Consider the following 121,896-nt stretch of genomic DNA (forward strand, 5'->3'; position numbering starts at 1 on the left):
CTCCCCACTGATGCCACAGACAGCGTGTGGAGGGGGCGTGTCAGAAAGGGTCAGAGGTTCTTAAAGAGACAGAGGCCTATTTCAAGACATTCGCTACAGCCATTTTGAGAGAGCAATTTTATACAAGGCAGTTATTCTAATTTACTGCATTTACAGACCAACAGAAGGTTTCTTCATCATTGTAGTGTGTTATAGACTGGTGCTATGTGACTGAAAAAAGAATAATACCCCCTCTTTAACATTGTATTGCATAAACGGTCCCCTCTACTTGGTTGATTTTGGATGTTTTGTCTTTCTTTTTTTTTGCCTCCCAAAAAAATTCTAAAAAATACTGTTTACTGACAAAGCTTCAAGTACAGATGACGTCTTAAGAACTTGACTCCTGTACGACTGAGAGCTTACACAAACATTGTATTGCATGATGAAAAGAAATCACCTTGAGCAGAACCCTCCCCCTCACTTCTCCCATGTGCTCTGACCAGACCTCTCCCTCTGGACTTGACAGAAGCTGCAGCTCGGACCCTCTGTGTTTTCGATCCAGTGACACACAGCCTCAAACACAGAGCGTCCCGCTGCGCAGCTGTGGACCCGCTCACATCTGCGAACATGTGTCGAGGCCAAAAGCACAGGGAAGACCCAAACTTCAGACCCCGCACTGTTCAAATCCAGACCCGGTCCAAACCTCAATCGAACTGATAATGTTCACAAGACCTTGACTATTTCTCTGCTCCTTTTCCCACTGAGTTTGATGGAGTACGATAGTGTAGAAATTGCTCTGTCCAGATGTGCAAAAACTGTACAGTAATTGCTACCAGGGGCTCTTCAATTTTCTCTTCATATTCCACTATGATTGTGTTTATGCTACTGCTGCTCCGTGGTGCAGTTGGAAAATATAATCAGGTGGATTTTATTTCCCACTGTTATTTGTTAGTGGTGCGTGAAATATTTGCTTATTTTAAAAATTTACGGTGGTGAGTGGAACAAGCCATAAAAATGATGTGCAAATCAAACAAAGTGTATCAAAAAGGCAAGTTAAACTTTTGATCTCATGATTTGGACATAGGCAGGTGGAAAACATGGACAGTGGCAGGAGCTGGGAACTTAAATGCCCTGTACCGGATTTTCTTTTGTTTACAAATAATGAAAGAGGGAGCTCATTGTTAGAAGGGCCTTTAAGAGTCTGCTTGGCGTTAAAGCAGGGACATTTACTCAATATTCAACTGGCTGCGTCACTTTGAACTTGGAAGATTGTAGTTGGGACCAGTCGAGAACTCATAAAGTATTGTGTTTTTGTTGGCTGTAAATTGATACAAGTTTAAACTTCTAATCAATTGATTTGAGTTTTCATGGATTCTCCCTCTGCTAATGCTTCACAAGAAACTCAGTGATGACTTTGGTTTAGTTTTTAAGTTGAACAACAATTGCTTAAAGGAATAGGCCACCGTTTTTACACTTGGATCGTGTAAAGGCTCACACAGCCATATTTAAAGATACTATACGCAGTTTAAAATAGTCAAAATTAAGTATTTTCCTCCCCCTACATGTTTCAACAATGTCCTGAGGTGTAGAATGAGCCCAGACATGTTCACCACAACTGCCTCTGAAATCCTGCACTGTCACTCGAAAAGTTGTTAATTCGGGTCCAAAGTGCCGTCATGCACGAGCTTAATATAGAAGGTGCAGGTACACGTATGACCTGAGGTGGCAGTAGCGAGTATAAAATGGCTAACTTGCATCTAGCCCCTTTAAATAGGGAAAACGTGTAGAAGCTTGGTTGCTTCTAACTTCACCTCCGTTTGGATCCATAGATGAGAAGTGGAGAGGCTTTATGCTAATGCCGTCTGTGCTCTGTTTACGTGACTGAGGGCGTAACGACCAGACAGGTACATATGAACTCGTCTAAGCTAAGGTAAGAACATAACCCACCTCAGTATTTAAAAACGGTGACCTATTCCTTTAAGTCTTCAGTACACAGAGAGTATTGCTATATCAGCTACTGTTTTGAGCCCGATTCAAGCTGCTTTACCCCCGTCCTTGCACCCTCTACTGACAACAGTCCTGTTTTGTACACACACAAGGCTATGGTGATCATAAGAAGGTAACTTTCTATATTCGTTGGACCTTTAAGTTTGTGTTAGCGCTCAGTTTTCCATCAATAGCTATATTAATGAGCGAAATTGACTTAAAAGCAGTTAGATTGCCGAGATTGTACATGAGCGTGAAGAAGCCTCAGGGAAAGACAGAATAAACATGCTCAACTCTAACAAACCAGTCTTGTTTACGACTTTGAAAACCAACTCCATGACCTTCAACCTTTGTGAAATAGGCAAATATATCTTTCGCTGTTACTAACTTAACCATTTCCGCCCAAGCTTTCGTGAGCGATGGTGCAAACAAGGAAACATGCCGACTTCAGCGTGCTTAGATTGGGGTTAGTCTGACTGTGTAGTGAGCGATATGTGTGCTGCTGCTGGTCCCAGTCCAAAACCTCTCGGAGCCTCTTTAAATCACAAGGTAAAGTGTTGGTGGAGGCAGAACTAAATGAAATAAAAACAAACATGTGCGAGCAGCGTTTACGGCCCAGAACCCGGTATCACTCCCCTCGGTGGAAAACTTACTGCCGATCATTTTGTGGGATATAGAAAAAGCAGTTTGGACGTTTGATTTATGACACCATTAATTATAAACGCATCTGACGAAGGATTTGTGTCTTCCCGTCGTGTGTCCTTGAATGCATCCATTTGTTTACGCAGAAGATCGCTGTATCTGCCGGAGTAACAGCGCTGCGGTTTCCACCATATGATCTCCAACATTTCTCGCTCTGTAGGCTGCTGGACGGATTCCCCAGCCCCTAACAACAACAATATGTTCCTTATGAATCCAGTTCTTCTCTGCTGTCAGCGGCTGGCTCTCGGAACGTAACCCTGACTGCAAGAGATTTGTAAAATATATAGTTTAACCAAAGCTGGGCCCGAGCCAAACACAAATGGACAAGACGACATCATCAACGTCAAGGCAATTCATGGTTTACTGCGGCTGCCCTGAACACAGACCATTGTTCTCGGGACGACAAAGCCAGGACACAAAGTACGGAGGCTGGACTGGGGCTACTGTGGGAGCCATTACCAGTCACTGTCTATGGCGTTAGAGGGATTATATGTTTTATGTTCATGTCTGCACTTGATATCCACAAAAAAAGAAATGTTTCAGGTCTTTGTGAGGTAATCTGACATTAATATAAATAATGTTTACCACTTCCTATTGTCACAGCGTGGAAATCGATAGGAAATAACAAACATCACGTTATCGCAAATTAAGGAAATAGGTTAAGATTTGAAATGAACCAGGCTATTCTCTCCGCATTTTCTTAAACAGCTTCTTGATTGGAGCTTACAGCATTTGAAATTTGAAAGCTAAGACCTACAAAACTGTTCTCTGACTTTTCCTTGCATTGTTGCCACTTTGTCGTCGCTCTTGTCAGAATTTTTTGATTGCGTTTTTCTTGTTGCTCCTTTGCTGCATTTTTTCATAACTTTTTGTTGCCCTTTTGGAACTTGTTTGTGACCCTTTTTTATGATCTTTTGTTGCATTTTCATCCTCTTTTACGTCTCATTTTTGTCACTATTTTGACACTTATTTCATGAAGCTTTTGGATTTGGGTAATGCCAAACGATCGAACAATGCTCGATTAGGTGGGGGTTAAGAGGTTGAAGCAGTACTGAGTAATTTGTTTACCTTAATAAATCCTTTTTCGTAAAAATATTTTTTTCGGGGTAAAACAAGTGTTAATGGGATGATTGGGGGTCTTTCATCTCCCCCTGGTGTCTCTGGACAGGAAACCACAATTGCAACTTTCTCTGCTCTGACCCGGAGTCACCAATACACACTAATAGAATCACGAAGAAGAAGCTAACAGGCTAACGGGCGAAGCTAACTGTGGGCTAGCGCCACTTTAAACAATATTTACAGCCAAGTGTGAGTGAAAAAAATGATCTCCATTGTGTAACTGTCTGTACAACATCCCTCTCTCCCTTTGTCTTTTCTGTCAGCGTAGTATTTACTCTCACGGACAATTAATAAGTAAAAAAATCGCAACATGCTACGACACCTGCTGTTGCGCTTATGGCCTCTAGGGGCAAGAGTTATTTCGTACTGCTTTAAAAAAAAACGGGACATAAACGCGGCGACAAAAAAGTTAGGGAGAGAGGGGGGTTTAAGAGGTTAACCCACGCAAAGACTTTTTAATATTTATGAAGGAGATACTGGACAGAACATTCATACATAGGGCCAGTTTAAACCTTTTGTGATCTGCTTACTGACACACATTGCTTGACAGACATTCACCCGGCTGTGCACAGTCTGCAGACACCCTCTAATCAGCTAAATAGAGCCAACATCGAAACGTAATGCCCAAAACTCCCACTTAAACCCCAGTGGGTGCTCTCCTAAAGGTTTACGTAGCCGGCTGCCAGCTGCTGGTGCCTGGCCCGTCACTGTCACTCATAATTCAACAGGTTAATCCTTCATCCTGTCAGCGTTCATGAATGGCTTTCAGCACCGAGCGTGCCCCATCAGCCGGCCCTGTACCCATTACCAAACCGGCCTTACCTCACTTCTCATCACGGAGGTTAAGACTGTACTCAAATAGGTTTAAATAGATACAAACAGCTGCACGAACCATGTCTGACTGATTAGCAGATATGTATCTCACTGCTGTGTGTGTGTGTGTATGTGTGTGTGTGTGTGTGTGTGTTCGTGTGTGTGTGTGTGGACTCTGGGGTTATTTTCTGTAATACCCCCAGTTTCATTTCACTTTGGTCCGGGTCCAGGTGGTTGGTCTAATGCAGTCCAGATGGGAGACACACACGGCTCGGAGTGGCCAGATTTTTCCAGAGTTTTCAGTTCGAACCAGGGCTTTGCTAATAAAAGCAGAGGAGATTTTCACAGTTCCGCAGACAAAACCTCGCATTTTAATCCCCCGGGGACCGCAATGGTATACTTTGTTTTTATTAAAGCGGTGATTGACAGCTCGGGGGGAACTTTCCGGCATTAAAGCGGGGGTCTTATTGGAGAGGACAGAGCGGAGGAGAGCGGAGGGACCTGGCGCGTTGCTACTGACTGATGCTTGGCTCGGTGCAGTCGTGTATAGCTCTTCCGCTGTTTGTCTCCCCATTAGAAGAGGTTAATAAAGTCGACGCTGAGTCCAAGTCTCCCACTCATCCACCGTGCCATAAAATTGGGCTTTTATTAATCAAGTTTTGGATCTGAGAATCGAAGCTTGAAGTTTCTGTTTTACTCTTGGGGCTTAAGATGCATGGAGGATTTTTATTAGAAATAAAATAAAGTGTCCACTGTTCTCCAAACTCGTGTCAAAAGAATCGAGTGCTGAATGTTCTTGCAAATGCTGTACCTATTTTGTATCGACCCCTCTTATAGCCTTCACTTATGCACTTGGTTAGTCTTTATAATAACTAATTACACAAACAAGGGATGCACCAATCCGATATTGGTGTTGGAAAATAAAACGATAACAGGTATCAGCTACAAATATTCTGAGCTGATACCAGTTTGGGCTCTCAACGCCTCAAAACGCTGTATATCATATTAAAGGGAAGAATCTGGAGAATTCAATCGCTGATTTAGATTTAACCTATTTTTGATCGCCACGCAAAATGCTGCGATTAGCATCAGTAGGCTAAAGCTAGCGGGAGCATGCTAATGCTAATGCTTGGTCAGAAACTATGATAGAAATACTTAAAGTAGACTAATACAATAATAATAATAATGCCTTCCACTTGTATTGCGCTTTACAAGCCTGTATTACCTTTTCTCAAAGCCCCACACTGTCGTCATTATTGGTTCACTACATATACCGGTGGTGGTAAGCTACTGTTGTAGCCACACAGTTGCCCTGGGGTAGACTGATGGAAGCGAGGCAACCATTCTGCGCCATCGGCCCCTCCGACCAATACAATAAAATAACGACTGCTGAAGGCAAGTGTTTGTATTTTAGTTTAAGAAATAACTAATCTAACATATTTGTAACGATCAGATCACTTCATGTCAGTTGTTTGTATCAATGTAACCAAAAGCCTGTCATATAACCAAGGATATTTAGTGTAGAAAACCAGTGATCCTTGTTCAATGTTCATCCAAGAGTTTATCAATAGATATACTAATTGATAATTGATCTGTAACATCATGACAAAAAATGATGTTATTGATCTTAAACTGGAGAAAAGAGTCAGTTTATTTTTTCACTCAGAGAAAGCCACTTTTAATAAAGTCTCTTGATATCGGTAAATATCGGATATCGGCAGATACTCAAACCCCAGTGTCGGTATTGGTAGCAAAAAAGCTGGACCAGTGCATCTCTAGCACAAACACAATTTCTTCAGTAGGCAGCCTATGTATTAAAATTACTTTGAATTACAAACAGCCCACAATTAGATTTTGACAATTTAAAATTTTCTGAACAAATAAGATGAAGAATTGTGACGCTTCCGAAGGGGTTAGTCAATTCTTCTTCTTTTTTTATGGTCATTGCATTGACCCGAACATGTCAGATCCCAGTAAACCCTCAAGTGCAGTAAAACAATGAAACACTTGTGGATCTCACAGCGTCTGTACTTCCATAGACCTCCGCAGTCCTCCAGTCACATTTATCAGTGTGTATCTCCACAGTGTGCCTCTGACAGTTTGATACACGCACACAGGAGGAGTCCCACCTTTGGAGCGTGTGCTGTTTTCTTTTGGTTGCTAAGATTTCGTAGGTCTCCTGTGATTGTCAGCTGGCCGTCCCACTGTGGATCCTGGTTAAATATTGGCTCTGGTCTCCGTCGCTGACACCATTGAGCTGTTGCATAAAATCTCTCGTGATGCTGTGTTAGATTGATTCTTTCATCGCTGTTTCTGCATATATGTGTAAAAAATGAAGCAGATTAAAAAATGTGGTTTCTTGTTCTTGGCCATTCAGTTATTATTGCAGCCAACTAATATGAATTGGTCAATGCAGTTTTAGTATGTTATGCTTTCTTCAGTGTAATGTCTGCTTACAGCATCTGGCAAATGTCAGTGGCACTGGTTATCAAGATTATCTCTCCCTACATCAGCAGTGGTGTTTCTTGCTTAGTATCATTATCAAAGTAACACCGGGCCACTTGGAGACCGGACATCACAATGACACTTAGCCATATAGCCATACAATCATGTTAGTCAATAATTGGTATAAAACAACAGAATTTTGATCTGACTCATAATTGTGGAGCTGGGACATCACCAGCTCACCTCTATGGAGATGCCACTGCTTTGTTTTCGTAGCTTTGACAGTGGGATCATTAGGAGAAGTAAGAACTTTACAAAGTTTACATCAATGACCTAGAGGCAGCACAAAAAAGCTACAATGCAATACACACACTATAGTTAAAGGGATATTTCAGTATTTTTGACATAGGGCCTCATTTCCTAGTTATCCAGAGTGTTGTTGATTTCTGGAGATATTCTTTTTTTGTAATTCATGCAGTTCTTATATTTGAAGAGTTTCGTGGCGCTAGGCTAGTGCAAGGCTAGCGCATTTCAATGGTATCAGCTAGCCTGCATTAAAAACAGTCTGACCCGCTCCACAGTGCACCTGAGGCAAAACACTTATAACGCCAGACTAACCATATAAATGTCTGTGTCGATAGAATAATTTTTGCAATATAACTGACCTTGCATCGCATGAATGATCGCATTTTGAGGGACTATTTTCAAGCAGATCACTCCACCGCTGTGTAGCTTATGCAACCACGAAGCTGATGCTGCTCAAATATAAGTTATTTTAAGTGCAAAATGGTTAAAATTACTCTGTCGACACAGACATTTATATGGTTAGTCTGGCGTTATAAGTGATTTGCCTCAGTTGCTCTGTGGAGCGGGCCAGACTGTTTTTAACGCAGGCTCGCTGATACCATAGAAATGCGCTAGCCTTGCACTAGCCTAGCGCCACGAAACTCTTCAAATACAAGAACTGCTTGAATTACAAAAAAAGACATCTCCAGAAATCATCAACACTCTGGATAACTAGTAAATGAGGCCCTATGTTAAAAATCCTGAACTATCCCTTTAAGGCATTGTACTTAGTGGTCGACCGATATATCGACCGGCCGATATTTAGGTGCTTTAGAATGTTGGCCGATCTGATGCCAATATCTTTTGCGGATAATGTCGATATCTTCGGTGTCTTCGGAAACCAAAAGTGATAAAGAGCAGGGCAACCGAGAAACATCGCAATGAAAAACAGTCACAAGTTTGTACCTCGGATCATACTTTATATATTTCATGTTACACACTTTTGCATATTATTTCGGAAGAAGAGACAGAGACTTACCATTTTTGTTTAAAAAAAAACCTAAATTCAGTAGATCCTAAAACAGGCTTCCTTTGAAGTACCTTCTAAACATGGATGTCCTGAATAGCTCAGCTGTATGTTTCTAATAAAGCGCCCCCTACTGTCATTGTTCAGTACTGACACATTTTACAGTTTTAAAGCTTCATAACAGGATTATAGACACAGAACACATTTGGGAAAAATAAGCCAACAACATTGGATATCGGCAGAGTTCAATAAATATCCCGGCATTGATCTTATAAACCCATATTGGTTGAACTCTAATGGAAATTCACATATTTGTCTCTAATACAATACAATAGATAAAAGAGAGTTTAGAAAGGCGTTTAAAAGCAGGTGCTGATTAGAAACCAAAGAAAGAGGACTAATGGTATTAAGTTTCAGAGCTCCCATGATCTTTGCTGCTTATTCCAGAAATTAGCGACCGAAAAAGAATGAGGTCGACTGAGGAAAATGACAGACACATAGAAACACACAGAAAGTCAGTTGTAAATTTACTAAACTGCCGCTCTAAGTAATTTCTAAACATAAAGCATTCACATCTCATTTACATAAAATGTCCCTGTTTCTTTACCTACTAATTCTACCACAGGAGTCTGTTCTTGGTTCGAGGCCGTTTCAGTTTGATAACCGTGACGTGGGCTCTATTCCTGTGCACCATACATGATACACTTTGACTAGTTTGGGTCACTGTGGTTTGGGTCACACACCACTTCTGCCACTCCCATGCTTTTATTCCATGAGGGCAATGAGGGGCCGCTCGAAGACAAGACAATTATGTTTATCAAAATAAAATAGATACACGAAAGCATATATTATTCACATATAGTGAGCACGGCCACAGCAAAGGCTTGAGTTAAAAATGATTTACTAATTCAAACCGTTGTCTGCACTGACCTTTTGTAGTTTTGAATTATGAAGTATTTCCAACTTCCTTATATTTCAAGCGCTGGCTCCTCGTCTTGGGAAAGGGACCGGAGAAGTCGTCTTTATAAAGTGACAGGAAGGGACAGAGGTTTTGCGACCAGACTTTTCCATGGTATCATAAATTGAATTAATAACAATGGGAGCCCGTTCGGGAGACAGCGAGTCCAGCTCATATCCGATACCTGGCCTGAATGTCCCAAACCACAGAGAGGACGACTGCAGGAAAACAGGTGGCCTTCTCATCTGACAGTTTATTATTCATTCACCATTACAGATAATTGGGCACTCAAATGGAAGGTCGATGTTATTGCGTGTGGCAGTGGGAAATGATTAAATAAACTTTAAAGATTTGTCATGTTATCGTACCTTCCTTTCGATGCTAATATTTTGTATCCTCTTAGTGTAAATGTGTAAAATGAATAGAGCTCCGGAATGTGTCATCAAAACCGCTTACAATTTCTGTGTGTTACATTATAATAAACTAATAGAGATTTTAACTGCTTAACCCCACCATAACAAGTGCATTTTCTCCAATTCAGCTTTACTCAAATCTAAAAGCTCACAGCCTATAGGCCAGAGTAACACCTCGTAGAAAACTCATCTAATTTGATCTTTTTCTTTGCGTTGTTGCCGCCTTGTTGTCTATGTCTATATGATGCAAGATGGCAGATGGATCAGCTCTCCCATTGAATAACAAAACTGGGGGTTGGAGCTCCATGGTTTCGCCCCGTCTGGTTTCCCAGTGGTGGAAGTAATACTAAGGTCCTATAGGCTTATATTTGACCACTTGAATTTCAGCATCCTTGAACACATACACATGTTTCCTCATATTTGCTCTTGTTTGGTGATATACCGTGGGTAAAATGAACTGAACTAGAACCCCTTAACCCCCGCCATTTTCTCCACAAAACTACCTACAAAACTCATTGAGATTCATTTCATTCTTTGTCTCCCGAGGGAGAAATTCAACTTGGAGGAGAGTCACTTGCACAACATAAAAACAAATACATGAACACAAACACATTACAAAAAGACAAAAGACACCCACGTTGGCCCGGCTTTACACAGTCACATAGAATTTAGTTGTTCTCATTAATTATGGAAACTGATCTTTTTATTCACATTTCACATTCACATTGCGTTTTTGTCACACATTTTTAACCAAATTTTCATTGCTTTTTGTCCCTTTTATGTTGCTCTTTTGTTTTCATTCTCATTTTCGTTGCTATTTTGACGCTGTTTTTCAAGAAGCTTTTTAGATTTGAGTAAAGCCAAACTGGAGAAAATATGCTCGGTTCGGGTGGGGGTTAAGAGGTTAAAATGAGAGTAAAGTGTGAATCTTGCCATTGTAAATTAACTTCCATAATGAAGTTAACTTGCCCTTTGAAACCTGAAGAAAAAGGCCCGAAGTATCAAACACATTGGTTGGGCTCTCTAGTGCATCTACGTAACTTTCGGAGGAGAGAAACCTGTTTTGCAAATCAGACAGACTTTCACAAGGAACTAGTGAGGCGATCATGTTCAGGAAATGTCTTTTTAACAACCAATTAAAGCAAACCATGCAGTTTGAGTGAGGGCAATTTGAGTGGAGAGGACGGTCCATCTGGGAGACCGAGACAGAGCCGGGACGATGTGCAGACCGGTGAACCGAGGTCTACGGTCTGGAGGAGTTTGACAGGTAAACTGAGTATTCGCGGAGAAAGCGTTTAAGGGCTCTCGTCAGTATCTTGCGCATAACAGGGATGGTGGTTTAGGCCGATGGTGGGACTGTGCATCGATACTTACTGGTCATGACATGAAAAGAATTTCACCTCAAAGTGGAGAGAGAGAGACAGCAGAGGAGAGCATTTCAGACCAGCAAACGTGGAGATCTGGAGGTCTTTGACACTTTCACAGGTGTGCACAGCAGGGACCTGACAGGAAGTAGTTTGTGCGTGTCGGTGTGTGTGTGTGTGTGTGTGTGTGTGTGTGTGTGTGTGTGTGTGTGTGTGTGTAGCTGCCAAACGGGCCACCTGTCTCTCCCTCGTTGTAGTTTTAGTGTTTCCTTTCATCCGGCCCACTGCAGCACAGATCCCAGTCGGAGCCTCCCGCCCGTGTGCGTCCCGGTAGGGTTTGTGAGACGAATGTTCCTAAAGGAGCTGCGCTTTTCCTTCACGTTTTTATATCTTTGTTCTTTTTTGTTTTATTGAGACAGTTGGAGTGGAAGCAGGAAGTTGGCCAATGCTGCACACCAGAGACAGGTCGAGCTCCAAAGTCAACAGGAGGTCATGCATCAGCGGCGAGCAGTAGCGCTACCGATCCCACTTTAATTAATAGGCCTTATTCACCTGGGTGCCATCTGAACGTAAAAACATGGATGAGTTGGAAAAAAAACAGGAAGTGGGGCTGTCTCCTCCACTGACTCTCACGTCGCGGCGGGTTGAGAAACGACTGCATGTTGCGTTCAAGAGCAGGAAGTGAAGCTCCGAAACAGCAGCTGTCTAGAATCAACACATAACTCACCCTGTCCTGTAACAGAGCGAGCCTTTGCTTTGAAAAGAGGAGGCTTAAGTTATGAGTGACAACGAGACATAAACAACGCCATGTTCAAGATGATCAAAAAAAATCTATTCTTTGGCACAAAAAGGGGAAAATATAGATTATTTTGAAAGTGTTATATATAAACACAGTGTATACATATTTTAATGCAATCTGTTTAAATAAGACATTTGTTGGCAAAAAAACAACCAAAGAAACAATACAATATAACAAGCATTTCGGTGTAAAAAACAAAACAAAAAAACAAAGCTCAATGATTGATAAATTTTTAACAAGTGTCTATTTCATTATTAGTGTTGTAATTTCTTACTTCTGCACCACCCAGTTGATGAAGGTCAAGAGAGCTTCTCTTCTCTCACACTTTAAATAAGCCCTCCCCATTTATCCAGGCTTTGGACTCACTTACATCACCCTAAAATCAAGCTGCAGTGTATTATCAGCTAGTATTGATCATTATTGCTGTAAGTGGAGAATATCCTGGGTAGAGTTGTCAAAATATTTCTCATGTAAGAGAAACACTTTAAATAATTTACAAGTAAAAAATAGTGACCCAAATAAATACTCAAGTAAAAAGTACTTGGAGAAAATATTACTTGAGTGCTGTGAATACTGAGTAACTGTTTATGTTTCAGCTTAAATTATGGGAAACAAAACGAAAATCCTAATCTTGCTAAAGAAAATACCCCCAAAAAATTATTATCGAATCAGCACAACAGTTTTCAGCAGTGCTAGCATAATTGCTCAAGGGTTTTCTAATCATCCCTTTAACCCGATTACCGAACACAATGTACCATCACAACACTGGAGCAATGGTACAAACGCGCCTCTGCACATACTCTGTAGGTATTCCATTAAAAATCACCAATTTCCAGGTAGAATAGGCCTTCACAACATCAACATTGTCTAGACTGTTTTTCTCATTAATTTAATGTTATCCTCATGAAACAAATCTGTGCTTTTCTTTCAAAAATGTTAAGTGACCCCAAACCTTTGAGTGGTAGTGTATTCCTGAAGAAAAAGGGGCACGAAACACAAACTTTTTAGGACGACTTGAAGCTTTTGTAACTATATATTTATTTCAAGTCAAGTAGAAGTAAAGAAACTTCATTACAATATCACTCAAGTAGAAGTAAAAGTACTGAATGATACAGAATAACTTCTCTAATAAGTACAGTTCAAAAAATTGAGTGTGTTTTTGAGTAAATGTAGGACTAACTGAGTACTACCCGCCCCTAAAAGTAAACTGGGGCAGTGACAAGTGAGGAAATGGGCGTAAAAAGGCACAGACGACTGCATCTAAGTCACAATCTAAGTGTTCATTCAAATTTTGCTTGAATCTTAAGACTTGGCCCAGCCCCCGTGTCACCCTAGAAGCGCCCCCACCCCTTGCAGAAAAGTCTGGACACTCATCAATCACCATTGACAATATAAGCGTCCTGACTTGGTTTTACACATAGACGTTGTTTGGTTTGCTTCCCGCTTCTTCACCTCCTCTTCCTTCTGCATTGATGCCCAGACAACAACCCCTCCCATCTCTCATCACACATATTTCCATTGGGACATCTCCATCAGACTGCACTAAATTGATCATAACAAGTCAATGGTCCAAGCTCCGGTTCACCCCGTTCCAACTCGCCCCCTCAGTCTCATACGGTCCGTCTGCCCCTCATCTGATCTGCTTTCATCATCGCACGAGTACAGGAATCATTAGTGGGCTAAGCTATAACGCAGACCGATCTTTTTTAATGTGTAGGCCGATGTCCATGCGTTTGAGAGCATGTAGGTTTTATCGTAGTGTGGAAATGGTCATCTGTGCAGCGTAGGCGTACAGGGGGGGAACCTGATCCGCCGTGAGTGGGAGTGAACCAGGCAGACGGACAGACAGCCTGCTAGAGAGATCAGACCAGCGCTCATTTAGGTCGCACTTTCTTTTTTTTCTTCGAATATACCTCTTCCTTTTATAAAAGCGAAGTTTGGTAAGATTATCCACCGCCTCATCGGATCATAATGGAAGCTCGATCCTTTAAACAATACACACAGTACCTTTTAAATCTTTTCACCTCAGGAAGCAGGCCGCCAAAGGGACCACTTACTTTCAAACGGGGTCTGAGAGTTTTGCTTTAGTTTAAATTAGGAAAAAAGGAAGACTCATTGGAGGTAAAAACATAAATGGACTGAGTATAGACAAAGTTGTGTTAAGTCAAATATCGTAAACTGGACTGGGTTGTTCGAGTTGAAGATGCTCCACCTCTATCAGCAGAGGCTTCTTCTCGCTCTCTTAGAAACATACAGAATAAACGCCCGTCAACTCAAGTAAATTGACGATATATAAGCGATTCAGCAGGAAGGATAAGTGTGTCCTCTTCATGGGGCCGTATTCGATTTCACGTGAGATTTATTGACGTTCATTTGAGAAGGTGTTTCGCAAAAGCCACACTTGAATCTGCACCTCGCTGCTTTCATCACTTTGGGAGATTTTCTTTCTGCCTGTAACCTCACGTTGACAGTACCCTTAGGATGAGGCAGGCTACTAAATAAGCCGTGCTTCCTTTTTGAGAGACGCACAATAGGCTGCAGTTTGGTCGGTTTAGACAGTTTTTAAGACATGTCGAGAAAATAAGAACACCTTGGAGGACCTACACTTTTCTAGGATATATTATTAGGTTATACGTTTTTACTAAAGCTGTTCATTTAGGTTTAGCATTTTTCATCCATATCTCTAAATGTACCTCTGCTGTGCACACCGGGTTCAGACCTCATCATGTAATCCCAACCTAAAGCGTGTGTTCGTTCTTATTTCATTGATACCACTGTTCCTCCTTTTCTATGGATGAGGGAATAATAATACCGGGGAACATCAGTGCCATGGCCGTACCGCCTTTGCGCTGCCTGATCCCGTCAGATCTCGGAATCTAAGCAGGGAAGGGCCTGGTTGGTTTTTAGATGGGGATCGTTAGGGAACATCAGGAGGCTTGGGTGAATCTAGTGAGTGAGTGGTTGGTGGTGGTCGGAGGGGCCGATGGCGCAGACTGGTTTCCTCCCTTCCGTCAGTCTACCCCAGGGCAGCTGTGGCTACAATAGTAGCTTGCCACCACCAAGTATGGAGTGAATGAATAATGCAACGTAAGGGTTTTGAAAGTGTCCAGAGTGTCCAGAAAAGTGCTATATAAAACCAATGCATCATTATTATTATTATTATTATTATTATTATTATTATTACATCACTTTTGAAAAAGTCCCACTGTTCCCGCCTTCTGGGTTTTGGGGAACAGCGGAACCGGGGAACAGCAGTACAATTTCTCCCCCACATCCAAACCCTAATCCGGAGTGGCGTGTTCATTAACATGCACTGTCCAAACCAAATAAACCAATAAATGAAAAATGAAAAAAACTTTAAAGCTGTAGTAACTAACTTATTTACCTTAATAAATCCTGTTCGTAGTCCCTCTGGGGGTAATACAAGTGTTGATGGGATGATTGGGGGTCTTTCATCTCCCCCTGGTGTCTCTGGCCAGAAGACCATGCTTGCAACTTGACTGCCACCGGGTCGGAGTCACCAATACTCACTAATGGATTCATGAAGAAGAAGCTAACAGGCTAACGGGCAAAGCTAACTGCAGGCTGGCGCCACTTAAACAGTATTTACAGCCAAGTTTGAGTGAAAAAAAAAATCTCCATTGTGTAATTGAATGTACAATATCCCTCTCTCCCTTTGTCTTTTCTGTCAGTGTAGTATTTACTTTCACGGACAATTAATGAGTAAAAAAACGCAACATGCTACAACACCTGCAGTGGTGCTTATGGCCTCTAGGGGCATGAGTTACTTTGTACTGCTTTAACCTGCCCAATGTTCTCCAAGTCTTCCTCCCCCAATTTCCCACCCCACCCCAATCCAAACCCTTACCCCGAACTCTAACTCCAAGGAAAAAACTGCGATAGCACCGAGCAGCTGGGGGACTGTAGCTCTTATATCCGGGGAGCATCGGGGAACGGCTTTGCAGGTAACCCCTTAAGCACTTATAGCGATCACTTTGACGCCTCATTAAAACGTATTCTGCTTCAGACTTGACTATAGGTCTGGTTAGCTTTTTTGTTGCCTGTTTTCTCCCCAGAGCACTTATCACATTGTAGGAAAATGCCCCACAACTGGCACCTTGTCTAAAGAAACAGTTTGTTAGAGAGTTAGCACTTAAAAATAATTTGGAAACACCAAACCAATATACACAGCCTTCTGGTTTGTGCCCATTAAAAAAGTCACTCAATGGTGGAAAAAAGGCTCATTTGAAGTATAGTTTTGTTATGTGGTTTGAAAATGGCACCACAGACTGGGTAGTGGCTGAGTCTCGTAAAAGCCGTATTTAAACATGCAAACACACAGTGACTGGGGAGAAGGGTTCAGGGTTTTGCCAGGTGCAGAAAATGATTAATGTCGGAAAAATAGCTTGAAAACCAAAGGGCAGATGTCCGCACGGCAAATGCCCAAATGTAACCGGATACTTTATCTCAACAATTATTTCTGTACATTTCTTGGAGAACCTTCTAAAAATGTGGTCGTCTTGAAATGTGAAAGAGGAAAGTGAGTGACTGGGTTGTAGTAGTTTCACTGGCAAGGTCAATGCAGTGTTAGTAAAAGCAGCTCTTTCACCATTACACACAATGAAATTCGTACTTATTTTCAAAACTTGTTGATGAGCAATGATCTAAGTCAGGCTTCTCCAACATTTATGCCCTGTGAGCTGCTTTTACAAAACAAAAATGGCAATGCAAATAGCACCATATTTAACTTATGTGTTCATAACTCAATCATCTGTAACAGGGACCTCACACATTTGAGTTGTTTGGCCAATGGAGCTCCTTCAGTTTCGAGATCCCTGCTCTAAGAGGTCATCAACCCTGACCCGAGCACACATGTTGTCCCTGGGTACGACTGGGTACATCACCATGCAACTGGTTTACTGTAGTGAAAAAGAAAGCAGCTGTATGACAATTGAAAGGTTTTCCCAGTGCTTATTATCATGAAGGACTTTCTCTTGCGTTCTGTTTTGGACCTTCCCATGACACACGGCATCATTTTCCATTAAAGTCCGGGCCGGAAAAAAAGAGTTGATGACGGATCAAGGACATGGAAAATGTTCAATAAATAGGGTAAATAAAATCATAAATCCTTGGTAAACATGTTTGGGAGATCTGGCATAGTGCCTTCACAGACACCCGGGAAAGCCATCACGGGGCAGACACTGGCCAGTGGTGCTCCGGGGAAAAGAGAGGAAGAGCGCAGAGGAAGAGGAGCATGTGGAAAGGTAACGAGGAGGACAGAGGGGACAGCGGCCCGAGTCCAAAGACCCAAAACCTGCTGATTCAATTCACAGACTCTGTCTTTGGAGCTTTCTAATGGTCGGACTGTTCATCTGCCCGGATTTGCTCTGAATGACACGTGGACTCTTAAGCTTACGTAAAAACTGAAGCGAAATCTTATTATTACTCATATAAAGGGTAATTGCTGAATCCAAATAACTGCTGTGAACAACTATCTATAACTATAACATCAATAACATACATGGCAGATGAACATTAAAGGAACAGGCCAACTTCACCCCCATTCGGAGCTATAGGAATATACTGGGAGAGGACAAATGTTAACAAATCTTTGGTTGTTTTGCGTGACTGAGGGCACAGACAAAGACCAGACAGGTACGCATCAACTCGTCTAAGCTCAGGAAAGAACATATCTCAGAATGTAAAAACGGGGGCCTGTTCCTTTAAATATTGTAAGTTAAAGAAAAGCAGATTCATTGAGGTGGATATTGTTCTGGGTTTATCAGTGAAGCATAAAGTATTTCTTCTATGGACTGAGGATTTTAGTGGCAGAGATGGACAGCTGCACACGCAGACGCTGCACCTGTGTCCTCTGCAGAAGAATAAAGTGCAAGAGTTTATCTGTGTCCGGAGCAGGCATGTCCCGGCAGAGGCATGAGGACGTTACAGCAGCGCTCAGGGCTCAGTGGAAACTTCAGCGTTTATTGGTTAAAACTGGCCCAGGCTCCGGCTCACTCTATGCTCTGCTAAAACACCACTGACAGATGAACAAAGTCTATTTCCAGATATACAAACAATTTATTGGTCATCACAAGATATTTTCCAGCTTTCAGCGATGATTATTTCTAATACTGCAACCACAAATGTCCCAGCATGTGTTTCTGTGTCCCAGCATCTTAATGCCTTAATGCCTGGAGCGTTCTCCGACAATGTAAAAAAGATATGCAAGTTAAATAACATATTTTCATTGCATAATATTACACATAAATATACACTTATATTTCAGTTTACAACTTAATAACACACAGCTTTTGATGAATACAAATTTGTCTTTCAGATATTTGTTGCTGTCCCACAATGTGCCATATGATCAATGCCATGAACAAGTCTTTGAGCGATAAGACAGTCTTGAATAAATGTCACGAGGCTCCCTGTTGTTGGGACGAGCACATGAAGTCTGGTAAAGGTTTCCAACGCAGAAATGTCTCTCAAAGTATTAGTGAAAAGTTGATAAAAATGCCTTGGAAGTGCTGAGGTCCAGTCCTGGAAATGCTTCATTGTGAAAACGCACTTCTTTGTGGTTTGTGTCCGAGCCGTTAGCTTCTGAGGGCCGTCTTTCTGTCTTTGTTCTGCAAAACAAACAGGAAAAGTCCGGTCAAAAATGTGCACATCAAATAACTGATAAATGGAGGTTGCAGTTGCTGAGTTTGTTCAGGATTTCTTTCACAGCATTAGAAGTCACGAGCGGCGCGTGATCTGCATTATCTTTGGTATCGGAGCGCAGAGGCCTTGATTTGCTGATTTCCTGGCTGGTGCGCAGGCCTCGCTATCGGGCCAGGAAAATCACATCAGATTTTCCCCAGATCACCTCTGCTCCAAATTGCTCAGGACATCCAGAGCTTCTTGGGACAAGCACAGTGCGGGGTCTCACACGCGCCTAAACTGTTTTGATAAGTGATTTATTACATCAGGAAATATGTGGGTTTCAAAGCACAATTGTGTTAGAGTGATAATCAATAATAAAAACTACAACTGATCAGGGCTGGGCGCCGTTACAGTTTGTTTGATACCAGTACTTTTACGATACTTGGTTTTCGATACCGATACTTTTCCCGATACATATCCTAAAATATTTGTCTTAAAGAACCATGAAACAGATTGATAATGTTAATTTATTCATTTTACTTCCATTTTATTTCTTTTGCATTTGTATCATCATTTGAGATGAAACAACCAACAACAAGAAACTTCCTTTCGGAAAAAAACACATTCCAATTTTTTCTTATTTCCACATATTTCCCCCAAATTTTCCATATTTATTCCCAAAATGTCCCTTTTTATTTTTACCACAACAATTTTTTTTTAAATGGGGGGAATTTAAATTTTCCCCCCCAATTTTTCCCACCAAATGTTCCCATTTTTCCCCCAAATTTACCCCATTTTTTTCCATTTTTTAAATGTTTTTTTTTTCCAACTTGTGTTTAACTTTATTTTTCTTTAACATTTTAAGACCAACAGCATCAAAACGTGAATACAAAGATGTTATATTTATTTTCAATACCTGCTTTCGATGCTTTAATTTTTTCGATTCCAGTTGTACCATAAAGGGACTATACGGAGTTTAAAATTTTTTAAATGAAGTATTTTCCTCCCCCTACATGTTCCAGCCATGTCCTAATGTGCAGACTGAGGCCAGACCTGTTCACCACAACTGCCTCTAAAATCCTGCACTGTCACTCAAAAAGTTGTTACTTCAGGAAGTGCCGTCGAGCACGAGCTTAATATAGAAGGTGCAGTTACATGTATGACCTGAGGTGGCAGTAGTGAGTATAACATGGTCAACTGGCACGTAGGGAGGCAGTTGTGGTGAACCTCATTCTACACATTAGGACATTGTTGGAACATGTAGGGGGAGGAAAATACTTCATTTTAACATTTTTTAACTCCGTATAGTCCCTTTAACGGCACCCAGCCCTGCAACTGCCCTAAACCAAGCAATTCCTTAGGCAAAACCAACACCAAGCACCAATCAATGTAGGATAAAACCGGGTTTCAAATAGAACTAAACTCAAGTCGCACCAAACCAGAGATAATGACTAAAGTATCACTAAACACTTTATAAACCAAAGACAAGTATAATACAGTCTGCCAGTCAGAGCAGCTTTGTTAAGTAGGGGTTAATTCTCATCATTTTGTCCTCCTACACTTTTCAGTCTTGAGTTGAACTAAACAGTGGTCTCTAAGCCTTCACCCTCACGCCCCCATCGGTTTTCCGCTCCCTCGGCCGCACACCTGTTACACATTTCCTCCGAGCGGCGGATAAGGTGTAGGTGTTTCAGTGGAAAAAATCTGCCTGACTGACATCAACGAGAGGCGGGTAGGTGGTTGGAGTGGTATCAGGACTTAATGACGCGGTGAGATCATAGGATTTAGGACTTGGACGGGATCGGGTCCGGTCTTCCCACTGATGAGAGGTGAGAGAGGAGACAGAGGGGCTGTTATTGTCAATGGACGCTCCAGCTGGACCCGCAGCGCACGGCCATTACAAAGGAGTGTGTTATCTGTGCAGCAGTTAGCGCTGGGTGACGAGGGCAAACAAACAGAACGACATTTGTATAAGCTTCCGAATGTCTGGTTTGAGTTTCTACAAGATTGTGTGTTGGAAGTTTGTATTGTTTGTGTTGGGGAACTGCAAAGGGGGGGGAAAAAATCATCTGCCTCATAATGATTAATGATTCAGTGAAATAATAGTGAATGACATGAGAGTTTGTAATATTTAGACATTCAGAGTCTGGAGCGTGCACACTTCACTGCAAAAATAAAGGAGCTAAGTTGCCTTAACCTGTTTAATTTTACAGTTCGGTTTATTACTGGTTTTGGCAAAGAATCTGGCAACCGAAGCTCTAGGACTTGATGAGCTTTCTGACTGGACAGTGGCTTAAGAAGATTACTTGTATTTGCATTTATTTAAAGGAACAATGCCTTTTCAAAAAGCACATTTACAAGTACAATATATTTAGGTGCAGGATTATAGCCAAATATAATTTAAGATTAAAGCCTGAGCTCAACTCTAAGAACAATGAACATTTAAGGCTCTCAGGCTGCAGACCCTCCTGTTCTGCTTCTTCTTAGTAGGAGTTGAAATGTTCTAAAATGATATATATATGTTAATAATTATTTATCTTATCTCTAAGCATCTATACACAAGAAATGTTAAACTCTCATGTATTTTACATATTGGAAAGACAAATAAACTACCTTGAAATTGCCTGGAAACACTATTTTGCTGGCTTCATTTGCTTTGATATGTAAAAAGAAAAAAGAAAAAAAGAAAGTATAATGTAATAAGATAATAAATTGAACAAACATATGTGGAGTAAAAAACGTAGTTTGGTGGAAATTTATGAAAATTGGCAGAAAATCCCATTTCAATCAAGTCCATGAAACCCCCATGTGTTTCAAGGGGTTGCCGTAGCGATGACCTGAACTCCCCATTTACTTTTATGGAAAAATTGTATTATTGTATTATTAATACATTTATTGTTTTACTCACAAGGAAAGAGTAACCAAATGCGAACTCATAGGAACTTCAAGAAGTGCTGTTGTGCCTCTGGACGCACAGTATGAAAAAGAAATGAGATTGAGTTTAAACTTGTCACAACAGACGTCTATAACCTGGAGTTTTTATCGAATATAAGGGAATAGGCATTAAATGAGCATGAAATCAGCGACAGCCTGTTTCGCTCTGATGGCTTTAGGAAGCACAGCTGCGGGTCTGTGTAACGGCTTCAGCAAAAACAGGAGAGGCCCGGGGATGGTAGTCAAAACAACTGCCGAAGACTAATAGGGCACGGTCAGATGACATCCCCGCTCTCCTCTTTCTCTGTGCAAACATCACCAAAACAGAGACATACCGCCGCGGGCCCCAAGGAGCCATTTGTCCACACTAATATGATAACCTGATGATGCTTACTTTAGATACGGTGATGATAAAACCACCTTCAAAAAGTTGTCTTCCTTTTAAGAAATATCATTCACGGACAAGGCCTTTCTAATCAGACTCAGTGCAGTTTCTCTTTCCATGTGATTGACAATCGCTTTGAAGAGGAAATACATACATCAGTACTTGGTTTACAACATCCAAGAGCGTGGCAAAATCTGGAGCAAATATGTGTATGTTTAACCTCTTACCCCCCGTCTGAACCGAGGACATATTCTCCAGTTCGGCTTTACCCAAATCCAAAAGCTTCTCGACCGGAGAGCAACAGTATAACGCATTTGAAAGCTAAGACCTACAGAAGTGATCGTAGCTTTGTTGTCACATTTTTGTCACATTACTGTCACTTTTTTGGTGTGTTTTCATCATGTTTTGGTTGCTTTTTCATTGCTTTTTTGACATGTTTTTGCCTTCTTTTTGCCACTTTTTTGTTGCTTTTCCAACAATTTTTTTGTCCCTCTTTTGCTGCGTTTTCATCCTCGTTTTCGTCACTATTTTTTTTTAGGTTTTAGATTTGGGTATAAAGCCAAACAGGAGAAAATGTGCTCGGTTCAGGTGGGGATTAAGAGGTTAATAACTTTCTCCATTAAAGCCTTTACAAAGTTTATTTAAAAAATCTTTCATCTGACATTTTTTTCAAACACAGCTTGTTTTGGTCCAGATTTAGGACATATCTTTCATTTTTCTTTTCTTTTTCTTTTCTTTCCCAATAATTTCTTATGATTTTTGTTTGTTTTGTGAAATGTTTTATCATGATATTGTTTTTTAATTGTCCATCGTTCAACATGAAAAGCAGTGCTCTTGCTGATCCACAAACAAAACCCTACACTTTAAACTCCCATTACCTTTTATCAAACTCAAGCGTATTTTTCTAGGCCCGAAACCCGACTGTGTTTTCTTACACCAATAACTGCAGTTTCCACTCTGTACTGCTGCGTTAAGCCTTTCTGTCAAATGCAAACATCTAATTTAGTCACTGGCTGCGTTAGGGGAATGACTGGTTGGAAAAAATAATTACATCTGGGTACGGGCCTGACAATCTTATAAGGAGATTGGTATTCGAGCGTGAAGTGAAAACGAGTAATATCCCTTTAATTTATCAACTCGCGCCGCGACTGTAGACTCGGGTGTCGAACAGGAGCTGTAATTACTCTCATAAAGTCGTCAATCTGACTGTGGGAGATTATACACCGGCTGTAAAGCTGGGTAATAAATAACACTTTGGACTCATTGGGACAGAAACAGGCTCCTCTATGTGTTTGTGGTTTGGTGCGTTACACGTTGACGTGGTTTGCAATTAGGGTTGTAATAGCTGTGAAGACGTGCGTTTTGCAGACCTACGTAGCGGCACCGTTCTCTGCTCACATGTTAATCTCATAATGAGTTTTCACTGGCCTCACATGACAGCATAGCCTACAGACGGTATTTATTGAAATGGTAATAGCCAACTTTCTCTTACAAAATGCGTAGCCCATGTAAAATGACCAGTGTCTGATGCGGTCTCCTTCACTTCTCCTCGATTTAGCAGCTCCTCCATGAGTCTGCAGAGGCTTTTATTCATTTACTGTAGTAGTATCATATAGTATTCATGTAAAACTGTATTACTGTATTCACAACTCTTGCAAAAAGAGATCTAAACCAGATTGATAGACACATGATGAAGAGATGCGTTTCAATGTATTCGATATTGAATATAGTTGTAGAATATGGTCATTAACCATTGATATGATCACACAGAGAGACATCACAGTAATAACATGTTTATAGGAAGGGAATAGGATGGTGATTATAGGGATAACAAGGCATTTTGTTCAACTGTTTTCATATTGTTATCAAGAAAACAGTAAAGATATTTTCTGGTTAAAGTCTTCATACTGGGTTGGGATTACAGTTATATAGCCTAACATAATACGGTTGTATTATTTAACCTCTTAACCCCCACCTGAACCAAGCACGTTTACTCCAGTTTAGCCTTACCCAAATCTAAAAGATTCTTGGGGAAAAAAAGCGTCAAAACAGCAAGAAAAACGAGACGAAACTTTGTATAAAAACACAACAAAAAAGCGACAACAAAAAACAGACAAAAAGTGATAAAAAAAGCAACAACAAAGTTACAAAAGAGCAACAAAAAACGTGATGAAAAAGCGATGAAAAAGTGACAAAAATGTGATGAAAACACAACAAAAAATGACAAAAAGGTGATGATAAATAGAGTCAAAAAAGTGGTGGAAACACGGCAACAAGGTGAGGAACAAGATCAGTTTTGCAGCTTTAAAATGAGGAGTCACACTGGCCTATAGAGGCTGTAGAAAGAAGCTTTTAGATTTGGGTAAAGACGAAATGGATGAAATGCGCTCGGTTAATTTAACATATATTTTCCCCCCCTTAAATCACAGAAGTTTGTCAGGGTAGAAAAGAGGTGTTGGTAAAATGTTATTGTGGTCAAAGAGAAAAGGCGATAAGTATTGAAACTATAGGTAAGACCCAGCACCTCTTTAACTCCACCGTTTGTGCCGTTCCTCTGTTTTTATGGTGCCTGTTCTGGCTCCGCATTTGCTCGGTGTTCAACTGTCCCTTAAGACGAAATGACAACAGAATGATACTTTTGCTAATAGATTTTGTTAGTTATCTGACCCGGCTTCTTGTGTTGGTGTTAAATTAGGCCGTAACTGCTTCCATGTGTGCGGCAAATATGCAGACAGGTCCAACAACGCACAGAGACAAACACGCCCACATGCACCAGGAGCGTGGTCAAGAATACATTTCGAGATTAGCTCACTGCGTTTTGAGTCATCGGCAGAGTTCAAAAAAGGGGAGACGCAAAGAGGTAACAGTTGCGGCGCGTAGGGGCCCGTCTGCGGTCGCATTATCAGTCAATGGGATTCATTTAGTTTTCATCTCTGACCCCCAAACTGCATACACAATGGTGACGTAATGCTTTTTTCCGAATAGACTAATAATAACCGAATGCCTGTAAAACCCACAGTCATTAGCACACTCTTGCACGGCTCTCCGGGACCCGCACGCTTCATTTAACCTCTGTAAAGGAGCAAAGGAAAAGTATAGAGGCGGCCAGTCCCGGTCCCCAAAGCAAGAAAAAGAAAGTATGTACTGGTGCCGCAAGTTCGAATCACTATTACTCTTACCGGTGCTGCAGTAATGACCTCTTGCAGACACTTCAGCAACCTGCAGCGCTGGATAAAGAAGCGACGGAGGGCGTAGCTGGGGCAGTGTTTGAAAAGCCAAATGCCTGGAAGGATAAATGGCCACACTGATTGTCCAAGTGAGTGTGTGTGCCTTTGCCGCCTTCTCTCCTTCCTCTGTCTCACTTTTCCACAACTTCCTGAACACCATTAGTCTCGAAGCGTTGAAAGCACCGTCGCGATCCCCAGCTCCTTAACTCAGAAATCATGTGAGAATTTTCGCCGTCTCGAAAGGAGCTGGCCAGACTAACGCAAGTGGTAGTGAGATAAATGTGCTGCTGTTATGAGTTTGGTGCTCCCAGTACGTGTGCTGATTTAGTGTGAGACAGAGACTGCTATACGTACTTTTCTAGCACTGTCTACTAATACTTTAACTATCACTATTAAAGGGATATTTCAGGATTTTTGACACAGGGCCTCACTTCCTTGTTATCCAGTGTTGTTGATTTCTGGAGATAAATATTTGTTTTTATTCATGCAGTCCTTATATTTGAAGAGTTTCGTGGTGCTAGGCTAGTGCTAGGCTAGCGCATGTCTATGGTAACTAGTAGCCTGCAATAAAAACAGTCTGCTCCAAGCACAGTGCACCTGAGGTAAATCACTTATAACACCAGACTACCCATGTAAATGTCTGTGTTGACTGAATAATTGTTTAAATATAACCATTTTGCATTTAAACGAACATCTGCTTCCTGGTTGCAAGCTACGCAGCGGCGGAGTGATATGCTTGGTTACCGGATCTACAGTAGTTTGTTTACCTGCGACCGGCATTACTACACGTGGAATTCACAAAGGAGCTTTCTACAAATCAGATATGGCAACGCTTGGAGGACTACCCCATGATTTTGAAGAGGTTTTTAATGCAGGCTACTAGTTACCACAGACATGCACTAGCCTAGCACTAGCCTAGCACCACGAAACTCATCAAATATAAGAACTGCATGTATATAAAAAAAAGAAAAAAATCTCTGGGTCATTAGGAAATAAGGCGTTATGTCAAAAATCCTGAAATATCCCTTTAAAGCTATCAATATACACTGCAAGGTGCTGGGCGTGTGTGAGTCGATGTCACGCAGTGCTGGGAGGGAGAGGTTTCCAGAGCTCTTTGACGTCCCCCATCAAAGCCAAGCGTCAATGTGTTTCTCATAGCAGCAGCTGAATTAAACACTGGCCTTAGCAAAGGATAAATCATTTACAGAACAATTAGCTCATTTGTTGCTCCGCTCCGCGCTGCCAACGACTTCCAGACGCCCAGCACCAGCCAGCAACTGTTTGTGTGTGTCACTGCCTCAGCGGCCAAAGCTTAGATTTACTCACTCACACACACACGGCTGAGAGATACACTCAGAGCACAGAGTCTTCTCTTTCAACGAGTCGTGTCATCAATTAGATTGACAGCAGGGCTCCGAGATTATAAACTGCATGCGTTATTTGCTGTATGTTTACCGTTTGGTTATTTTCGGAAGCTCACATTACCCCACGCCTAAAACAGACTCAACCACATCAAATCAACATCCATCAATCTCCTATCAGTCATCGTGAAGAGTGTTTTTAGCTACAAAAAGTTACAGCCATTTTTAAAGAGCAAGATTTCCCTTGCTTGCTGTAGAGCTAAAAGCCTTGGTGTTGAATGATAATGGAGGTTGTTGACAAGAGGAAGGAGTTTAAACACAAAGATGACACAAATTGAGAACTACTACTACTTCGGGTTTCGATCCCAAGCCCAGATAAAAAGAGGAAGGGCTTCTTTCTTTTTCTTTCCAAAAACGTAACCCTTTTCCTTTCAAAACAAACATTTAACAATCAAAGATGAGAAACATAATGAAGTTTGCTCTGAATGATATCGCAAAGAGATTCTTTTTACAAATTTCCGTCGACCCGAATATCACTGGATCGATGGCAAACTTTTGGAGGGATTATTTGCTGACCCTTGGGCTTTTGAACAGACAGCATGCACTCAAAAAAACAACTCTTTGAATGAACATAAAAAAATTATAGAAAGTATTTCCACGTGATTAAATGGCTTTCTTTCAGCATTAAGCAATTTTGTTAGTCCAACATGATGTACTTGACTTGGTTCAAAGCCATATATTAGAGTTGATTGAACTTATTTACAAGGTTTGGGTCCAACTCATTTTAGATGTGTTGGACCAATTAATTCATTGGGATTGTTTTAACTTGTTTCCTAGGGCTAGAACTGACTAAATATAATAGCATTGGACCCACTAATTTCACAGTAGTGAAATTACAAAAACTATATTATGTTGATCCAACCCAAGTAAAACTAGTTGGCCCAACAGAATTGGTAAATGCTGAAAAAAAGCCATTCAATCACGTGGAAATACTTTCCATGATTTAATTAAGGTCTTTCAAAGAATACTATTTATGTGATAACACTTTAAGGTTTGTAGTGAAGAGTATCAACAAAGTCTACAACTGCCTGGTGTAAAGTGTAGAAAGAAAACACAAGCAGTAGATATTTCCATGAAAATGTATATTTTCCAAATTAGTTAATGACCAAGAATGGTCTACACTGGCAAATAGTTGCTTCTCCAAATAAGCAATAATGCAACATTTGACAAAGTTTTTGCACCTGTATGTGCTGGTGAACGTACTGAAACACAGGTTAACAAAATAACATGTCCATACCATATTTAGGAGACATTTTCTGAGAACATCAATGGGCAGTCTCAAAAAGCCCTTTAAGTATAGGAAACCAGTTCAAATGTAACTGAGAAAAATAAATGTAAATCTCTTCACCACCACCTGAACCAAGCACATTTTTCCAGTTCGGCTTTACCCAAATACAAAAACTTGAAAAAATGAAAAGTGTCATAAGTGTCACAAAATTGTTACAAAAATATGCTGAAAACATTTTTAAAAAAGCAAAGAAAAAGTGACAGAAAAGTGTCAGAAATGGAACAAAAGAACACCAAAATTGCAACAAAAGAGCGACGAAACGTGACAAGAGTGACAAAAAAAGTTTTAGAAAAAAGATCTGCTTTGATAAATTTTGTAGCTTTCAAATGAGGCGTTACACTGGGATATAGTCTGTAAATTCTCAGGTCAAGGAGCTTTTAGATTTGGGTAAAACTGAACTGGAGAAAATGCACTTAAGGCAGGGGGGGAAGAGGTTAACAATAGGTGAAATCCTCTTAGTGTGAAATGCAGTAACAAGGATTCTCTATTTACTAACGGCAAAACAACATTTTGAGAACTTGTATCTTTCTGGATATATATAATAGTCTGTTTCCATCTAGTTCCATTATACTTTTCTACAATGCTTCAAAGGTACATTTTAGATCTGGAGGGTAGCTCATGAGCACATACAAGAGCAAGCAACACTGCCACAGCAAAAGGTACATTTAACAACTAATTGAGTAGGCCTACTTGCACCCCCTCCAGAATAATTCCAACATCCTCAGAGTCATCACCAGGCTCTGCTCCTTCATGTTGCATGATGAAGATTCCAAAGAGTGTCTCTGCCATGGCCGTCTGTGACACAAAAAACAAAACAAAAGATTAACAAATCTCCTCTTGATTAACCTGGAGGGTCCAGACATGGATCTCTTCAAGTCCATGTCTGTGGTTGGACGGAAGAGACAGAAGGAGTAGTAAAACGAAAGTTAAAAATGTAAAATTATTTATTTCCCTCCCCATACAAGCCAAATCAGCATTGTCAGTACGCATGCATGGTAATATTCCGGTCAATGTTCACAGCTACCTACGGTGTCAACAAAGCCCATTAAAACCAGACTATCATAGTAGAACAACCGGCTATTTAGTGACTATTACGTTGCTTAAAGTGTTGTTACGGCGATGTGCCAGGTTCGCATTCATTCTCCATTGGAAGGAAGAGTTTTGCTCTATTCACGAGTGCAATACAGGAACCTCACAGCGTTGTATATGCGAGCCACCATACGTACTCATCACATTTACTACTGAAAGAAAAGATCCAGAACATCGTGACGAATGGATTAAATTAGTAAATTTGACATATAGCTATAGTAATGCTATTTGTAACCAATAGGTCTATTTACTTAATACAACAACTGTTTTTTGTTTATTTATTGGTTTACAAAGGGCCACAAGTTCTTTTTCTCTTCCCAGTAACACTGTGATTTCATTATCTGTGTCATGTTAACAGTTTGGGATACGAGCTGGGTAGTTCTGACCTTTAACCTGGACCAGCATGCTCTGCACTTGCTGAAATGTTCACCACAATTGTTGGCTACAATCCCTCCATCGTCATGCACGAGCTTAACATAGACTGCTGTTACATTCAATGCAGCAAGTAGGTAGATTTCAAAGAGATATTTAAGGTCTTATCTCTCCAAATTTTACAGCTGATTGGAACCCAGTGGAAACCCCATTCAAACCAACGGATCAAAACCTAAGCAAGCATAAAAGATAAATTAACATACCATGTATTCCTTCACTAGCTTCACTGGTTCGTCATTCAAGTAACGCAAACACCTTTGAGGACGCATTCTCGTCTAACATCAGCGTGGTCCATCTTAGTATGCAGATCAGAGAGAAAAGCTAAAACAAAAAACAAAATAACAATGTTAGGGAACACCATCTCAACCAGCCAGCAGAGCAGGTTTCACAAAGCTTAGACAACTTTTAACTACATTCACAGGAAGTCACAACATTGAAGGCATTTAGAGATTAGAGCAACCTTTCCTGTAAATCCACCCATTTCAGTGAAATCTATACAAGTGTACAGGAATTGATTTAAGTATGTCCCTTATTTTCAGAACATTAGCCAGTTCCAGAATGGTCAGATTTTCAGTGAAAAAAAAATAATGCTTCATTATCCTGCACAGCAGTACAGTTACAGTTTGTCTCCCATTGTTATCATACCTGGGTTGGGTACCGTGATGGTCTTGACTTTTCTCCCTTGTACGGCACCTTTTTTTGGATTTGCAGAGTTAGCATCCAGTTCAGGGAAGAACATGACTGCAGATGCATTGTTGTGATTCTCTTGAACTCGGACCTCACCTACAATGACAAATGACAATTAGTTGAAAAAGGTTTCAGAGGAAGACAGACGTCTCACTCTGAAGGAGTTTTGTATTTCTCAAATGTAGCAATGTGTATTAAATTAATATCTGTTTATTCCATCACACATTCATTCTTACCTCACACACATGGAAGAGAGCCGGCCACCTTGTTTTGAAATCTGCTATCATGGGTGCCTCTCGGACTACCTCTTCCCTTCTGACTGCGAAGGTCTTGTCCATCATCCTTGCCACCTTGTCGTCGTTATTTCTTTTCTGTACTTCTGACAGGAGGGCCACTCTTATGTCTTCTAGTGTCTCTTTTGTTTCACCAGTTGGATAGGTTGGGCAGTAATTCACTTCTTTTTTTTTGACTTTTCACACCATAGGCAGGACTACATTTGTCTTCAGGCTTTTGTTTTAGGGAATTTACTGTAACTTCAGGGCACTCAACCTGAGCTTTGTTCTGTAGTTAGTGAGATATACTTCAAGCTTAGCTTCCACCCGAGATATCCAGAGACAGAACCTGGCTCTTTCAAACATGGATGTTTTGATATAAGAGCTTCTGCCACATCGTTTAACTCTGAGTCAGAGAGGTACACTTTGTACTGGATGATTGTGTCAGCTAAGCCATTAAGAATGGCCGATTTTAGTTTCACATCAACTTTGAACAAAGTTCCGGTTGCTTTGAAAGCAGCATTGGCCCTGTCCAGCTGTAGCTCAGCATCATAGGAGAACCTGGGAACCTGAAAGACCACAGGCCACACAGTGGATGTTGAGAAGATCGACTCGGGAGGAGATACTATATCTGTATCAAAAGTGCAGCCAGCTGAAAGTGATGAGGAGTCACTTGGAGAGCAGGAGAACGAAGCTGAGGAGGGAGGAGTTTTGGAGGGAGGTGGTGTGGAGCCTTAGTCCCGGACTTCCGATATTGACAGCAAGTTGCTGAATTCATTCCCAAATTCTGCATCCATGAATTGAAGCCTGAAAACCCCCTCTATTCCACACTGTCTCTTTTATTTGCTGTGCGAGTTCACTGACAGACTCCAGAATTCCACCTGGAATAATCAATCTTGTTTTCTCCTAGTATGATTCTTAGTTTCACTGGGGCACCATTACACGACAGACTGTAAAGAGAGAAAAAAAAGTGCATTAGAGGAGAGAAAAAAAAGGAAAAGTTTTTCATCCTAGAGCACTTTATTTATTTATTTTTACAGTTCTCCCTATCATTTGCTGCTGCGCTGTTTACAATTTAGTGAACCAGATCACTTGGATTGGCTCACCAAAAACAGCCGGCACTTTTGATTCCCAAATTGCGCTTCCTTTTTTTACACATAGCCTACAGTTTAAATTTCAGACTACTTTAGCAGAGAATTTAATTCATGGCTTGTTGAATGAGCTTTTTCAACTACTCCCTGCACCAATCAACTAAAATCAAGAAAGAAATTGCTATAATAATGCTATTGTCTATGTTGTTTTCAGGAATCAAAGTTTATTTTTCGAGGTGGTGCAACCATTGGTTACTATAGCAACACACACACACTTTTAAAGCTGATATTAGTTTCATGCATGTCATTTTTTATCAACAGTAAAAAAAAGTGTTTTTCGCATAGCCTCTCCCCTGTCCCTGCTGCTTGGATCAGCCCCGCCCCCGTTTCTTTTCCTGCTCTGGTCAAGCTACTGTACCTCGCCCTGAGAGATACAGACTCCAGAGCTCACTGAATACAGTCAAAACTTTAGCCTGTACTCCTGTACTCTTACTTGTGTTGTTTTTGTAATCGGAGTGGATGAGTGGAAAAGACGACATTACGACGCATCGCAGCTCCGCGTGTGATCGCATTGTTTACATTTCACTCCACAAACCTAGCGTAACTTTATATATCCATAAAACCTAAAATATGTGGCGGATTGATCTCAAATAAAAAATGACTACAGGATACAGGTGCGCTTATTACATGTATGGATTAGTTTACGTTTGTAGGGATCTTGATTTCGTGTAAACCGCTCGTTCGTTCCTCACGCACGGGCTGGCTGCAGGTGTTTCACCTCCTTTCTCTTTCTCTCTCCTCCTGATCCCATTCTCTTATTCTTATTTGCCTTTCTCTATTTTTCTCTCTGAGGAGAGTGTTGCACAGAGCTGCGTGCACGTGTAGCTGGATAAACGTGAAAACTTAAAAAAAATAAAAAAACGTTTGCAAACATCGTTCACGTTCGCGAACGACCTCGTCTAGAGCCCTGTGACGACGACTGTTTAGTCTGACAACATAAAAAAAAAAAAAAACGATCATCTTGACGAAATATCGCTGAAAATGATGGACTACTGGTATTTCTGCATAGTACTGCGTTTGCATTTAGATGGATAATGGATTTCAGCTTACCTTCTCCATGTGCGTGCCTAACGGTCTTCTTCCCATGCTTCCTTGTGAAGTATCGCGAGAGCGATGTCTTCTCGTGCAAAATTCGTTTGGCTTTTCCCGCCCATCATATGAACGTGATTGATTCACGTTAAGACAACATGATTGAATTTAATAAATTACATTAGTTGTCTGATTTCATGCATCCATCATGATTTTATTATGTTTATCTTGAAAACATGAAAGTATAGCTTCCATAATACATGTTACAGTTTAGTTAATGTAACAGCCCACCAGTTTGTCTTTTTTGAGTGTGAGTGAAATCCCAATGCAAAATCAACATCACTACACACAAGGACTGCAGGTGATTGCGATGACTTCAGTGGATAAAAAAAAACTCCATTATTTGGAAAAAGTTGTCAGTGGTTCCTACAGTAATTCCATTGATTTGTAAATTACAAGTGTTTTGGATTGGCCCTGCTTTTGCTTTTAGACCTGGAGAAAAATGCCGCAGTTGCAAAGGAAGTTGTAAAAACCACTGAAGTGCTGTTGAGACGGCTAAGTGGGCAGATTTACACGTTTGAAAAATCCGTGTGTTTTTGTTTGGTTCCGAAACCCGACTAAACAAACACACTTCGTCATGATTTAGTGACGTTACAGCAGCCTCGAGACCTTTAAAGCAGAGGACGGACATTTTTTAACTGAGCGACGTCAAAGCAGCATTGGATAGAGTTTTAATAGAGGAAAAGACCGGATATGCCAAATTTATCCCAAACGTATTATAAGTAGAGTGTTCCTTTAGGAGCACATGGAAAGACACCTGACAGTGGAGGTAATCAGATTAAACGCAGGAAGTCGGCATCAATCATAGACAGACAGCGGCAGTGATTTTGGCCCCATGTCCTGCACCTTTAATTTACTGATGGTGCAGAAGATGACTGCTTTTCCTTGCAAATATGTTTCTATAACAGAGTGTTTTGCTGTGTAATATTGTGCTGCCTCAATTGCAGTCAAATTGCGATTTCAACTTGATTGAAGTTATTTGCACAGCTATAATTTAAAGCTCAGTGTGAGGATTTCTTAAAGGGGCTCCGGCGGTTTGACTGATTGTGCTTTTTGCCGCACTTACACACATGAATGACCTTTGTTCCTTTCCTTATCGCCTCCCTTCTCACCATCTTCCTGTCAATCTACACTAACAATACCATCGGACACGGTAACCATAGCCACAGCCTAAACAATAATGTAATGACTCTGAAAATAGATACAGACGGCATCTCGTCATAGAAGGGGGCGTGACTTCGCCAAGGGGGGGAAATAGAATCTTTAGAGACACACAATTTTCCACTCTTTTTGCCATTTTCTGGTGGAATATGAACTTAATTATCACATATATAAATAGTCATGTCAAGTGTAAATCGGGCCCTCATGGATATTTTCTCACAGCAGATTGTTCAGTAGAAGTGAAAAAAAACGGCAGTCGTAGCTAGTGCTAGCTAACCGTTAGCATTAGCCCGATGCTAACTTAGTATTTTTTTAATAATTGGAGAAAGTTTAGATTTTTTTCCAAATTGTTTTCCCCCTTAACTGTTTTCAAACATGACCATATATGGGCGAGTTCAGAGATGCCGTCTGTATCTATAGTCATACATTGATAACAATAAAGGGAAGCCTCTGTGAGAAAACTGTTTAAAACATCGATAACACCAAATGACAAAGTTAGCTTAATTTCACAGTTGTTTAAAAATAATGGGCAATATGTGAATAAACATGTAAATGTCTGAGTATGTATCAGGGCTGTGACTCCAACTTATGTACAGTATGTTGATAAAGACAACATTTTAATGAAACTCGAGATCAGTAATATATCGCCCAGCCATGGCTAGACTTAACTTCAGAACTAATCTCATTCAAAATGTGGGCTAATGCATTTTATTGGCTTGCCTGAGTGAAATTTCAGATGTCGATTTTAATCACGACAAATGCCTCGTTGAAATGTGACCCCCTCTCACCTACTGCAGAAGTTCATAATTACTTGGAATATGGCTCAGTAGAAAAATCACTGACATGTTTGTTTTGAAATAGTTACACTGTATGCGCCATAATCGTAGGAAATGAGCGGCTACTTTTCTCACTTTCTGCTCCTCATTGGAAATAACCATAATTGAGGCGGCCGGTCTAAGCAGAGCTGACAGCTGTGATGAACCTCAATGACCAGAAAAACATACAGAGGCAGCGCTCGGGACACAAAGACTCATTTTGACATCACAATGGCTTCCTCTCTGTAATCACCAGCGCCCACTCTGCCCTTTCGCCCACTTACCCCGACTGAGAGCCACTTTCCCTGGGATTGAAGGAGGCTCAGGTTCTGCCAATCACTGCTAACCCTTTCAACACCAGAGGATCTTATCAAAACGTTGCAATGTCACAACTTCAGAGGAGTAATTCAGTGATTCTGACACTGCAAACCACATTTTATTAGCAAAGCTTTGCTGTTGAAACTCACCGCTGCCTCGCCAGGTCCCAAGAGAGACTGACTTCAGCTGTACCAAAACTCAAACTGAACTAGAGATGAGTGTTTTTCAATACTACGCACCTAAATTATGGAACAATCACATGAAACAGTGCGGTTATGGCTGCAGGACGCTGCTCTCACTGGTTTATGTTCAACCACTGAACTCGGGTTGTGTATCAGGGCACAAGCTCAAGTTTTGTATGTGAATAGGCCGTTCCTCACTTGAAAGCTAAGAACCTATAGATCCTATGGAGGCACTATATAGGACTTGATTGGGGAGGGATTGCGAAAGTAGTCTCTTTATGTTTTCCTGGTTGTAGCCACAGGATCTGGCAACAATAAGTGTGGGGATCGTTCTGCTTTCTTATTGGATAATGATCTTAAGAACCAAACAATGTGGGAGGAAACATAAACAAATTTGCTATATCATTATTTTGTGAAGAAATATAAAAAGGATACACAAATCAAACTAAAAATCCATCCTCTACTTTATCTTCTGATTATTGCAGCTGCTTTCAGGTGGAGTGATGACACTTAATTTGAAGTATTGTATTTGTAAACATAATGTTCTAGCATTGTATCAACCTTGTATTCAGGACTCGTAAATGAGATTTAGGTGTTGACAAGACGTTCTGATTAAAGTAGATTGTTTTGCTTTGGATGAAGGTATGCTCTTGTTACTTTTAAGGTTAAATGCCAATATTTATGTATATAGCAAGTATACACAATGTAACTGTTTTGAAATACAAAAGAGGGAAATAAAAGCTTAACTTATTGTCGTGACATTTTTTCATATCAATCCTTTATCTCGTGCAATTATGTGAATTTCCATCTCTGATTTTACCGATTGTGTGAGAATACTGACAGTGTATTTTGTTTTATAATGTCACCGAGTAGTAAAATATAACTTTGGACCCTAATATGCCTATATGTCAACCGGACTGTCTTAAATCACAAAGTCTCCACATGGTATCATAAAGCGCAGTAATTCAAAGCAGAGAAATATGGCGTGTTGTAGCAGCTCTAATGAAAACCAGCGTAACCCGCGCGGTGATAAATAAGATATTCGGTCAAAGGCGTCTGTGTTTGAGGGTTTTGACATGAGAAAAGTCTCCAGATTGTTTTCTGCCCAGCGTGCGTTTACAGGTCAAATGTAGGTGCGCGGTAGCGTTTTGACAGCACGGGATAGGGTTACACTGCGCTCACTGACAGATGCTGTGACCTCCACCGGGCTGATCGATACGGGCGGAGCACAGAGATGATGGCAACGGGGAGACAGGGGTGTAGGGTAGCCACTAACCTCTGCTGCTTTTTTCTATCCCAAATATGGCCGTGAATGAAAGATGGTGCACAATATAATGTCCAGCTATATGGAAATTCAACACAACCTCTTAGATGCTGTTTGGGCGGTAACAAATGTCTTTATTCCTCAGTTAACCTCTTTACCCCTTTCTTTTTTTTCATTGCATTTTTATCACTTTTTGGTTTGCCCTTTTTTGTCACATTGTCACATTTGTATGGCTGTTTTTGTTGGTTTTTGTCTAGTTTTTGTCACTCTTTAGTTTTTTTTCAAGATAGAAAATACGCTTGGTTGAGATGGAGGTTAAGATGGTGATTTATCATAGCCCAAACCCCAACACTGATCTGGTATGAATTCTGTAGCATGCTTAGTACCCAATGTGCTCAAACTGGCTTTGACTTCACTGTATAAGCAAGAGCATGGTTAGAATTGGTAATGATATTAATAAAAACAGCAGCAAAAAGCATTACCTCTTGTTAAACTTTATTACCAACTATTTCCATCCTATTACTACGTTATTCTCACCATATGTTGTGCCGTAAAGTGCAAGGGGTATTGTATTGAAAAATGAGCTTCCAATTGACACACGCCCCACCCAGACTCCCTATTGGTCAGACTCTGAGTGAGTGACAGGCGGGTTTAACCAATCACGTGCAAACTCTATAATCGCTGCTGAAACTTCTTCAACTACTACAACAATCACATGCATTTCAGGTTAGTATCCAAAACATAAAACCTCATGGAGAAAGGATATTTTGCTGTTTGCGAAGGACAATAAAAAAACTCTTTCGATATTGACTCAATAACAACTAAATGTGCAGCCCTTGTGTGATAAAACTGAAATAGTTTTCTAGGCTCTGGGACAATCGTGACAAGGTTATTAAACAGTCTCGTAACAGGTGGGACAGGTGTGAGGCTGTTATAGTTTAGCCGAAGGTGTTGGACTGTGTGGACACCTTGTATGCTCTTTGCTTAGTGGTGGTGGTGGTGGTGGTGGTGGTGGGGTGAGGGGGCGCTCACTGCTGAGACTCAGGTTATCCCAGAGCTCCGGGGTCCCAGAGTTTAGACAGTGAGCGGGGTATTGGCTTTCACACACTGCTGGGGCAAATGGGGGAGTCTGCCAGATGTCAGCCCTTTGCCCATAAATCCCGCTAAATGGGCAGCGGCTGCTTTTGGGGGGTTGAGGGAGACGTCACCTCTCTATCATCTTCTGGGTGTTTGCTGAAGTAGAAGCAGGAGTCCTATAAATTTGATTCAGACCCGTCGGTAGAAAAATACATTCTTGATTTCCTGTGATTTTTCATCGGGGCTGACGACTTCTTTTTTTTTTTCCCTCCTCCTCCTGCTCGGGGGTGTTCATGATTATGGCCGTTTCCTGAACTGAATCACTTGAAGCTGAACTCACACCAGATCAGGTCTCTATTGAGGTGTAGAGTGTAGGCTGATAAGGCACTAAGGAAATTGTAATCGTAAATTAAATAGGGCTGTGCTGTCATTACGGCGGAGTCCCAAATTATTAGCAGTGCCTTACAGGTTTAGCATTTTGTTTGGACTACGGCATTTGTAGATAGTGCAGGACATCCAATTATAACAAAATCAATTAGAAGTGTTAAGGTGCAGTAATAAAAAAAGTAAGAAAAGCTCTTCATTTTCTACCTAATAAACAGATACACCAGTCAGATACACTGCCCATATTACCGTCCCGTGATCAACATGTCTGACTGTTGTGCAACTTCTATTTTGTGCTGCTGCCGGTCAATCTCCTCTTTCTGAGGCCGATTCCTGAGGAGTTGTGATTAAAACCTTCTCATATTCGGACTGACGTCAACACATTCTTGAAATTATACACATGGTTTTGGACGGCTGTCAAGGGCTCCCAGTCGTAAATCTCCCTCTCTCTTTCTCGCTGTATAAATAGTCTTGTAAAATTCAGATTTTAAAATAAAGAGAGAAAAACATCTCAGTTAAGGTCAGGCAGTTTTAAGACAAGTCCTTGCACATTTTGTCTGCGTTTTGGTAGTAAAAGCTTGCAATGCTGCCTGACCTCTATGCTGGCTCGAGCCCTGACTGAGCTGCAACAACAGAAAAACATCCCTGGCATTGGCCGGGGCGCTCAGAACGCACCAGGAACCACCTTGAACTTTTGAGCCACCTGCCTGAGTAAATCTACCTCCCAAAAGTGCCATAACACACAGGCCTTCACCAAAAAGCCGGACTTTAAAAGGTTTTGCTTTTATCATCCCAGTGGGCCAATCAGGTTTACAGCCTCAGTCACTGATCTTAGGTCAACTTTTAACATAAAACTGACCCGAAACCACCACCACCACCACCACCACCAGCAGCAGCAGCAGCACTCTCCCATAAGAAACTTCATGGTACACTTACACTTAAGTGCCCCGACTTTGGAGAGAAGTTAATCATTATCCTGTTAAGATAAATTAAAGAAGAAGATTTTCCAACACTGATTAAATTAATCCACTCAATTTGTCCAAATGGCAACCAGCTGATTACACAAACACAGTGCAATGTTAACGGCCACAGCTACAAAAGCTACAGGTCTCTACTTTACATTCAGTATGAACCTATTTACAGTATATTAAAGCTCTGAAACACGGGTTCTCTAATGATTTGAGACAAGGGACCCTTATCTAACAGAAAAATATCCCAAGAACTCCTCCAGAGCAAATCAATGTATGTGACATTATATGAGTGATGATATAATTGGTATGTTGTTTCTATTATCAATGTTAAATATTAGATCAATAGAAAATCTATTATTAAAATGTGTTATTGCTTAGAAACAACTGCACGTGGCTCAGGCTGGACCGCAGTTCGAGAACGGAGACCCTAAAACGACGTGTGGGCGTTTCCTTTTTGGTGATATTTCTTACCATTTTGCGCTGGTTGCTGAGGCAGAAGGTGCAGATGTGTTTGGGCTGGGCGGACTGGTCTCGGGTCGGGGAGGAGTTGACATGGAAGAACGGCGGTGAGGGGGAGTGGCACGGCTGCCCATCGTGGACCTCCCCCAGCAGCAGCACGTTGCCCAGGTGACTGATGTAACTGCTCGCCAGGCGCAGCGTCTCGATCTTTGACAGTTTCCTGTTTGGAGCATTTCATGTTAGACAGTGACAGTAACGCAAATCAGGCTGATTTTACTCTGAGTCCGTATGTCAAATAAAATTACAATTGTAATTTAGAGAAGAGATAGAGAACTTAGCTAATCTATATACTTTGTTGGCGAGATATCAACTACCGTATTTTCCGTACTTTATGTCGCACTTTATTTTTTCATAGTTTGGCTGGGGCTGCGACTTATACTCATGTGCGACTTATATATCAAAATATATAATTTCACATAACTGCTAAAAACAATAGAAATCGAGGAGCAGACAAAAAGTGCAGAGTGAGGGAGAAACTTGTGAAGGACTGGCGAAAAGCGGAGGTTACTCTTACTGCAGTGAAGAAAACAAAAAAGCCAATCACAGGCTGAAAGCTAGAGCCGCAGCTAGAGGAACGAGTTCGTAAATGAGAGCTTGAACAGCGTGCTGCCAGGAGAGGCTTGTCAACAGTGTAGTTATGCCTCCATGCCAAGATAGTTGCCAAGGCTGGTGCGACTTATACTTCGGAGCAACTTATAGTCTGGAGAATACGGTAAATTATATCATTTGATCCCCAAATAAATGCATATTTAATTTTTGAATCCATTTACTGAATATATACACCTTTGATCGGTGGTTCTCAACTGGTGGGTCAGAGCCCAAGATGTATCGAAGGCCTTTGCCAAAAATGTACTGTTTTGTGCAGATGAAATGAGTATTATTTGAGTCACAGCTCGTCTATCGGATGAAGGCGGGTCATGCACTTCACCAGTTAAGAACCACAGCTTTTGTGCACAATAAAAGGATAGCTTTGTCTGATTAATAAAAGTTAATTTAAAGTAATTCTCTCATTTATATTGCTGCTAAAGGTAATGGGTCTTTGCGTCCAGCCCCTGTCCTGTACCTGTCCGCGGGCTCGGTGGGGATGAGCGTGCGCAGGGCGGTGAAGGCGGTGTTCACAGAGTTGGTGCGGTCCCTCTCTCTGGCGTTGGCAGCCGTCCTCTGGCGCACCTCGCCGACCCCATTTTCGGCGGACCCCGGGGGGGCCAGTCTCCCCAGCATGGCCCCCCCAATCCCCGCGCACAGCTTCCTCTTCCTGCTCATCTTGATGTGAAACGCGGAGGGGGACGAGGATGACAGATGGAAGGCAGAGTTCCGCTCGTCCGAACCCGAACCCTCGCTGCCGTTCTCATCATCGTCTTCGGACAGCAGAGCGATGTCGCCGTACAGGAAACGACCTGCGGGAGGCGCTGTGCGGAGCATGGCGAATGTCATCTTCACCGGCGAATGAGAAGGCTGTCAAATCCCTGTGAGGAGTCCACTTGTGAGGTTAATAGTTTGAAAGTGAGCGCGCAAAGTCAAAAAAAGGCAATCAGCTTCCAACTAAAACCAATCACAATTATCCCTGGGATGCAAGGAAGCTTTATCACTACAGAGAAGAGTCAGTGTTGACAAGATCCAACTCTAGACACTTGACATCCCAAACATCAGCTAGTCCTTTGCATGATCCTTTGAAAGATGCAAGTATTTCACACATTCAGTCCAGGTACACTGAGATCTCTCCTCTCTCTACTCTGTTATTGTGATTGCTTGAGTTCTCTGGCCCAGTCTCCGGCTCCGTCACAGCTGCAGTCCCTCTGCTCTCCCCGCGTCGGCTCCACGTGTGCCTGCTGTCTGAGTGTTTCCGTCTGCCTGTGGTCTTATAGCCGGTGGGAGGACCAGGGCAGTCGGCTCCGCTCCTCCCCCTGGGCAGCGCCGGTCCCTGGGCTGCTGTCGAGAGGCAGGCCAGAGACACCGGAGGCAGGAGGCGCACCATCAGCCGCAGTTTGTCTTGGCCGCGCGCTGCAGTGTTTTCAATGGGAAATCCACCCAAAAACACAACCTTGCTTGCATCATCTTCTCATTTAGTGAGTGGGATTGATGACATTTGAGGACAAGGGGCCGACTGAAACAGATAAACACAAATGTTGTAAATCCTGCGATATGTCAGAGCCTCAGAGCAGACATTACTCATTGATCACAGTGGAATAATCGCAGACAAACAGCTGCTGGTTCTGGACAGCTCCGGACAGAGCACAGTTTTCTTACAAATACATACCATTTGTTTGTATGGGCTGCACCATCGACAACCTTAAAATGTCTAGGGATCAAAAGCTGGCACACATTTTAGTTTTAGCCAGAAGAAAATAAATACTACTAAAAAATATCCTTCATGAATGCAAAAACAAAATAATACTAAAAAACAGTAAATTGGGAGCTTTTTTTAAAGGCCCTGTAACTGCATTTGGTCTTGTAGTCGAATTAAGTTGGTTTTGTTGTATTTTGTAGATCAGATATCAGATCTGAGGAGAAAAGACGACTGTGACTGCTAATCAAAGCATTTGTATGTACTATGAACTTGTAGCCTAGTTGTTGTTGTTTACATTACTGTGACAGGAAAACTAAGCTTTGCCCCTGACAGTTGTGAAAAGTGCTAAGAAACTCATCCCTGTGAACAACTTAGTAACGCATTTGGAAAATGCTATAAATTACTATACAAGTATAAAAGTTGTTCAGTCAAATTATTACAAAAGAGAAAGTACCTGCTGTAAATATAAAAACATAACCTTCACATTCAAAGCAGACCTACTGTTCTGCAGTGTGCATTAGAAATATTGGTGGGACAAAATATGCATTTTTAGAAATGTAGCGGAGAAGAAGAAAAATATTTAACTTTCAAATGTAGTGTGTAAAAGTTTCTCAACTCAACTTTACTCAAGTAAAGTACAAATCCTCAGAAACTCTACTTAAGTACCGTACTTTAAGTACATTTACCTAAATACTGGCCACAGAAAAAATAAATAAAGTTTACCTGCTCCCTTGTTCATTGTTTATAAATAAGTAGATAATTTTGAACAATTTTGACAACTCTATTCCTGCACAACATAATTATATGTAGTGGTACTGTCTTAAAGTTCGTGTTCTCAACTAACCATTTGATCCTGCAATTTCTGTGGCATATTATTACAAAAGAAATTACATTTTCTACATTTGTTTGCAGCACTTTGCAGCCAAAAAAAAATCCTATTTCTGACATCACTTTTTGGAAAAAAATACATTTTTTAAACATGAGCTTTAAATCAGGATTTTTCAAACATTATTGTAGAGATAAGATGGATTTGTCCATGACCTAATCGTCGTCCTCCTCAGTTTTTCCACTCTGAACCTTTCTTTTCTGAACACATACAGCGGAAGCTGCCAGTAAGAGGTACAACCTGTGCTCTGTATTTTTCTCTGGAACACAGAGAAGCTTGAGATTACCTCCATATCTTCTTTGGCCTCTTTATAGGTGTTAGTTTATGCACAGAGGCTGGCTCCCCTCGAGGGATTGAGACTACACATTTACAGAGGAGAGCTGTTATTTTACTCACTAACACTCCAGTTAACAATCCATCTTCCTCTGTAATGCAGGAGCAATGGGACGAGACAGTCAGGAGAGGACAAGGGAGGAAATGAAGACAAGGGAGTAAGTGTGTTAATGACAGTCCGAGCTGAGCAGTCTATCTATTACACAAGGCATCCAGGCACACCTTCTGCAATACCTTACACCATAAAAATGTCCTTGCATCTTGAACATGTCAGCTTAACCAGAAGTAAAACACAAACCTGAAATTCAAATGCACTTCTACACTTCGGGGATTTGATTAGTATATGTGCGGCGTTTACTTTCCAAAGAACTGCCTGACCTTGTAGTTTCCTGTTTCGAGTGAGCGGCGGTTAAAGGTTGACAACCTCTCTAATCCCCAGCTATGAAGTCTGTAATCCTCGGTAGTACATCACTGCAAACCCAAAGCCCAGCGGCGATACCGGTATGCCTCCGTTGTGTAGATTGGCAACCGTGAGCTGCTGCTGCTGAAAACCAATAGCACGGTGAATAATCTGTCAGACCTACACAATGTAGCAATCAGCACCCATCCATCTCTCGCCCACTCACACTTGTCTGAAACTCACTCCGTTGTTTCTTTTTCCTTTGTGTCACTGCCCTTAAATCTAGGTCTGTTTATACCATCAGCTGGTTTAATTTACAGGAAATGCAAAAGAGGAAATAATAAGGAAAATCTATATGAATGCCTTAAGTTGACATCGCCATCTTTGATGCACGTTGCAGATCCCGGGTTGAGTCTTGTCACTGGTGACCTCTTGCAGTAAACACTTATAGATCAACTTATAGATCAACTGCTTTAAATATTATCCTCAGATCTTTTACAAGCTTTGTGAGAGCTATAATCTTCAAAAAATGTCCATCATGAAAAATAAAACTCAGTAAAACACAATGATTCTGTATGCCTTGCCTCATAAACAGCAGTTTCACATTTGAAGGCGGCGGCGTTGACTGTGGTCCATCGTTACATGCGTTTGCATGATCTTCCTCTGATTTGCATCTCCTTGGAGCCTGTTCTCGCTGTATCCATTACTCTCTGAATTGCTGCCCTCGGGCTGAAAAACATTTCATACGCGGCAGACGTTACAGTGATGTTTTTGCACAATCACACATGATTTTAATGCCAAAGAAATCACTCAAAAAAACAAGTGTTAGGAATAATTTACAGAAAACTATGTAAAATATTGAGTTGCAGAAGTTCAATTTCACCCAGTAGTATAGTACGATCCAACATTACGCACGTTACTCGAGCTACAAGCAGTATTCAAGATGGCTGTGAGAAATGAAGGTGCACAAAGTCATTCAGCACATTTGTTTAAACTTAACTCACAGATTTTTATTAAACCTATGCATTGGGTGGGCTCCCTGTAACGCCTCAGCACAAGCCTCCGACAAGATCGAGTTTGAATAAAAGTTATTCGTAACACCTGTGTGCTCTTAATATGACGCTCAAAGAGAAACGACTGCAGTGAAAAGACTTGCATCAACAAAGGTTTTACGGATTTCCTTTTAGTGGTTGAATAACAACACAATATAAACTTAAGCAAGAAAAACAGTGTGTGAAATTTATTTTATTCACAATCAAAGTGATACTAAAACAACTGTAAAGAACTAACAGAGGTAATTAATCAAATCAAGCCTTTGACAGAGACAAATTACTCTTAATTTGAATTTACATTAGACATGACATTATTTTCTTATGGGGCAGCGCTCACAGAGTTGCTCGAAAGGTCAAAGATCCATGAAGGAGGCAGATCTAAACTTACTTTTGTATATTTAGTCACCAGTGTTGGGAAAGTTGCTTTAAAGCTGTAAACTATTCTGTATCAGTAGTTACAGCTATAAAAATGTAATATGTTTGTATATTCCCTCCTGGAACCGCCACCTTAACGTGGTGGAGGGGTTTGAGCGCCCGAATGATCCTGCAGCTCTGTTGTCGGGGGCTTCGTGCTCCTGGTGGGGTCTCCCATGGCAAACAGGTCCAAGGTGACGGGTCAGACAAAGAGCGGTTCAGAAGCCCCTTATGAGAGACCAACCGGCCCGGTCAGAACCATGAGGCCGTCCTTCTGTGGACCCATCCTTCTCTTTCCCCTATCCTCTGTTTTGTTTTGACGACGTTTGCTACACTCAACTGCAGATCTTATACACCAGGGTCCGTTATTTTGGTGGAGTTTGGCTTTTTTTTGGCTTTTCGATTTTCTTGAATTGTAATTTGTAATATATTCCGGTATTTTGTGTGAGTAATGTGTTATATTCCTTAGTTACTGAAAAAACTAACTTTGTACCAACATTGTTAGTCACACAGAGCAACATTAGCATAACAAATGCACTATATCGATACTTTCCTCACATCAAGTTTTAGCAACTACTATTAACCACTCTCTATGCTGCAACTTCAGTGCACTCACTCATACTGTACTCATTCACTCACATTGAAATTAATTATTTCTCTTGAACTCCAGTGTCTAAGTTTCTATGCAGTAATTAAGACAAAGGTGCAGCATAATCGATTTTCACTTAATAGACCAGATAGTAATAATTAGATACAGTATGTGCTTTTTCAAACTGAGAGCTGTTCTCCTTTAAAGACAAAGTCGCGGCGGCAGCAGCGGCAGCACAGTAGTACAGCACCATCTGATAGTCATTAAGCCCTCCTCGCTCCTCCTCTCTCCCCGCAGCCCGATCCGCTGCACTCAGACGTATTATTCATTAGTCTGAGTTAAAACACCCACCCGCTCCACCAGGCCAGGCTCAAGTCCGCCCCCGTACCCCCGTCCCGCAGCCCCTGTCCCGGCTGAACCGCTCTGGCGTGGGTCACGGAGCTGTCAAAACTCGGAAGCTGGTCTGGACCTGATACGGCATGAGATCTGAGCCATTTATCATAGTCCAAGGACCACTGTGTTCACTCCGGGCGCAAAGCATTAGGAGCAGAGGCAGGGGAAGAGTAGGTGGTAGGGGCACAGAAGTATCAAGGGTGCACTGTGTAGACCCCTGCTTTTGCGCTCCCAAATAACCCGGTGGTGGTGGTGAAGCTTCCCCGTGCTGTTTTCCCCTTTGTCTGAATGTGTCCATAGATATTTGACTGTCCCTCTTGTCACGACCAGCATTGTGTGACTAGATTCAGCAAAGTTGGTGGAGCGTTTCCCAAGATCATGACAAAAGTATAAGTTGCTGACCCTGTGGTGAGTGGGCAAACTGCACTGTCACCCAACAGGCTGACACGCCACAGGGTTGGGTACACTGTGGACTCAAAATGACTTACAAACATTCACACATACATTTATGGGGAAATGAGTCATCCAGTAATTCAGTGATGCCTAAAGTCAAGGTCAGGAATCCCCAAGTGAAACATTGTCTATCATTATTTAGGATTATTCTAAGCATATTCAGCATATTTGTAAATTGAGGTCACATAATAAAGCAACTATTGCATTAAACCTGTTTATAAATATTTTGCTGCTGTTTACCTTAATAAATCCTTTTCGTAGTTCCTCTGGGGGTAATATCAGTGTTAATGGGATGATTGGAGGGTCTTTCATCTCCCCCTGGTGTCTCTGGCCAGAAAACCGCAATTGCAACTTGGCTGCCTCCAGGTAGGTGTCACCAATACACACAAATGGAATCACAAAGAAGAAGCAAACAGGCTAACGGGTAAAGCTAACTGTGGGCTAGTGCCAATTAAACAGTATTTACAGCCATCTCCATTGTATAATTGGATGTACGATATCCCTCTCTCCCTTTGTCTTTTCTGTCAGCGCAGTATTTACTCTCACGGACGATTAATGAGTAAAAAGATGCAACATGCAACGAGACCTTCACTGGGCCTCTAGGGGCATGAGTTACTTAGTTCTGCTTTAACTGAGCACATTTTCTCCAGCTTTAAAAGCGTCTCGACTGGAGAGTTCACAGCCTATGGGGCAGTTTAATGCCTCATTTGAAAGATAAGACTTACGTAACTGATCGAAGATTTTCCCTAGCGTTGTAGCTGCGTTGTCGTCACTTTTTCGTCACACTTTTGTGCAATTTTGTTGCTTCTTCACATCACATTTTTGTCAACTGTCTTGTCATGATTTTGTTTCCTTTTTTGCCTGTTTTGATGCTTTTTTCAGTTGAACTTCAGGTCAACTTGAACTGGAGAAAATAGTTAAGGCGGAGGTTATGCACAGGTCAAGTGTTTGAGGTCGAAAAAGATTGAGAAACGCTACTTTGTTTGTCAGTGACATGAATGTAGAGAACAGTTGGACTTGCTATTTTACATCAATAAAAATGTATAGGACTATTAGGGCTCCACACATTTCACATCGTTACTTCGAATGGTCATTGAAGTGCAGTAAATGCAAAATACCTTAACGGTAAAAAGTGTACAGGGACATCTCTTCTATGCATCTGGACACGCATCATGCATCGTGAGGGGCTAAAACCAAAACACATAGCAGGAAACAGAGGAAAACACAGGAGAAAAAGAGTAAGGGGAAAGCAGTTGGTAAAGTGAGATGAAGAATAAAACGGCTGTGGTTAGGAAGCAGAGGAGGAAAGACGAGGAGATGAAGGAGAGAGAGAGTTTGGCGGCGGCTCCAGACTGCATGGTGAACTGCATGGGGAAAATGGTCGGAAGTGCTGGCCCCCCACCACCACCACATCCAGCCCCCGATCCAGCCACACTCGAGCGCGTTTCCCCAGGGATCCAGACTCTACAGCTGGCCTTATTAAACTGCGAGAGGCGCACGGACCCAAGAAAAAAAAAAGAGGCAGAAGGAAGGAGAGGTCACACAACTGGAAGACATCAGCTGAAGCGCGCTCGCTCCCTTCGTTTTTCCGTTCATATGCATTTTATGATAGACTTTCTCACAAACACGCTCGCGGTGCACTGGGTTCAGACACGTAGTAAAAAAGCTATTGTTTGATTCGACATCCCTCAGAAAACGCTGTAAAACAATGAAACAAATGCAGGGGAATTAAACGTCTGTGTGACTTTTATCTTGTTGGTGTGAGCGCGTCTGAGAGCTGTCGTCGTTCAGCCCAGCGCCTCTGCAGGAGGGTGGCTCCCTGGTTCGTTTGGGCCAGAGCAGTATTTGTGCACGCCACGGGCTAATAAAACTACCCTGACGATTCCGGGTCTGGTTCTAATCAATTATCTGCAGTTCAATTTGAATGTACTTTTTCATAAAGCAAAAAAGAGATTGAGCTGTCCTGTGGTGAAGGAGTTTGACATCATCGCAAAAGTTTTGAAAAGTAGTCATCTAGGCTGGGCTGAGAATGGAAGAGATGACAACTTTCTGAAAACCTTTGCAACAGAGATAAAGTTATTTCTATCTTTTTATGTAATCCAGTTTTTTTTCTAGCTTTAGTCGCTATAACTTGACTTGAGATAATAGGCCTATAAGAAATAGTATTAATAGTTCCCATTTCCAAAAGTACTGATTTGAAAAAGAAAAAAAAAGTCAGAAAAGATCTTTGGGGTGGAGAAAAATGATCAAGGGTAAATGCTCACATATAAAATATCATAGATTATTCTATGTACTGACCCCTTGTGGATGGAGTTAGTGCTGTATCACCTCTGAATCTTCTTTCAAAACAGCTGAATTTGCAGAATATCATAACTGTGAAGAAACATATTTGAAACAATGCAGACTTAAAGGGACTAGATGGAAGCTGTGATTTGTATACTCGCTGCTGCCACCTCAGGTCTTACACGTAACTGCAGTTTCTATGTTAAAGGAATAGGCCGCCATTTTGACATACTGAGATATGTTCTTACCTTATCTGTCTGGTCAGTCACGCTGATAAACGAAAGACGTTGTTAGCATTTAGCCTCTCCCAGCATATTCCTATAGCTCCAAACTGGGGTGAAGTTAGAAGCGACCAGGTTCTTCCATGTTTTCCCTTTTTAAATACAGTTAAGTGATAATAATACCTTAGGAGCACTTTGACTTTACTGCACAGACGTCGAAGTAAAGTTAAGGTATTATTACGCCTTGCAATATAGTACCCCTTTTTATCCGCTTAGAAAATCAAATCAAATGTTTCATTTTGTGTAACTAGACTTGGATCGTAAGTGTATTTAAATAGGGAAAACGTGGAAGAGCTTGGTCACTTCTAACATTACCCCAATTTGGAGCTTTAGGAATATGCTGAGCGAGGCTAAATGCTAACAACATTCGCGTGATTGAGCGCACGCACAACGACCAGACAGGCACACATCAGCTCGTCTAAGCTCAGGTAAGAACACATCTCAGTATGGAAAAACGGTGGCCGGTTCCTTTAAGCTCGTACATGACGGCATTCAAGCCCAGTGCAGGATTTTAGCAGCAGTTGTGGTGAATAGGTCTGGGCTCATTCTACACATTAGGACATTCCTGGAGCAAGTAGGGGGTAGAAAATACATCATTTTAACATTTTTAAACTCCGTCTTGTCCCTTTAAACATTCCCCAAAACACCTCAAATCCTGGCGGAATGGTGGCTGAGTGGTTTGCGCTGTTGCCTTACAGCTAAAAGGTCTCAGGTTTGATCCTTGGCTGGGGCCTTTCTGTGTGGAGTCAGGTTGGCTGACTGTGGCGATGGGCAGAGTTGCAGCGGTGCAGGACTAACTCAACATCGAATCTACGCAATTTTGTCGTACAATTGTATAATGATAACAATAAAGTTCTTAGTTACAGCTTTGACAGATCATGTAGCACATTTTTCACACATACAGAGTAGCCAAACAAAATGACAAAAGAACAAATTCTTAAAGGGACTATACGGAGTTAAAAATATTAAAATGAAGTATTTTCCTCCCCCTACATGTTCCAGCCACGTCTTAATGTGTAGAATGAGCTCAGATCTGTTCAGCACAACTGCCTCTAAAATCCAAAAAGGTGTTAATTCGTGTTCGAAGTGCCATCATGCACGAGCTTAATATAGAAGCTGCAGTTACATGTATGACCTGAGGTGGCAGTAGTGAGTATAAAATGTCAAACTTGCATCTAGCCCCTTTAATCTAAAATGCTTGAAAATATGTTTAAACTAAACAAAAATCAATGCATTTTTTTACATATTGATTTTTTTGCTTGCAAATTGGCTTACAGTTGAAAGAACCCAATGTTTCACTCAAAATAATACAGTATTACTTAACTAGAGTGATAAAGCTGTTATTTCAAGTACTGTTACTTCAAAAAGATACTCAAGAACCTATACAGAACTATTACTACTTCAGTAATGTACTTTTTAGTCCGTAACAGTTATAAGAAACATCTAGCAGCACTTGGGAGCAACATGTTAAAGAAACAGGCATTAGCGAGTGGTCCCGTATGAGCGGACACACGTCAAAACAATCTGCTTTTCTTCACAGTCAATCACTGACAAAGCACTTTATATTACACGCTGTTCTCGTGCGGCTTGGACCTCTGTTTATGGTTTGAATTAATATTGGACACAAATACACAGAAGGCAGGGATATGTTATTGTTGAGAAGCTGCCATTTTGGAAGCACCGCCTGTCACCTGTGGAACATTTGTTTCTCTTGTTCAGTAACTTTGAAAGGTGTGTGGATGTATTAGCGTGAGCCCTGCTCTCCGGGGAAACTGATAAAAGCTCAGTTGAACCAAATCACTTCAATTCGGACATCTGTAGTGAATTCGCAAAGGGGAGGAACGGTAAAAAACGAACATACTTTTTAGACTTTCTCTCCAGTTTCCGACAACATAAAGTCTCGCTCCCTGGACAGTTGGAAGCCAGTAGCAGCGTAGCTTTCAGTGTAGCATTCATGACTGAATCTCAAAACAAGAAACTTTTTGTTTGTTGTTCTTTTAATGTACTTTTAGTTTTAACCATAGACATAGCTTTCATTTACATATGATCTTTAAAAAGGGGAAAAAAAGGGAAAATCTTACTTAAACGTCCTCCACTAAATATATACTGTATAAAATGAGCCAGTCTTTCTTGTGGGTCTTTGAAATGAAGCCATACCAAAGATTCGGCTCCTGTATAAGATCCATAAATCCCATCACATGCAGTAGTTTTTTAGTGCCGCTCTACGGGACGGAGAAGTGGAGTGGTTTGTATGAGCGGTGATGTCATTGCTGCTAATGAGGTGGCAGCAGCGGACCACCTGAGCCTCTCACCTCTGCGCCTCTGTAATTTTAACTCACTTTTCTCCATCTGCCAACATCAAGGGCAGCCACTTTTTTTCTCTCTCTCTCAGTGGTTTGACAGTTTGTGGCGACAATCTGGTTGGCTAAAAATACAAAACACACAGCAGAGGTCACCGAGGCCTAGTTTTGATCACATGCAGAGGCGCGGAAAAGATGACATGTTTTTAAACCATAGCAGCTAAAAAAACACTTCAATCAGACCTATTATACATTCTCCATTATATTCATTACATTATTTCTACAATAGTATAAAGATTTATATGCTAAAGGCACTGCTTAACATTTTGGACAATTATGTTGCCAGCAAAACAACACCTGCTCCTAATGACCGCTATTTTTGCTATTGGTAATGCAAAGAATGGATTTGGGTGACCTAACTCATATGAATCTCATCATTGGCCTCCTTAATAAACATCTCCATGGAGACGAGCTGAAGACGTCCCTGCTACCAGTAAAGTCACAGTCAGGTCTTCGTGAGCCGCTCACAGTGGTAATTTCTTTTGCCATTTTTCAATTATACAATAAACTGTAATAATATTAATGCTTGTAGTTTATTCTATTTATAGGGGGAAATGCTACGTGGTGTGGCTTTAACCCAGGCATGTCTAGACGTTCACTTGGTCCAATAGTGAGACTTAAGCCACTGTTCCACATAGCACGGCTCTGCTGCACACGGTACGATCTATGTGCACGTATTGACTCTATCCAGCTTGCTTTTCCAAGACAACACAACTGCATTTGTTGTGGGCGGCCCCCCCACAGATGTGCACGCTGTACAGATCGTCATTAAAGTTTTGTAAGCTGCAATGAGAACAAATGTGGACAAATGCTGCCTTCTGATTGGGGGTTATGGAATCATTTAGGTGTCCAGGCTAATAAAACAGAAAAGAAACGGCTAAAATACGAACAACGAAGGTTTAAGCAACTTGCAAACGTTATGCTAACACCAGCTAAAGTTGCACTAACAGCGGCTAAATGCTTATATAGGCAAAATCCCCTTTTAGCAGGTATGGTGCGACAGCGGTATAATGTTGTGAAATATTAAATCCGTATGACCTGCACGTTAATAGTGAGGGCTGTCCAGTGTCCACTCTCTCGTTTTCTATCAGACAGCAGACTGGTCAGACCGGTTTGGCGCTGGCCTCCGCTGTGGAAAAGCTCGCCAAACTGGGTTGACAAGGCATTGGGCTGAGTCGTGCCTGCCTTGGAAAAGCCACTTTACAGTAGAAGCGAGTGGTACAATTCAGTAAGGCTTGTTCCGGTGATATTGGAACCAAGTATTAAAACTTAAGGATGCAGGTAAACTTGCATGTATGCAATAGTTAGTGCTTAGATGTAGCCCTTTTGTTCATATTTGTAGGTTAAGCAAAGACATTTAACTAAATTCAATAGCAATTGTTTATCTCCAATATACTGCTGCAGACCCTATCACATTCCAGGGGTTCCCTGTATCCCCTCTGGCCCCTGCTGGGATTTCTACTAAAAAAGCTATATCTTGTTTACTGTGCTGAAAGGAACATGCCTGGAAACTGGGCAGTGGGAACATGGATATCACAACAAGAAGTAATGTTTTGCATCATGCTTCAGTTTAATAGTATCAACACTAAATGCTTTCAAGTCTTTTACATCTCTTGTGGGAAAAAATGACATAAGGGTTTTAGTGCAGATCAGAGGTAATTTAGCATCAGTAAAAAGTGACTTAGGTTTGTTTTTCTCAATATAAATCTGTGGTCTGCTCCGGTCTGTTCCACACTGTAATGGCTGCCTGAGATGCCAGGCCGCTCACATCACAGAAGCCAGAGGGTGGTAAGGCCCATTGGCACAAAAAACGGAAACAGCACAGCACCAAAATCAGAAACACTAACTGGTTTCTTCAAGTTTAATAAAGGCTGAGTAACACCAGCATCCAAGAGTAGCCTTTAGAGCCAATTCTCCGACTTTTATGGGCGCTATGTTTAAATGTGTGTATTTTTTGGGGGGTAAAGCTACTAACCACTAAATGACAAGCTGTATCTATCTTTCAGTGTTGACTCTTTCTATGTTGTTAACACTTTTCCTTTAAATTATACCTTAGGCTGGAGCGGCGGTGTAACACAAATAAATAATAAAGAGCAGAAGCAGTTTTATTGTCAGGTCAAGTACAAACATTTTATACTTCATACGGCACAGTTTTATGACTAGACTACTGTGGTGCAGCGGGAAGGATACCTCTGCCGACCAGAGCTGAGGAATGAAAAATAATCTGTCTCTAAAACCATCACTTAAATATGAGGCAGAAGGAGGAAAGAACATTTGTTTGTATTGTAGAGATTTTGTTGTTGTGTTGGGGAAGGGGTATTACTTGTTATTTCATGCTATTATGTCGCTCACAAACACTTTATGGAAAATAATGGGAACAAACAGTTTCTCATGTGTGTATGTTAACAGCAAATATTTATGTAGTTAGCTACTAGGTTAGCGTAGCTTAGTTTTGTTCTCCCCGTGTCTGTTTCTAAGTTTCCTCCAAGTCCTACAGGTTCCCCTACTAAAACATGCACAATAGGGCCCCCTCTATGGCCAGGACGTCCCTGAAAAATAGTTTCTGCATCTCTGAATTCCAGATGAGATCAAAAAGTGAAAGCAAGTTTTGTGTCTAACCAAAAATGTTGTTTTTAGTTTTGTTTAATTTAGTTTTATTATTTTTATGTCCACCATTGTGTCCTAAATCAAACACTGAAAATATAATTTGTGAACTCGGGCTACACAGTAATCGCAACTAGTGTTGGGGGCTCTGGTACCAGAGATTACGATTTGATACCAATACTTGGCATCAAATCGGTATCGGTAACTACTTTGGGTTCAAAGTAGTTACCGATACCGAGTACCAGTCCAATATCACGGCAAGTGGATAAAAACAATAAAGAAGACTGTAAAAATGTGCCAAAACCTATGGCTCATTATGCAGATTAAACAAAGTCTGTGCACTGTGACTTATGCTGCTTGATCAAAGAATAACACAAATGGGATTATTAGGGGTTTTAATATCAGAATAGCCCAAAAAATCGGATAGGTTTGGGTTTAAGTATTCACCGATAATGATTCCAGGTAAGTCTGTGGTATTAAATCCGATACCATATCAGCATAAAAGAACAACCTCAATCACAACTGATTAAAATCCCAATTTACACGGTTGCAGCAAATTCCAAAGATTGCAGTTTTTTAGGCAGTGCAATATCCTGTCTCCATGGGATTTTATTATGTATAAAACCTGTACACCTGTCCAACATGTTCTGAAAAGCATGTACATCTTTATATAACAGTTGATATTTTAGTCTTCTCTTCTCTTCTCTTCTCTTCTCTTCTCTTCTCTTCTCTTCTCTTCTCTTCTCTTCTCTTCTCTTCTCTTCTCTTCTCTTCTCTTCTCTTCTCTTCTCTTCTCTTCTCTTCTCTTCTCTTCTCTTCTCTCCTCTCCTCTCCTCTCCTCTCCTCTCCTCTCCTCTCCTCTTCTCTTCTCTTCTCTTCTCTTCTCTTCTCTTCTCTTCTCTTCTCTCCTCACCTCATCTTTTTTCGCATCAGTAAAGCTTTATTTGATTGTATCTACTCTGCTGTTCTATTTTCTATTTTCTTTGGACATGAGGACCACCTTTAAAATGAGATGATTCATCTCCTGCAATAAAATGTTCATGAATAAATAAATAAATAAATAAATAAATAATCAATCACTATTGCCTAAGTGTGTGAATGCAACTGAGTGGTTCAATTCCAGAGTTGTTGTTTCCTTGGGCACTCAAAACACTTTGCTTCTAGTGATTGTGTTCATTGGTGAATGAATTGAGGTAGAAAGATGCTATATACATTGGGTCAGTTTACAACCATAGGGTCATAATAAGTGTTATACTTGAATAACGCCGGCGTGGCTCGAGCCCAACCCACATTGCCACTACAGTGCTTCCTGTCAGGAGCTGTAGGTGTGTGAGAACGGCCCAGAGAGGGGCAGAGGAGCAGTTATTTGATGAACTTGTTAAGGGCGGCTGTAGGTTGAAGTGAAAGCTGTGTTAAGTTAAACCTGGGAGTGTTTGATGTTACAGTCTCGTAAAGTAACAGCTGGAAAGGGGCTGTCCCAGGAGAACCACCGCAGCGGGCTGTAAACCGCACACACCAATACGCACACCAATAAGCGCACCGTACACACTCCGCACTCGCACACAGATGAGGCCTTTAATAAAGCTATCGCCGGGGAAACACGCCAGACCCAGCCAATCACAGCCTCGTTCAGCATGAGGGTGAAACGGTCACGCTCACATTCACGCACTTCACATCCTCTCGGTCTGAAACAAAATGATGAAAACCTCATTATTCTGACTTTTTTTTTTTTTTTTTTTTTTACAACGGCAAACCCACTAGTGAACTCATCAGACGACAATGATGGAAATATAGAAATAAAAGTCAGCCACAAAAGGGTTTTTAACGGCTGCGTGTACTCTGATCGTTAAGGACTTTGTCTGCATGTGGCTCTACTGTAAAAGTGTAAATGTACTGTAAAAGTGGTCGGTCCAGATGTGAGTTAGTAATACAAGCCACACCAGGGGGCACACCTATGCGCACTGAAGTCAGGAGCTCACCAAAACGCACAAGGAAGAAACAGCTGTGAAGATACCTGACTAATCATGTTGCAGTCGAAAAAACATCTCAGTAATGAACAACAATTTATTTCGATTCAGCTATGTGATCAAATACTACTTTGAACATGGCCTCAGACGCATCATTTAAGCTGCGCTATCTGACAATTGAGATTTAATCCTTTCATTCATCATCAGCCCCTCATTATGCGCATTAAGCTATAGCCCAGTGGTTTCGAAAGTGGAGTTTGGGAACTCAGAGGAACACAGAGAACTCAGAGAACACACACACATAAAATGCGCTTAAACAGAAATCATCAAATTGTCAATCCATATTTTGTCCATAGTGACAGTTTTTGCTTTTTTAAAGAAACATTTATGGTGGAGAATGTGGCATATTCTTTTCAGTAAGGTGAATGACTATTGCTGGGGGGTTCTCACGATACACTCTTGACTTTGTGAATAGCTGCTATCATCTGTAAATTACTGTGCACAAGAAGCCTTTTCATCAAATAGACAATAACAAGACCTATTGACTGTTTTATCAGAGCAGGTCTGACACTCAATAGGTCGGGCTTACATTCATTCCATAGGGTAATTTAGATACACATGCGCAAATTTCACAATGAAAGAAACCGTGAACATCTTTCTTTATTAAAGCAGTACTACTCGTGCCCCTAGAGGCCATAAGCGCCACTGCAGCTGTCGTAGCATGTTGAATTTTTTAACTTACTAATTGTCCGTGAGAGTAAATACTACGCTGACAGAAAAGACAAAGGGCGGGAGGGATATTGTACCAATGAAACAATGGAGATAGTTTTTTTCACTCAAACTTGGCTGTAAATACTGTTTAAGTTAGTTTAGGAAGTTAGCTTTGCCCGTTAGCTTGCTAGCTTCTTCATAGTGATTCCATTAGTGTGTATTGGTGACTCCGACCCAGAGGCAGCCAAGTTGCAATAGTGGTTTTCTGGCCAGAGACACCAAGGGGAGATGAAAAACGCCCCCCATCATCCCATTAACACTTGTATTACCCCCAGAGGGACTACGGAAAGGGTTTGTTAAGGTAAACAAGTTACTTAGTACTGCTTTAAATGATAAATGAATAGGCCATTTAAATAATAATGGTTGCAAATTCATAGCACAATCTAACTACAGCCACAAAAGTATCACTAAAAAAAGAAAGAAAAAAAATCAAAGAAAATGCAAGTGTCGGATATTTTGCTAAACAATTGGATGTGTGAGCTAAACACTTCAAGAGGGTGTTTTTTAAAGACCTATCTGGCTGCTTCAGAAAACAAGAAGCAGGTGCACGACTGTGTTTATGGTGCGACTCTGTGTAGACAAACAGACAGAGACCCAAATTAGTCTGCGCCGCAAATACTCTCCACATTTAAAGCAGAAACCACCGCTCTTTGCACATTCGCATGTCATCAGAGGCAGCTTCTCGGGTCTTATTTGTAGGAATTATATTGGATGACCTCATGCTGCAGCTGACTGGGCCCAAAACAGTTACAATTTTAGCTGTGGCCGGTTTCCAGGGAGATGATATAACGCAGTCCAGATGAGCCTCTCCAGGGATTGTCTCATTATCACACGCCGCAGCTGCACGACCACTGTTTAAGAGCAATGTGTGCGTCGACGCGAGCAGACAGCGGTGTGTATGTGTGCGCCTGCGACCATTTAAGCTCAACAGTACGTGCAGTCAATTACCAGAAAATGACTTGTGTGTGGACCATTTTTCCCTCCAGAAAAACTAATTATATGTTATGGGTTAAGGTTAGGATTGGGGTTGGGTTTGCATGGAGGAAAGTCCTAGGCACAGCTTGTTCCATGTGCATCAAGTTAAGAACCCAGAGTCGTAGCTGCCGGGGCGGGACGGGACTATCTCCAGATCTGACAGCCAGCGCCCCTAAGTACCACCCCAAAGCTTATCTTGACACTGTATTTTTAGTTTGGGGACTTGAGCAGTGTTTCAATATCATTTTCATTCTAAACAGAACCCTAAACCTGCCAGTTTGAGTGTCAAAGCCAATAATAGAAATATACACTTGGCAGTGTTGCTTTGTAATCACTCAGTATAGTTGAACTGTTAATCCTGCCAACATTAAAAGATTAATGTTGGGAAAATTAACTCAACAAATTCACTGAACTTCAGACAAACAGCCGCAGCCACTTTACAGTGTGTTTGCTCATTATGGGCAAAGCAGGAATTTTAATGGCTGAAAACGCTCAGTGCTAATTCTTTGAACATTTAACAAAACATTTTACTAAATGGTTATTTATTTTATTTGTCAATTACAGAGGAGTTTCAGTATAGAAGGAGTTGCATTTGAGACAATGTTAAATAAATAAATGAATTTGGGATTTGTTTCAGATTCAAATGGTAATTATAGTAAATTCTGGACTAATCCAACACCTGAATGCAATTTCGTTGTACAATTGTACGATGACAAATAAACACTTAACTTTTTGCTTTTTTGATGATATTAGTGAGACATGGTCACAGTGTTTGTGTCGCAATAAAACATTTCATTTTGTATGTGAGGAACCATTCCATGTGAGGGACTTACAGATAATGTGTTTGGGATGTGCTGTGCTGCTAGAGTATGTGGGTTAATCCGTGTACAGAAAAACAGTAGTGTTAACTAGTGGTCCTGGAGGGAGGTTTTCCGACAGTAGCCCAGACCTGACAGGATCCTTCACATCCGACTTCTTTCAATCGTCCCGCTCCGGGACTGTGCACATGGTAAAGCCATCACAGCCACAAAACACACACATCGCATGAACAGCCTCCCACTCACTGTCTGCGCAGTGAACACATGCATGTTCTCTCAACCAGGAAATGGCACAAGATAATGAGAGCAAGAGGAGCCCGTATGAAAAAGATGTATAGTTTGAATAATTTAAAATATGTGAGAGGATTGATTGTATTGCGTTCTTTTTGTCATATTTTTATCTTTTAATCTTTTAATTTTTATTTTATTTTAAAATACTTTAAAATATTTGAGTCCTTTAATCCCCCATTATGATTTTATTCATAGTTCTCTTCATAAGCACTGAGAACTCATATATCAGTCTCAATGGTACATTTGTTGACTGCACATTTACCACATTATTTACAGTGAATGGTCCGTTTAGAGAGACGCTCAGCACTCCACATCACAATGCAATTCTCCTCTAACTCTGTCATTTCCTGTCAGCATGTATCTTCATAATACGGTAAAGTTTAATGTAGTATGATTATAAACCGTCTTTGAAGTGAACTGTGCATGGCCAGACTTTTAAAAATCAATGATAGTGATTAATGGGCCTGAGGGCTAGACACAGCTCATTATTACGACACTGAGCAGGAATGTGCTCTTAACTCAGCTGGTTAAATAGATCCTGATCTGAGCTCATTTGGATGAAGACCAGAAACAGATGTAATGTTGTGTACTGCCACTAGAGGGGATGAGAGAGGAGTCAAAGCCTGCCCATAATAACCACCAGACATGACTCATTCAGCGTGGAATACCACAGCCGCCACAGACAGGTCTCTGGCAGACAGCAGCAGAAATCTGACCCACCAGAGTTTGTGAATGGGACAGCAATATGAAAAAACAGCATAAATCAGAGTGTGCAGCAAAGGGTATCAGATGTAAAGTCTGAAACATCATCAAATGTTTAGTTTGGCTTATTTGTGTGAGGAAAGTGGCAAAATACAGGATAATAAAGATGTACAACTGTCGACATTCTCAAGAACCTTTCTATACAGCAATTTCCCACTGTAGCAATAACTCTCTTGGCAAAGCTCCCGGTCATAATACCGTCATGTCGATTGTCCAGAGAGCGCATAGAAACTACACATCACCTTGTCAAATGTGATTGTGTCTCTGATGGTCGTCAGTCCTGCCCAGACTTCCCCCTGCGGAGAGCACCACTCAACGTGAAGACTAACACATGTTGGACAGTCCGGTCATTATTTGCTTTTGTGGAGTCCTTCCAAAGCTGCAGCACCAGCGAGCCAAGAGTCTAATCTGTGGGCATCGGAATAACACAGGAATCACATATTGGACAACTTAAAGTAAGGCAGGGGAGCAAACTGTGCGTGGTCATATAACATGAAAACAGCAGGCAGGAAGTGTTTTGCAACAGCGGAAAATCTTCAGGTCCAGTCTGACCACCAGACGGTCACACTTCATCTGGCCTCAGGCTGCGGTCAGCGATACCTTCCCTACCGTACGGCGGGATATGCTGTCATGCACCAGTCAATCGCCTATTTTCTTTCCATCGGCATCGACTCCAGTTCTCCTCTGACATCTCGGGACACTTATGCAGAGCTAACAATCTCTATCCATCCCCACGCAAACATTATTTCATGAGCCTTTTTAGCAGAAGCTCAACTTTAACCCCCCTCCTTTACCTATTTGAAACTTTCTCCTCGCAGCCTCGCTCTCTGTTTGTGGTCAGTCACACTTAATCTAGCTCCATCCATCTGTTTCTCTTCATTCATTTAGTTGGGGCTGTTTTCGATTAAGATTACATCAGGCTTTGACCTATTAGTGTGCCGTGATCCTTTTGAAGTCATTTTGTGGCTACAGGTTAAGCTCAAAGCCCACCACTCGTCTAAGTCTACATAATGCAGACACTATATGGCAGAGAGAGAAAGTGTATACTCGTAGTGTATTAGACCTTCTCAGCCTGTGACCAAAGTGGCCTTTTTTTTTCTACAATCCAGCATCTTTAAATCACAAGAGTGTTCCTGTCATGTGGGAGACCTGCTACGAGGGTCTGCAAACCATTTCGGGCCATAACCCATAATCCGCCCAAGCAATCTGTGAGCTGGAATATACTGTTCATTTAACCTCACATCCTGAGAGTATAGTGATCATGTTTTTAAGGTAACTTTCCCAGCGATATCGTTTCTGTTACATATTAGCAAAACCGCTGTATAGGTTCCCCACTAAGTAATGCAGCACTTAATAATGTCCATTTGTTCTAACAGCGTACATTACATTGATCGAAACCACCTTTGTGACATAAAGAGTGCTTACAGTGACCGACTGAACAGAGACTAGAACTCAAATGATCAGAAATAGGCTGTTTGAAGGGACCGCATTGTACACCACTAGTGCACCGTTTCCATCATTTAGATAACTTTCTATTAAGCTAAAACTTGAGCATGAACATCCAGAGCAATAAGAGGTTGGCCACTATATGAAATCGAATTGTTAAAGTTGAATAAGTATTTTATCATAATGTGATAATGGTCTTTCCTGTCTAACTTCTTACTCCCCGCCCTTAACTGAGCGCATTTTCTCCAGTTTGGCTTTACCCAAATCTAAAAGCTTCCTGCCTTTATAGCTTGCAGCCTATAGGCCAGTGTAAGGCCTCATTCAAAAGCTAAGACCAAAAAAACTGATCGTAGCTTTTTTGGCGCATTTTTTAAGCTTTCTGTCCATAGACATAATACTAATAGACTCCGCCTCCTCACTCCTCCACGTTTGCTATAATAACTAAGTTCGAGGGGGAAATCATGGACGATTTACAAACTCCTCCTTCCCTGCTGTGACGGAGCATGTTCCTAAAAAGGGCATAAGGGCAGGATCTTCACTATAGACTCTGCCCTCGAGTGACGTGTAGTTCGGTCGTAGCCGCGCCATTAGCTCTAATGCTAACGGCCTGTCAATCAAAGTCCGGCCATCATTAGTGTACGAGATTTCTAAAAAATGTTCTTAGGAAAGCCAGCCCGGTTTCTTTTATTGTAAGTAACCCAGCGTTGTCATAGGAGCAATATTGACCTGTAGAAAAAAAAATTGAAACCAGGCTTTACAGATGCTTAAAACGTGTGGAAAGTGCAACGCTAACTAACAGAAAACTAGCTTGTTTTGCCGCCCACATATGGAGCCGCTGCAGCAATGGCGGACAATGGCGGCCCCTAGCGTCGTGGTCTTAACGCAGTGCAACCAGCGACCATTGGTTCATATTTTTGTAGGGTGTTTTGTCATGTGTTTGGCCGCTTTTTCATCACTCTTTAGTCATGTGTTTTTGTCACTTTTTTCTTGTGTTGCTGTTGCTTTTCCAGCACGTTTTTGTCTGAGTTTTTTTTCCATGTTTTTGCTTTTAGATTTGGGTAATGCCAAACTGGGGAAAAGCAGAGGGTGCGAGCCAGGGTCCCAAGATGATTTGAAAATGAAAGGAAAAAAAGAAAAAATCCTACGTTTAGGAACTGATGTTGCCCAACTGACCTCCTATTGGTCAGCCTCCGTCATGCTCTGAGTGGGTAACAGGCAGACTTAACCAATCCCAGTGAGGTGTAAACTCTCAGAAGATGCAGATAACTTTAGATAGCTCTCACACAGATAAAATCCTCCTCAGACCCACAACCTCATCATTTCCAAGACCTTGACATCACCTGGACCCTCTTGTCAGCGGAGACTGACAGAAACATCAAACAGTGCGCCCTCATTACTCCTGGGTCAAAGCGGGGCTAAGTAGCCAATTGGCCGCATCGTGACGCTAAACTGACAAGCATTGGCCAGGCTGTGGCAGGGCAGCATGTTAAAGTCATTTAGACTCATCAGACTAAGTGGACACAGTTGAGTGAGAGGTCTCGAACCTCCTCACGTCTGCTTGTGGCTGGAGTCGTGCGCCAACAACGCTCAATTAAAGTAGGGGACGGAGGACATCATGAGGGTGATGCCTGTTCGACCTTTGTACAGTATATTATGTGTTGTCAGATAATACAAACACATTTAAATACATGTTTTCTGACCGTTTACTATCGCTCAATCATCAGCACAATACAAAATTCATATGATTGCTGTAGAAAGTGTTGGTCAAGTCTGGCTGTTTGTTGCCATTAAGTGGTAAATGCTCATTTGTCTATGTTTACTTGTGGGTTATTTTCAGAAACCTGGTCATTTAGCAAATATATATATATATATACAGTATAATTGTACAAACTGAGAGACAGTGAGAAAAAGGGGGATATAACACAAAACAAATGTGTCCAAATCCAAAATTTAACTGTGGTCATTCCCAGGACGCTGAGCCAAGGCATCACCACTTCAATTGGCCTGACTTTATGAATACAAGCTTCAAAACAGTATGTGGTCAATAATATTGTTTCTGAATTTCTCTCAGTGACCCCACAAGAGGTGAACCATTCTTAGTTCTCAAAAGTTATGACAAAGTAATCCATTTATTTACACAAAAACACACACACACACATTTGCGGCGACATCTCTGTGAGGTCGCTCATAGACGTATTGCCCAGATCCTAACCCTCTAACCCTAATCCTGATCCTAACCCTAACCTAAACCCAATTCTAACCCGAACCTTAAAACCACACCCTGACCCTAAAACAGTCAAAAACAGTCCTTTCACAAAGTGAGAACAGGCCAAAACTCTGGTCTAAAACTCGTGGAGGTCCTCACTCTGTTGCTCCCTGCGAGTACACACACATGCTTGTAATTCTATCTTAGTGAGCACACAGACATAATGTATTACCCAGACCCTAACCCTGAATCTTAAACCCCTAACCCTAACCTTAATCCTAACCCTATTTTAACCAAATTCTAACCCTAACCCTAAAACCACATCTTGACCATCAAACGGTCTTTCAAATAAGTGAGGACCACCCAAAATGTCCTCACTTTACAAAAATGTCCTCACTCTGTTGGTTAAAAACTCAAACTGGTCCTCACAATGTCGTAAGTACAAGAACAACCACAGGCACACACACACACACACACGCACACACACACTCAAATCAGCTGATTTAAATTGCCCTAATCTTGCACCGTGATGTGACCTGGATATGCCAATGTGGTCTAGAATAGCTAAACTGCTTTCAAAGTTCAAAAGAATAAAAAAGTTCAACTGAGTGGCATGTATTTTAGGAAATGGGAAGTCGGACAGTCACACGATCAGACGCAAGAACACGTAAAAGTGCGAATTGATGCCAGTCTGAACAATATTAACCTCATTTACACTTCCTCCTCTTCTGGCACCTTGACTCCTCCCCCTCCTCTTACTACTCTGTCCTGACCTATGTGCCACTGTCATCAAAATAAAATCACCTCCATCACTGTCCCATCAACCCTCTTTCTCTTTACAAGGCTTCTGCGAGAAAATACCCATAGAGGTAAGTCATTTCGATGTATCTTTACTATTACTTCATTTTGCCTTTTATTGATCGATCCTTCTTTGCCCATCTTGTGTTACATTACAGTGGCTTTGTCAGCGGAGATGTTGGCAGGTGGTGCATTAGTCCTGGGCACCATTCTCACAGCTTTACCAGGTAAGAAAGATGTCAATTTTAAATGCATTTTGTTTTATTCCCTTGATTTATTAGTTATTAATCTATATTCTTTCTTCTTTTCTTTTGGTTTTACTATTTCATGTTCTATTTTATGCTTTTTAAGGCACTTCTCTCATTTTATTTTACTATACTGTACTTTACAATTATAATTTGACTATATTTTACTATCTTTTTGAGGATTTTTGGAGAAATTATGACGGAATTATATATTTTTTTCATTCATTATTTATGTGTTGTTGTTTTTTTGCAGTTGTAAGTGTAATATTTTGGGAAATGCTGTTTATAAATTGCAATCAATATATATTAAATATGGAAATAGATACAGTTATACACTTCAAGAGACAAGACTATAAATATATAATATGTAGAAAATAAGTGCTCTAATTTCATACATTTGGGATGATCTATGAAATATGCAGGGAATATGATTTTAATAACGACATACTGTACATTTTGCACCTCCGGTAATCAGGTGCCCTTGCTTTACTCAGGTTATTTATAAGTATTGATTGTCTTTTGTGCAAGGTAGTCATCCGGACAGGCAGCCAGCCGCACACAGGGACACTGAAGCACTTTTAAACTCCACCTTATTATTTTATGTGCTGCTTTACGAGGTCTGATTTGAGGTTTGACATCTCGTACTCAGAGGACTATCGGAGAGGGAAACTTTTCTGTACTTGTTGGAAGTTCGATTTGGTACATTTTACTGTCAAGCCCTCATGACAGGCCTTTCCTAATCCTATGTTGAAGTGTGGAAATGAAAACTGGAGTGGCTTGGGTCATGACAATATTTTTCCTGTCAATAGCGTTATATTTTTGGGCTTAAATATCAGGCCGTATAAAAATGTCATGATTCACTTTCCTTTGGCCACAACCAAACTGTGAAATCAAATCCATGTTTTCAATAGAACGGAAAAGAGCTAACCATTTTTTATGCGGGCAAAACGTTTAGGAAATGCTTTGTTGTTATTCATAATTAAATATAGAAATGGAATTCATCATTAAATTTGTCGACTGACCAATATCTGACCCACAGGAATCCAGAGCGGGTGGAGTGTGACTTTTTCTAGAAAAGATATCTGTGTTTGGGCGGGGACTACAGTCACATTGCCCTGCCGCTTCGACTACCCATCAGGTACTTCCACGTGTTCTTGAAAGTGCTTTTGCTACTCCTCATCATCTTCTAATAACAAGTAGCAAAAGCATCTGTTCCTTTCTTTATTGAAGCTAATCCTATTCCTCTGCTTGTGGCTGTCTCAGGTCACACAGTGAGGAGAGTGATGTGGTTTCGAGTGTCGGCTCAAGCTCGAAGGGAGTTTGCTCATCACAGCGACCCAAACGAGATCAGCCTGTCGTATCGAGGACGGACACGGTACAAAAAAAATCTATACACCATTTTTGCAGCTTTTAAGATTCAATAATGTGATGCGCTCATATGGGGAAGTATTATAGCACTGATTAAAGGGGCTAGATGCAAGTTGACCATTTTATGCTCACTACTGCCACCTCAGGCCATATGTGTAACTGCACCTTCTATGTTAAGCTTGTGCATGACGGCAATTCGGACCCGAAGTGACACCTTTTTGAGTGACAGAGCAGGATTTTAGAGTCAGTTGTGGTGAACAGGTCTGGGCTCATTCTACACATTAGGACATGGCTGGAAAAATACATAATTTTAACATTTTTAAACTCCCTATAGTCCCTTTAAATTATGAATATTTTCAATAAAAATATCAAAAACTACCAATCCTTTACATAAGTGACAAGATCCAGTCATACACAATGTTTAACCTCATACCCCCACATCTCCAGTTGAGCTTTACCCAAATCTAAAAGCTTCTCAACTGGAGAGCAACTGTGTAATGCCTCATTTTAGATCTGGTTAAAGCCAAACTGGAGAAAATGTGCTCAGTTCAGGTGGGGGTTAAGAGGTTAATTTACTGCATCAAAAATCTGACTGAAGGATATCTTGTTTCTATATCAACATTAAAGAATACTGACTCTTACTGGATGACTCCACCTACCTTGCCCAGTGTGTGGCTGATTGGTCGGTGGACATAGGGGCTGATGGCACAGATTGGCAGCCTTGCTTCTGTCAGTGTACCCCAGGGCAGCTGGCACCACATTTGTAACTCACCACCACCAAGTATGTAGAGAAGGAATAAGGTAGTCAATGTTTAGTGCTTTGAGGAACTCATCAACTCCAGCTTGCAGAGAGATATATTCTAAGCCCTTATCATTATTATTATTATTCATTATTGCTCCAGGGGTAGGAGAATGTTGGGTATAATCTGAAACCCAGCCCATGTGTTTCAGCTACATTGGTGGTAGTTACTCCAGCTGCTCGGTTCAGATTCGCGGTGTAAAGTTGAGTGACGCGGGCGAGTATCACTTCAGGTTTGAGACAGACCAACCTCTGGGGAGATGGACGTCCCCCGACACCATCACTCTGGACGTCACAGGCAGGTTCACATTTAATGTTTCGCTCAAAACGTCACCGCATGTTACGACAGCTGTGTTCAGTTCTCATTCTCTAATGCTCTGTGTGTGTCAGACCTGCAAGTCCAGGTGCATCCAGCACGGACCAGGAACATGTTCGGCTTCGGGGAGACGGTGTTTGTCGGCTGTCAGGCCACGGGGTGTGCTGCTCCAGGACGAAGCCTTGCTCTGTACAGGTGAGTGTGCAAAAAAAGATCAGGTTAGTTTGAGTAGTTCTTGGGTAGCTCTGTAAACAAAAATGGAAAAGGGAGGTTCATATAAAACTTATCTCACCCCACAAGGCACTCATAGCATTTTGCATCAAGGAACAATCCCCATTTCACACTCAACATAATGTACATTCAGAAAGGTTTGCACCACTTAAGGCTTGATAGCTGTCTTGAAGAATGCAATAAACGATATTATTGTGTTATATTCCTTAAACACTTCAACCATTAAATTTAAGTTAGTAAGTTAAGTGAGCAAATAGCAAAAAGTACAGACCAAACCAACGCAAAAATGGGACCAAATTGGAAACATTTTAACTAACACCGAGCTTAAGTTACTGTGCATTTTTTTTGCTCTAGGCTGTTTTAGTGCTAATCCTAGCTTGATGAAAGTCCTTAGTGATTTTGTAACATCATAACTTCAGCATGGATGTTGTGTCGCCTATGATTGTGATAACAATAATTTGGCGACATATTGTGCATTGTCTAGCTTCATGCAAACACAAAGCTGGTGTCTTGGCCACAGGCACATCGGCAGTTACATTGCCAGTAGTTAGGATTAAACCTCTAGCCTAGTTGGACAGCTTGAGTAATGGGGCTCCCTCTTTGTGGAACAAAAGCTTTGTATATATAAATCACAACTTATATTTTTTTCTATCAGGAATGGGCTCAACCTGGGCTCCTATGAGAAATGGATGATTATCAACAGATTCGACAAGCCTCACAGTGGGGCGTACACATGTCGACCTATCCCACCACAGAATGTCCAGTCTTCGCCAGTCTCCTTAGATTTGGGATGTCAGTAATCTGTTAATTCAACATTTTATTTCTATTATGTGACCACATTAATGATCTAAATGTTCCCTGGTAAAATGGTGTTCTTAGATGGTCCACGCTTCACAACGATATCAATGTACCCGATGGGGGAGTTGATGGAGGGCATGTCTGTCACCCTGACCTGCAGCAGTGATGCCGCCCCTCCTGTGGAGAGCTTTGCTTGGTTCAAAGGTACAGATCAAATAGCATGAAATGTTATTAAATATTATATAACAAATGATTAATTTGTATTTCCATTAGACATGGACAGTGGCAGTATCCCAGACAGTTTCAGACCCCAGCTTCACCTGCTCAGTCTAAAATACACAGACAGAGGAGAGTATTTCTGTGTGGCCCGTAATTCACTGGGGACTGATCGGTCAAGACCACTCCTGCTCAATGTCACATGTGAGTTAGACACATGAAATAATCTACTGCTATCATAATGGGGCCTGTTTTCTTAATGTTTACAAGGGGACGAGCATTTGCACAGACTCAAAAGTACAGTCCAGTTTTACTGCCACTGTGTTCTGATACTTTGTAATGCACTTAGTCACTGATTAGAAATATAATTTACCACATCACGGGATGCTCCAGTGTAAGATGGTCACCATTTTCTGAAAAACAGGTTTTGGTTTGTTTTGTTTTCATGATGCACATTTTATTAATTTATAATTTAGAGCTTTCATAGACTCATTTTAATCTCACAAAGAAATAATCTATTTATTATTATTTTTTAACACTTACACTGTTCCAGTAAAAGCTAGGTTTATAAACTTCAATGCACTACTTTACTTACCATGTGCAAAACAAGTGAACAAGTGAAGCTAACATTAGCTAACTCTAGCTAAACATCAACATAACCTCGCGGTTAGTAGAAAATTCATTATTGTGTATTTCGAAACAATAAAACAAATAACAACAGCAAAATAATAGCATAATAATAGTATAGAATACTAAAATACTAGAATAGTTTTTCTATTTTTCCATGTCTTTTCCCATTTCTGACCTTAATGTTTCTAGTTCCTCCCAAGAACACACGTGTGGTGGTGACTCCTTCACGGGACATCAGAGAGGGGTCATATGTGAATCTCAACTGCAACAGCCAAGCCAACCCCCCGGCCAGCAGGTAGGAGTGTTTTTTTTTTTGCATTTTTATTTAGGCCTATCTTTTATTACTTTATTTTTGACACAGAAACATACTAGAAATCAAAGTAAAATCTAACCCTAACCATTGATCTTCATCTATCAATAGATTCACATGGTACCGGATCCATGGAGACCAGGCCTTGGTTCAGGGAACAGTTCAAAACCTGACTTTCCCTTCAGTCCGTGCTCATAATGGGGGACAGTACTACTGCACAGCATGGAACCCCTTTGGATACCAGACCTCCCTTTTCTTCACACTCACCATTCTCTGTGAGTATAGAGCGCTTACAAAGCCTCAAAAGGAGATTACAAAGTTGTTACGTTTTAATGAGAAACCCTAATCTTTGGCTGTTGTTTTTCAGATCCGCCCAAAAACACCTCGGTTTGGGCCCGTCCCTCAAGTGTGGTGGATGCTGGTCGACCCTTGACCTTAACCTGCAGCAGCCAGGCCAATCCAGCAGTGGACAATTTCACCTGGCATCGCTTACCTCTTGAAGGAAGCTCTGGACAATGTGAGTTTGAAAGATAAAGGGTGTCTGTACTATTCTTCTTATAAAAGACCGGTTGTTTGAACATTTTGAAACCAAGTCTAATGGGATTATATCAGGTTTAATCCTGGGCTGAAGCAAAGTCTAAAAAAGGGCTAATCCAGGTCTAAAATCATTATTACGCATGGTTTGTTTATTTGGTTGGGACAGTGATTATTATTGGACATGCGTGAGACGGAGCCAGGACAAAAAACATGATTAGCATTGTCTAAATTAAACAAAGACTAGAATTGCAGAGGAGTGAGTATCGTGTGAAGCAGCCCGAGTAAACACTGTAATAGAAAACTCTCAACACATGTCCCTCAAATTGACACACGTCTGCTTCCATTTTGGCAACGGTAAAATAATAGTTACATACATACTTTCCCCTTGCACGTCACCACAGTCAATTATTTTTATGGACGCCGGCTCTTTGATAAACAACATCCCTACGATATCTTCTCCAGTTCACTAATAGTAATGATTGTCTAGTAGTTTCTTCAATTCAAAAGTTATAGTAAAGCACTGAAAAAAGCTTAGAAGTACTTGCATTTTATCTTTTAAAATGAAAACGATGAGCCTTTATTTAGCATATATTCCCGAGCAAAACATAGCATTTGACCTCAATTGTATTCTCATGCAACATGAAACAGTAAAGCTTGTTTGTCTCCATCGGTGCAGCATGGGGCATCCGGTCAGGCCCTACCTTCACCTTCTCTGAGGTCGGTCCTGAAGCGAGCGGGCGGTACTACTGCGAAGCCAGAAATAGAATCGGAGCCCACAGCTCTCCTGTCCTCACCGTGAGAGTCAGAGGTGATCAACAAGACACTGCTCTGTTTGGGCTTCAGCAAAAACACAGAATTAGCCTTGTAATTAGGTGTTGAGGTTCCCCTTTAAAGTCATAAAGCATTTGGGTGTTGACGGTAATGGAGGAGATGAGGTGTTGCTGTGAAGTTTTGTAAAATGACTTCATATTCAGCTGCTTTTGGTTTTTGGTGAAAAATGCGTCGTTCTTAGCCTTCTGTATCGCAACCTTTTTTTATTTTCTTTGAAAGCTGTCTAATAAGCTGATATGTATTTGGCCAGTGGTGCATAACATGAATCCCAGCACCTGTCCCCAAATACGTCATAATCAGTGCTAGAGCAGCCTCCAGTATTTCAATCTTAGTGATTTAATTTTAAAACTTTTTGACTTTCAAATGAGGAATTGCATGTTCATGATGAAACTTGAGCTTGTGTCCTCATACACAACTGAAGGCAACCCACGTTCACTTGCAGTTGTCTTTTTAAAACCACTGATAGCACATCATACAGACACTACCTTAACTAAAAGCAAAAGAAAAAGTCACTTATTACTTAAACACCCCCGCCTTACCCAAGCACATTTTCTCCAGTTAGGTTTTACCCAAATCTAAAAGCTTCCTGACCTTTGAGCTTACAGCCTATAGGCCAGTGTGACAACTCACAAGACCTACAAAACATTTTTGTTGCATCATCACCGCCTTTTTGTCGCATTGTTTTAAGCATTTCCGTTGTGGTTTCGTAGTTTTTTTTTAGTCATGTTTTGGCCACTTTTTCATCGCACTTTTGTCACCTTTTTGACACTCTTTCCTGGCTTTCTGGCTGTTGATTTTTTGTTGCTTTTTCATCATATTTTTGTTGTGTGTTTGATGCTTTTTTCTTGTGTTACTGTTGCTTTTCTAGGACATTTTTGTCGCTTGTTTGCCCTGTTCTTGTCACATTTCAGAAGAGTTTTTGTCATTATTTTTTGTTGCGTTTCCATCGCTTTTTTTGGTCACTTTTTCATCTAATTTTGGTCATGTTTTTGTCGTTCTTTTGCTACTTTTTTGCTTTTAGATTTGGGTAATGCCAAACTGGAGAAAACGCGCTTGGTTAAAGGGACTATACGGGGTTTAAAAATATGAAAATTAAGTATTTTCCTCCCTCTACATGTTCCAGCCATGTCCTACTGTGTAGAATGAGCTCAGACCTATTCAGCACAACTGCCTCTAAAATCACCGTAATAAATCCTTTTCGTAGTCCCTCTGGGGGTAATACAAGTGTTAATGGGATGATTGGGGGGTCTTTCATCTCCCCCCGGTGTCTCTGGCCAGAAAACCATACTTGCAACTTGATTGCCACCGGGTCAGAGCCACCAATGCAAACTAATGGAATCAGAAAGAAGAGCCTATCAGGCTAACGGGCAAAGCTAACTGCGGGCCAGCGCCTCTTAAACAGTATTTACTGCCAAGTTTGAGTGAAAACAATTATCTCCATTGTGTAACTGGATATACAATATATACACTTATGGCATCTAGGGGCATGAGTTACTTAGTACTACTTTAATATAGAACCTGCAATTACGCGTAAGATCTGAGGTGGCAGTAGTGAGTATAAAATGACATTGCATCTAATCCCTTTAAGGGGTTAAATATTGCTTAGATCAGTCTGACAAAACACAGTTAAAGAGTTGAAATGATTTTCTTTAGTATCACAAGAAATACACACGATCAAACTCCTGGCACAACATTTAGTACTTAAACTAATACAATGATTTGAATGTGTCGACTCTTTACTGAAGATATTGGTAAAAAAAAACAATTTTCCAAATATGATTAAACTTTTATGTGGAAATAAATGCATCACTCCTCAATGCCCACCTCTGGCATGGATGATAAGTAACAGGTGACGAAATCTTTCTGTCACTTTGAAGTAAAATTTCTGGTCATCGTTGTGAAAATGTCTTTATGATTACAGAGTGTTTTTTCAATGAGTCATGGTGCGTCACATTAAACCTCTGAATATGAGGGGGGAGAGCGGGAGGTGATGAGGTGTTGTGGAAAACTGCTATTTGAGTCTAGACAGCTAAAGAAGTGGACTTAAGTTTGGAAATCACAAGTGGAAACACAAGTATCAAGTCTAGACACCAGCGACAGGATGTGCCATTTTTCACTTTCTCTGTTACTATTAATGTATCTGTGATATTTCTATTCTTTCCTTATTGCTCAATTTCCTCTTCAGTCATGCTCATAACCTTTCTTATTTGGCGTGTCCAGGCCGACTTAAGGTCATTGCCCTGGCGTCAGCCGTGGGTGTGTCTGCGGGACTCATCACTCTGACTGTAGCCGTCATGATAAGGTAAAAAGAAGCTCATACTAATGCACTGGTTCTCAACTGGAGAGTCGGGACCCAAAAGTGTGTCAGTGGATCGCGGGTCTTTGCCAAATATCGCTGTGGATGAATTGTTTTGATGCTTTTGTTTGCCTTATGATCAAAGCTCAAATCAACAGAACTTGGTGTTGAAATCTGACAGTTTAGATGTACTTGCAAACATGATTTTAGGCCTACACTGTCTGAGAACCACTGCACAAATACACACATTTTACACTCATTATTTTGCACTGTTTTGAAGCCTAATTTAGTATTGTTGTTTTGTCAGTAAAAACATGCACAGAGTGGACATGGAGTCTGAAGAGGCTCCGACAAAGGTATGAGCATTTTCCCATTAATACATATATATAACCTCTTAACCTTTCTCCAGGTCAGCATTACCCAAATCTAAAAGGCCAGAGTAACGCCTCATTTGAAAGCTAAGACCTAAAAAACTCATCTAAACAGATCTTTTTCCTCATGTTGTTGTCACTTTATTGACATTTTTAATTTCATTACATTTTTCGCTTCTTGTCACTTTTCTGTCACTCTTCTGTTGCGTTTTCATCACATTTTTATGTCACGTTTTGTCCCCTTTCTATTGCTCCTTTGTGGCTTTTTTATCACTTTGTCGTCACTCTTTTGTTGCATTTTCATCTTTGTTTTTGTCTCTTTTTTTTGCTATTTTGACACCTTTTTTAAGAAGCTTTTAGATTTGGGTAAAGCCAAACTTGAGAAAATGTGCTCTGTTCAGGTGGGGGTTAAGAGATTAAACTTATTACCTTTTGCCTAAATGTATAATCCTATTTGGGGTAGTTAATTAATCTTAGAGCAGTGCTTCTTAACTGGAAGTCAGGACGCAGAAGTGGGTTGCAGGACCATTTATTGAAGGCCTTGGACAGTCGATAAATTGTTTTTGATCAGCATTACTTGATTCAAAAGAATTATTTATTATATCAGGGCCTGGCTTTGTATTTGATTCGTGGCTCATCACGTTAACTCTAAACTCTCGCTCTTACCTCTTCTCTGTTTTATCTTCGTGAGTACAGCGCCCCTCATTGACAGAAGACACCATGTTTTCCGAGTTATCCCAACAACCGATGAGAAGAGGCAGAATGGACAGCATCATGGTGTGTCAACAAGTCAACAAGTAGAAATGCCCTTTAGTTTTATTGTATCATTTGAGTTATTGTGCGGATATGCTTGTGTCAAAGGAAGAACCAGAGGATCTGAGTGACTGTTCACACCCGGACATTGTCCCTCTGAAAGACGCTCTGCCGATCCCTGTAGACGTCCCCAGCTGTTCATCAGATTACATCAAAGTGCATTACTCAAAAGCATCCAGGTCTGTGGATCTAAGTAACGCACTTCTCATATCCGTCACATTGTCCCTGCGTGATCTGTGCTGCTGTTTTATACCCACAGTGACAGCATTTTATTTTACTGCTTGTATTGCCCTTTCACCTCTTACATCTTTTTACATTGTTCTCCTGTCAGCACAGCCTTTTTCATCAGTTCCTCTTTCCACTGTTTCCACTCATTTCAATTATTCCCTTTCTCTCTGTTTTACTTCGTCCTCTTTGTGATCTGTAACACCCTCTGTCCTGTTTATGAGCGGACAGTAAATCTTTTCTCAGTTATGATTTCTGGGTAAAATGGGATCAACTTTAAGCCCCTTGATCTGAGTCAGATGTCCACACCCAGGCTCATATGATTTCCCTTTGTCGCTTTAGCGCTGAACAGGTGCACTTCACCAACATGCCTCTAGGTGGAGACAGGAAACCAAAACCCTGTACCAACGTTGTTTACTCTTCACTGCCTCAGCATCTACTGACTGCCTCTCACTACAGGTAAGAAAACCCTTTGAGTTATTATCGTCATATATCACTACATTTATTTAACACTAGTTTTGATTTCCTCAGGTGTCTGGAATGAACTCGAGGGGCGACAATTCTCTCAAAACGATCTACAGGAATTTACAGGATCTGGTTCTTCAGACTTCAGATTGATCACAATACAACTACGCCGAACAGAACATTAGTCTAAATGAAGACTTTGAACTGTGTGTCGGTCCTGATGATATGTCCACTGAACTTAATAAAATACTATACGCAACAGGAAATGGTCTTTTGCTCAAACGTCACGGATCCTTTAAAATGTCGTCACATAAATGCAACATGCCGAGGCTGACCAAGACCCCACTCTGCCACTGCCTCTAAAAGAAACATAAAGTCCTTAACACTTTGTCCCTGATGATTTTGGTTGTGAATGAGGAAACTATTAGTGTCTCTGATTTTTAAATAGTGAAAACATTTTATAACACATAGACATAAAAGAAGTTGAGCTTTGTGGCCTTTTTTATTATAAGGTGTGGCAGTGGCCTAATTTTTTATCTTTAGCTATAAATAACACCATATAATCAGTACCTGACCCGTTTAATCTCACACAACAAACCTTGTAGAGTTGCGGATAATAATAATATTGATTTTACATAATGGACAATCTGAATCTGAAAAGAAGAAGTAGTGAGTTGTGACCACAACCCCATATTTGCATTTGTACATTTTGTGTTTGGGAAATAACCTCAGCAGTGGGGAGGATGAAGAAACTAACTTCTCCTTTTCAAATGACAGACAATGGATTTAGTCTGTGGTCTTTTTAATATGTCTTGACAGCGCCATTCAGTGAGTACTAACTTAGTATTAACAAATAACTGAGAACTTAGCAGGGCTTTTATTGTTGCTGTGAAATAGTTAAAAAAAATATGTGGCATCTTCTTGTTATTGTGCTGGTCATTTTCCCAGGTAAGAAACCTTTGTAAAAGTTGATTGTGAAGGCATCAACAAGGATTTAAATATAATCAAACTTTTCAGGTGTCTGTGGAGGCTGGAGTGTGACCATTAAGGACCAATGTTTTCTGAGAGGCACATCTGCTGTGATTCAGTGCTCTTACGACTATCCATCTTGGCAATCAGTCAAAAAAGTTGCATGGTTCAAATATTCTAGTGACTTGTCTCTGCAGGTTTTAACCTCTTATCCTTTTCAATTTGTTGGTGATAAGAGCCATAACTGCAATCTAAGGATTAGTAACATCCATCACACAGATGCAGGATGGTACAAATTTAGATTTGAAACCAATTGGGACAAATGGATAAGCAAATGGCCGGCCGCTATATCTGTAAGAGGTATGATATGAAGTGAATTTAGACTTCTCTCTTTATAGTTCTTTTTGTCATAATCTATGATAATATTTTATGCTATTTTATGCTTTTTAGATGTAATTGCATCTGTTCAGCCAGCCACCGTGACAGAAGGAGAGGTCGTGACACTGACTTGCCGTTCAGGCTGCAATACACAAACAAACATTCAGTCTGTCTGGTTCAGAGAAGGACAATCAGTGAGAAACTTTCAGTTCAGAGCAAGTAAAGAAGATGCTGGGAGTTACACTTGTGCCCTGTCGGGACAGGAACACGTCCGATCAGGTGCTGTGTCTCTAAACGTTCAGTGTAAGTTCATGCAGATTAAACATATTTCATTGTAGATTGACTTCTAGTTGATAATATCCTGTGTGTGTTTTTAGATGCTCCTAAGAACGTCATGTTGTCGACGAGTCCGTCAGACGACATCATGCTGGGGAGCACAGTGATCTTTTCCTGCAGCTGTAGGGCCAACCCCCCTGTGGCACACAGTGGCTACAGCCTGTTTAAAGATGGACATTTTATCAGTGATGGACCAAACCACATCATCTCTGAGGTCCAGCTTAGTGACAGTGGACTGTACTATTGTCAGGCTGGGAATGACATCACTTGGACAGGCAGCAGGCTTTTTCAGTCCTCTACAACTCGTGTAAATGTCCAATGTAAGTATGAATATCATGTGCAAACAACTGAACAAGAATTATATTTCTATATGGCAAAATATCAATATGGCAAACTGTGTAGCTCAGGCTGAATGCTTGGCAGTATCCTTTCATTTGTGTGTTTCAAATGCAAAAGAACTGTGAATTAAACTACAAGAAAAGTCAATATTACTATGAAAGAAATACATCTTCACCCAATCATGGCCAACAGTCCAATGCGGGGACTTTATAAACATTCTCAATTTGTTATGTTTTCCAGACGCCCCAATGAACGTTTCCATCTTGGTGGATTCAGCTGAAGTCACTGAAGGCAGCGATGTGAACATGACATGCCACAGTTCTGGAAACCCGCCAGCCTTTGGTTACACATGGTACAGAATCGACTCGGCCTCCTCCTCTGTGGTCCTGTTGGACACTGGGCCGGTCCTGTTTCTGTCCCCCGTGGAGGCGTCCCACTCAGGACAGTACATGTGCCACACATGGAACAAGCACGGAGAAGACAACTCCACTATGCTGCTGCTGTCGGTGCAGACCAAACACTGTATGTAGCACAGTGTCTCTGAAACTAAATATCTGATCTCACTCAGGGGCTCCCACACATCATAGAGACCCACATATCAATGCAGACAGCTGGACACCCCCACAGCAACATGTAATCAGAGCTTGCACTAATCTCAAGGGTCAACACATTTAAAATCTGCATATCAGTAATAACACACATACATTTTAGCTGCAGTTGTTCTAGGCAAGGCAAGTTTATTTGTAGAGCACAATTCATACACAAGGCAATTCAAAGTGCTTCACAGTTGCATAAAATTACAAGAAAACAGATCAAAATCAATAAAACATCAACATAAAGTTAATCAATCACAGTGAAAGGCAAGAGTGCAGATAAAATACTTTCAGTTGTCAAATGCACGAGTAAAAAGAACTGTTTTCAGCCTGGATTTGAACATTGTCAGAGTTGAGGCCTGTCTCACATCCTCATGAAGACAGTTCCAGATTTTAGCTGCATGAAACTGAAACGCAGCCTCACCGTGTTTATTATTGACTCTGGGAACCACCAGGAGACCCCTCCCTGAAGTTCTAAGGGCCCGAGATGGTTCATACGGCTGTAACATGTCAGAGATGTACTTCTGCGCTAAACCATGAAGAGACTTGTACACGAACAGAGATGTTTTAATTATATTCTCTGAGCGACAGGAAGCCAGTGCAGAGACCAGAGCACTGGACTAATATGTCATTAGACTATATTCTATGTCATTTGCTGAATTGCATTTTTAAATTATAAAATACATTATACTCTTCTCATCTGAAGCTTCTTGACACTGTTATCTGTTCTTAGCAGCCACATGGATCCCCATCTTGACAGGAATCGGAGTGTCCCTTTTGATCGCACTTGCGCTCATGCTCCTGTTGTACTGGTGAGTCACACTTCAGATTCAGAAAAATGTATTTGTTCCCAGGAGGTTTTAAGAATAAAAACAGACAAATCAACAACATGTCAATCAACAACCAAGCAAGAACATAGCACCGGCAGTCATGTGTGTTCAGATGAATGTCCTTTGTGCGACTGTATTTGATTATTTTGTACTTTTACTTTTGTGATGAAACAAAGGCATCTACTCTCTAAGATAAAACTCATTGTCGCTTTACAGGAAGAAGCAGATAAGGCGCCCAGACAAAGTGAGCTCTGCACAGGTCACTGCACTTTTACACAGGAAAACAAGACAGTATTTAAAATGTTTTTCAGGGCTTTGACTAAGACTGAAAAAAACCCTAAGAATACTACAATTACTCCAACCACTTCTACTGCTACAATAGTAAATATCTAATGTCCCACATCGACAGACAACTGAGCGTGATGAAAGAGACTCTGTGGCTGCTGAGACTGACCACATTTACGCCAACGCACACGTGTTTCAGAAATATCCCACCAATGAAGACGCAGATGCATATGTAAGTTATTTATTACGTATTTAATATTTTCAACAGTCCAGACTTTTTATTTGTATTTTCTTCTTTTCAGAACTCATTACCCGAAGAGGTATTTTACACAACAGTGACGATAAAACCCAAAAAGCCAAGTCGGGAAAGTCCAAAACAGTAAGTTTCTTAATGACACATGTTTTTTCTATTTCAAGACACAGATTTGAAAGTAACACAACTTCTGTCCTCTCGTCTTAGAACAATTTCCCCAGAGAAGAATGACACTGTGATCTATGCCACTATTGCCAAATCCAGTTAAGAAACAGTCTGTGTCCACCACAGTATTCATCAACCTGTGTGTACAGCATTCCCGGCAGAAACGTCCTGAGTTTAACTGTAAAACTAAGATTTAAATACGTTTTGTACATTTAATATTTTTAATTATTTACTTATTATTTTTTTGGTGCTTAATTTGCAATGTAATTTATCTGAGCAATAAAATTAACAAAATATCTCTGTGGATTGAAATCAGATTGGTAAGAAATGACAACGATCATTATAACAAACGCCTTTAATTAATAAAATTTACAGATCTGTATTTTACACTTGGTATGCACAATCTTATAACGGTTTGTTTGGAAACAAGAGGCATTACTGACGTCTCTGTTATTCAAAGAAGTGCTCTCTGTAAATCAATTAATTTCCTTACATTAACAAGACACAAACTGATATTTACAAAACTAAAAGAAAATACTGTTTTGACAACATTAACACATTGTTTTAGGGCTTGGCCTGTCTGTTAATGGCAGTCCTGGCTGTCACTGAGGAGCAGGTATAAAGGTATATATTTATCTTTTAAAAGCCTTCACAGTTCAGATTTTAAGACACCACAAAACACATCAAGATTTTGTACAAATGTAAAAATGTAGCTTCTGTGTCTTCAGTCTCTGCTGCAGTGAGGGTCGAAGGATCTTTAGACAGTTCTTTTCAAACCATGTTTGGCTGAGAAGGCTCATGTCCGGGCCATTTTGTGAACTCCTGGTGAGTTTTGATAATTCTACAAAAGATCAGAGTTTGCAGCTTGTTAATAGTAAAAAACAGATTCATTCACAAAAGGAAATTAGTCTCTCACTGACCCTCATAGCAGTGGATATCCAGGGCAGGAAACGGGACACTCTTGTGTACACACCAGGTTTTTTGGGCATCGCGCAGCCTGTGCCCCAACTCACCACCCCAAGCAGACGATATCGACTCATCTTAGACAGACAGTCCTCAGCCACAAAAGGACCACCACTGTCCCCCTAAAAACAAACATGAAGGGTAGAGCAAGTCTAGATTAAATACATCACAATCAACTACAATTCAGATGTAACTTATTAGACCTAAAGTCAGGGCACCTCTGACCTGACAAGCGTCTGTGCCCCCTTTCTCAAAGCCAGCGCAGAACATGGTGGTGGTGATCTGGTTGTCGTAATAATCTGGAGCGTTACACACAGCGTCACTTATGATGGGCACATGGACCTCCTGAAGGACGTCTGCCAGATTACCTGAGAGTGGCCTCAACATTATTACTACAATGCTAAACATAATACTCAAGTGCAAGAGCAAGTTAATGACTTACCGTAGTAGCCTACGTTTCCCCAGCCTGTCACTGTCCCCAACTGACCATCTATTAGTCTCTGGCCATACGCTGGCAGGCACACGGGCTGGATGTTTTCTAAACACAAAAACACACAGAAAGGCAAGATCCAAATTTACATTTCTGGCAGATCAAGGGAATTCCAACACATTTCACACGATAAAAAATAATAATAAAAGTAGACCACTAGATGTCAGCCTTGACCTACTTTTAAAATGGAGTTGAGGTCTTTTCAAAAGACTTTCAATTGAAGGAAATGTCACAAGACACTTGAGACTTAGAGATGAGAATCAGGTGGAGCATCCAGGACAGTTGTCCTGGGCCTCAGGGACATGGTGCGAAAATAGGCCCTGCAGTTTAATTTGCTGTAATTATGCTGCTCCTCTCAAAGATATTGTCCAGGGCCTCATCAGCAATTTTCAACAATACCAGATTATAATTATGTGGTCATAATAAGGCATGTTTTGTAATTTAAGACGGACAACATGAATGCAGTGGAAGCATCTAATTCAATCTTGATACAACTGTGTTGCATAAAAGAGTTTCTGTCCAGGATACTTTCGTAAAGGATTCTGGTAACTTGAAACTCTTAATCAGCACAGTAATTGTCTCTACGGTATGCCACATTTCCCTCTTCCTCATCTGTCAGAAAAAACACTGAACACCATAACATGCTTGTGTTTGCTGCTGTGTCCTACCATTGAAGGTCAGAGGCTGAGTTAGCGCCAGGACAGCGATGTCTCGGCTGTTGTCATCAATGTTAGAGTCGACAAACGGGAGGTAGCTGCTGTGATACACAATGGTCTTCACTTCAGCCACATTCGCATTGACAGGTTTGATGGATCCCAGAAGAACTCGCCAACGATTCACAAAACGGTACCGCCTGACAACAACATTTAGTGCAACATTCAGTATATACTAGAGAGGGCCTTAGAAGTCCAATTGACATCTGTAAGGCGAAAATAACTGAAATACACACAGTTTACATAAAAAAAGACATGTAAATGTAAAAGAGTGCAGTTTTATGCTGTTTCTGCCAAATAAACATTTTTATAGGGAAAGTTAAAAAAAAACTTCCACAAGTTCCACATAGTTTATGATTGTGACTCACTCGGGGAAGCAGTGAGCCGCAGAGACAATCCAGCGGTTGGAGATGATGGAGCCTCCGCACTGGTGCACCCCGTCATACTGCAGACTGACCTGCCACGGCCAGCTGCCCTGCCTGCTGTCCACTCCCCCCACAATCCGGTCCACCGCGAAACTACGCCTCCCACAGTCTGAAATACAATGACAGTGTATATTACATACTACATGTACAGCTAATACAGACTGTGTACAGGTTTAACCTGCCATTCATTTATTGATATTTCTGCACTTTACCTTGGCACAGTATTGTCAAGACCTCTCTATTCTCACAGTCACTAGAATAAAAAGCAAAAGTTGATGTTTAATTTATGACACATTTTCAACAAGTTCAGAGTGAAAGTAAAGACTTTTTTCACCATGGGAAAAGCGAGTCTTTGATTTTCTTGCCGTAGCTGAGCTCATTTGTTCGAACACAGAAAAACTCTCCTCCATCTCCACTGGCCTCTGGGACGGATGTGACGGAGTAATTCACCACACTGTGAAGTGCAAAATATGTTCTATAATCCACTTGCATTATTAAAAACACATTGTTTTAGGTCACTGTTCTCACCTTATAAATCCTACTTCCTCACAGCTGATGCTCGCCAGCAGCTCATTGGCCGAAGAGGAACATATCTGACGCCATCTTTTTTGAGTGGAGTCAAAAACTCGAAGGCGCTGGTCAGGTAAGTTTACCTGGACTGTGTGAAAACATGTTTAAGTGTTTTTGTACATTGTTTTTGTACAACATTTTTGTCACTGGTGTCTTTTTCCAAATGTATATTCTTTATTCAGTCCCCTCTGACTCAAGTCACTCTTCTGTTGTGGTTGAACTCCCAAGCTCTGAAGCTCTGACAGCATCACTCACTAGCGTATACTCTATAGGGCCATTGCATCCTGGTTCACTTACCATCGTAAAAACCTGCATCTTCCTCCATTGTACAATATGACACTGGAGAAAACAAAAACAGGTAAAGATAATTAGTTGATTCAAAGCTTGTGGTTGGATCTATATTCATGTGTCTGTGGTTGTTTTGAGCAGATACGCCCTCTGACCTAAGGCCCAGACGGCTGTCCCGATGGCTCCCAGGGTCATGAGGATCACACATAATCCAGTGACCCTACATGGAGTCAGCACACAGGTCAGGGAGATCGCCCTGCTCCCTGAAACACATACAGTAATCCTTAATACACCATGTTAGAAACTCTATTATTGGCTGAGCAGATTCACACAAAAATACATATACAGTAAACATATATTTTAGGGATCTAAACCTGTTTTAACGATTATTAGCTGGAACAAGTCTGTCACATGGATAAAGACTAACATTACTGAAAAACATGCACCCACGTACGTAGCAAACATCAGTTATTGACAGCCATACATGGCGTAGTCCAACTAACTTTAAAAATATATACTTTTGTAACATATTCGTTAAAATCAGAGAACTGTATTCTGAATAATCTGCATTATATTTTTGTATCAATCTGGCGAATGATTACAAAAATGTAGGCTTGTTGGAACGGTTTTAATGAAATTATTTACCACTAATTAGGAACACACAAAAGCCCTTAACAAATGCACACCAGGACCCAGCAGATCACAGCACATCACTTGACATCTGCAACTCTTGTGTGACTAGTCTTGATTTTAGGAAAGTAACTGTATTCTAAATACTCTAAACAAAACCGTAGTAGTTACTCAAAATGAGTATTTAACACGTATTCTAAATGCTGTATGTATTCTGTTATGGGGAGTACCCCAACACTGTATATTTGTTGTGCAAAACGTCACAAAACCATTAACATTTCTGATCACTTTTAGATGAGTGCTGTGAGTAACACATTTAAAGGTTTGAGCCAAATTTAGTATTAAAGCATTAAAGTAAATATTAAATGAAATATTAAATATTCATTCATGGATTTAGCCGTCATTCTATTGAATCCAATGCATGTTGAATTTTTTCAAACCAAGTAGAGAACTCTTGACTGACGAAGCTTATGCAAAAATAACTCTCTATCTCTGTGTTCACTGTTGGCATAACATTTTATGACAGTGTGCAAAAAGTACAAGTGACACTGGCTGGATCAATAGTCTAAAGTCCTACTTTTTTAAAAGCCAGTACAAACTTTTCAGTTGGAAAGTGGTGCCATGCACAGAAAAGCACAGAGCACCTGCCTTTAATCTTAGAAAAGAGGCAGTCAAGCTGACCCACAACATGATCAGACCTGGTCAAATGGAGCGCATGAAATCAATGAAGATTTAACTTTATGTGCCAAAGTGCATCGTTTTTTAATGTATGTTACAGAACAGGTTCAATGATAACAGTAAGAAGGCTTCTAACACAAATACACACGCTACATTTTTTGCTTAACGTTTTACAAGAGCTTACAACAACTGTGTTTCCCAACCAGCGGAGCGGGAACCCCAGGGGGTATGGGGTCGTTGGAATGATTTCAGATTTTAAAAAAAATAATTTCAATATGATTATAGAAGAAAAGTTCATTTTAGTGGTACTTGCCTATAAAAAAAAAAATAGCATTTAAGAGTGTTTTAGCCCAACAGACCAATAATCTGAGTTCTGAGTTGATCATTTTCTAAATAATTTCCAGCACCCTCTACTCAACGGGTTAGTTTGAGTAGAAATGAAGGGCTCAAGACAAATAAGGTTGGAAACCACTGCCTTACAACACTAAGACAACTATGAATGATATAATTAATATATACCTGATGAAGCACATCCACACACAACGACAACTTAAACAAAAGTTTCCCAGCTCAGTCAGCTGTATGAAAACAGCTGTGGTGCACACAGGGCCACGGCAGAGCGGGTTCAACTGTCTCTATTTCAGGGAAGTCCAGGTCACAAAGGAAACTTTCAAAACAGTTTCACAGGTTCAGTAAACATTTCCATTGGGCTATACATTAACGCAACAGCACATTCATCACGTGTATCCCAGCATGCATTGTTTTACCTTCTGATTAGGTACACAACTCTTTCCTTTTTCCAGACTAGAGGAGATTCACATTTTAAACCGGCCCCAGTGACTGATTATCATCATCATATGAGATTGTGTGATGGTTTTTGTTTTGCATCATCATTGTGGTCTTCAGCCAACACATCCGACACTCTTTAAACCATGGTTGTGAATTTCAGCACTGATCTAATTAAATTGTCAACACCAATGCATTAAATCAGGCATTTGCCATAATCAGTAATTTTACAGTTTCCAAAACAAGATTGCAATTAGGGATGCCCCTTCTGTTGAATTTATTTTTCATGGCTAAATCCTGCCTGTCATTTGAAGCCAAGAAACAACTGGTTAATGAAACGTTTTGGTCTGTCCTGGACTATGGGGATATATTGTATATGGCGCGGTGGCACAGAGGTTAGCGTTCGTGCTTTATAGCTAGAAGGTCCGGGTTTGATTCTCCTTTCTGTGTGGAGTTTGCATGTTCTCCCTGTGTCTGCGTAGGTTTCCTCCGGTTTCCCCTACCACCAAAAACATGTACAATAGGCCAGGATGAATAAGAGTGTGTTTGAGAGTAAAAGTGTGGGGCGAAGGTTGGAAATTAGTCCAAGGCTACAATTTCTATGTTGCGTGTTCATTAGCATGCACTGTCCCTACCAAATCAAAAAATAAAATCAAACCAACCTGAAGTCTCTTACTCGTCACTGTCAGCTTTATTCTCAGGTTGGTTGGTTTTCTCTTTCTTTACGCGGCTGGATCCATTGGAATACTTTTATCTATAAGGCCATGTTGCTTCTCTTTCTTCATATTTGTGCACTTATCTGCGGGTACATATCGCTCATAGGACCTGGTTTTAATGTCTAAGAGATTTTTTATCTTTATGAGATTTTTCCTGGTTAAATAAAGGTTTGGATGAATTTGAATGTTTCATGCAATTTTCTAATATACTTTTTATTACGGTAGCTACACATTTTTTCCAGTAAAAAGTTGCCAAATTATACTTTATTTGCAGTTCGGTCTTTCTTTCTCCTTTCTTCACAGTTCCATACAGTCACAATCACCATTCATTGTTTGTGTGTCTGTTAAGTAGATTAAGACCTACTTGCAATGGACAAAATATTCTGGATTGCAAACACAATCATTGGAAGAGATGACAAAGTTTGTTTGTTTCCCAGCTCACAGGGAACGTTTTCCATTCATATGTCTCCCATACGATGTGCCGACCCCCCAGAGTCTAACAAATGTTAGCTGTTTAGATATTAAGTTTTTGCTTCTCCGGCTAAATGCCTCCGACTCCTCCTCCTGAAGTTTTCTGACCAACTACACGTCAGAACAGAACAAGTGGGCTTTTGTTTCTTCTTCTACCTGAGAACAGCTTCCTGTGAGCGAGTCTTTGTCCAAACTCTCCAGCTGCAACATACCATGTTCAAAAGGTGGCACGAAAACCATGTAGAATACTGAATTATCAAGAAAAACAGTACTGTAGTCATTGTCCATTGTCCAATTCAGCAGCAACAGACAACAATGTTATTATTATTCATATTATTATTATTTATTACTTTTTTTCTGGTGGAAGAAACAGTTTGGAACCATGTCCACAATGTCTTCTGACAAAGTGTAACGTCCACAGAGTGCATGAATCAGTCTGTGGAAGCACAGTAATGCAATCTATATAAGGAACAGTACCACTGAGAAACATCAACTAACACACTATCATTAAACCGGTGTTTTTAAATAATTGTAATATTAACCTTGACACCCTGACGTCACCGTGTAGAAAATGGTCAAACATGAGCTCTGATGAGTCACATACTATCAAAGTAAGCCTGTGCTAAATGTTTTTAAAAAGTGACTAATTCTGGCAAAAGATAAAGTTGTGTAATTTGCAAGAAAGCAAACTCATTTCAACCTCAGTTTGGCTAATGTTTGTGAAGCTTTTGCTGACCTGAGCTAAAGTCAGCATCTTTTAATCTAACTCATGAGTTTCATAGTTAAGTGGGTTAAAGATAAAATACAGTCACGTTTAAAAATAGCATCTGTGCCATGTTGTGTGGGCAGAGTGAGGCGTGGTCAGGGCTGAATAAGACAAACGTGAGAAACAGCGGAGACAGCACGAGCCTGACTCACTCCAACGTGTTACCATGGAGATAGGAAAAAATATACAACACATTGTAGTAAATATTATTCTAATAATGGCCTAACCCTGCCCTACCAGTGTTTGGGCATAAACATGCATGGAGTGCAATGTAAACAGGTCATAGAGTCTAGAGAGTTAACACAGACGGTGTCCCACCTAAAGCTAAGTACAGGCATGCGCTACTAAACCAACCACATCTTAAGACCTAAAGACATGGTTCAAGACGAGACGGGTTTCTCTCCACAGCAGAGTGAATCACAGGGTGAACCAGAGTCGAACAGCAAGAGACAAATTCAACGAGTAACTGAGAATGTGAGCAAAGTGCAAACTGTGGAGAGACATCTTCTCAAAGAGAGTATTTGCAGACAACCTCACTGCTACAGCATAAGCTCCTGATTTAAGGTAAGCAACTGTTTAGTTCTTAAATAATCTGTGTGTCATGTTAGGGCTGAGCACTATTGTGTCATGTGACAACTGCTGATGATAAGTCAGTATCTTAAAGGCTATTCATTTGATCTTAACATTGATATTTGATATTAAATAACACTGGAATTACTTTACAAGCGCTGAAGGTGGAAATGATTAATCCAACACATGGGCAGAGTATAAATATTACAAATATGTTGCACTATAATGTAATGAAGGGGCTCTGGTTTGATAACCCCACACTGGTTATTGTACTGTGAGGGCAATGGGCATACACTTAATGTGGGTCATTTGATTGAACAGTGATTTATTAACAGATTTACTGAACGATTTATGTCAGACACCTTTTCTGTCTAATGCAAAGTGGGCAGAGGCGATTGACCTGCTACCATCTAACTATCTGAAAGAGAAATTGACTTTGTATAAAATGATATTGTTAGGAGCAACTGCGACACATGTTTACTTAACAACAGTTTTGTAAGTTTTTGCAACTCACAAAGTGGGTTCTATAACTGTATAACCACTAAATATTACAATATGAATATCAAAAGCCAAATGAAAAGCTAGACTGAAAACTCTTTTATCAGTTAATGGTTAACAGTGTCGTGGACTGACATCTGACAAACAGTGTCCACATGAGCTGCAACATGACCACTGTGTCTGTACCTCTGAGTATATGTGTTCGGTTGTATGTTTGTTGTGGGTCTGCACTTACCCATCTTCCCGTCCGTCACCACTTTCTCTGCGTACATCTTTGAGGCCTTGGGGTGAAACTGGGCAATTTCTTTCTTCTTCCCCTGAAATCTTCAAATCTTAGCAATATATCCTCTGTCAACCTGTAAATGAAATGATCGTAGTTCAAAACACCTGCTGCATAACTTCACAGCAATACAAAGATGCATTTCAAACATTAACATCCTTGTAGTCATGTTTAGAGGTGTTTTAAGATTACAAAACAAAGATTATTAAAAACTTTCTTTTTTTTCACTACATGAACTCCACATTTACAACGCAGGTGTAACAGTCCATATAACCCCGTCTGGTCTATCTATATACCCGGGTATAACATGGCCCAAACCATTTCATTACCCCTTTATTTTTACTATTAGATCTACTATTTTACACTTACTGGCTTGGGTGAAACTATGCCCAGGTCGAATCTGGGCAGGGTTTGGCCTGCTGCACCTTATAATTACTTAAAATGATAGCACTGTAAGACTCATGGAAACGTGATGTAACATAACAGATTACTGACTGGCATGGATCACACTGCATGCATGGAAAAGCTGAAAATCGAGGTTTACATCGATCAAATGTCATCTTAGAATGAAGGAATGCGTTTCCATCCATAGACACAAGCTTTCAAACTTATAGAACACCTTTTAATACATGGGGGAACTCACCTGAGTTTCCTTGAAGCAGGTGAAGTTGGCATTCGCTGAACAAAAGCAATAATGTTTGGTTCAATAACAATAAGATCATATATGTGTGTAAATATATATATTATGAAGTTAATTTCAAACGGAAAGCGCTCTTAAATCCACCGGAGATAAATCCCAGTTTGCGTAAATCCTTCTTTTGTCCCGTTCGCAGGTTAGTGACCCCAAAGTGGGAAGAGAGAAAAAACAGCGTTTTAGCCACAAAGTAACGTCGTAAGACTAACCAAAGCCATGGTCATTCATCTCTAAAAGAAACAAGAGAGACATTTGGCGATTTATGTGAATTATTGCCGTTCGTTTTTCCCCCTGAAGTTATCCCAGTTTGTGAGGTGGATTCTGGGCGAGGAGCAGTGCGCACTGGAGGGGCACAGCTGACGTCAAGTCCGGCTTGTAAATGGACGCAGGGGGGACATGAGAGCACTCAAATGTCTCCTGACGCGGGACAGAGCTCACCTGTCCAGGTAGTCAGCAGCACAATGTGCACCACGTCATTCTCAACCCGGCAATACTAAAGCAGGAGCGCACGAGTGTTTACCAATTTCCATTTGTAATCACAAAAAACTGCGGTAGCCAGACACTATACATACACAACACGTGGCTCGAAACACGTGGTACAAAATTGTGCTTTGCTGAGGACAACCACACAACTCCATGAACTGTGGACCACTGTGCACAAATTGGTAAAAAATAAATAAATAAATAAATAAAAAAACATCATGTAGGAACAATCAATGTTATGTTACATGTTTTGTATGAAGTGTTATACAGTTTAATGGCCTTGTCTCACATTGTCTATTTTGCTAAACCAAGTTCCCCTTTGCAGTTCCTGAAAAGTTGCTTCGTTTGTCACTCAGACTCTGAGTGACAAACGAAGTCTATTGTCCAGAGAAGTGCACTGAGAAAGTGACAGAGGAAGATTCTCCAAAGCTGAGGGAGCAACAGCTGCAGGATCAGAATGGAGACTCACATCACCCAAATATGTTGGATGGTTGTCCTCGTCTTCTTCAATGGTAAGAGTCTCAATGCTGCAGACAACAACCCAAAACAAGAAGTGAAGCTGAAACTCTGCCTGGAAGAGCTATAGACTATTATTAGCTGCTTATAGCTTTAAGTCAAACAGTTTACAGTTAAAACTATTACTGTGGCCACTAACTACTTTCTCTCTTTTTCTAGCCAAATTGAATTACACTGACATAAGATTTTACATCAGATATTTTTACATTTACATATTTTGACATTTGCGTGTGCCTAAAAAAAGCTATATTCGAAGTGTACTTTTTCATTTGCAGGTGCTCTTGCTGGTGACTGGTTGGTGAACGTTCCCAGTCAGATCTGTGCTCTGACCGGCTCCTCAGTGGTTCTCCCCTGTTCCTATGACTTTCCTCAAAGCAGAGATGGACAAGTGATTCAAGTCATGTCTGAAATGTGGTGCTTAGGAAACGGGCGCTGCGTCACACCAAGGTGGGCGCACTATGTTAAGTCTTCATCATCGATAGACGTTAGTTGTGGCCCAAACCCATTCCTAAAAAAGTGTAGGCTGCTCGGACACCATCAATAAAAAGTCTATGTTAAGACGCACAGTGCACACATATATAGTTTTTCACAAATGTCTGCATTTACAATTTACTGAAGGACAAAACTTTTTTCTATTCCACAACTAGAACTGCTTAAATATTGACTGGATGTGTAACATAGCAGAAATATACAGCATCAGTATGGGAGCTGGAAGTATAAAGTCTCAACACATTGTAGAAGTCACTCAAGTCTAGCTCTACTATTTCTAACTGTGGCACCAAACAGAGGGCCAAGAATGCCACTAAGGGGAGACAAGTTGGCCAAGGCACATTGATAAGTGGTTCTTCAATCAATTGCACGGCCATATTTATAAAGTTTGTGATTTAAAAATGATCTTCTTGTGTCAGGTATGTTTACCACAGTGCAGGGATCCTCCAAGAGCCGTCCTACCAAAGTCGAGTGCAGTATCTCGGAGAGATCGGGTCAAAGAACTGTTCACTGGAGATTTCAGGTCTGCAAGAGTCGGACAGTGGCACTTATGTTTTCTACCTCGTCACAAACCACACCAGAGAGAAGATGCCAGCGCAGAGGGGACTTCAGCTACTGGTGTCAGGTGTGAGCAAGACCTTTGTATTACTGGTGGTGAAACTTAAAGTACATTCATTATGTTTCAAGTGTCTGTGGGGCATTGGGAGTTGTTATTTCTAAAGTTTGTTTCTCTTCTGTCCCACCACATCGCACAACTTGTCCCGCTTTTTTTTACTTCATAAGTCTGTACTCAGGGCAGCCTGTCAGGAGCAGTGCCCATAGACCCATGTTCGTGTCTTGAGATAGGATTGAGATATTGTCTGGTGTGCCTTGAGAAATTATCCAATTTCACCTAGTTGTTTTTTTTTTAAACAAATTATCCACAAATAATGTACCGTTTTCGAGTGTCTGTGCTGTCTAGTGAGAGTAACCATAGAATACTCTTCCATATCAGGCAGTTAATTTCTTTGAGACAAGAGAATTAGTGATGCATTGAGGCTTGTGGCTAGCGAGACTATACACTTTGATTAGAATGACTGAATATATGCTACAGAGTTACATTTTTTAACATTTTCTGCTGGTGGTGTGCCTCGTGATTTTTTCATGAAGAAATAAATCTGCCTTGGCTCAAAAAAGGTTGAAAAACAATGGTGTAATTTAAACATGTCAGGGCTAGTTTGTGTAAAACAAATCAAACATTCTTAGAGATAAACCTAGAGGCAATAATTAGGAAATCTGTTTTGCTTTCCTCCCATTTTGGTCGACTGCCACGTTGTCTTGCATCAAAAACATGTCCCTTGCTTTCCACAGGTTCTCCGTCTGCCGTTTCAGTTTTAGCCGGACCCTCCCCTGTAATAGAGGAGGGTGAGTCTGTCAGTCTGTCCTGCTGCAGCCCTGGTTCAAACACTGAAGTCCAATGGTTTAAGTCGTCCAGCTCCGAACCACAACACAATGGAGCAGAATGGACCATCACTAAAACTACACCTGAAGACGCGGGAGGATATTACTGTCAAGTCCGGACCAAAGACCAAGTCCAGAAGTCAAAAGAGCTGGTTCTGGATGTGCAATGTGAGTGTGTGAAACAAGAGGAAGTTGTGGGTTAGTGGTTTAGCACAACATATAGTATGTGACAAATATCCAGCCAATGTTGACAAAACTATTAGAGAACTAAAGAGAATTCACAATCTAATGTTAATGAAACAATACCACAGAAATGTGTAATTTTATGAGACACTAGCAATGTTCATAGACTAACATTAGCCATAATATCAAAGTGTAGAGAAAAGAGCCAGAACAACTCTATTAGCTTCCCAGCCACTACTGTTGAATGCATCCAGCACAATCTAGAGTGCTTTCTTGTGAACAATAACTCCAGTTTTACATTTTAGAAATGGTTTATAGAATCTGCCAGGAATCCCATTAATCGCAGCGGTTTTGACGACACAATCCCAGCTCTGGGGTCTCCATCTGGTTAGATCAGTGGTTCTCAAGCCTTTTACCACCTCATAAAGTACGTGGCCATCCAAGTATGTAATGGGGCAATTGGGCCCAGATCAAGAAAAGACCAGCCCTAAACCTGGTCTCAAAAGGAGTCTAAGCTAGATTTAAATTAGATTAAATTAGGTCTAAATGTATCTGAATGATCTCTGATTAAAATGAATAGTCTAAAATTGAGTACCGCCCGAAGAAGTGCCAAGTCCAAGTACCATCTATGTTAAACCTACCACAATTTGAGAACTTCTAGGTTAGATCAGTTTGAGAATACTTTACCCTTGTCCAATAGGGTTGAAAAGTAACAACTCCAGTCACAAGGGGGCAGTGCAGGAGAAAAAACAACCTCATTATTTGTGGATTCTTTATCATTGTGTGAAGGCGTTGACACAAAATGAGCTTTTACTAAAGTTTTATTGTTCTTCATAGACCCCCCACGGAACACCCTGGTTTCCATATCCCCACCAGAGCAGACTGAAGCGGGACGTCCTGCCACTCTGACCTGCAGCAGTGCGGCGAACCCCCCTGTCCTGACATATACCTGGTACAAAGGAGCAGCCTGTGGCTCTGGAGCAGACACTAGTGTGTATAAGTCAGTTCAGTCCTCAGCTGCAGTGATAGAAGGAGACCTGAGTCTCAGCAGAATCAACATCAGCGTCGACCAGAGTGAAGTGCACTGTTGTGTGTCCCGTAACCGCCACGGGTCACAGAAGAGCTCAGTGCAAGTCAGCACACCCTCAGGTACAAGGTTAATAGTCGTATGGGTGATCAGGGCCAAGACTACTTAAGGAAAAACACAGATTATTTGTTTTCTTTGTGTAGTTCACATGTAGTTGGATTAAATTTTTAGGGGAAGATTTTGTATTTTTATGATATTTCCTCATAAACTGTACTGTGTTTTGATTCAGACTCAGGAAACCGAATGGTGTATGTAGGAGTGACCATTGCTGTGTTGCTGGCAATTATAGCAATCATTGCTTGCATAATGAAAAGGTGAGTAACTTGTTATTCTGTTTTACTCATTGATAATTGGGTGCATGGTGGTGGTGGAGTTGCACTTCAGGTCACGTGTCTCTCTGTCTCTTCTGTGACTAACTGGCCTTTTACACACTGGACTTTCACTGCGTGAATAGCACAATAAAGATACCATATTTAATGCCATGGGATCATATTGGCTAAAACGTGATGCATAATTTTCCTATATATTGTCTTTTCAGAAGAAAGAAATCTTCAAGAAACCACTCATATGCACTTACTCCGACTGCTTCAGCAGAACCGTAATCTCTGAAGGATTAGGACGATACACACTCCAAAATAAATAATCATGTGTGAAAGAGCTGGACAAAGCGTTTTCTGCTGGAAGCATGTTGTCCATAATGAAGAGGCCGGAAACCACTGTTCGTACTGGGTCACTTTTGTATAAGTTTAAATAAACTCAAAGATGATAAAGACTGAGGAAAGACTGGAGAAGCCTGAAGACCAAGAGGACAGTGACCCACACCAAAAGACTCAGCACTGATACAAGACTGCCCCATCCCGCGAGAGGCTATTTTTACTTCATAACCTGAAAATAACTGGACTAATATAAGCAAGACTGATGTACTTACATGAACTGTATTTTTAATAAATGTTAGTTAATATTTTTATGAAAAATGTATCATTCTGAGTTCGATGCTAATTTGTATTGTAATATCCTGTAATTGTATGTAATGTGTAAATCTGTACATAAGAGGGCGACAAATATGCGTACATTTTTAAACCTAATTTTACTTGTGTCAGCGCAGACAGTTTTATTACTGTCCATTTCACATACTTTTCCCAAAAAAGACAACCTGCAAACTCCTCTGTCTCTCATTTAGGCAAAATCTGGGCTGTTTATAATACTTTACTTGCAACAACAAGTAAGACAACAAATAAGCTATGAACAAAAAAGACAATACAAATCATCATTCTTATTTACTTACGTTTATTTATTACTGCTCAAAGTGTTTGACGGGTGGCGCTGCACAGTCAGGGGGACACGGCTGCAGCGCCGTCTCACCTCTGCCGGAGCTCCTCTACGGGCAGGTCAGTGACATGTGACTTCCCGCAAGAAAGGAAGACAGTGGTGCAGATGGTAGAGCGGGTCGTCTTGTGACCAGAGGGTCGGCGGTTCGAATTCCGCAGATGCACACCGTCATCGTGTCCTTGGGCAAGACACTTCACCCTCCTTGCCTGCGGTGTCTGTGTACACTGGTGTATGAATGAGAGAGTGAATGGGTGAGTGGTTCCTTGATGTAAAGGCGCTATATAAATGTGACCATTTACCATTTAGAGCGGGTGGTCTCGTGATCAGAAGGTGGGATTCCTGGCTCCTGAGCGTTGTGTCCTTGGGCATGTGGTCCACCTGGCCTCCAGTACCTGTGCACATCGGTGTATGAATGAGAGTGCCAATGGATGAGCGGCTCCTTCTTTATATATACACATATATAAATATACATATAATGTTGAGACAATTTACCATTTAAAAGAGCAGCGGCCTCCTGAGAAATCACAGGTCACTCCTAGGTCGTGTGGTGTCGGGTCAGGACGTCCTCTGCTGGTGCGGCGATCACTCCCAGTTGTTTCCCCTGTAAACAAACAAAACAAAAACACACACAACCCTACCGACGAAAACTAACAGTCCTATTCATCTCCAATATTAATGTATCAGTCATAAATGGAAGGCATTAGGTGAAGATTTCGCAGACGTTTTGGCCCATTTTAAATCAACTTTTACTATAATAAGCTCCTTCTCTGTCACACCTTTTAATATTGGTTTTGTTTCTTTTGACAAACCAAAATCAAGTGCAAAGAGACGAGTCAAAAACCTTTTATTAAACATGTTAATACAGTTAATACAATACCAAACAAAAACATGAGAAACGGGGGAAGTAGGGAGTGTCCCACAAACTGCTGAGTTCATGGACAAACCCAAATCTCCTCGTTACAGTTCATTACAGTCAGCAAGTGTGAATGGACCGGCTCCAAACACACACTTACCTTACAGTACAGCAGTCAGTCATTCACCCACACACGCTCTCCACTCACACGTCTACACTGGGGGCAATGCGGGTCAAGTGTCTTGCCCAAGGACACAACGACAGTGTGCGCTGCCAGTATTAGAGATCGAACCACCAACCTTTGAATTAGAGGTCGAACTCTACCAGCTGAGCCACTGCTGCCCCATAACAACGTTCAGTTTACAACACACACACACAGCTATGGTAAAAATCAGATCTGCAAGTTTTACTGAAAATACAGAGAAGCAGTCGCACCAACAACCCTCTGGTTATGGGGCGATCCTGTCTAACCCTGCTCTGCCCAGAGTGGGCCGACACATAGAGATGAAACTTTTTTCACTCATTTTGTCTTAAAGTGCACACAGTTATGACAAAGAGTAGAATAAATAGTCATTTTTAAACAGCTACTTTTACATTTAGAAAACTAGAAACACAGATACTTACCACATTGTTTTTATGTCTATTTGTTTTTAGAGCACACACATAATATTACTACTACTACTACTACTACAAGAAATATGTTTTTTGTCTTTTTGTTTATAGAGCACACACATAATATTACTACTACCACTACTACCACAAGAAATATGTTTTTTGTCTTTTTGTTTATAGAGCACACAAAAATACTACTACTACAAGAAATGTTTTTTGTCTTTTTGTCTTGAAAGCACACAAAAATACTACTACTACTACTACTACTACTACTACTACTACTACTACAACTACTATTACTACTACTACTACTACTATTACTACTACTACTACAACTACTATTACTACTACTACTACTATTACTACTACTACTACAACTACTATTACTACTACAACTACTATTACTACTACTACTACTACTATTACTACTACTACTACAACTACTACTACTACTACTACTACTATTACTACTACTACTACTATTACTACTACTACTACAACTACTATTACTACTACTACTACTATTACTACTACTACTACAACTACTATTACTACTACTACTACTATTACTACTATTACTACTACTACTACTATTACTACTGGCACTACAAGAAAATTTATGTTTTTTGTCTCCTAGTGTTTTTAAGCACACACAGAAACGACTAAGGTCATATACAGGTCAAAGGTCAGCGGCGTGGACGGTGGTAAATGTCGCCATGACGGACTTTCCAGGTCCGGAATTCAGAGGCTAAAATTCAGTCCGAGTCTGAATCCGGGTCCTGGAGCAGGTGAGGGTGGAGGAAGTAGCGGGTGAAGCCTCCGGACGTCCCAGCTGAAGTGGAGGGGCCGTCGGAGCCGTCTTCAGAGAAGGAGAGGCGAGGGCGCTTGGCGTCGTCTTCCTCGTCTTCATCATCTTCATCCCTGCTGCGCTTGGATCCGCTGAGGGGCAGGAAGTCCGGAGCAGGGCCTGAAGGCAAATCCAGGACGGGACGGGAGGGTGGAGACGGGCTCTCTGCTCGCTGCTGTGGGGCAGGGATCTGGGGAAGACCCACCGGCTCCACAGCTTGAGCAGGAGGGGCCCGGAGCTCCTGTCCAGGAACGCGCTGGTCTTCATCTTCCTCTTCCATCCTCTGCAGGGCGCTGAAGGCTGGAGACGGGCTCTCTGCTCGCTGCTGTGGGGCAGGGATCTGGGGAAGACCCACCGGCACCACAGCTTGAGCAGGAGGGGCCCGGAGCTCCTGTCCAGGAACGCGCTGGTCTTCATCTTCCTCTTCCTCTTCAAGACTTCCGTAGCCAGAGTCCCCGTCGTCCCAGTCCTCCTCCTCCTCCTCCTCCTCTTCATCAGAAAGCATGAACACCTGCAACAAAACAGGAGCCCAACGCACATGATGAACCTCACCTCCGTCGTCCGCGTCTGAGTCGACCGCCTCTGCTGGAGCGTCCTCTGGAGCGTCCCACGGGTCGTCCCACGGAGGGAACCACGGAGCGTCCACAGGGTCTGAAAAGTACAAACATGAGCAACTCGCACCAACCAGTGTTCATTTTGACAACATGTTTTTAGTTCTAGTCTTTTGATGGAAATGCAATTCAATTTTAGACACCATTAAGTCAAATAGTTCTAGTCTAGTTTTAGGCGATTAAAATTGCAGGTAAAATTTTGTCGACCGAATCTAAGACAAACTTTTTTATTTATTATGATCATATTTAATCAAGGTCCTCGGCTTCAAGGAGCTTCTCCTCATGAACAAAGCTCAGAGCTGTTCCTTTGGCACTGACTGTAAATGACATGAGGCTCTTTCAAAAACTAGTAATTTAGTTTCTTCTTTACATTTTTATTTACTATCTGGACATTTTAGTCATAGTTTTAGTCTCATTAACAACTTTTAACTTAGTTTAAGTCCAATTTTAGTTGACAAAAATATACATTGAATAAAATCATGGCTAAATATTTTAGTCACAAAATGAACAATCGCACCAACAAATGTAATAACCAATTCATGTTAATAATTCAATATGACTGACCTCAGGCTGGCATCTCTTGTGTAAGTTTACAGGGCACCTGGTAATGCCATCCAAACCTAACAACGCATCAAAAGTTAACCAATATTCATCTACTTTTAAGCAAAGCAAATGCATTTCTGAGAAATAATCTACCAATTTAGAATGTTGGACTGGAAAGGTTTACATCAAAAAACAATGATTTTCGACGCCCAGAAACTAAACTATCTCAGTTTTCCATCAAATTCCTTGATGACGTTTTACTTAGGACTCCTACTGATAAATTCAAGCATTTTTTATCAGGTATTAACCATGCCCAAAATAGAAATCGTCGAGTGAAAGTTACCGTTCCTTTAGCTTGACCACTTTTGACTACAAGACGTCATGAAACTAAACTACCTTATGTTTCCAACAAATGCCTGGATAACCTTTTACTTAGGACTCCTACTGATAAATGTAAGCCATTTTTATCAGGTATTAACCATGCACAAAAAAGAAATCGTCGAGTGAAAGTTACCAAGTACTCTCAAGACTGACCGTTCCTTTAGCTTGACCACTTTTGACTACAACAAGACGTTGTGAAACTAAACTACCTTATGTTTCCAACAAATGCCTGGATAACTTTTTACTTAGGACTCCTACTGATAAATGTAAGCCATTTTTATCAGGTATTAACCATGCACAAAAAAGAAATCGTCGAGTGAAAGTTACCAAGTACTCTCAAGACTGACCGTTCCTTTAGCTTGACCACTTTTGACTACAACAAGACGTTGTGAAACTAAACTACCTTATGTTTCCAACAAATGCCTGGATAACTTTTTACTTAGGACTCCTACTGATAAATGTAAGCCATGTTTATCAGGTATTAACCATGCACAAAAAAGAAATCGTCGAGTGAAAGTTACTAAACCTGACCAATTTCATTAGCCTTAACCTGACCACTTTTGTCAAAAACATTAGCATTAGCAAAAGCCGCACTGCCCCCACACGGACAAAACGGGTACTAACATTGAAAATTCAAGCTATTTTTGCAATATTTGTTGATATACAGTATTATAAAGACACTTACCACCAGGGAAGAGCTGCAGATTCGGTGCCATGGTCAATCAGAGTTGAGCGTTGGTTTGTAAATCTGCAAAAAACACATACAAGTACAGAAACAAAGTGTTAGAAAGCGTTTTGAATGTGTCTATGAGCAATAACTGACATAAACTTGGTGAGAAATGATGATACAGACCTCTCGTGTAATCTCTCAATCGAGCGTCAAAGTGACAGTGAAAAAGGACATTCCATTTGCGGTTTATATAGCGCGCCTGTTGCCAATGGCAACGACGCCAACGACGCCGACGCCATAACACAGAAGTGAGATTTATTATGATAATAATGATAAAAATGATAAATAATAATAATAATAATAATAATAATAATAATAATAATAATAATAATAATAATAATAATAATAATAATAATAATAATAATAATAATAATAATAATAATAATAATAATAATAATGCAGACTTAGGGCATAGGGCATGGCGGGTGGACAAATATGGGCTAAAAGAGGCGAGGGAGGAATCAGTTCTGCTCCATTGTACTAAGAGGTGGTCCAGGTGTTATTGTACTTTGGAGACTGATTGTGCTCACTAAAGTTGCATGATCTGTTAGCAGATTGTGCCATTGATTGACGTTGGTCATCTTTGGCCAAGCAACTTTTTAACTGGGTTGTTGGCCAGAGTAGGCTGGCTAAAATATTGACTCAAGTAACTTTGCTTTGAGACAACAGTAATAACAAAAGTACTCGGTGAAAATGCTACTTCAGTTTTGTGAGTAGCCTATTTGCGTGTGATTTATTATAATTGAAACAAGAAATGATCGATGAATGCATCGCCTGCAAAAAAAAAAAATGGATGGATGGAAATGTAGCCTAAAAATCCACAGGAAATGCTATTGGAGAACGGGGTAGTGTGGGAATGCGGGCAATGTGAGACACCCCCTGTATCTAGGCCATTACATTTTCAAGCTTTTCAAGATTAGCCTGAATTGCTAGAGATGTTGTTCTTTCTAAAATGGTGGGGTAAAGTGAGACAAATGCTATGGGGTAAAGTGAGTCAATAATCCAGGTCTAGCCTGTGTCCGGAGTCCCAGGCTCTTCTGACTGGTTCTGATGGTCCTATGTTCTGGGCCTGACTGTGTACTAGCTAGTTCTGATGATGGGTCCATGTTCTGACCCCGTGGCTGTGTGTAGGCAACTAGCTGCTTTTGATCGCCCTTCACTCTGACCCCCAGACACCAGCTGTTCTGACACCCACACTGTGAATGTTAATTAAGACTTTTTGAGTCATATTATGTTGTATTTGAATTTCTTTTAAAGTACCCTACTTTGGATCACTTTCAAGTGTTTAAAAAAATGGTTTATTTGACCCCGAGATTGTAACTAGCAACAATAGCGCCTACTATTGTCCTGTTCTGACCTTCAGACACTAACTGTTCTGACCCCCACACTGTGATTGTTAATTAAAATATTTTGAGTGAATGATGTTGTATTTGATTGACTTCTAAAGTAGCCAACTTTTGATCACTTTCAAACATTTAAAAAAGTATACTTATTTGACCAATACCCATGATTCTGTCACTATTTTACTATTCATCTCTATGGCACATGCAACATATCCATTTGTCATATTATTTAATGCACTCATGACCCACGGGGGCTTTTATATTGTCTCTGTTCTATTATTATATGTATTAACAAAATATTAAAAAATAAAAAAACATTTATTGTGAGTGAAATATCAATAAATACATTTGACAACCTTAGTATCCCGATATTGGCCTAATCTGTCAGTGTTTCCCGCCTGGGTTAGTGGTGGAAAGTGGGGTCAGTGAAACAGCAAAAGGACCGTCTGAGATTTAGAAGCAGCCTCCAATGAGTCTCCAGTTCAAGCCAGACCAGTTTGTCCTGTTTCAAACTCTTGTGAATCAGGAAGATGGTGAGTGTTTCTGTAAGTCCACACTGCAGCGCAAAGAAGATGTGAGCAAAACAACAAGGTAAAACTATTGGTGTTTGTATTTATAACTTGACCTTTATGTATTGTTATGTGCAGTAACTAATGTTGTCCATGATAATTTTCATTCACTTCTGTAGGCTTCTTTATACATGTTTGTGTAAATGAAAGGTTTATTTATGGAGAGCACTTCTTTCTGTATTTAAAAAAAAAAAAAACAATTAAACAAATGCCATTAGGCGTTTCAGTCTACAGTTAAGTTCTTGTTATTGTGTTTCTTAAGTTTGTATTACAGTCTTGTATTAAAAAGAATCTTGCACTAGAAAGAAGGTTAGCAACAATTACAACAAACTAAGTAGATTCTTTGGTTTGTCACTGTTCAAAAAGAGTTCACGTTTTATTTCTGATCCTAGAAGAATTTAAACATTTGAGCTCACAGAACAAAGCAGCCCGGAGACGATGAATGCAGCGATGTTTGGAATTAAGAACGTCATCTTTGTTGCTTTGGCCGTTCTCCAAATCACGAAACACACCTCAGGTAATGGTTTCCCAGAACAAGGTTGCAGTTTAAAAATAGATTTTCCTTTTGATTCACTGATTAAACCCATTTTATTCACTGTTAATCAGAAATGTGCCATAGTTGTATATGTTGCTATGTTTTTAAACCAAAATCATAACTGTAATAATAAAGCTACAGCTGAATGGGCTGAAATATTTACTGGTTTGTAAAGACATACTTCCTCATATCGAGACCAATCTTTCCACTCTGACAAGTATCTGTGATGGTAAAACTTTGCAGTGTAAATGCTTTCCATGAAGTATATACTATGCCAATTTATTTTACTTAAATCAACAGTAAAACCACTGAATACGACTTAGAAATGCAAAATGATTTACGTGTTCATTGCATAGGCTTCTGGTCTCTCTCTCTCCAATCATACTATAAAGTTGCTATTGAATGGTTCAGATTGCAACGAGGGGGCACTGTTTTACCCAGGGCCCAGTGCAGTGAGGGGCCTAAAAATGCTTTAAAGAGTCACAGTAAAGACTTGTGGCGCAAACCCTACAGACAAAGATAGTTTGTATTTCCTGCAACACCCTTTATTCTGCATTTTGCTAACACGAACCCTGTCCATTACAGCTCAAAATACCACCGGGTCCACCAGTACAACTGGCTCCACCCCGTCTGCCTCGCCTCAGCCTCCAGCTGCGACCCCCGGCTCGTCTCAGAGCTACCTCACTCTGCCCTCAAACGTCACCGCGGCGCTGGGCGACCCGGCTGAGTTCTGGTGCGAGGTCCCCAAAAGCTCAGAGGGTCTCACCTTCAGTTTCTATGGGAGCGCTCACAACTACACGCTGAGCTGCCCCAGTGGACACGTCGAGGACATACCCCAGGTCAATAAACATGGAGTGATAGTGCAAGAGTAAAGTGGAAAATATACAGTTTTCTTTACCTTCAAAATGAATCTGGCTTTTTCAAGCGTTCTGTTTTATGACTTGAGTGATTCGTTTTGCAAATGAGTCAAAAGCTGTGCCATGTAAATGATTACGTTTCTGAGCAACTGTAAAAAACGTTCAGATCATTTGTAGTATTGCTGGGACTTCTGTCACGATCCGATACATATCCCGATATTCAGGGGCCGATCCGATATATACCACAATACTCAGGATTCGATCTGACACTTATCACGATACTCAAGGGCCGATCCAATACTTATAACAATACTCAGGGGGGTGATCCGATACATATTGCGATACTCAAGGCCCGATCCGATACTCAGGGGTAATCCGATACATGTCACGATACTCAGGAGTCGATCTGATACATATTGCTATACAGTATGTAACAATGTGCTGTTACTGGAAAACAAAGTGTGTATGATTAAAAATGCCTCCAAACACAAGTACTGAAAGTACTGATATCCGATCCAATCCGATATTTTGTCCTCGCCCTAGTTTGTAGTTTGTCATCTGATGGGCATCTGATGTCAACACCCATATCAACATAACACTATGTGCATGTTTGCAGATTCGTTTTTTTTCCCCTCGTTTTTTACACCAAAAGCTACAGTGATTTATGCCTGCCATTATTGTAACAACTGTTAATGAACAATCCTAACTATCCAAAAGTGTCACTCGATATGTAATGACATCAAATAATTTCAGCTTTTACATATATTGGATTTTGATTTTTGGTTTTGACACCTTGAACTGAACTGCCCATTACTATGTACCTTTTCCAGGCTCTAGAGGGGCTCTGCATTGAGCATTTAGACAAGCTGCAGGCTGCATGGGTCTTAAAAGGAACCTCTATCCCCGACAATGGCACTAAAGTTGTGTGTCAACGCAAAGGATACCCTGCCGCCCCTGCTGCACATCTGCACATATACGGTAAGGCCTCCTAATTCAGCTATAAAGCAATAGTTACCTTGATATTTTGTGTGCTTATAATTCTGTTCCAGACAATGGCTCAGGAAACTCTCTCTTGATTGGACTGGCAGTTGGGGCATTTTTTGGCGTAATCGCAGTGTTTGGTTTGTTTTATCTGATGCTGACAAGATCTGAGAGACTCCAGATCTGCTTCAGAGGTGAGACAAGATACGGTACATTATTCAATAGTATTTACTCTTTATGTCCAGCAGAGGGAGAATTTTTTAAAGTACAATTGACTGAATCCGAGCAGTATCTTTATATATCATTAGCTCTGTCTTCAACCAATCAGAAGACCTGGTAGACACCAAAAAACAAAAGAAAAGCAAATGTGTGGACATGTGTAAATGCTGCGGTTTGATTTCTTCCATTTAATGTTTATTGTTCCTTGTGACTTTCTTCAGGAAAAGATGAACAGCCAGAGGATATGACCGACATTGTGGAGAACATTGAACCCACTGCTACTTCTAAACCTACTCTTAATGAGAAAATGAGAGATCTTTAAATACTTGATACTGAATCCTTTGTCATCCAGATCCACTTTCCTATATCTATAATATAAATCATGATTTGTAAAGTAAATGAATCTACTTCAGAACATGAACTGCTACGCTGTTTTCCTGATGGTAATTGTTGAGCAGTGAATACTGTTTGGATTGTAGAGATTAGTCAGATCAGTGGGAAGCACTAAACTAAAACACTGCTCACTGACTTTGTACATTTTGAAACAAAATTCTACATCATTTGGTTTTCGGTGTTTTATCATTTGAATGTTCGATCTTGTTATAAGGTAAATGTTAGTTCAATGCAGACAAGCCAAGGAACATATACCAATGAATATGTTATTTTAAATATATATATGTATTGTAGCAATAGTGTGGCGACAGTGGCGCCAGCTCTTGAAGATGTTGTGTCCTTTGGCAAGACACTTGCCTCCAGTGTCTCTGTACATTGGTCTGTGAATGGGTGAATGGGTGACTGGTTCCTTGCTGTAAAGCACTTTTGGCTTAATGAAGGTAGAAAAGCCCTATAAGTTGAGAACATTTACCAAACCAAAACTCTACTGTGAATGTACTCTTGCATTTGTCCATATGAAGCCATGTATGATACACCCACTAAATGTGTCTATGCTGATAGATTTACTGTAAATGCTGTACAAAGTTTATATTTTCTGTATAAAAGATCATACTTATTGATGATTTGTGCTTTCCTTTTCTCAATAAAGTCTAAATCAAATCTATTGGAAATCACTGCTCTTCTCCCATGTTGCTCCGTCTAGTGGGCAAAACTTAAGACTGTAGAGAAACTCTTCTTTCTTTAAATGAATAGGCCGCTGTTTTTCCATACGGAGATATGTTCTTACCTTAGCTTAGACGAGTTGAGGGTAAAAAAGGGGGACTACATTTTAAGGCGTAATAATATCTTAGGAGCACTTTGACGTCCGCGCAGTAAAGTCGAAGTGCTCCTAATATTGTTACAATATACAATATACTTACAATGTAGCATAGTAACAACATTTGCGTGACTGAGCACAGAGACCAGACAGCTACGCATCAACTCGTCTAAGCTAGGTATATAAAAACGGTGGCCTATTCCTTTAAAATAAATTAAATGCAGTATTTATTATAGGAATGCCCATATACCCATCTAGTACAATCGTAGTAATGTCGGTTTATTTGGATGGCATTTATAATCATTTTGTTGTTTTGTTGTTATTCTAAGTAGACTAACATTTTCTTTCAAAAGTGAATTGACTTACTGTACCCAGTCTTTTCTTACCTCCCATGAGTAGATGTGTAAAGCTTGTGGCTGTCTTCCTCTGTGGTCCTGAGCTCACTGGCTCCTCTGGTCCTCATGTTGTGACACCTGTAAGAGGTCACGCTCACCACACACAGACAAGTGTCCCACCAGCAGGGGGCGCCTCTTCAATGAGCCTGAATTACAGCAGAAACAGAGACATGTTTACTCAGCTGCTCACACACCTCATGTGGCTTCTTGACAGTCTGTCTTCATGGTCCAGAGCTAAACTTTCATTAATAATGCAAATAGTAAAATAACAAGTTAGAGGTCAGACATAAACCTACTTGGTCTCTTTGATTGCCCTGGCCCTGATGTAAAATCCATATATTTGCTGCACAGTTGAGGTATATGGTTCTCAACTGTTGGGTCCGGACTCAAAAGAGGACGGTAGAACCATTTTCAGTGGGTCTTATACAAAAACACCACCTGAGACAGTTAAATTGGTGCTCAGTTGATTTGATCATAATGAATTTGATCAACTTTATAGATTTATTCACAGTGTAAATAAACAATACATTATAACAGATTCAGAGTGTTTTTATGAGTTAGCATAAATAGTATTTCGGTTGTGACTTGTCCTCGGGAAGGCTTGGGCAAGTTTGCTTGGTCCTAGTCAAAAGATAGGGCCAAGCCTCCCCACAGGGGCCTTAAGCTTTGCTCTATACAAGTAGCAGTGATGCTCCTCACCAAGACTAAACAGGGTCTGAAGGTTCACCCCAGGACACTTTTAAAATAAATTCACAATATTTTCAGTCATTATTTTAAAAGGAGGTTCGATCTCTGTTGTGTGGGGAAATATTTCTCAAAATTATTTGTTGGGCCACTAGATATACTGGAGGGCCGGATTTGTTCCGGAGCCTGAAGTTGCCTTCCCTCGTCCAAGGGGGACATTAGGCTCCGATCACAGGTGGCAATACCATCAGCAACTGTGGGCTTTAGGCAAGAATAATACAGAAAATTAAAACTAACATTCATTTGCTGGAGTCTGTTTGGATTTATTAATGTAATTTCCATATTATTTTCCTTAACCCTTTGAAGAAGAGAATTGGATGATTCTCGAAACGTCGGGCAACAATGAAAATGTCCAGTTGAAATGTTTTAACTTTCATTTTGTATCCACCCGGATGATACCAATCATTGTTGGAATAATTTCCATTTATCATTTTACATTTACATTTCTATCTTCAAATATTAAATAAGCCTTAAAAAAGCAGTAATCATTGTCCTTTTCTGACAGTAACTTTGAGCCCTGCAGCTTCTTGCTGTTGATGTATAAACAGCACAAATGCCACCATCACAGAGGCCTGTGCTGAAGGTGTCAGCAATCCCTGAGTGTCCTTGCACTATGTGTGAGTGCGTACCCAGATAACATAACACATGATAACCTACATTGTTCACTGTGTGTTTGAGATGACCTCTAACTTACAGCATAGAGCTAACTCACTCAACAACAGGTTACTGATCGGAGAAAGTTAAACAAGTCATCTGTAGTATGAGACATAGTAAATGAGAGAAGAGACATTTTATGACTTCCTGTGGAAAAGGCCATTGATTTGATGGACAAGGTCAGGAGACACTGAAATGTGATGCTCTCATAGGAAAAGCAGTGAAGAAATTAATTAATAAAATTAAAATAAGCAGTGACACATGTGTCACCACTCCCACTACTAATGCTAGCTTTGGTGCTTTTACTTATTCTTCAAGGACTACAGACTGTAACAGTTCAATACAATCAGTACGTCCCCTGCTGTTGACTGAGAAATGACACTCAATACTGAATTCAACACATATTAAAAAAAAGGCCATGTGTTTTAACAACAAACCACTTGGCTTATATGATGTTGATTACATTAAATATTTAAAGTGGTTAAATGGTTCACTAATGATGCCTGCAGCTGAAATGATACCCAGAGTGCACTGCCACACACACACTCAGAGCTGGGCTAATTTTGTCAGTGTCATGCCATTGACAGGGAACAAAGTGACCTACAGCCGGCTTTATGGAGACACCTACAAGCCTAAGCGCCAAGGCATTTCCCACGCACTTTAACTATTGATCATTAAAGAGATCAAATTGATCACCATTAAAAACAGTCCATTGCTATTTATTTCAATATTAAAGGGACATAGGAAAGTATTCAGATCCTACACAACAACTGCAAACACATTCTGTGGCTCTCCATCAGTCCTTCTCAACCAGTTGGTCCTGGTTTCCAAAACTAAATGTGGGTAATAGGACCATTTCAGTGGCCTTTACTAAAATTACTGTTAAACTGTTTTTGATAGTGAACCTCATTAATCAATTGAGTCTGTGCCCATGATACAAAAGTAAATCCTCTTGTGAGACATTGACTAACACTGGCATTGACAGGTACTATGCACAGACTTCCTGAACGTACTTTAGTAGGCAACAACTAAAAACGGACACAATTATCTCTGCATTGTTGTGAAGTTGCCTAATGTGTTCACCAGAGTTTTATCATTTGTTGAGAGGCATTTGAGTGACGAAATAGATATAAATAGCTGTTCGCAATTGTGTGGACTTGATGTCGAGCTCTAGCCTGGTCATCCCCCAATACTTCCAATACTTTTCTCTTAGATTTGTAATCTGTAATCATCTGTGCTCCAAATAATAGATAATAGAATAGAATAATAATAGAATACACAGCAGCTCATCATCAGTTTATTTTCCTTGACTGTAGCTCAGACCACGTGTTTTTAAACATTCCTTTCTCCAAGTCATTTTTAGGCTTGCAAACAATTCTGTAATGTAAATTCGGTTAACTCATCCAAATGTTTCTGGAGGACTTTGTCTACGTCAAAGATAAAGGATGTGTGCCTTCATTCGAGTAATGTCTGTGAACCATGAAATCAACCCCATCATTTTAATACCAGATGGGATTACCTGGACACCTGGCTGAGAGGAGGAGAAAGGCAAATAAGGATTTCAGCAAGACATGACTGAGAACAACATCTATTTGTCCTAAATATGATACAATTCTTTGATTGTACGGTCAAACAATGGTCAAACACTGCCCATCTTTGTACTGGTTATACTTTACAAACGATGAACAATGTTCAGATAATCTGTGCTAGATTAATGATACTTCAAAATGTGTTAATATAATTCTGGCAGAGGTAAAAGTACTCACTTTAGCTTTATAAATGAATAGGTTGACTTTAATTTAAGTGATGTGAAATGGTGCTTTCAGGTTGGACTGCACTTTGGTGTTTATGCCAAAACACTGACAGTGGTCTGTTATATGTACGTAAACAGGGCACAGCCACCATGAATACATCGTCAAATACACTAATGTTTTTGTTTCAAACAAAAAGGAGGAGCAGCGGGTACTGAATCAGCTAAAACCATCGAGACATACTTTAGTCTGGACACACTGAAGATTTACTCACAGTCCTCTGCTCCATCAGCAGCTCAGGTAAGACAAAGCATTTGCTAAATATCGCCTGAAATTACAAGGAAACTGGGATTACATGGTCTGCATAGTGTATTTTTGATCAGCGTGCAAACCTAAATTATCCAACAGCACCTCTTTTGAATATGTACTGCAGAAATAACCTGCATGGCTGGATGAAGAGCAAGAAAATTCATAAGCTGGTGTTGTTGCAGTCAGTATGAAAACCTTCTTTGACCTTTTCACAACCTGAGCTGGTGTTGACACAAGCATAGATGAAAAGGGTTCAAGTAAATAGTATTTGGCTGTAAAATTCTGGTGGCTAATGTAATACTACTTTAACCACCATTCGACCTTTAAAGACAGCACAGAACAGGTCGAGACGAGCGAGGCGCTGCTCAAGGGTGCTCAAGGTCAGGGTGACAAAGAGGTCAATGGTGGGCGACTATAAAAACCTCTCTCCTTCTCTCCTAATTTCATCTGTTGCCTAATTATTTCATTAATATTTAACTACTTGCAGTGCGTTAAGTGGCGTTGAAAAAAATATATTAAGCTAATTTTGTTCATCCTCCTCTTGATAATGAATCATGATGCAAAGATGCTGATCTGTAGATCCAAAGGCAGAGTGAAATCCTGACCTGCTGCGTTTTGTCCCATGACCAAATTTCATCCACTGTTTATTCTCCAAACACCCAGAATTCTCTCCTGCTGATGGGATACTGTAACTCAGATATCAGCCTTAAAATGTGTAGATTTTTAATCTTTTACTTATGCCACTTCAATTTCAGGTATTCATCAATCATGGGACGTCTCAGTTTTGTGACCTTGCTGGCAGGTAATGAACGAAACAAGACCCAGGATGTGTTTTGCATCAATATAAAACAATACACTTCGATTAAATGAATATTAATATATACTATATTTCTGCAGCTCTTTTTTCCCTTTTTATGGAAACTGAAGCAAGTACGTTCAAAACTTTGACAATTCATTCATCTTTACATGTATGTGTATTATTGCTTTCTTATCATTTTCTTTCTCCTGTTTTCTCTTTTGTTTGTTGCTGACGGGGAATCTGGCAGATCCATTTGTTTACAGTAAGTGCAGTTTTACATATCGTCGAAATACACTGACACACTGGGACTGAATGTTGAGTACACCTTTTGCCATAAGGTTGAACGTGTGGTAGATTAGGAAGCATAGTGAACACACAATTGCCTCATTCCCCGTATACACTTTTTGTTTTACAGACTATGACAGGTTACGAATCGGAGGTCTGATCCTCTGCAGCTTGCTAATCGCTGGGGGAATTGGAATCATTATCTGTGAGTGAGAAAGCCACACACATTAGTTGTATTTGGACAGAAACCCAATGCAGCAGCATGGTTCCTAATGCTTGTTTTTCTTCATTCTTTTGCAGATCACAAGTGCAACAAAGAAACCGTGAAGTAAGAATTTAACACTTTCAAGTATCTAGGACGGTCTAAAAGAGAGTTTCATTTAAATTCTATAGCGATCACTGATGATGGTTGATTTAGTGATGATTGCAATAATAAGTTAAGTAAGTAGTGTCTTACATTGTAGCATTTACTATTGTAGTAACAGTAGTAGCCAAATTAACCTCTTAACTCCTGCCTCGACCGATCACATTTTCTCCAGTATGGCATTACCCCAATCTAAAGGCTTCTTAGGGGATAAAAAACATTAAAAACAGTGTATAGACCCGACAAAAAAAGACAAAAAAATGAAAAAATGAGATGAAAACATATAAAAAGTGACAACAAAACATCAACAACGCAAGGAAAAAGACAGGTTTTGTGGGTCTTAGCTTTCAAATGAGGCATTGCACTCGCCTATAGGCAAAGAGGAGAGAATGCATTTGGTTTAGTAAAGTCAGAGGAGGATCAACAGTTATAGGAGACATTTCATGCACATTTTTTTTCTTCAGCTTTGATCCACAGCGTTGTTCTCTCGTCCAAAACAAGCCTAGAGTAGTATTTCACTTCATTCATGCATTTTCTCGTATTTCTTGTATTTTGTTGCATCATGGATAAAAAATAAATGTCCTCTGCATTTGTAAAACCCCTAATCCATCTCCGAATGAGTCCACACAGTTCTCAACTCAATGTATGTTCATGGTCCCATCTGTGTAGCATGCCGTTAGCAGAAAGTTAAAGCTTGTTTCCACTTGTTATCTGTTCAGTCACCATGATGCAGAGGATGCTCCAGATCAACTCGAGATCATAGTCTCAAACTTCTTAATTACAATTCAATGTTTCAATCTATAAAACATTATGAATGCTGAGGTGCCCAAAAGATCTTAAACCTCACATAAGCATGATGGGACCACTTTAAAGTTGTATTTGTAATAGTGGTACAGCACCAAAAACTGTAGTAGCCTTGTAATAATCAAGTTTTGCAGCAGTTATATCAGCGTATTAGGACAGAGAAGTACAACAATACTAGATGCAACAGCAGCTGTCATTGTGTTGCAACACCAATACTACAATTATAAGTATAGGCTACACGTTTATAGTTGTAATAGTAGAGGTCACAGAGTCTGGCCTTCACAAATCATTGTACTAACTGCCATCCTGCCCATTTGTACTTTTCCTCCCATTCTCCCATAGGAAAGTAGAAGATGACAGTGATATTTGATAGCATACCTGACAGACCGGTTTGAGCCGAGGCGGAGTCTCACTGGGACGAACAGATTGGGTGGGTGATGGGCGCGAGAGGAGCAGCCACGTGATGTCACCTGTAGAGAGATGTGAGCAAACAGAGACACTTGATTAAAACAAAAAATGTATCTCCATCATTGTAAATATCTATAATATCACTCTTGCTAATGTAATGTAATATGTATTCACTTGTGGCTGTAAATCTGACTCAAAACAATGTGTTGTTGCCTATAATCTTCGAATAATTCTAGCCTTTATTCACATCTAGTTGTGACTTCCAATACGCTGCATTGATACCCTTTACAAGCAAACCAATATTGTTGGCATTTCCTTTCAACATGCTGGAGTAAAAGGTGTATTAGTTCAGTGATATGCAACAATGTATTGTATTTAGTTATAACATACTGCCATAATAAAGTCTCCATCCACCTTTGAATTATTATGTTGTATCCTATACACTTAGTTATAATAGGCTACTATTGTACAAAAGTATCATGATTGTACATACAGCTCATGAACGTGGTATGTATCCTACACTAACTTGCAGCCTACTGTTTTGTCAATAGGCTGCTGCAGTTCCCTTTTTCTTTCTTTCTTCTTGCTTACCTCGACTTTTCATAAACTATAATGATACTTGACTCACGTGCCGTTCGATTATACCTAAATAAAAACGGTCTACATAACAAACCATGCTTTTTTTATCCTTCATCTTTATTGTTCGTTTCCTGATTGTCGCCACACTGTATGCAAATCTCCCAAGTGGAAAATTCCCAGCAATCGTTCCCAACAAACAAAGATTAACCACCAGCAGCTCCTCCCCCGCCTCAGCACCACTGACCCTGGATCAGCCTCGCACTGCGCTCGCGCAGCCTTAACTTTCCCCGTCGCCGAATACAGCGAACTTCACTGACCCCAAATCAGGACCCCGTAGTCCGACTCCCACCGCTAAAACACAGCCCCTTCAGCTAAAAAACCGAGCCAACCTGTTGAGTGTGACAGTGGCGAAGGGTGTTGCCCGTGCACGAGCCTGTTACATCCTGTGTGAGGGAGAGACACGCTAGGTTTTTACGCAGCTGAAGTTTACGCACGGGGTAAGTCCACAAACTCTTGGTTATTCTGACATTATCTGTTTAGGAACTTGCACGGGGATGTTTTGGCGCTGTAAGGATCTTCATGAAGTTGAACTAAGTTATGATGTTGGCAACACAGTTTTTTCTTTCTTTCTTTCTTTCTTTCTTTCTTTTTTTTTCTTCAATGGCGTCTGGGTGATGTGACGCGTGTTTTACTAACATTTTGGGGAAGCATCCTATCCACCATCTTGTATTATTAGGCCTAAAAATGAATCAATGATAATACAACATATTAGAATTAGAATTATTCTTATGAGAAGAAGAAGGAGGCCAAATAAAGAACTATAAATGATCATAGATATTTTAAATGAAAGGCAATTTCAATCAATCAATCAATCAATCAATCAATCAATCAAAGTTTATTTATATAGCACTTTACAACAACGCCAGGAAGACCAAAGTGCTTCACAGAAAGATAAAACACATTTTAAACACCAAATAATTACAACCTAGACACAATTCAGTGTGCTCTAAGTATTAAAGGCAAGTTTGAAAAGATGAGTCTTTCATCTTTTACACAGAATTGGCACAATGGCTTAGACCTACTCAAAAAGATTTAAACATACATTAATTGGGCAGACAATTACTCACATTGCTCAGTGTTTTAGTAGTTTATTGTGACTTTGTGGGCACCAATGTCATAGAAAAGTGGAAGGTGTACTTTATATACAGTAGATGGGGATGAATTAATGGTAATAAGAATTGCTTATTATAACAATGATCACAGTAAGTTTTTCATCATTGCCACATCTCATTGATGACATGTTTATGTAGCTCCTCTGAAATGCCCAGCTGATAAACAGCAGCGCAGACCTGCTTCATGGCACAAGGACAGGACAGGACATGGGTGCTATGTTCGATAGTGGCAATATGATGTTTCTATCAAAGAGACATTACAAACCTATACATGGTTTTGGTCAATTTTTAGTTACTACAACTCATTATAGATTTTCTTGGCCGTTTCCTTGATAAGGATCCAGTGATGCACAATGGGTTAAAATGGTACGAGGACAACAATCTGGAAATCATCCTGCAAACAACTGTAGTTGCTGATCGAGGGAACACTTTTAGAGTTTTACAAGAGCAAAATAGTTGTTGAAGAAGACGAGAGGGACAATCATGAGGGCAGACAGTCCAATCTTCTGGGGAAGATGAGCCAGTCATTTTTGTGTTATGTGTTAAACTTGCAGATTAAATCAAATATTTAATCATATACTTTTTTTCTTTATCTAATTTTTTAAGTATCAACATGATAAGATTGTTTTTAATTTTTCCAAATAGATCCATAGAAATGTTATTATAGAGTTTGCAGGTCATAAAGGATTGGACAAATGATCGCTGTGACTTTGCTTTGTCAAACGAGTTTCCTCTACTCAGCTTTCCCACATTGCCTTACGTGACATTACTTAAAAAAGCAGTTCTGAGCAAGGGCAACAATCAAATGGAGAGAAAGCTTTTAAGGGGAACCTTTTCCTCAACTTCCACCGTCACACAAATAGATTTAGATACTTCTACAACAAGACATTGATTTTTGTGTACGTGGGCCTCACATTTCCACTGCTGATTGTAGCGCTGTTTCCAGAAATGGATAGTGGCACATGCAGGAGACGCAGGGCAGTTTAGTTCGCTGCTCTCTGGTTGTAAACAATGAAATAACAAGTCACAGCCACAACATACAACAAAAAATGGATGTGTATCATAATCCTAATGTAGCTTGACCCAAACAAAAGCATTTTATAATGATACACTCAATAATTATATTTTAATTTAAGTCTGTTTTCCAATTGTGCTTACTCAATATTTACAAAGTGTTAAAAGTGTGATATAACGACTGAGAAACAACATAAATTCATGCAAAAGTCACAGGAAAATCCAACTCATTGCCTGTGACCTCAGTTTTTCACTTAAGAGTCCGACCCTAAACATTGGGCATTTGGAAACACATGTGTTTGTTTTTGGAGGTAAATCAAATCCTGTACTTTTGCCCACGTGAGAGTCAGTGTTAGCTGCTCAATGTTAGCCTATTGCAGAAGTGACTCAGAGCTCCAGTATGCTCCACTCCTCTGTCTGTCTCTGCCTTTTTTTAAGGACCCTCCTCTGCCCCACTGTTTCAACTCACCCTCCCTTTACACCTTAATTCTTTCCTCTCATGCTCACATACTGTACGTACTAGTTCTTTTGATGCTTTCCAAACCACACAGTTTATCATTCGCTTCCCATTTCCTTGTGTCTGCATATTTGTCTGCTCTTCTTTACCTCTAAAGGCAATAAGCAGTGTTGCTAGGCTGCTATTGCTGTGCTACATGCCCCTGGAGCCTCTTAGGATGCACAACAGCTGTCATGTGCAAGGGCAGTCACATTAATATCATGTTTGCATTCATTAATTTATTACAAACCATGTTCGTTTCTACAGGTGGTTTCAACAGAAAAGCACTTTAAGCAGTGATTCTCATGTGTATTTTTGCCAAATACTTTTCCTGGTGCAACACTGTACTTAAAAACATACATACAAAACAGCGAAAACATACAGTAATTTAAGGTATCCAACTTGCAGCCAGGACTGTTATACATACTAAATTGCTTGATTTGCAACACGTTGTTTTATTAAAATTTGTATTAATCTAGAACGAGGGAGGCCTCCAGCAACACAGTGCTGTGAACCTTGAAATTCTAACAAGCATCACATGTTCATAATCAGATTTAAGCCCTTCCATGTTTTGGTGCTTTCGATTATATCAGAGCAGTCCAACAGAGGAATATGGCTCAGCTAATTTAGGAATAAAGCATTCCTGTGAGAATAGGCAGCTGTCTTTGTAGTAAGAGTAACACAGCCCTATGTTTTGAGTGGGCGGAGAGCACTACACTGTTCAGACAGCAACGTGGAACATACGGTACTTAACTGACCTCAGAAGTTAACTCAAAGGAATCTCATAAAAGGAAAAGAAAGTAGCATGTGTCTGTGTAAGTTCTCAGTCATGTAGGAGTTTTCCATCTCCATCTGAGTTGTTCGAGTGTTGCTTAACCATTGCTTGGCCAGCTGTACCTGGGAGGGGTTACTTTGTTACTGGTACCACACCAGCTTTATTCTGATTTGCTATATCTGATGTATTTTTTTTTTTAGACGAGAGGCAAAATGTCCTCAACATTAAATCAACCCAGTAGAATCAATGAGTAAAGCTGCAGATCCACCGTGAAGCGAATCCACTTTGATAGTGCCCAGTGCTTCATTTCATCCCCCATTTGAGGGAACACATTCCCCCACGTTTCAGTTTTTCCGGGTAAAGGATCTGGGAATTATTTTGGAGGATCCGGCAAAGGACGTGAGGAGTCAGATTTATTTAAATGTTCATTAAAAAAAATAAAAATCTTATGAACAAATTTGGAGTAAATGCTGCTGTTGATTGATAAAGATAACATAACTTCGAGCAGCCACAAATCCCTTGATATTTTTGTTTCCACATGACATTGAAAAAATTATAGCCCTTAATTTGAGTAATTTGGGGATAAAGGAGAGTCTGGAGTCACATTTCAGGAAGAACGCTTGTATAAGAGGATGCTTGATGTGAATGAGCTAAACAGAACTAACAATCAGGAGGGGGGTGATGTGAGGACTCAATGAAGAGCGGAAATGGACTTGAAAAGGGAGATGGAGCGACGGAGAGGTTTAGAGAGGCAGAACAAGTTCAACTAAAACAAAAGAGGCGTGGAGCGTACTTTTTAAACAAGACAGACATTCTTCAGGCGCTGCATTGAGGTAGACTGGAGCAGAGAGAGAGCTGTGAGTGCAGGTACCGGGTGAAAACGGTTCCACGACCCACTTTTGGGTCCCGAACCACCAGGTGAGAACCACTGGCCTTGTAGATTTCACCTCAGTGTCTGCTGGTCACACACCTGCAGCACATGCCTGTGAGCTGCACCTTAAGTAAACATTTACTGAGCAGTGTAATACTGTCAAACTGTTGGTAAATCAAATAATATTCAAGCTTCTGAAGATAAGATGAAGTTACTACAGTTTGTTTCAGAACTATAAGGCCCTTTACCTAGGACTGAAACAGCTAATCGATTAATTGACAACTAATCGTTTTATGCTAAACATCCATCCATCCATCCTTTTTTTTCCACTTTTCCGTTTCTGGGTCGTGGGGGCAGCCGTTGGAGCTGCCCAAATCACATTGCACCAGCCCCTTATGGCTCCTCCTGCAGGTGGAGGATCCACGGGAGGACGGCCTCACGATTCTGGCATGGCCTGTTGGGCTTCTGAACCGCTCTTTGTCTGACCCGTCACCTAGGACCTGTTTGCCCTGGGAGGATCTACCAGGGGCATTAAGCCCCCGACAACAGAGCCCCCAGGATCATTTGGGACTACACAGACTAAAAAAAAAGCAAAAATTATATGACGTTTTGTATTTTTGTTGAAAAAACACTTTTAAAGCTAGGGTCTGTCGTGTTTTGTACATGGTAAATTTCATGGATATCTGTCTGTGACAGATATTAATTTTACTCCATCAAGAAAAGCTTCCTATACCTATACGTTTTTTTCTTCATTCGAGCTGTTACTGTGACTATGAGGAAATGAGACATTAGAAAGTGAAGGGTGCTCTCTTTCATTGTTAACGAAAAAAGAAAAATCAGGTCATTTGAGATTCTGTGTGATAGAAACAGGGCAACAATACTGACCAATGTGCAGCTTCAGCAGACTCTATATGTGGATATTTGTTTCACAATAATTAGTATCTATTCTGTGTCAATTGGAGATATGGACCAGTGCCTCGACGACACAGTTGCATCATTTGTTACTCTCACACTACCTTAAAGCTCCCATCTCTCTCGTCTCTGTCCTCTGTCCTGTGTCCTCTATAGCCCGTCGCTCCGGCTGGGTGTCTTTATTTTGAGGTGAGACCTTTCTGTAGTGGTTTCTGGCCCAGTTCCCACCCTCTACTCTACATTCCCCCTGGCTTGCCGTGGGTTGCTGTGGCGAGGGTGAGAGAGAGTAGCATCCTTTTCCAAGTTGTCCTTTTTGTTAGTTGCCAAGCCCTAAATAACAAATAAGATGAATACTAGACCCTTGCTGATTGCTAAAGGTTAATAGTATTTATCTTTCTGCAGAAGACTTTTACTGTATTGGTCTTGTTATTCTTGTATTGTTATATGTGCAATTAAATATTTAGCAATTCAGTTTTATATTAATAACAGATATGTCCCGTGTATTGTTCCGTTTTCTTGTGTCTTTGTGGGTGTCCTTCTTGTGCTCTGGTTTCCCCATCAACCTAAATCATGATGCAGAATGATCCCCCGATCATGGCCGACTCTCAGCCTTCACTGTCCTCAGAGTACGACATGTTCAGGGAGAAGGCGCCGCATCCCAAACTGAAAAACCAACCTCTTTAAACAGTCCTTTGTTCCTACATCCATTACATTTATCAATTCTAAATCACTTAAGGCTTTAGGCCAACTTCCTCGTTGTACTTTCTGCTTAGTATATACTACTATCTTCTGAGCTGTTGTCTGAATGGTCTGTGGCCAAGACAAATTTCCCTCAAGAGACAATTATGTTGATTCTATTCCAATAAACGTTTTGCATTGGTTTACATAAGATCAATAAAGCATGTTGTATTTTGAAGGTATGACCTTTCTTCTGTAATCATTGTGTTTAGTAGTAAATGGTTAAACAAGCGTACTGTAGCGTAAATAACTTATGGCCACATACTATTTGGGACTCCATTGATTTTGTTTGCTGGTATTTGTTGAGTTGCTCAACTCTTCTTCTGTGCACAGGCCAGTCTGCAGTGGGCATGGGGCATGTTTGCTCATGTCTGTGGAGAGCTGAACGGAAAGTGCAGTTGGTGGAAAATCACTGTAGATCCATGAGGTGCGGCTCTTCCCAGAGCACATGCTCCCTCCTCTGCTGCCTTTAGCTTTATGACTGGTGCACAGCAAACCTCAGGGGAGGAGGTTATGTATGGACATCATGAGGCGTGGGGTTGCAATGTATCACCATAGTATTATTATCACAATAATAGGTGATGCAATATCCATGTCCAAGAAGATTAAGAAGATCTTACACTGACAGAGATTTTAACATTTTTGCTAACACAGCCTAATATGAAAATGTGCAAACGCTCACTTTCATTTATGTTTTTGGATTAGAAAGCTCAGATTGAATCAGTTATGATTTTTCTATCAAGCCTTGTTTTGGCACAATTTGATTAAAAAAAAAAAAAACACATTGCAAAGGATTTTTTTGTTTAAATTCAATGGTTATTGACCTCATCTAACCACAACGACACAAAGGATTACACTCAGACAAAAATAGAGTAGAGCCAGAACCACAGCTACATAATTACAGGAAATCAAGCCTGGACTCACATGGGAAGGTGCAGGATAAAGAAACAAATGTGTGTGTAGAACAAAACTATGATCTATTAACAGGTTGTGTGGTCTATGCGCATTTGTGACTGGGATATTTGTAGCATTGGGTGAGCAAGCTTTTATGATGTATATTTGTTTTGCATATATAAATAGCGGGACAAATGGCCCATGTTGTATCCTGAGAGGTCAACGAAAGGCACTTTTCAGCCATCATCAGTTCAGGTTACATTTTGCCGATGCCGATGCGGAAGAAACATGCCACAGCCGCTTAACCAGTTTAGTATAATGTCTTTTTGTGGGCTTTAGTCTGGAAGAGAGTGAGCATGACGCGGGGTGTTTTAGTCTTTTATTGCGCTTCAGAAAACTCTGTTGAATCATGCCTTTGTTGCCTCTGCCAGCTAGTACCAGTCCAGTCCTGTTTCCAACGTCCACCGATTTGAAATGTGATTATTTGTGCCATAGGGGATAGGGCTAATGTTATTAAGTCAGTATTAGACACAAAGCCAATGTGCAAATGGCCTCTCAACCTGTAACACTGTTTACAAATTCATAAACTACATGCAAGCATCAGTCAGTGAGGAAACAATCACTGACATATTTACTTTCTTGCGTATCTGACTTTGCATGTGGGGGAATTGTCTGCGCAAAATGAGAGAGATTTTTCATTGATGTTTTTGTCTGTCTTCTAGGTTTCCAAGCCTCAAGACTGAAGATGTCAAAGATCATCGCTTTAGTGCTAATGACCAGTAAGTAAACACAGCCTTCTCATGTCATGTTGAGTATCCAGAGTCAGAGTGTGTCCCACCAAAGGCCCACAGTTTCTGACGTTGAGACATCACAACCTCCAACAAAAATAAAGGAGAATTCATATATATAAAACGTACCTAATCTTTGTCCAACCATTTGCAGTTGTGTCGCTGGTGTTTGCAGATGAAGAAAAGGGTAAGAGTTTTACTAATTCTTGGGATGAATAATCTGGAGGATCAAAGAGTACTTGGGGTTTATTTTACATGGACATATTGATGGTTGATGTAAATGATTAAGAGGTGAACCAGGCCATTGATGATGATAAAGTTATGGTTTCATTTTGCACCACTGAGACATGAAAAAACTTACTTTATCCAATATCGCTCCTGCAGCCAACTCACACCCTGAGGATGACCCATTCACGTTCGGTAATACACATTTTATTATTTTGTTACAATAACCTGAACACACACAGTAAGTTTATTAATGTGGTGTCTTCTTGTATAGACTATCACCAGCTGCGCGTCGGAGGTCTGATTCTTGCTGCTGTACTATGTCTCATCGGCATCACAATCCTGTTCAGTAAGAAAATAACTATAACGATACAGTACATGATGAAACATGGATTAGTGCTGAACTTATTTCATCTTCAGGTATTAGACAGATATTGACTGCATGTTCTCCTTTTTACAGGTGGCCACTGCAGGTGCAAGTTCAATCAAAATAAGAGGTGAGCACTTCAATATTTATGAGGTGATATTTCAAAAGGAAATGTGTAAACATCAAATAGAGAATGTATTATATTTCTAAATAATATCTTGTTCTTCATCTTTAGGAGGAGGACTGGCAGTAATGCGCAGCAGATGCTCAACGACCAAGGCGAGTGACTCTTATGGTTTATTATTTTCATTCAGTATAACACCATGTTCACTTTCTGCTTCTAATGTTCAGTGTTTCTACTGCAAAAACACATACATTCTTTTTATCATATGACAATGTGCTCGCCTACCTCGGGGCCCCGATATCCCACTGCTCTCCGTTGTATTATATGATACACACAACAAAACAAATTGGCCATAGTAGACTTCATTGACTGGATAGTGTAAAGATAATGAGACATTTTAGGCTTACCAGATTGTTTTAACCTCTTAACCCCCGACTTAACACATTTTCTCCAGTTCAGCTTTACCCAAATGTCAAAGCTTCCCGACTGGAGCTCACAGCCTATAGTCAACATCTCATTTGATCTACAAAACTCATCTAAGATTTTTCCTTGCATTGTCGTCACTTTTTTATAGTATTTTTGGAATTTTTTTGGTCATGTGTTTGTGGCTTTTTTTGTTTCGCTTTTATTGCATTTCTGTTGATTTTTTGTTGCTTTTTCATCACGTTTTTTGTCACATTTTTGTTGTGTTTTTGTTGCTCTTTTGATGCTTTTTTTGATGCGTTTTCATCCTCATTTACGTCTCGTTTTTTGTTGCTATTTTGATGCTCTTTTCAAGAACCTTTTTTGGTTTTGTGCAAAGCCGAATTGGAGAAAATGTGCTCGGTTCAGGCGGGGATTAAGAGTTTAAACAACTAAAGAGTTACACTGTGTTCAATCGAACTGTTATTGTCATTACTTTCTTGCTGATGCTGCCTTACACGCACCAATTGCTATTATTATTTGTTTAGTACATTTATGACCCTAAAGTCTGAAGTCCTATTTGCCTTGTCCATATGTTGAGTGCAACACACTGATGTCACATACAGGCGCATTATGGAAACAACCCATAATGCTTTGCTAAATGCATCTTGCTGAACAACAGGTGCTTGGTCTCAGGGTGCCATGCAAACAGAGCAGCAGGAGTGTACAGGCTCCTGTCTCTATTCTCTCTCTAATTGCACAAACAAACATCCACATTTGGACATTATTTTAAAGAAAATTGTATAACTAATCTAAAAAACAAAACAAAACTGTAAAAAATAAAAGTCTAATCTATTCTTTACTAACTTTGTGCGTTTGTGTTTCCAGGTCGTGCTTGCGAATGCTAAAGATCAACACTGGCGCCCAATGCAAACAAAGTAGTTGTGGCTTTTTTTTTTTTTACTTTTGCTAAAATCAACAGGAAGTGAACTGTTGAGCATGTGCTGAGCTGCACTGTTGATGTAGAAACGGTTAAACAACATTAGTGTTACTGTGGGTGTCTGCAGGTGTAGTGGTTGTCTTTGTGGATACCACAGAACACACGACACTTGTGTAATAACACTAAATTCAAGTCAGATTGCTAATAAAAACATACGCAATGACTGAGAGCAAGCTTTTTCTAGGCATTCACGCTAAAACTGGGATTATTGAACAGTTTAGATAGTACACAAAATATACTGTTGAATAATTTTCTTCACAACTAATGCCTGTTGGGATGAGAAGCTCATGCTCACCCTGACCTGGACATTTTGTTTTCTTCTGCAAAACAGTTTTCAAATAAATGGTTAATGCTCTTGTTTACTCTGTTTATCTAATGTTTACTATGGTTGATTTTTGTTGATTGAAAGATAACGATACCAAATACAACTCAACTCGGTCTTTAAACAGCTGCATTGTAAAGTAAATGTGTGTAGATGCATTAGATGTATAACTTTGATTAGTCTAACCACTTTCATGTGCAGTGATGCTCTTGTGAAAATCAGAGAGTAATCTGTTAAAGGATTGTACTGTTCATGTTTATATAAAAGTAATGTTGAAACTAATTTGACTTATTTGTTTTTTAACTCATGCATTATCATTACACATGTGTTGTATACATTATCATATACATTACCTCATACATGTGAAAAAATACAAGCAATTGTTGAGACTTTATTATTATCTTAAGAGCATAATAAGACCAGGAAAAGCCTCTAACTTACACAGATTACTGAAACACAAATACAATTTAAATCACAGCATCTAGAATTACAGATTACCCTGAAGGAGCCTAAGTGCCACCAATGGTTCACCACAGTTTGAGAAACACATCCACTGTCCCTCATAGGCTGAATATGCTGTGGTCACATTGCAATGAACTTCTATTTTATAGGATTCATAATTCTATATTTTTTTTAATTTTTTATTTAAACAAACAAACAAACAAAGAACCACAATATCTGCCCCTTTGTTACTTTACAATCACTTTACATCAGTTCTGTTATTTTGTCTTTAAAAAAACAAGAACATTTTCCATGGTGTTTGTCCAACTCACAATACTCACAGTGGTCTATAGTTTCTTTGTTTAATGTTCTTGCGCCATCTTGCGGTGAACTTTAACTATGCCAATTTTAGGGATATAGTATTTTCGCTGCCTGTCAGTAAAGAATAAAGAACCTCTCATGAGCTGAATGCAGCTCTCAGTTCACCACTTCTTCCTGATGATCCGACAGAGTGCGAATAGCCTAACACTCAGCTGCATAGGCCGAAGTATGCGGCAAGTAAATTAGGCCTAGTACATAAGTCATACAATTATTCCACTCATTCATTCATTCATTCATTCATTCATTCATTCATTCATTCATTCATTCATGTATTCAATAGGCCTACATTTGAAGCAATAAAACGAAAATGCCCAACATATTGTGTGGGCTGAATAAATTTATAGGGTCGTTTTTTGT

General features: G+C 40.5%; 7 protein-coding genes and 2 long non-coding RNA genes across 13 annotated transcripts; 6 read left to right on the forward strand and 3 right to left on the reverse strand.

Moving 5' to 3' along the window:
• Positions 1–17,965: 17,965 nt before the first annotated feature.
• On the reverse strand, positions 17,966–41,022 carry LOC306966380 (basic helix-loop-helix transcription factor scleraxis-like). The gene is made up of 3 exons (XM_079561128.1): positions 40,265–41,022; positions 39,154–39,361; positions 17,966–18,519 (listed from the first exon to the last, which is right to left on the reverse strand). Exons 1-3 carry the CDS (start codon positions 40,633–40,635, stop codon positions 18,487–18,489), a joined length of 612 nt encoding a protein of 203 aa, XP_079417254.1. The 5' UTR covers positions 40,636–41,022; the 3' UTR covers positions 17,966–18,486.
• A 22,480-nt stretch (positions 41,023–63,502) lies between these two features.
• Positions 63,503–74,205, forward strand: LOC306966992 (B-cell receptor CD22). Its single transcript, XM_079561853.1, has 19 exons — positions 63,503–63,641; positions 63,729–63,797; positions 64,855–64,953; positions 65,079–65,190; positions 66,135–66,280; positions 66,373–66,493; positions 67,185–67,321; positions 67,409–67,531; positions 67,601–67,747; positions 68,363–68,468; positions 68,595–68,758; positions 68,851–69,000; positions 69,697–69,828; positions 72,072–72,153; positions 72,455–72,503; positions 73,215–73,295; positions 73,380–73,510; positions 73,899–74,015; positions 74,088–74,205. The coding sequence occupies exons 1-19, from the start codon at positions 63,548–63,550 to the stop codon at positions 74,098–74,100; spliced, it is 2,073 nt and encodes a 690-aa protein (XP_079417979.1). The 5' UTR covers positions 63,503–63,547; the 3' UTR covers positions 74,101–74,205.
• A 723-nt stretch (positions 74,206–74,928) lies between these two features.
• On the forward strand, positions 74,929–78,288 carry LOC306966374 (B-cell receptor CD22-like). 2 transcript variants are annotated; one of them, XM_079561121.1, is made up of 10 exons: positions 74,929–74,969; positions 75,039–75,350; positions 75,441–75,671; positions 75,746–76,024; positions 76,284–76,565; positions 77,370–77,448; positions 77,683–77,710; positions 77,876–77,983; positions 78,054–78,130; positions 78,212–78,288. In XM_079561121.1, the coding sequence occupies exons 1-10, from the start codon at positions 74,930–74,932 to the stop codon at positions 78,270–78,272; spliced, it is 1,497 nt and encodes a 498-aa protein (XP_079417247.1). In that variant the 5' UTR covers position 74,929; the 3' UTR covers positions 78,273–78,288. The 2 variants fall into 2 exon arrangements, with proteins under 2 accessions (XP_079417247.1, XP_079417248.1); XM_079561122.1 differs by having other exon boundaries at positions 77,373–77,448.
• A 593-nt stretch (positions 78,289–78,881) lies between these two features.
• Positions 78,882–87,775, reverse strand: hpn (hepsin). The gene is made up of 13 exons (XM_079561123.1): positions 87,657–87,775; positions 86,969–87,089; positions 81,774–81,881; positions 81,628–81,669; positions 81,289–81,418; positions 81,095–81,214; positions 80,973–81,013; positions 80,704–80,869; positions 80,291–80,475; positions 79,575–79,670; positions 79,358–79,500; positions 79,090–79,254; positions 78,882–79,010 (listed from the first exon to the last, which is right to left on the reverse strand). Exons 2-13 carry the CDS (start codon positions 87,003–87,005, stop codon positions 78,966–78,968), a joined length of 1,278 nt encoding a protein of 425 aa, XP_079417249.1. The 5' UTR covers positions 87,006–87,089; positions 87,657–87,775; the 3' UTR covers positions 78,882–78,965.
• A 794-nt stretch (positions 87,776–88,569) lies between these two features.
• LOC306966994 (sialic acid-binding Ig-like lectin 8) lies at positions 88,570–93,037 on the forward strand. 3 transcript variants are annotated; one of them, XM_079561856.1, is made up of 7 exons: positions 88,570–88,702; positions 88,982–89,153; positions 89,615–89,820; positions 90,546–90,803; positions 91,656–91,967; positions 92,135–92,219; positions 92,447–93,037. In XM_079561856.1, the coding sequence occupies exons 1-7, from the start codon at positions 88,648–88,650 to the stop codon at positions 92,505–92,507; spliced, it is 1,149 nt and encodes a 382-aa protein (XP_079417982.1). In that variant the 5' UTR covers positions 88,570–88,647; the 3' UTR covers positions 92,508–93,037. The 3 variants fall into 3 exon arrangements, with proteins under 3 accessions (XP_079417982.1, XP_079417983.1, XP_079417981.1); XM_079561857.1 differs by having other exon boundaries at positions 92,141–92,219; positions 92,444–93,037; XM_079561855.1 differs by having other exon boundaries at positions 92,444–93,036.
• A 3,056-nt stretch (positions 93,038–96,093) lies between these two features.
• LOC306966462 lies at positions 96,094–97,802 on the reverse strand. Its single transcript, XR_013793108.1, has 3 exons — positions 97,767–97,802; positions 96,722–96,777; positions 96,094–96,197 (listed from the first exon to the last, which is right to left on the reverse strand). It is a non-coding gene; the product is annotated as an uncharacterized lncRNA (long non-coding RNA).
• Positions 97,803–100,157: 2,355 nt separating this feature from the next.
• Positions 100,158–102,637, forward strand: LOC306966039 (uncharacterized protein; the record flags this gene model as incomplete). Its single annotated transcript, XM_079560673.1, has 5 exons — positions 100,158–100,240; positions 100,844–101,097; positions 101,946–102,093; positions 102,165–102,290; positions 102,537–102,637. The coding sequence occupies exons 1-5, from the start codon at positions 100,162–100,164 to the stop codon at positions 102,635–102,637; spliced, it is 708 nt and encodes a 235-aa protein (XP_079416799.1). The 5' UTR covers positions 100,158–100,161.
• Positions 102,638–107,236: 4,599 nt separating this feature from the next.
• LOC306966866 lies at positions 107,237–110,322 on the forward strand. Its single transcript, XR_013793131.1, has 7 exons — positions 107,237–107,369; positions 108,134–108,180; positions 108,276–108,308; positions 108,425–108,439; positions 108,593–108,667; positions 108,763–108,790; positions 109,973–110,322. It is a non-coding gene; the product is annotated as an uncharacterized lncRNA (long non-coding RNA).
• A 551-nt stretch (positions 110,323–110,873) lies between these two features.
• Positions 110,874–119,171, forward strand: fxyd3 (FXYD domain containing ion transport regulator 3). 2 transcript variants are annotated; one of them, XM_079561145.1, is made up of 8 exons: positions 110,874–111,114; positions 116,014–116,133; positions 118,212–118,268; positions 118,432–118,464; positions 118,662–118,697; positions 118,777–118,851; positions 118,963–118,999; positions 119,105–119,171. In XM_079561145.1, the coding sequence occupies exons 3-8, from the start codon at positions 118,235–118,237 to the stop codon at positions 119,154–119,156; spliced, it is 267 nt and encodes an 88-aa protein (XP_079417271.1). In that variant the 5' UTR covers positions 110,874–111,114; positions 116,014–116,133; positions 118,212–118,234; the 3' UTR covers positions 119,157–119,171. The 2 variants fall into 2 exon arrangements, with proteins under 2 accessions (XP_079417271.1, XP_079417270.1); XM_079561144.1 differs by lacking the exon at positions 116,014–116,133 and having other exon boundaries at positions 110,877–111,114.
• The last annotated feature ends 2,725 nt before the right edge of the window (positions 119,172–121,896 follow it).

This window comes from Gobius niger (genome assembly GCF_951799975.1).
Source record: "Gobius niger genome assembly, chromosome: 8".
Taxonomy (NCBI): Eukaryota; Metazoa; Chordata; class Actinopteri; order Gobiiformes; family Gobiidae; genus Gobius; species Gobius niger.

Bases quoted from the DNA above. Each gene is read 5' to 3' on its own strand.
- LOC306966380 (XM_079561128.1), bottom strand. From the start codon at position 40,635: ATGACATTCGCCATGCTCCGCACAGCGCCTCCCGCAGGTCGTTTCCTG. The intron at 39,362-40,264 runs GTACAGGACAGG...TGCTCCAAACAG, and splicing joins CCCACCGAGCCCGCGGACAG to GAAACTGTCAAAGATCGAGA. The intron at 18,520-39,153 runs GTAAGAAATATC...TTTGTTTTGCAG, and splicing joins TCAGCAACCAGCGCAAAATG to AACAAAGACAGAAAGACGGC.
- LOC306966992 (XM_079561853.1), top strand. From the start codon at position 63,548: ATGTGCCACTGTCATCAAAATAAAATCACCTCCATCACTGTCCCATCA. The intron at 66,494-67,184 runs GTGAGTGTGCAA...TTTTTCTATCAG, and splicing joins CGAAGCCTTGCTCTGTACAG to GAATGGGCTCAACCTGGGCT. The intron at 67,532-67,600 runs GTACAGATCAAA...TATTTCCATTAG, and splicing joins GAGCTTTGCTTGGTTCAAAG to ACATGGACAGTGGCAGTATC.
- LOC306966374 (XM_079561121.1), top strand. From the start codon at position 74,930: ATGTGGCATCTTCTTGTTATTGTGCTGGTCATTTTCCCAG. The intron at 76,566-77,369 runs GTATGTAGCACA...ATCTGTTCTTAG, and splicing joins GTCGGTGCAGACCAAACACT to CAGCCACATGGATCCCCATC. The intron at 77,984-78,053 runs GTAAGTTATTTA...TCTTCTTTTCAG, and splicing joins ATGAAGACGCAGATGCATAT to AACTCATTACCCGAAGAGGT.
- hpn (XM_079561123.1), bottom strand. From the start codon at position 87,005: ATGTACGCAGAGAAAGTGGTGACGGACGGGAAGATGG. The intron at 81,215-81,288 runs GTGAGAACAGTG...TGCACTTCACAG, and splicing joins GAGGAAGTAGGATTTATAAG to TGTGGTGAATTACTCCGTCA. The intron at 80,870-80,972 runs GTAAAGTGCAGA...ATTGTATTTCAG, and splicing joins CTTGACAATACTGTGCCAAG to ACTGTGGGAGGCGTAGTTTC.
- LOC306966994 (XM_079561855.1), top strand. From the start codon at position 88,648: ATGGAGACTCACATCACCCAAATATGTTGGATGGTTGTCCTCGTCTTC. The intron at 88,703-88,981 runs GTAAGAGTCTCA...TTTCATTTGCAG, and splicing joins TGTCCTCGTCTTCTTCAATG to GTGCTCTTGCTGGTGACTGG. The intron at 91,968-92,134 runs GTACAAGGTTAA...GTTTTGATTCAG, and splicing joins GCAAGTCAGCACACCCTCAG to ACTCAGGAAACCGAATGGTG.
- fxyd3 (XM_079561145.1), top strand. From the start codon at position 118,235: ATGTCAAAGATCATCGCTTTAGTGCTAATGACCA. The intron at 118,465-118,661 runs GTAAGAGTTTTA...TCGCTCCTGCAG, and splicing joins GTTTGCAGATGAAGAAAAGG to CCAACTCACACCCTGAGGAT. The intron at 118,698-118,776 runs GTAATACACATT...CTTCTTGTATAG, and splicing joins GGATGACCCATTCACGTTCG to ACTATCACCAGCTGCGCGTC.